The 124,298-nt window shown below is 46.1% G+C and overlaps 1 protein-coding gene across 1 annotated transcript; it reads right to left on the reverse strand.

The window, feature by feature from the left end:
- Positions 1–11,239: 11,239 nt before the first annotated feature.
- On the reverse strand, positions 11,240–111,471 carry ZNF652 (zinc finger protein 652). Its single transcript, XM_082271418.1, has 6 exons — positions 111,277–111,471; positions 80,214–81,281; positions 37,928–38,075; positions 33,333–33,448; positions 31,577–31,721; positions 11,240–12,880 (listed from the first exon to the last, which is right to left on the reverse strand). The coding sequence occupies exons 2-6, from the start codon at positions 81,147–81,149 to the stop codon at positions 12,366–12,368; spliced, it is 1,860 nt and encodes a 619-aa protein (XP_082127544.1). The 5' UTR covers positions 81,150–81,281; positions 111,277–111,471; the 3' UTR covers positions 11,240–12,365.
- Positions 111,472–124,298: the final 12,827 nt, after the last annotated feature.

Below are 124,298 nucleotides of genomic sequence, written 5' to 3' on the forward strand. Positions count from 1 at the left end.
AAGGCTAACACCAGGGCCAACACGTTTTTGAACACCCGAGGAGCTGAGCCGAGACCAAACGGTAATACCACTAATTGATAGTGCTCCTTGTATACAGCAAAGCGAAGAAAATGCTGATGCTTGACAAATATTGGGATATGAAGGGAAGCGTCCTTGATATTGATAATGCCAGAAAATCCCCTTGATAAAGGAATGCCACTACCGTGCGAATGGACTCCATTCTGAATTTCTTAACCCACACAAAGTGGTTCAGGACCCTAAAGGTCAAGATTGGACGGACCTTTCCCTCCTTCCTGGGAACAGTAATTAGGTTTGATTAAAACTCTTGAAAACGTTCTTATTCTGGAACTGGCACAATGACTCCTCCTGGGAGCAGATCCTGAACTGCCCGAGAAGCCGATCTGGGGAAAGACGCAGGTTGGAAGGAAAGAACCTTGGCAGGGCCAAGGACCGAAAATCGATCTTGTAACAGGACCAGATCAGCTTGTGGACCTATTTGTCTGGAATGAAAGAGGTCCACAGGTCCAGAAAGAAGCAAAGACGTTCCCAACGGGTGAGGGCGCCCCTTCAGGCAGAGGAGGATTTGTCTGCAGGGGGCCAGTGGATCTCGCTTTTGACGTACCAACTCAGGGTCTCTTAGGACCTCCCAAGAAGGCACAGGAGGATTTAAGACCCTTGTCCTGCGACCCAGCAGGTTGAGAGGGCCTCTTGTGGGCCGAGAAAACAGGACCACATTTGCAGCGAGACTCTCTGCTTATAGTAACCTGCAGAAGCAGGGTGCTCTTACCTCCAGCGAGACCTTTAATGATCTCTTTCAGCTCTGAACAAGCGGTCCCCCACAAAGGGGAGATCCGTCAGCACCTTCTTTGAGGCCTGGTCCGCAGACCAGCATTTCAACCAAATCATGTGGCGCAGGGTAACCGCTGTCACAGACACCCTGCAAGCTAAGGGGGCCGCGTCCAGGTAGGCATCACAGATATACTGTAACCTCCTGTATCAACTGATCTGCCAGCTCTGCCAGTTCAGGGGAATGCTGACCCTCTTCCAGATCCTGGCGCAAAAGCTTCGCCCATACCGTTAAGGTCTGAGAGACCAAGGCTATGGCAAACACCGGCCTCAAAATTGAACCTGCCACGGTAAACGGGTAGCAGACCAGAGATTTAGTCTTCCTGTCTACAGGGTCTTTAAAGGACGGAGCGTCCTCCACTGGTGACAGCATGACTTTATTCAACCTGGAGACCTGAGAATCCACCACAGGTGGAACTGTCAGTTTCTTTAAGAGGGTCACCTCAAAGGATACCTCCTATGCTTAGGTTTCCCAACCATGCTTTCGGGGAACCCCACTGGCAAGCGACAATCTCGTCGAAATTGTCAGGAAAGGGGAACACCTTAGTCACCTTGAAAGGTCTGCGGGTGCCAATTTGCACCGGCACGGCCGACTCAGCATTTGCTGTGTCCTCCAGTTTTAAAGTTCCCTGCTCTGATACAATCCGTGCCTCCACAAGCGCCTTTTCTTGCGCAACTGTAGTGGAAGAGGAATCATCCACACTATCAGAGCACTCAAAGTGCGTGGACGCAGACCCCTGTGGGTTGACTCGTGTCTGTGGCGGCCAAATCAGCCTTAGAATCTAAGAATGCAGATGAAGGCGGAGGGAACTTTTTACTAGGTCTTCTCTGGAGAGCCATATCCACTTTTGACACCAATGACTGCAGGACCGTCCTCATGGCCACCAGGGCAGACTGGAACCCAAAGGGTCCCGCAGCTTCGGAGAGTGGGTCAGGTGCTGAGACATGCCCCTGGGGCTCCATAATAAACTCTGGGACTGACAGCAAGTTCAATACAAAAAATTCAGTAAAAATTCTGTTAAACACCCCAACCCTCCCTTCCCCCGCTGCACCAATGGCACCACAGAACCCAGCGCACCAAGCAGAGCTGCTATAGTAGAAAAACGGGAGTATATACAGCCCCAGGAACTCACCACCACCGATTTAGGAGGTACAGAGCACCGATCAGAAAGGAAAACGGCTGTACTGCCACTAGAGGCCCTCCACTGAGCACCGCTCCATTCGGCTTCAAGAAAATGGCCGCTGTATAGACTTATGTGAAGCCACCAAAGTCATGGCTGCCGAGCTCTCATGCATTAGGCTATGGGAAAATGGCGGCGCCACGTGGCGGTCGTGTGACTCCCGGGACCCTTGAGATATTTTAAGACAGCAAGGAGGGCCTAGCCAGGCCCCCCAGTGCAATTACCCCATATTTCCTGCAAATAGAGCCACCGCGGCACGCTCCCTCCCCTCTCCAGCGACAGCTCACCTCACACCTACAGAAGAAGAGGGGATGGGGGGAGCAAGTGTTAGCACAGGGGGGACCCCGCTAGTGAGGGGGGGTGCCTATAGGGTAGGAAGGACACATGGGGGGCCTACCAACTCGGGGAAGGGCCCAGGTCCACACGAAATCTTCCCAGAGGAGAGGGGGGGACACTACTCTCCACACCTTTAGAACCGGGCGGGCACAACTTCGGTCTGCGGGCCAGAGGTATGCTGCGAGCCAGGCCACAACCAGGTCGTGTGCGTCCTCACGAGTTATTTCACTCGCCAGCTGCCGACCTAGCACGAAGCTGCAGTCTGCATGCACTCACTGGCCAGACTAGGGAGACCGTAAGGATCTAGGATATCCAGTGCATCACCCAGTCCGGCAGTTGATTGTAGTTCTCACTGGAACAGACTTGATTGTAAACAATGTAAACAAAATGTTCAGTTTAAAAAAGAGAAATGCCAGGACCATAGATCCCAGCAAGGAGCTAGGTCCCTACCCCTGACTAGGCAGAAAAAAACAGATCCTATAGCAGAAAGTGGGAGTATACCCTCTAGGACTGCCCTATAGGCATAGTCAATCTTTTTCTGCCTAGTGTCCTACTACTGGCAGCATAACCCATTAGTCAAGGAAAATATGGAGCTGTGTCCATCAATGAACGAAAGAGAAAGTAACATGCTCTGTTCCAATGCAGCACAGGCGAGGAGTGAATAAAAGCCTGAGGGAAGGGCCTTTGAGCAGACACTGTTGCATTGCCCAACATGAGCGGGACGTGGCGATACGAGACAACATTGCTCTCAGTAAAGCTACACACTGATTTTTTTTACATTTAGCTAGCAGGTTGAATGAAAAAAAAAAGAATACAGATATCTGCATCCACACAAGCGATGTGGAGGCAGGGATCTCCCTCATTGTGCTTTTGTATTCTAGTGGGGGGCTCCCATCGGTCAAAATATACAGATCAGTGCTTGCAGCCATTGGCTGCAAGTACTGATCAAATGCTGTTTTTTTCACCAGGACTGTTTGACAGAAGCCGGTCGTTACAGACAGCAGCACACATGAAATTCTGCCTGCTCCTGCTGAACTGGCCTATTTTTGGTATTTGTATACCCAGCTTGAGACTATGCATACTGAAAATTTCAGTAGCAAACACCCAGACAAAAAAAAGAATTATCTGTTCTAGACTGGAAGTTGTGTGGACAAGGGGCTGACCAATAAATTGGGAGTTAGCTTGACAAAGGGGCTAATTAACAGGTACAGAGGGAATAAAATGTACAAATTCTCTGTAATGCACAAATAAATTGGCACCTTGTTAGAAGAAGTGGAAAAACAACAGAAATCCTAGCACAATCAACTGCTGTGTAATGCTTGTAACAGACTATATAATTTGTCATTTTTGTCCATTGTTACAATTTAACTTGTCGCTTTGCTTTCAGTCTTGCTGGGATTGATGAATAAAAAGTAATAGAGCGCTGCATTTACAGCTAAATGACAAATCTCTCTATTTTATTCGGGTGGCATTTGGAAAGAAAATGAATGGATTCATGGCTTAACTTAACACGGCTCCAGAAACACGAAGGGAAACACATATTCAGCTTATTTTTCTTTAAATTGCTGGTTACATGGAGTAAAAATAACAAGTGTGCTCTGTGTACTTTTCCAGGCTACATGAATTCAGAGCAGTTTTGCTCTCTTCTAGATTTTTCATTAGGAAACGGTTTCTTGAGGTTTCAATCTTATTGATGCAAATCCTTAAAGATTTTAGGAGCTCTTTGGTAGATAAACCCGATCACTGGGCCCAAAATTAAAAAAAAAACCCTTACAGTAAGTAGGGCCCTCCCAGACTGCAAAGGTTAAATGCTTGTTGGGTCTAGGGGATGAGGAATACAATGTAATACCTTATTCTTTACCAAGATGGCCACTTCCATAGTAAAGCTGGCCTTACACGGTTAGGTTCCTATCACACAGAGGATCAGATCTGTTTTTTTTAGGCAGACCCGATTGTTCTTTTCAGCCCTATGGACTAGCAGGTGTAAATGGACTTGTGTCCATTTACACTCGACTACCTCCAGTCCACTTAACGAAAGGGATCTGTCCTACATCTAGGCGGATCAGAGGGCACTCAGGTGTAAACGGACAGCAGAGTCCACTTACTCTCAACCACCAATAAAGCAGAGCGGGCCCTGTCCATGTCCGCTCAGTTTATGGCTCACCCGCCCACTCTGCTCTGATTAGTGGGTGGGCGGGGTGGGGGGTCAGCAAACAGATCCCCTGATGATTGCAACGGAGTCCACCCCGTATGAAAGGGGCCTAAGGCTGGCCATAAACTAAGCAAATTTCTTTCCTGCAATCACAGGTGCAAGAAAGAAACGCACTCAAATCCCCCATCAACAGTGTTGACAGAGTAATCCCTCCCACAGAGTCATTGAGTTCAGAACACAATGATTACGGCTAGCCGCTATAACAACCACAAGGTTTCAGCCAAGCAATAATCGCATGTAAAATCCGGCAGGCTGGCTGTATCAATCAGCTTGGGTACATTCAGCCTGCCCATACATGGTTTGAATCTCGGCAGGTTCTTGCTTAACCGGCCAAGATTCGAACCGTCTTTGGCTGGCTTTAGTTAAATTTTCATTCAGCTAGCTTTAATGGAGGATCTCCTCATCCCGTTAGGTCATTGTATGCTGACAGCTGCACCTCTAGCTGTCACAATACACTGATCAGCAGCTGCAACCACTGATTGAAAAAAAAAAAAGTTTTCCAGCTAGTCATTTGGACAACAATCGAGCAAAATGACTGACCTCTGTTAAGCAGGAACGGCCACACTGATCAAAATTTGACAGGTCCCCAATGAACTGGCCAAATTTTGATCAGTGTATGGCCAGTTTAAGGCTCCATGTACACGGGACGCTGGAAATGGCCGTTTAGGAGCAGTTGGGCGTTTTTTTCAGAAGCCCCTGAACCCATCTACATTTCATCTTATCTGTCCATGTACACCAGGTCGTTTACAGTCATTTGCAGGCAGTTGCGTTCAGGGACTGTTTTTAGAACGCAATTATTTGCGTTCGAACGTGTGTTTCCCGGCGTTTCAAGCGCACAAACGCGTCCGAACGCGTCTGAACGTGATGACCCGCGTTTAGCATTCGCGTTTTTCCATTTTAAAGGGGAATAATTTTTTTGACCTCTAGGAACGCTTCTAAACGCAAACGCCCGCAAACGCTGCTAAACGCCCGCTAAACGCGGGTACAAACGCGACCGAACGGACGTTTCAAACGTCCTAAAAATTCCAGCATTCAAAGGGACTTTTCCGTGTACATGGAGCCTTAGACATCATGTGCAACAAGACCTGGTAGATCAGTAATGTGGAAATCAACTGCAGAGAGACTACAGGTAATACAGGTGACAAAATGACCCTCCGCTTACCTTTTTCTGGCACAACATCCACATTACTGTTTAAAAGCCAGAGAAACTCAACATCCATCCACAGGGGAACCTAGATCTGATTATCACTAATGCAGCCCTGAAATATCAATAGGCTTGACTATTTTAACAAAAAAAAGTAAACTTTTTTTTTTTTTTTTTTTTAAGGAAAAAATGATTAAAACAAAAACTTAAGCTCCAGCTCTAGTAAGCCCTTTATTACCAATGTTGCAGGTTTGCGGGATAACCAATATATTATAATATAAATTCACATAGTCCAGTCTAAAACACCTCAATCACATCCAGGGTTCCCCATCCTGTGCCCTCTCTCTGTCCCAAAATGATATTTCAGTTTTGGCCAGATGTTAAAGAGGGAATTCACCCACTGACTTCTTATAATGACACCAGCAAATGGGAGATTGTGCTCTTTGGACCAAAGGCAGTTGAGCAGAGCAGGAGTTCAGGTGAAGAGGTCCTACAGAGTGCTTCTAGGTCAGATATCAGAATAGGGCGATTTGACCTTCTTCGTGTCAATCCAAAACTGAAATAGCAATTCTGCTTGAAGTGATCCTTTCATTGCTACAAATCATTTTAGTGTCAGATTGTGCGATTACATTTCTAAACTACACATCTGGTGGAAGCAAAAAAAAAAAAAAAAAAAAAAGGCCATTCCCTAAAATGTCAGTTAACTGCAAATACATGTAATCAGAGCACATCCTTATATGTCACACCATGGGGGCAACCTGGTATTCTTTAAAGTGCTTGGTAGTTTAGAGTTTTAATTCTTTTTTTCTGTTATTTAAAACGCAGTTTCAGTGGTCATTGAGACAGGTGGAAAGAAAGGATTTTTTTTTTTTTTATTAGAAAACGGTTGATTTCAACATTGACTAAAAGTGAATAGACTTTAAAGGTGCAGTTTCAACTCTGCTAGCATGGCAGCAATATTTCATTATCTGAGGCAATACGGACATAAATGCTATAAATAGAAAAACAAAGGGAACTTGTAAAGATGTTTTGGGCATAACCTGTTTTCCATCTGCTTATTTGTACGAAAAAGGGATCCCAACTCCAGTATACGAAAGGCATTAAAATAGGTGGTAATGGACACAACACTGGCTGAGTGTTAGTGTGCCCCCTTCACACAATATACTACCTTCTGGCAAAGGCCTAATTTCAACCAAGTTGCATCCCGTTGAAATTTGGACTGGCATATGTCATATTGCAATTACATTGCTTTAAAGCAAACTCGCCACTAGTGAAATATGGAGTCTGACACTGCGGTCCTCTCTTTCCCAAAAATGTTACTTAACTAGCTGTCATGTTGAATTGCCTGCTTGAGTACTTTCATTAACTGTAAGCAAGTAGGTAAATAAGGCACTCCAACAAATCTCCAACTTTACTAGTGTGTATTCATACCCCGGATGCATGTCTTCATGTACTAAAACCAATAAATAGGCATAACAGCCAGGTAGCTAGTGTTTTCAGAAAGAGGCCACCAGGGGCAGCTCTAGAGTATTTCCATTGCCAAGTTTACTTTAAAGGACGTCGATTTCCGTAAGATTGCCCTTTAAAGAATACCTAAACTCAAGAACAAAAATGTAATCTATTGCAACTGTCAGATGTGGTAGATGCATCAGGCTACATTCACACCAGCGATTGAGGCTGGAGCCAAATGTAGCAGTAGTTCCTGCTGCGGCTCTCAGCGGGCATGTCTGCCGGTCCCATTCAATATAATGACAGGTCGCCAACGACCACAGCTATTCACAGCTATCTGCATAGCCAGTGATTACCTGTGGTGATAGCTGCTGGATGCACACAGTGCGTTCAACAGCAATTACTGCCTCTACAGACAGCTACTATTCACACTTGCCCTAATTGCCGGTGTGAATGAAGCCCTATTCTTCATTTTCAGGCTAGGAACTTACTCAACAAGCACAGGAAATATCTGATCTTGCAAATCGTCCTTCAACTTTTCTTCTTTAAAGTGGAAATTCACTTTCCCAATTAACCTTGATTTTTAATCCTCATGCTACTAGCTTAAGTAGAAGGAAAGTATATTTTATATACTCGTTTTAAACTTTTTTTTTTACATTTTTTTAATTACTTCTGGTCTTACATCCCAGGAGTCTTCAAGAAGAGGGATTTTCTCAGCAAAGCACACTTTCCTGCATACATGACTGAGCTAAGGGGAAGTGGATTCCAGGAAGTGTTACATGAATCATTTGCCCTTACTTAAGGCAGCTAAAAACACTAGGGGGCGTTTTTCAAAGTGATTTCTCATAGAAAAACGGATAGAAGAGTTTGCTTTAAATGTTAAAAATGAATAAAGTGTTACGAAAGTCTTTTTGTTAAAAATAAATGTTGTACGTGTCTGCTCTGTGAAGTGGTTTTGCACAGAGCAGCCCAGATCCTCCTCTTCTAAGGTCCCTCTTTGGTGCTCCCTCTTGCTGGGTGCTCCCACAGCAAGCAGATTGCTATGGGGGCACCGGACCTGAGCTGCAGCTCCGTGTCCATTCAGACATGGAGCCGTGGCCTCCACAACCTTTCTCTCCTCATTGGCTCACTGACTATCTCAGCCAATGAGGAGGGAAGTCCTGGATAGCCGAGTCACTCAAGCAACATCACTGGATGTAGATGGACCTCATGTAAGCATGGGGGGAGCTGTTGCACACAGAAGGCTTTTTATCCTAATGCATTAGGATAAAAAGCCTTCTGCTTTTACAACCACTTTAAATAGTGTTTTTGGTTTGTGGTGCTCAGATATAGTGAAGATCCGCTTCAAACGAATAATCTCCATGTAATGGAAATCTAGAAAGAAAAACACGTTTGTAGTCCAAAACTAGGATAGCAGCCTACAGCACGACAACTACGACTTCTCCATACAGTGAACTGTGTGTGAGTAGTCACTCTAGGACAGGATGTGTGGTATTTTCAGGGATTACCTGGTAAAAATAAAAGGGAAAAGGCCTGAAAAAAGAAAACAAATGCAACTACCATATCAACGGCATTATAAGCTGCAATATATGGTATTTGTTTTTGGGTTTAGGTATGCTTTAGATAGCGACCCCAGAGGCAACCTTCTCTGAAGGGTCCGGTCCAGGGGCACAGACACTGTCTCTTCTGCCAAAAAACCTCTTTCCAGCTAACAACTTTTCCCTAATTGTATACTGACTGCCACCCAGACAAGGGAGCAAACGCACCTATGATCAACTAATGACGATAATTTCACATCAGCAACAGCAAGGAGGGAAAATGCGTGCATTGCATTACTGAAGAAGAGCACACTAAGAGATAAGTGTGCCATAATAAGCAAGTATGCTTTGTCATCTTCCTTCCCTCCTTTCAAGTCAATGACCTGGAACAAGAGTGTGCACATCAGCTGTCAAGACAATGCATAATGCAAATTCTTGTTGTCCCTGGCTCACTAAGTACACAAGGAAGGATAAAAGCCTGTATCAGTAGTTTGCTTTAAACATATATTTGAAATGCCTCTGAGATAATTCGGAACTCATTGACAGGTGATCTGCAGTTGACCTCTTTCCGACTTATTTTGCCTGCTCCAAGCTGCCTTTTGCATTCGCATGAGCTTTAAGGGAGAGCGTGCCAGCACTGAAGCTAACAAAAGCTCTTTGACACAAATCTTGAGTCTAGGAAACTGCACCTTCAAAAACAAGACAATGGAAGCTCCCATATGTCTAAACCGAAAAGCTAATTTAAGCCGGATGTATTTTAGTTTACCAAACAAATGTAAGCAATGAAAGGAAAAGGGTGCACAACTGATTATGGACATCTGCAGGATGCTGGGACCCCTTGTACCTTCTACACAGATGTAAACTGGTATTTGTCAGGAAACCCCACAGTTTAGTGGGTTCTCATAGAGAAAACATTTTCAGTGATTACAGCCCTTGGCTCATAAAACACTTGTACACCTAAATATTAGGAGTCTTCGAGCACCAGGTATTCATATTTAAAGACCCTGTGTCAGCCTGAACTATAAATTTTTTTTCCTGGGCATGAGGGCCTATGTGAGGGAAGCGTTTAAGTGACAAAGGGCTTAAGCTTTGATTCAATGTACTTTTTCTGTTAGGGATTGCAACGTCGGCTATTCCAACACTCACTAGGTGCTTCATTTGTATGTATGTATGTATATATATATATATATATATATATATATATATATATATATATATATATATGCGCGACTAAACTTCATTCTTAGAGCTGAACACTGTGCAGTCCGAGCCTTTACCAGCAAGTTCGCTGTACTGAGCAGACCAGCTGATAATGACACCACAGCCAAGCACAGAAAATGAAGGCTATAGTAGCACCTCCTCTAAAAGCAAGTCTCTCTCAGCACTGCTGATTTCAGAGAAGAGACCAGGCTTCATGCAGCTATACAACATATAGGTTAAATAAGTAGGTCCAAAGCTCTTTTGGCCTTACTACACCTGTAGGTCACAGGAGTGCACTTAGTTCTGCACTCCTGTGACCCGTATTCAGCCAACAGCAAGCTAAATTCCACTGTTGGCTAACATCACTGAGCCAGCCCAGGTTCTGAAGAGATCTGACTTTAATGTCAGGATCCAACCAGATGCCTGGATGGGCAGCTGGCTCAGCCTCTCAGTGTACTACTGAGAGGCTGAGCCAGCTGCTCCCTCCACAGCCTGGCACTCCAGTGAGCAGTGACTGACAGTCACCGGCTCTCTGCTCACTGAAGACCGAGAACCAAGCAATCAGCAGTCTTTGATCGCTATTCTTGGTCTTCAAAGCTTTGGGGGACAGATGCAGCATCCACCTAGAGGAGCATGAATGTTTATTTTGCAATTCCTGAACATTTCTTTTAAAGCTGAACTCAAAATAGAAAAAGATACAAATGAATGCAGCTCTTTAATACAGCGACTGCATTTTTTGTATTGCACCCAGTGTAAGTATCGGAATTTGACTATCAGCCTCTTTTCTATCCTCTACACAGCAACCCTCTTATTTGAAAAGGGAGCGGCAGGATTGCGAGTCAATTAGGTATGAAGCATAAAAATGAACAATGCCAATAGGAGGAGAGAACAGAATGAGCTGAGAGAACCTAATCAGTCTACCGCTGCTCTCCCACTGTAAGCACCTGGCTAAAGTGGAGAAAGGACATCACTGTACTCCCTTCACAGTCTAAAATAGAGTAAGGCCAGCCATAACCTGAGCAAATTTCTTTCCTGCAACCATGGGATGACAGTATTGATGGGGGAATGCCTCCTGCCGACCAATTGTATTCTTCTGGGGTGGGGGGGGGGGGGGGGAGCCACCCCTGTTGGGATAAGACAGTGATTATAGCTAGCAGCTATAAAAGCTGCTTGCAATAATTGCATTTGAAAACCAGCAGGCTGGTTGTATCCAAGTTGATCGATCGACTTAGGTGCATTCAGCCTTCCTATATGTGGCTTTAATCCAAGCCGGTTCCTGCTAAACCAGCAGAGATTCAAACGAGCTATGGCCAGCTTAAGCAATGTTACCCAGCTTGTAGAGCTGCGTAAATCTCAGAACAGGAGAAGCAGAAATACAAATCCTTTAGCAGTCTTCCAAATATTTCATCTTTATATTTAGTTGTTTGGCTGGAGTTCATTAATAAGGAACCAAGGGCTGTAAGTCACTGAACACTTCTATCTGTAAGCAGAAGGTTTAATACTTTCTAAAGAACCTCTAAAATGCATAGCAGCTGTTAACAAATGTTAAGTGTGCTGCGGATGTATGACCAGAACAGAAACCCTATAGAACCAGCAACAGAAACTGCACTTTTAAAGTTGAAAAAATAGTCCTAAATGCACACCACTTTTACAAATTGGGAGCAAAAAGTATTACCAAAAGGCCAAAAAAAAAAAAGGAAGCTTGTGATTTAAGTTTTTTTTTCCAGATGGTTATAAAAAACAGGGAGGGACAGCTACACAAAATAAAATAAAAATTACACATCTTTGTTGAAATACATCAGACTAGATTCAGCCTATACAAAAAAATCCTCTAAAATAATTTTGGTAGTAAAATAATACATTATAGGGGTCCGTCCAATCGTTCTCAGATTTGACGGCATACCTTCTGGGGATGTAACATGAAGTGTGAAAGGGGGGGAAAAAATATTTAATGCTTTAAAGGAAATTGTCAGTCTCAGACATTAGTATACAGTGGGGAGAGAAAAAGACCCTATTGGTTCCTTCTTTTGTCTTCCCAGCGTAGATTGAAATTTGTCCATCTGGGGAGCTCACCGTTCTTGGCGTTACGTTACTTGTTAACTCGTTTAAAGCCTGGGTAATCGCAGACAAATGGTTAGTGCCTGTATTTCCCCCTGCCACTCTGCGGTGCTACCTGTAGGGGGCAGACCGATAACACGGCCGTGATAATTTATAGGTTATAATAATGCATTGTGATCGTGAGTCAGCCAACCCCACTGGGGTGACGCGGCTCTACGCTACAGTCGTTTCCTGAAACATTGTCTGAATGCGCTCCATTTTCATGACCCCTTAATACACCCTGCACACAACAAGGGCATGTCACGTAGTTGTAGCCTGGCCAGTACGATGTTCGCTCAGACAGGCGCTCGGGGCACCAATCCTATAAGGTTGGCACTGCTACTTGGAGCCTGCCACCAGCATTAATGGTGTTGTCCTGCGCTGGTCTTCTCTGCGAGGTGCCGTAGAAAACTGTCATCGGGCTGTCCACGGTGGTTCAGTGCCTCGCTCTTGAACAGAGCTGGCGGTGGAGGCAGGTGTGGGACTGGCGGTACTGCCAGGTGGTGAGTATGGGAGTGCGGATGCAGATGCAAGTGGGAAAATGGATGAGGGATTGGCCGTGGAGGCAGGGAACTCAGGGCGTTGAGGTTCAGAGGTGGCGTGGGACTGCTTGGCGGTATGTGGGCTGTTTGGAGGTTGGTAATGCCTTGCGAAGGGTTGTTAAGAGCAATCTGTAAGGCTGGTGGAACGCCCACTGGACTGGTGACCCGGAAGCACTTCTCCTTGTGAGCCTTCAGCATATTGGAGAAGCGGAAGCGCATGCCGCACACGTCACATGGGTAAGGCTTTTCTCCTGTATGGGTCCTACGGTGACGTTTCATGTTTGGGCGGCTGGTGAAGCTCTTGCCACAGATTTCACAGATAAATGGTTTCTCTCCTGCAAAATAAAAAAAAAATAGATTAGTTAAACCCAAACCCTCCAGCTTGTTGAGGTGTCTGCTACTTCAGACATTATTAGGGTAGTGGTAAGCACTAACGGGGCTCTTCCGAAGACTAAATAGTTATGCACTGTTGTCTTCCATATCTCCACACAGCTACTGCATCACAAGCCTGCGGATTTTTTTTTTGTGTACTTCTACGTAAAAATACCCTAAAGAGGACAATGTAACATTTCTGTACTTTGAGCCCACTAGTGAATTTTCCTTAAAAAAAAAAAAAATCAAATCTTAAAATTTAAAGTGGTTGTAAACTTTAGACAATATGAACAAAACATATCCCTCTATAGAGTGTACTTCTCTCACTTCAAAGCACCAAGTGTCATTTCTGTCTGCTGCCTCATACCGCTGCCATCAGCATGAGTCACTTCTGGCACCAAAAGAAAAAAAGGTGACAGGGGAGGGAGCTCCAGCACACAGTCTGTTATTGACAGCCTCAGCTCTGTTCCTGTGTGCAGGGGGTGTACCCCTTCCCTCCAATCAGCTTTCACTAAGCTCTGCAGAGTAACTTCAGCCCCCCCCTTAAAAAAAAAAAATTCAGGCAAGCTGTATAAATTCTCCACTTTGAAATGATGTAGAGTTGAGAGGGCTGCAGAAAAACAGGTACAGCTTTGGTGGGAAGGTTGGTTTCATCTATGTGTTATCACCCAAGGCCACTTATTTCACTAGGCATATGCAAGCTCAATGCAGATACATTTGACCTACAGTTGACCACCTCCTGATTTGCATTTGACCTGCTTCTAGCCGTTGTCAATTACCATAGACGATCGGAGGTGAAGCAATTCTTGTGCAAAGATCAGCCTAATGACACAGGCCCTTATGCAGAGCAATTTGAACAAGTGACAACTGGTGAAATAGAAGTCCATGCACAGCCTGTACCGGCAAAGCCAGGTAAGCCTGCTGGGGTCCTGTACAGAACAGAACAAGGGCTGTTATAAATGTTGTCAGTCTGTTAAACGGACCCTGTAAAAGATGACCAAAAATGTTTTAACTACTATTAGTGCAGCGGTTATGCTGCATCCAAATAAAATATAAATAATTTTCTTTTTTTTTTTTTTAAAGTCCTGCTTCTTTAAAGTGTCTCAAATTTTTTCTTTTTACCTTAAAGGAGTTGTAAAGTCAAGAAGGTATGTTATTTAATGCATTCTTTGCATTAGGATAAAAAGCCTTCTGTGTGTAGCAGCCCCCCCCCCCCCCCCCCAATACTTGCAGCAATGTCCACAAGTACCTCAGCCGCCCTGGGACTCTGCCTCCTGATTGGCTGAGATACAGCGGCAGCGCCATTGGCTCACTGACTGACAGCTGTGGGAGGCCAATCGTGAGAGAGATAGGGGGCAGGGCCAAACGGCAGCTCCATGTCTGAATGGAGACACAGAGCTGCAGCTCGGCTCAGGTGCCCCCATAGCAATCTGCTTGCTGTGGGGGCACTCAATAGGAGGGAGGGGCCAGGAGCAGGAATGAGAGACCTGAGAAGAGGAGGATTCGGGCTGTTCTGTGAAAAACCAACTGCACAGAGAAGGTAGGTATAACATGTTTGTTATTTTTTTTTTTTTTAAAGACGAGACTTTACAATCACTTTAGTAAACTCTCTGCTGCAGGATCCCCGTCTTCTGCCTCATTGGGCAGATTGATTGCAACAGGAGCTCCTGTCTATCAACTTCAGTGACGAGGGGGCTTGGTTGAGTTCCGCTGTCTGTCAGTGGAAGCAGCAGCGGGGCTAGGGAGCAAGCACGCACAAGTGGCCCCATTGTATAATGTATGGCCAGCCTAAGCAATAAAAATAATGGATTTTACAAATGGCTCTTTTCCACTGCATGGAACCGAACAGTTCGGCTCGCTTTTGTGCTTTTCCACTGCTGGTACTGCATGGTATGGTGTAGGAACGGTTCGGTACGGTGGCGCTTTCCCACTGCATGGAACCGAACGGTACGGCTCTCAAAAACAGTACCACCTCGATTGTGGTTCCAAGAGGTACCATATCCCACAATCCTTTGCAGTCACTACTAGCCACTGATTGGTCAGAGAATCCCACCCACCCCGTTGTTATCCCACCCACTTAACTTTAGTACTACTTTAGTGGAAAAGCAAACCATACCAAACCGCACCGAACCGTTCCAACACCGTACCATGCGGTACCATGCAGTACCAGCAGTGGAAAAGCAAACCGGGCCAAGCAGGGCCGAGCCGGTACTTGCAGTGGAAAAGTGCCAAAACAGTCCTTGAATTTAATGACGGTTGGCAACCCTAGTATGTGCTGTGTGGGGAGGTAGAGGAGATGTTGTGGGTGGGGGCGAGCAGCCCACTCCAGTACCCCCCTAATACAGCCAAGCGGCAATTTCCTTGCCTGGAATAGAATCCTTGCACTTTCTTCTTCATGGCTTTTACAAAAGCGGCACCCCCCCGCATCGCTTAAGCTGAGCCTGTTCCTCCATTCTCTATGTTGCACCGGCCTCTATACATATAGGTGTACGGCATCCACTGCATCCTTTCCATACATGCCAGCCACCGTGTCTTCTATTCTTGCACGGCATTCCTCCAGATATGCCCGGGTCGCATGCTGAACTCTCCTGGGCCACGGGATAGACACCCCTGCTCTTAATGCTCTCCAGTGTCATCCCTTGCAGAGTCTATCTCATCTCAGGAAGCGGGTAGAACAAAATGTCTGGAGACTTTATGTTTTAGTTGTGAAAGCTTGTTGCAAGCATCTAAACATATATCATGCACCGACAAGAAACAATGCGGTACTTGACCTACTGATTACCAACGATACAGACCTGATCACGGATATAGAAATACGGGACAACTTGGGAAACAGTGACCATAGGTCAATAAGTTTCAGTATTAATTACAGTAATAGGAAGCAGAGGGGTAATATAAGGACACTGAATTTCAAAAGAGCCAATTTCCCTAAACTGCGCTCACTGCTAGAAAATATCAATTGGGATAGAACCCTGGGAACAAAGAACACGGAGGAAAAATGGGAGTGCTTCAAGAGTATACTAAACAGGGGGATTGACCAGTGCATTCCAAAGGGAAATAAATTTAAAAGAGCAAAAATAAACCCTGGATGGCTAAACTCCAACATAAAAATGCATATTAGTGCTAAGGAAAAGGCCTTCAAAAAATACAAGACTGAGGGCTCATTGGCAGCATTTAAGCACTACAAAGAGTGTAATAAGAAATGTAAAGACGAAATCAGGGCGGCTAAAATAGAACACGAGAGACATATAGCGGAGGAGAGCAAAAAGAACCCCAAGAAGTTTTTTAAGTATATAAACAGTAAGAAAGCGAGGCCAGAACACATTGGCCCCATAAAAGATGATAAAGGAAATATGGCCACTGAGGACAGAGAAAAGGCGGAAGTGTTAAATCATTTCTTCTCTTCAGTCTTCACAAAAGAATTCGGGGGGCTACACAAACCCAGCTTGTAAGGCCGAACTAAATAATACACCTCAGGAAGTGACACCATGGCTAACAGAAGATAGACTTAGAGCCAAACTAGAGAAACTTAACATAAATAAATCCCCGGGACCGGATGGCTTGCACCCAAGGGTTCTTAATGAGCTCAGCCAGGTGATCGCCAGACCATTATTCTTGATCTTTAAGGATAGTTTACAGACGGGTATGGTGCCAGCTGATTGGAAAAAAGCCAACGTGGTACCAATATTTAAGAAGGGGCCGAGATATATCCCGGGTAACTATAGGCCGGTCAGCCTAACATCTATAGTCTGCAAAATTTTGGAGGGGATGTTAAGGGACCACATACAAGACTTTAGTAATGAAAACGGTATTATAAGTAGTAATCAGCATGGATTCATGAAAAATCGTTCGTGCCAAACCAATCTATTAACCTTCTACGATGAAGTGAGCAGCCACCTAGATAAAGGTAAGCCTGTGGATGTGGTGTATCTGGACTTTGCAAAGGCCTTTGACACCGTTCCCCACAAACGATTACTGTACAAACTAAGGAAGGTAGGTATGGATCAGAAGGTGAGTAACTGGATAGAGAACTGGCTCCAGGGGAGAGTACAGAGGGTGGTGATTAATGGGGAGTACTCGGATTGGGCGGGTGTGGAAAGTGGGGTCCCCCAGGGTTCTGTCCTGGGACCAATCCTGTTTAATTTGTTCATAAATGATCTAGAGGAGGGGATATCTAGCACAATCTCAGTATTTGCAGATGATACTAAACTAGGCATGCCAATATCTTCTATGCAGGATGTGGAAACCTTGCAAGCAGACCTGAACAAAATAACGGGGTGGGCAACTACATGGCAGATGAGGTTTAATGTTGATAAATGTAAAGTAATGCACTTGGGGGCCAGAAACCAGAAAGCAAGCTACTCACTAGGGGGGGAACCTCTGGGTGAGTCTAGGATGGAAAAGGACTTGGGGATACTGGTAGACAACAAGCTTGGCAGTGGCATGCAATGCCAAGCCGCCGCAAGCAAAGCCAACAGAATACTGGGATGTATAAAAAAGGGGATTCACTCCAGAAATAAAGAGATTATTCTCCCACTCTACAAGACTCTGGTCCGGCCACATCTGGAGTATGCTGTCCAGTTCTGGGCACCGGTCCTCAGGAAGGATGTGCTGGAACTGGAGAAAGTCCAGAGAAGGGCAACAAAAATAATTAGGGGAATGGAGGACATTAGCTATGAGGAAAGACTACAAGCCCTGAACCTTTTCTCTCTGGAGAAAAGACGATTGAGGGGGGATATGATATCAATGTACAAATACTGTACTGGTGACCCGAGCATAAGGAACAAACTATTCAGAGAAAGGAGATACAATAAGACACGTGGCCACTCACTAAAACTAGAGGAAAGGCGGTTTAACCTTAAAGTGCGTAAGGGGTTCTTCACTGTAAGAACGGTAAGGATGTGGAATTCTCTTCCACAAGCAGTCATATCAGCAGGGAGCATTGATAGTTTCAAAAAACTATTAGATGGACACCTTAAAGACCACAACATACAGGGGTATACAATGTACGGTTAAAAGCAAACACACACGCATCATAGGTTGAACTGGATGGACTGATGTCTTTTTTCAACCTCACTAACTATGTAACTATGCATGGGTCTAATGCCCATACAGATACACTGGGCACTCTAATTGCGTTGCTGATGACATCTCCAAGAAACACCAGAGTTGATTTGGCCTTTGAGGGATGTAGTCTCTTCAGCCATGCACTTGAATTTAGGCTAGGTTCACACTACTGCGGGTAGTTGTGGGAATTAAGGGCTGCCCCAGCTCCCGCAACCACCCGCAGCCAAAACGCACTGCTATTTAAAGACACATGAAGCTACCTGACATTCCTAATGACAACCCCAAGCATCTTTAAACGCAGCGAGTTCTCAGGTGCGGGATCCTCCTAAAAAATGCACCATGCAATTTCCCTGCTGCTGCAGTTCAAAAATGGTGCTAGGCTGCCGTGCCCAAGCAACTGTGGCCCAAGGCAATTCCTCTTCTTCCAATGTGGCCAAGGAAGGTCAAAAGGTAGGACGCCCCTGATTTAATGTGTGCGAAAAGTTGAGCCCAATTGGCCAGAAGGTTCTGAGCAAGCGTGGAGTTCCCTGGGACTTAACCCTACCTGACTGAAGAAAGTGAAGAGAGCACAGAACATGAACCACCCCACCCAGCTAATCCTTTCAACAAATAAAATGCAAAAAACAACCTTTAATAACATGAGATGAATCATTATTCCTCTTGAAGGAACATCAGGGCCAAACAACAATCTGCATAAACAAGGCTGAAAAAGCCCCGATGCTTACTGGTGTACACAGTGTAAAAAAGGGAAATGTTTATTCTACTCCTATTGACTAAAGGCAAAAAATCCCAATTGTCTATGTGTGATTTAAGGTAAGCAAGATTATTATAGACATAACTAAAGCAAAATGCATCACCCAAACCCAACTGATTCACATGCAATTTATAAGTTTAAACTTTGACAAAAATAGAAGCACAAACACAGACCTAAAACAAATACATTTTGCTAATTCACACTAAAATAAGGCAGCCCACAGATTTTTTTTTTTTTTTACTCAACCGGTTGGTAAAAAAAACAAAAAACAAACAAACCTGACTTTCCCATCCACGTTAGATGTGGATGGGGGGAAATCCTCCCACTGTGCCTTTATTTTTTGAAAGCGGAGAGATTTCTCTGCTGTCAGAATACACGGATCCATGCGGTCAGCGGCAGTTGTACAAAAGTTTATTTGGTAAATTGACTTCTTAACAACAAGCCTGCCCATAAATGGATCTGAATTCCGCAGATCTCTGCTGAACGAGTCAGATTTCGATCCATGTATGGCTGGCTTAAGTAAATTTTAGTAGCCACAAATGATATTAAAATGTATCCAGCAGCAACTTACAGTTCGCACCATCTGCAAAGTACTAAGGCAGGGTTCCTCAAACTATGGCTCAGATACGGCTCGCCAAGGTCATTTACCCAGCCTGCCCCTCAATACTGGCCCTACCATGGATCCCGCTCCGCAAGCCTCCTCCGTCGCTGTCATCAGTGAATAGCAGAGAGCAGAAGGCAGCTTACCTCAGGACGGAGGGCAGGAGAAGGAGCTGCCCAAATTAACTTTTGAAGGTAAACTGCAGGTGATTGGTTGCTAGAACACAGGGCGGTCCTAAGCAACCAATCACAAGCTTGCCAATATGAAAAGTCACTCTGCTGGCTCCCGTTCCTGGCCTCTGTCCAGAACTGTGCTGCCTTCTGCTCTTGGCTGTGAGGTAGGACACTGCTATGGGAGGGAAAAGGGGGGGGGGGCAGAGGTCACTGCTATAGGGGAAAGGGGGAGCAAAGTAGAGGACACGTGTGCGGCCATAGCTGTGTCCTCTACCACCCTTCCCATTACACTCCGACACGCTCCCGAAACCTGCGCTCCGAGCTCAATCCGCTCCCGAACCCTGCGCTCCGAGCGCAACCCCCTCCCGAACCCTGCGCTCCGAGCGCAACCCCCTCCCGAACCCTGCGCTCCGAGCGCAACCCCCTCCCGAACCCTGCGCTCCGAGCGCAACCCCCTCCCGAACCCTGCGCTCCGAGCGCAACCCGCTCCCGAACCATGCGCTCCGAGCGCAACCCGCTCCCGAACCATGCGCTCCGAGCCCAACCCGCTCCCGAATCCTGCGCTCCGAGCGCAACCCGCTCCCGAATCCTGCGCTCCGAGCGCAACCCGCTCCCGAATCCTGCGCTCTGAGCGCAACCAACTCCAGATCCCTGGATTCTGAGCACAATGCATTCCAGATCTCTGCATTCTGAGTGTAACACTCCTGATCCCTGCATTCCGAGTGCCAAGCACTACTGAACCCTGCATTCTGCATAATACGATATGTGCAGTGTACATAGTAATTTGCTCGTATTTTTTTTTTTTCAAACTATAGTTCCGCACCCAGCAGTCTGAGGGACAGTGAACTGGCCCCGTTTAAAAGGTTTGAGGACCCCCTGTACCAAGGAATGCTTGGCCCCTTTGTGACTAAAACTTTATAATTTGAAAAATAAAATGTCCCTTGCCATGAGAATGTTAATCAGCCTTGCATCCGAGAACTAGGAGCGTGCATCTGTGCGTTTCTAATTTTCAGATATTGCGCTAGGGTTATTGTCAAGTTAAATCTAATTTCCAGGAATTCTGCCCCTTTGTAAAAAGCGAAGGCACACTATGAGTTAAGTCCAAGGAGGTACATGACACCTCCTGGGTGTATCTCTATTATTTAAAACTGACCGTTTTATTGCACTCCTGGAAGAAGGCTATCACTGTATTTCAGGGAGCCCGACCCGGATACCTCAGGTCTAAGCATTTTCAACATTAGAGCTGGTGCAGCCGCTATGTCTGCCCCCTCCCCTCCCCCTGCCTAATCACAGAAGCCTTTCTATTATGTGAATTCACAAAAGACAAAGGCTTCTCTGAATGGGCAGCAGAGGGGAGGGATAGGCATAACTGCTCTGTCTACCTCTCACCGTCCCAATTTTCAGTGTATGCTCTGGCAGAGTCATAAACCTGTCAGATACAAATAGAGATATGTTTAGGAGATGTTACGCACCTCCTTGGACTTAAATGTTTTCTGGAATTCAGCTTTAAAGTGGAACTTTACAGACATCAGAAAGTTTTGCAAAGCTCTTTTTGAGCAGATACTAATCAGTGTTCTTCAGGCTCCCTATTTCCCTCCTTTCCCAAGTCCCTAAATTGTATGGAAATCTCCACTGCACATGTGAAGTCTGGAAAGCATGTTTGGCATGTGAGAGGTTGCAAAAAACTGCAACTCCCTCTGCCAGAGAAATGTTGATCACCCGGGAAACAGAAGTAGCAGTTATCACGATAACAGTCTTCCCTCCTGATCTTATGTGACTGTCTTGTCACTCAAGCCCTGTCATCTCAGTCAGAAGTTCCCTCACAGAATAAAGTGAGCTCCCATTACCCTCTATGTTATTTTTTCTGCTGGGTCAGCAAGTTGTCTCCAATGAGCAGAATGTTAAGGTTTGTCAAATCCTGCATTCTGTCCTCTACAGAAATTATTTTCTGTGTCAAAGGTCCCCTCCTTAATACCTTCTTCTCTAAGGAAGCATTAAAGGGTTTTCTATCCGCAGAAAGAGCAAAATGCATGGAGCTGACAACGTAGTGAGATGGGGATTATGACAGCTGATGTGTTGGGATGAGGGGGCTGAAAGTACATCGGAGCGAGTTGAGGGGAGAGAGGAAAGGTTTATAGAGTGATCCCAGAATTTGTGAAAGCTTCCCTCAGCTCCCTATTGTATCACCATGCCGGACAGACGGTCTACTAACCACTTTCTTTGAGGTGCCTTGTATGAGATCATGCCTCTTACAGATCATATAGAGCAGAGCAAATGGCAGGGAAAAAGCATTTGACAGCCAATGAGTAGCTCCCATAACTGAGGGTGCCGCGCTGATAGTCTAAGTCTGCAAAGGGCTGCTCATGCAAAAAGCAGAGGAGTCAGCTTCCATGTTCCATGGGCTACTGGCAGTAAGTTATTCTAATGAAGCAATGGAGAGCAATAACAGAAGGGGGAGTGATCTACTCGCAGAGATCACATTTATAATCCTTCCTCTATGCACTATAGACACTCTTCAGTGTGTAAACTAGAGCCGAGTGCAACTACAGAAGGGGGAAAAATTTCTTTATTTTGGCTGTCAATGCTGCAGTCGAATGTTAAAATGCGCACGCACAAGATTTAGAGATAACGGACTGTGGGCAAATAAAGCTACCAGGAAGCGGAATAGCAAGAAATCGTAAAAATAGCCACGCTATATCAAAAAGAGGTAGTAAAAAGCATGGTTTTCATTTTGGAACAACAGTTCATATATACTTACTTTTGCACATTAACCACTTGCCGACTGCCCTAGATTTACTGCTACAGGGCAACCGTTTAGTGCAGAATCACGTATATGTACGCAACTCTGCATTTTCGGATAGAGGGGCGCGCAGCTTCTGCTGTGATTAGTAACCGCAGAAGCTGATCAGCGGGTACCGGCCAATGGATGTCTGCAGGCACCCACCAATTGTCGAGGAGAGAAGCTGGACGGAGCTCTGCATATGTAAAAAAATCGATCATATCCCTTAGTGAAAGCATCAGTGTACACCTAAACACTGGCTAGGCACACATTTAACCCTTTGAGCGCCCTAGGTGTTTAACCCCTTCTCAGCCAGTATCATTAGTACAAGGACAGTGCAATTTTAGCACTGTTCACTGTATTGGTGTCACTTAGTGTCAGTGTCAAATTGTCCGCCACAATATCGCATTCCCGCTATAAGTTGATGATCCCCACCATTACTAGTATAAAAAAAAAAATCCTATATATTATATATTTTTACATACACACACACACCATAGTTTATAGTTACTATAACATTTGTGCAAACCAATAAACACTTATTGGGATTTTCTTTACCAAAATACGTAATACATATTGGCCTAAATTTATAAAGAAAGATTTTTTTTATTGGCAAGGTTTTTTTATTGCAAAAAAAAGTAAAAAAAAATGGATTTTGGTCTTACCGAGTTTATGCTGCCCCCTACAGGAGTAGGACACTAGTCGGAAAAAAGTTTGACTACGCCTATAGGGCAGTCCCAGGAGGTATACGCCCACTTCCTGCTCTAGGTCTTCAGTTTATAACAAGCAGTTTCAGAAGAACATAAAACCTAACTCAATAAAGAGGCAGGTGCTGTGTCTGTCAATGAACATCAGAGAAAAGGATTTAACGGTAAGACAAAAAATGGATTTTTGTAAAATCTTACCGTAAAATCCTTTTCTCTTAGCTCATTGACAGACGTAGTCCTCGGTGATACACCACCTTCGGGTTATGTTGCCTCCACAGGAGCAGGACTAGACAGGAAATTAAAAAGCTCTGGCCACACCCTAGGGGCAGTCCCAGAGGGTATATCCTTCTCTCTCTCTGCCTCAGCAAATCAGTTATGTGAAAAAGCAGTCTTTAGAGATTTTAACCCAACCCAACTCAAAAACAGAGGGGCGGGGACTACGTCTGTCAATGAGCTAAGAGAAAAGGATTTTACGGTAAGATTTTACAAAAATCCATTTTTCTCTAGCGCTCATTGACAGACGTAGTCCTCGGTGATACACCACCTTCGGGACGTCCCAGAGCAGTATCACAAATGAGGGGTGGGAAAATGGAAATCAAATCCCAATCTAGAAGGCCCAACCGGTGCCAACTAGAAGTTTACAATGCTCATCCTTAATGATGAGACTCAACAAAAAAGAGAAAAAAAAATTTTTTTTTTTTTTTTCAAACAGAAAAAAACCCTCGAGGTAGACCACCGGTCTCCTCAAATTGCGGCCTGCAAAACCTTGCGGCCAAATGAGGCATCCGCCGATGCCGTCACATCAATTTTTTAGAATTTTGTAAAGGTATGTACCGACGACCAGGTGGCCGCCTTACATACCTGGACCACTGACGCCTGATGGCGAAAGGCCCAGGAAGTACTGAGCGCTCGAGTGGACTGCGCCCTAACAGGGAATGGAGGACTCTGACCCTTAATAGAATAAGCCTGTACCACCGTTTGTCTAATCCATTTGGCAATGGTCGCGGCAGATGCAGGCAAACCCTTTCTGGGGCCATCCGTGATCACAAAAAGTGAATCCGTCTTACGGAATGATTCCGTAGCTTTCAGGTATACCCTGATTGCCCGAACCACATCTAAGGAATGCAACGCATGTTCCCGATGATGCTTGGGCTGAGGACACAAGGAAGGTAGTACAATATCTTCATTCAGATGAAAATCTGAAACCACCTTAGGAAGAAAAGATGGCTTAGGATGAAGTACTACCTTATCCCTATGAATCACTAGGTATGGGGACTGGCATGATAATGCAGCCAGTTCTGACACCCTGCGAGCAGAAGTAATAGCCACCAAGAAGGCCACCTTCTGGGATAAAGTAAGCAAGGGAATCTCCCTGATGTTTTCAAAGGGAGGTTTCTGTAGAACCGACAAAACCAAATTAAGATCCCAGGGCGGTAAGGGCGCGCGGACTGGAGGAGCCAGGTGCCGCACCCCCTGGATGAAATTCCGCACCAAGGACTTGGTAGCTAAAGGTTTCTGAAAGAAGATTGCTAATGCTGAAACTTGACCCTTGATGGTGCTCAAGGCTAGCTTCTGCTCAACCCCTTGTTGCAAAAAGGCCAATATTCGAGTCACCGAATAGGTACGTGGAGGAAATCCTAAAGATTCGCACCACGCAATATAAGTCTTCCATGTGTGATAATAGACCTTGCTGGAAGTCGCTTTCCTTGCTTTAATAAGGGTAGGAATGACTGAAGTAGACAAACCTCTGTCCTTCAGTACTTGGGTCTCAATGGCCAGGCCATTAAACCCAGCGACTGTAAAGCATGATGGTAAATTGGTCCTTGAGACCACAGACACTCCCGGAGACGAAGTTCCCACGGAACGTCTGCGACTAGCATGTCCAAGTCGGCCAGGCCGGCTTGAGGAGGCCAGCCTAGAATTTCTAGGACCACTGGCGCTGATAGAATCTGAACCAGGCGTCCCTAGAGGTATCTGGCCCCGACCATCCAAGAAAGTCTGGTCGTTTTCTGTTCCCACACATTTATCAGATACCTGACTGATATCAGGAAGGGTGATCTTTTCTGGTTGAACCTCAGGGACCGAAGTCACCCGACTAGAGGCTACTTGGCCTATCTGGTCAACCAGATCCGATTCCTGTGAGGTATAGGGACTAATCTTAGGAAAAGGTAAAGGAAAAGATCTATTCAGGGAACGGTAAGTACCGCTTCCTGTAGTACTTAAATGTTGGAAGGGAAGAATCGCACCGGTAGTAGTGGTTGAAGCTCGATCTAATGTCCTGAATACCGGTGAAAACGTCCCCCCACCCTGAAACCGGGTGGGGGCGCACCTTCAGGCTGTGTACTCCTTTGCTTCGGGTTTGGCTGGGTTGGTCCTCTGCTTGTCCGACCAGCCCTTCTTGAACCCTCCTGGAGGAGTCTTGCCTTTCCCGCTAGTACCAGCCGGGCGCCCTTTATGGGCGGTAAAGAAAGGTCCTCGCTTGTTGCGAGGTCCCTTAGCTTTAGCAGCCTGTGGCAAAAAAGTGCTCTTGCCCCCAGTGGCATCCTTGATGATTTCATCTAGGTTGGCCCCAAATAGACGATTCCCCTGAAAAGGGAGATTTGTCAAGGTCTTTTTGGAACCTAGGTCAGCTGACCAGCATTTTAACCACAGCACACGTCTGAGGATCACCGCTGACATAGATGCATGCCCTAATAAGGGAGTAGTGTCCAAGGCTGCGTCACAGATAAACTGTAGCCCTTGTATAATCTGTTCCATCAAATCAGATGTCTCCTGGTGAATATCTTTTCCCCTAAGGTCTTGGCGTACCATTTTCGCCCATTCCGTAAGTGTCTGGGAAACTAGACCAATAACAATTACTGGTCTAAATGCTGACCCTATTAGAGAGAAGATGGTGCGGGACTCTGCTTTCATCTTTCGATCCACCGGATCCTTAAAGGACGAAGTGTCCTCCACTGGGATAACCGTGGCTTTATTCAGCCTGGAAATAGGTGGATCCACCACTGGTGGTACCGTCCATTTCTTAATGATGGATTCCTCAAACGGATAGCGTCTAGCAATACGCTTGGAAATAGTAAAGGTACGTTTAGAATGCTCCCATTCTCCTTTAATCTGATTACCGAAACATTTGGGTACAGGAAAAACCTTCACCGTTTTGATGGGCTTATTAGTACCAAAAGGAATCTCTGTTTCAGTTGCCTCTGCCGGTAAAGCCTCAAGTTTTAAGGTTTCCTGCACTGCCACAACTAGTGCGTCCACCAATGCTTCTTCCTGAATTATAGCAGAAGAAGAAGCGTCCTCCTCACTGTCTGAGGGGGCTTTACCTGGGATAACAGCCTTTGCAGAGGAACCTGCAACTGCAGTGACCATCTCTGAATCAGAGTCAGAGGTGTCAGATAGTATAGGGGTAGGCGGGGGTCGCTTCCTTGACCCCCGTCCCTGACAGGCCGCCTCCACCCGAGCCACCATAGACTCCAAAATTGCTGTAAATGACTCTACACTCTGTGCACCGGCGGGTCCCGTGGCCCCCTCGAGGGAAACAGGTGGGGGAATATGTGTGGCAGGGTCCATGATAATTCCAGTCACTTCCTGGATAATATAATTCAAAAATAAACTTTTTTTTTTTTTTTTTTTTTCAGACCCCCAGCGCCACAAAAAGCCCCTTAGTGTTACCTGCTAGGGATCCCTATCGATCGAGAGAGAGAGATAGACCCCCAGGCTCACCACTTGATGCTCAGTTTAACTGCAACAGGTTACAGCGCTGTCTTGACAAACAGGAAGTCTTTTGGCTGGCTGCCCAGGAAGAAAGGAGGCGGCTCCGCCCCTCTGCACGCCTTCCGGCGCCTCCCCTAGCTCCACGAGGTGTTTGGATCACCTCAAACATGGCCGCCCCCATGCTGGAGACACGAGGCTACGCCAAAATGGCGGCTCGTGCGATCCAGCAAAAAAAATGGCGGCGGCCTGTACTGAATAGCGGTGTGCTGCAGGGCACACAACACTCTCTCTGCATGGGGATTTGGCGTGGTTGGCGGTACCGGCCCTGGCGGACCGCATGGCCATTCGGGAGGCCTGCTAATAGCTGGAGATCTGATTAGGAAGGCAGTCTACATGTCCGTGGCTTCTGACTGGTAGGTAGCTTATTCTTATCACCGTAAGATTCCCAGAATGCCACAGATTATAATCTTTTTAACATGTATACAATTAGATTGTTAGCTCCCAAACCAAGCCTCCTGGCTTTTTGCACATAAAATCACACTCAAAGTAGGAGGATCTGTGTCATTTATAGGATAGAGAGGGACTCTATCTTACCATACAGAGAGGGGCCCGCGTTCACCACAAGACCCGTCAGGGGAAAAGGGGGAACATACTACTCACCATACCGGAACCAGGCGGGCACCAACTTCTGACAGAACCCCTCTCCACCGGGGCGGGAGGGCTGTCGACCGATATGGACGCCGTGACTCATGGTCTTTGGCGTTTTAGCGAGACGTTTAACTCGCGGGGTCAGTCCTTTAATGGGACTTTGTCGCGGCCGACCCAGCGCGGAGCTATGGCCTGCACGCGCTCGTAGGCTGAACTGGGGTGACCACCGGATCTCAACATCCAGCCCGTCGCCCAGTTCAGCTTTCTTGCTTGAAGATCTCACAGGAACACAGGAGGAAAAAAAGCTGTCTAAAAAATCCTTTAAGAAAAAAATCTTGCCAGGACTTAAGATCCCAGCAAGGTATCTAGGTCCTTACTCCTAACTAGACAGAAAATAACTGATTTGCTGAGGCAGAGAGAGAGAGAGGATATACCCTCAGGGACTGCCCCTAGGGTGTGGCCAGAGCTTTTTAATTTCCTGTCTAGTCCTGCTCCTGTGGAGGCAACATAACCCGAAGGTGGTGTATCACCGAGGACTACGTCTGTCAATGAGCGCTAGAGAAAAATCCATTTTTTTTTTTTTTTTTTTTTTTTGTTCACTGACAGACCCAGATCCATATCTTCTTGATCCTTGGGATGTCCCAAAGCAGCGTCAACATGAGGGGTGGGAGGAACACAGAAATTTACACATTTCCCAAAAGCTAAACATAGCCAACCAGGTAAAACAGGAGCTCAACCAAGAAAGACCAAAAAAATACACCCTCAAAAGAGGGCTAATCCTCTCCAACAGCAGCCTGCAAAACCTTGCAGCCAAAAGGCAGCATCCACAGATGCCAAGAAATCCGCCTTATAGAAATTTGCGAAAGCGTGCATGAACAACCAGGTGGTCGCCTTACAAACCTGCACTACTGATGTCCGACATAAGACCCAAGAAGCACTAAGCGCCCTCGTAGAATGCACCTTAACAGGGAAAGAAGGATCCTGACCCTTAGGCTGCATTCACATGTCAGCGTATGGATCGCGGGCAGAATCGCCACGATCCCGCCCGCGATCCGGAGATTATTGCAAATCGCGGGACGCCTGTGCGTTGCCCGTGATTTGCAATAGCACCACAAACGCTGAGCGATGTTGCCGCGATTTCTGCCTGCGGAATCGCGCAAAAAAATTGCGGGACGCATTACGCCCACAAAAGTAGCTTCTTTGGAGCGTATTGCGTCCCGCGATTTTTTTGCGCGGTTACCGAGATTCGGCAGGCGGAAATTGCGGCAACATCGCTCAGCGTTTGGGGTGCTATTGCAAATCACGGGCAATGCACAGGCGTCCCGCGATTTGCAATAATCTCCGGATCGCGGGCGGAATCGCGGCGATTCTGCCCGGGATCCATACGCTGACATGTGAATGCAGCCTAAATGGAATAGGTCTGCCCCACCGTCCACCTGATCCATCTGGAAATGGTCACAGCAGACTCCGTTAGCCCCTTACGGGGTCCATCCGTAAGGACAAACAGGGAATACAATTTTCGGAAGTCGCCGCCAGGTACACCCTGATTGCCTGAACCACATCCAAAGAACGCAAGGCAATCGCTTTAGGGTGCTTTGGCTTAGGGCACAAGGAAGGCAACACGATGTCTTCATTTAAATGGAAACCAGAGACGACCTTAGGAAGGAACGTCTGGCAGGGATGAAGCACCACTTTATAGCCGTGAACCACCAAGTAAAGTGAACGAGAAGACAAAGCTGCCAGCTCCGACACCCTACTTGCAGAAGAAAAAAAGCACCAAGAAGGCTACCTTCTGGGACAATGTAAGCAGAGGAATCTCTCGAATATTTTCCGAAGGTGGTTACTGAAGAACCGACAGCACCAAGTTTAGATCCCACAAGGGCAATGAATACCCCACTGGGGAAAACAATTATCGAACCCCATGAACAAAGGTGTGAACCAAAGAACGTGCAGCCAAAGGACATTGAAAGAAAATCGCCAAGGCCGAATCTGGCCCTTGATGATATCCGAGGCCAGGCGCTGCTCAACACCTCGGTGGAGGAAAACCAAACTCTGAGTCACCGAAAAAAGGAGCGGGGGTGAACCCCAAGAGATTCAAGCCCGCAAAGTTCACTCTTCAAAACGCAATAGTAAATCTTCCAAGAAGTAGATTTACAAGCTTGCAGCAGCCTGGGAATCACCGATTCAGACAACCCTCTATCCTTCAGCACCAGGCTTCCGACAGCCAAGCTGTTAAGCCAGCGCCTATAAGGCAAGATGGAAGATTGGCCCTTGGCCAACAGATCTCCTTTAAGAGGCAGTCTCCAAGGAGCATCAGTGACCAACCGTATCAGATCTGCGTACCAAGATCGGCGAGGCCAGTCTGGTGCCACTAGAATGGCCGTAATCCCTCCTGCCTCTAACATACGCAGGAATCTTGGCAGAAGTTCTAGAAGATTAAAAAACGTATAATAGACGATACTGGCCCCAAAGGAGCCACCAATACACCTGTGGTGTTAGCCAGAGGATCCCAAGACCTAGCTACGAACCTCTGTACTGTCCAGTTGAGACGAGACGACCCAGTGACTGTTTAGAGGGACTGAAGGGGAACCCAGGGGTCCGACGATCCCAGTGAGGGGCCCGCGAGGGGGGACACTACATACCACACCATGGAACCGGCTGGGCACCACTCCTGGCAAACCACCGCAATATCTTGGAATGGGGGGGGGGGGGGGGGGTACCGCGAGCCAGAGGCACGCTGCAACTCAGGTCGTGACCAGGGCTATGCGTCCTCACGAGGCGTTTACCTCATCGGCGAGCCTCTCTCCAGTGAGACTATGTCGCGACCAACCTAGCGCAGAGCTATGCTCAGGTGGCGCTCGCTGGCCAGACTGGGAAGACAGTAAGGATCCAGGCTATCCAGTCCGTCACCCAATCGGGCAGTTGATTGTAGTTCTCACAGGAACAGAAAATAAAGGAAAAAATGCTAGGACCAGAGATCCCAGTAAGGAACTAGATCCTTACTCCCGACTAGGCAGAAAAAAAACTTAAGACCTATAGCAGGAAGTGGGATTATACCTCCTGGGACTGTCCTATAGGCGTAGCCAAACTTTATCCAGTCTAGTGTCCTACTCCTGTAGGGGGCAGCATAAACACAAGGGTCAAGAAGATGTGGAGCTGTGTCCGTCAATTAACGAAAGAGAATTCCCCCCCCCCCCCCCCCCCCCCAAATGGTCAGTTCTCTTTATAGTGCAAAGAAAGAAAAAAAAAAACCCAGCGGTGATCAAATACCACCAAAAGAAAGCTCCATTTAGGAGAAAAATAATGAAAAAAAAATGTTGGGTTCAGTATTGCATGACCGGGCAATTGTCAGTTAAAGTAATGCAGTGCCGTATCACAAAAAACAGCCAGGTCATGAAGGGGGGTAAATCCGTTAATATGTTCTTTTGATTTAAATGTTTTAAGAATTTTTTTTTCCAGTTATTGCTCCACTTTAACGTATAACAAAGCTGCTAAACTCGATCTTAGTGTGGAAGCTTCGAAAACCCTGTTAAAGAGCATCAATGCAGCTTATGAAGGCATCTCTGGCATTCAACACGTCTGGGAGTGTCCAAAACCTATGTCACCCACTGTTCACCATCATTGCTTCCTCTGACTCTTACATCAGTGCTGAGAGCTGTGGCGACGTGGTACTCAGAGAAAAGAAAAAATAACCGTGTGCATACATACACATGGAAGGTCTGCTTATGCTTAAGAGCGTCTGGTGCATGCATGTGCCCTTTAAGTTTATGTAAAAGCAATATTAAAAGAAAAAAAAAAAAAAAAAACACGTCCTACATCTCTAATACATGCACATTTGCCATGTTTTATCCTTGAAAAAACTCTGTACAAGCAGAAAAACACCCGTATGATCTGCCAGAAATGCACTCAGCTACTAAGCCCTGTTTTGAGTTGACAACACACAGCAATTTTGTGGACTAAGTGGTGTCAACCCTGCCTAGCTGTGTTGCTAAAATACTCAAAGCCACCCCCCTTTCCTATTCTTCACAAATACTAATTGTTATATAGTCCCAAAATAAGAACTAATTAGGTTCTGTGAAATGCCACAGGAAAGCTCTGAATTTCTGACAGGATCAATGGATATTTTTAGGCACCTATACAGATAACAAAAAGCTTTCAATGGTGTGTGTGCTTTATGCATATATTTATACCATACTAAGGGAGAGGGAAATCTCACCAGTGTGTGTTTTCATGTGTTCATCAAAGTACTGCTTCATGTTGAAGTCCTTTCCGCACCACTGACACATAAACTGCTTGTGACCGATATGAATGCTCATGTGTGAACGCAGCTGATACTTGTACTGGAAACGCTCATCACAGTTCTGAGGATAGAAATGCACAGAAAATATTAGGTCAGTTAAAGTTTTGTTAAAATTGTTTTTTTCTGCAACACAATGAGGAACAGCATAGATTTTTTTGAAAGGCAAGTCAAACTGTATTGCTTTCAGTCATAGGGGGGAGCCTGGTGAGATGCCACCTGGCAGTATTCTAAAACTGAGTATTTTAGTAGTATGGTTCCCCCCCCCCCCCCCCCCGCCTGCCACACCTCAAGTGTCTCCTTTGGACAATCACTTTCCCCGGTACAAAAAGGATGTTCCTACCCGTTTCCGTCTGAATATAATATAAAACATATCCAAACAGGGAAAATAAATTACGCCATCAGATCTGATGGTTATAATGATTGTAGATCAAGAATATGCACTTTTTATGAAATACACAGGTTTTTAAACTGATCTCGTATCTACTTTTTTTTTTTTTGTAGACATAAGTGTTTATTGCTCACATTTTGCACACTGCCATTTCGGAACTATAGATACATTAGACATTCTGTGTCTGAACATGCTCTGCAAAGGGCTCTTGATGTTTATAATTACTGAATGTTCTGTTGGCAGAGCAACGCTGCCATCTCCAACTTGTCTCTGAAAGTACAAGGTCTAGGCCCATCATCCTTATCCTTGCTTTAATGAAAAGAACGGTTAAACTAGAAAACATATCAAGGTCTACTGACACACTCGCAAAATCACCTGACTTTGCAGGCAATACCTTACGGCGTACTGTGTAGATATAACTATCACAATATGTCTGATAGTTATTACTTGCACAGTATACAGTAAAACAATTTTCACAGTAAATAAATCAATTCTTGCTATGACATGCCTGTGACCCGTCCAACAAAATATAATCCTTTCTAGTTTTCAATGTTGCTGCAAATGTGTATTGGATGAACTTTCCCGAGGTAATAATACTTTCACTCTCTCCTAGCTCACGCAGGGCTATGGGTTGCCATCACAGAGTTCATTGGCTCAATGCGGTCACCTGATCTGTGACTCCCAGGAGGTGTGGTGCTGGGAATTTCCTTAGGTTTCCATGGGTTAACAGAGTAAGCATGTGCATGATGCTAGGGATGTTGCTTTCCCCTAAATGACCAATGTGCAGGTCGGTTCTAAATCTCACCACACGCTACAATCTGACTGTACAATCTCCTCTAGTTCTACCTACAACTATGCAGTGCAACAGTCTGCCTGAATGATTGGATAGTTTACATAGAACCTCCTAGAACAAAAATGAGATAAATCCGATGTTGACTGTACAAAGATTGTATGGTCTGACTAATGCTTACATGTAACATCCTGAGACAATACTGGCATTAAAGTTTAATGACATTGATAACTGCCCTCTGGCTGCAGCCTTGTGTACATCTGTGGTATGTGAGGAGCTCAGTGACCCCTCATGTCCTGATTTTGAGCACTTATTCTACATACTGTGTACAAGTCACCAGATGACACTGTTTTTCCACCAAAAGTCATCAACAATGTAGCCATGGTAAAAGAATTCTGTTCAGAGTTCACATTCAGGCAATGATTGTGAATCGCACTGTCCCTTCAATGGACATGCATCTACTACTAACAGAAAGGTGTCAGCTGATATCTCACCTCACATCTGAATGGCTTCTCCCCCGAGTGCTGTAGAGAGTGCACCTTCAGTGACATACTCCTCTTGAACGACTTCCCGCATGTCTCACAAGTAAACGGCATGTCCTTTGTGTGAGCTGTAGAACAAGCAATCACAGAAAAACAAAGTTACAGACCTGCTACATAAGCAATTAATTCAGGAAGACTTTGTAAGTTAAAAAAACAGTAACCAAGGCCAAATATCTAACTAAAGTTTTTTTTATAAGTTTTTATTTATTGCTTTTACCCAAATATCTAACTAAAGTTGGCCATACATGGATCTGGATTACATGTACAGGGGGGGTATGGGGGGGCCCTCCCTGCTATGCTACTGTACTCTGACAACTAGGACTCCCCTGCCTTCAGAAAAAACTGATCAGTGCTGCAGCCAACTGGCTGCAGCACTGATCTAATGAAAATTTTCCAACAAGCCTGTTCATGAGAAGTCAATCAATAGATTATCTTCTCACGAAAGGGAATGACCATAGATAGATCGAAATTCATCCATGCTGAACCTACGGAATTTCACCCTCCTTCTGTATTGAAATTGTACTGTCCCCCTTTATAATGTAAAGCACTGTGTAAACTGATGGTGCTATATAAATCTGTATAATGATAACATAAGCGATCCACCTATGGCCAGAATAAGACCTGCAGCTCTACTACAATATGCATTTTGAGAAAATCTAAAAAAAACGGGTTGTTTGCTGTATGGAATACACCACCAAATAATTCATGATAAGGGAAAAGCATATTTATGTTCCATCAAAGCTGAGAGCTTAGATCTGCAGTATTATCTCAGAGTAAAATGTTTATTCCAACAATCTGATCTTTTAGGGAATACGAAAGGGAGCCACACACCACTGGATTCCTGGGGTAAAGAATACTACTGTGGTTCACTGTAGCTGACTGCCTGGGTATCACCCTGTGGTTGCTAAGAAGTGCCTAAAGGGGAATTCCAGGTATGGTATTTTATACATAATTAGCTTGGACCAGTGTAGCTATGTATATACCAAACCTGGCCAATCACTGAAGTAGATACTGCTACTCCAGGCATCTCCACTAGCTTAGGGGGTCCCTACTGAGAAGCTGCCATGCTGCACACAGGTAGCCAGTTTCTCTGCAGGGACACCATCAGAAAATGCTTTACATGAAAGCATGTCATTCTCTGATTGGATAAGGTGGAGAAATAGGAGGGTGATGTCACTACTTTTCAAAAATGCACTGCACTAGATTACAGGCTACTGTGGAACCATTCCATCCAGTGCAAGCAAACGCACTGAGCTTGTGATCGGAGTTTGGGGTGAATACAATGACACCCACCGATTGTACACCCATTGTGTTTGAACTTCTCCCACACCGCATTCTGGTGTAAAATGAGCCCTTAATGTTTATACGTGGTCTACTTAATAGGAAAACAGGCTGTGTATAGAAGTATTAACCAATCAACAGCTATAAAAAGCAGGCATCTAGACATTACATGCCCTAATTTCATAGACCCTGCAGGTGCCCTGGGAGCCACCCATAGCTGACCTCTCCCTGTTTTGAAGAGGGGATATCCTCAAAACTCCACAGGAAGTGGAATGAGTACCTTTTTTCCTACGTTTTAACCTTGCACGAAAAATGCAGGAAAAGGTTTCCCTTTAAATCCTTTGTGGCTTTTTACACCACTGTACTGTGGGGGCAGTGCATTCTGAAAAGTCCTGAATGCTGCATCTTTAGTGCAGTTTTGAAAACCGCACCAAAAACGCAGCTTCCCATTGCAATGAATAGCAATCGCGGGAAAAAGCACCTGCTTTTTTTGGTGCATTTTTGAATCACATGTCCATTTTTCATGCCCAAAAACACACCAGAAATACAAAGGAAACGCATCTGAAACACAGCAAAGTTGCCGTAAAATGCACATGCTGCAGAGCAGTGTGAAAGGGACCTTAGAGAGAAGAAGACCATCATTAGGAGGTACCAATACTTTTTTATGGGTGATTGCACATATTTTGGATGACGTTCTCAGATAATGTGAGAACTCTTTCGGATTTTCTGGGAAATACTACATGTTGGGTGTTGGCATTCTTTTAGAATACATACAACTATCAATACTATCTGTGAAATATCTCCATCTAGTGGTTGAAAAGAAAAATGCAAGACCTGTATTTTTTTCTTAAAGAGCTTGTAAACCCCAACAATAAACATCTCTTATTTGGGTTCCTTTTGGTCTGGTAAATATACATTTGAAAGCTTTTTGTTATATCTGTTTGCTAAATTTAAAAACACACACATTGATCTTGCTGGAAATCCTGTTGGCCAATAACCTCCTGCTTGTGCTCTGCTCTTATCAATTAATTGCCAGAGAACTAAAGAACCAAGTTCCTCTGAGTTATGGACAATCAGAGGAGGATGGGGGTTGCGTAGTCCTAGTTGGTTTCTGGTGTCCTGATACAGAAGGGAAGTAAATAATTTAAGGACTTTACCTAGGTTTACAAGACCTTATAATACGGTCATCTAATCAAGCTGCGTGATGGTAAAAATCCCATGTAAGGAATGGAGTGAGCCGTGTGAATAAAACCCCACTATCAGTTTAAAAGTCGCTTACGTTGAAAGTATACGGGCATGAATGTCAGGCATTCAAGTCAGCTGCATGACTACAATTCCTCATTTCCATCCACTTGCTACCTGTCTTCGGGGTTTATGGGCAATCTCAGGGCATAGCAGATTGAAGGCCTAAGGAGAGTCATATTTACAATCATATTATGGTACAAGTCACATAGACCCTGCTCAGCCCACACATTTGTGGTGAAAGACCAGAGGTCAAACCTGGCCTGCAGGTCAATTTCCTTTTCTCAGACTGCCTTTGAGGAGATTAAATACAAATACAAGTGGTGGCTTGGGCAGTCTGCTCAGAGGCTTCACCGCAATGCTGGAATAAGTGAAAAAGGTCTGCTGTTCCCATATTTACCTTATAGTTGAACTCCTGCTAACATTTCAAGATCTCTAAATGTCCTACTCACTAATTCAACTTTATATGTTTGCCAGCAACCTCTGTGCGCACAGGTCTATAAGCCCTCTCCTGGAAGAACTATAGTAATGGTACTATAGGAAAAAACCCTGTAAAGCTTTTACATCCTTAGCTACCGCCTCCCAATTCTTCCTGCTGATTAAACAACGAAGAAGCAGCATACTAAGGAGGTCATCCCTGTCCTCTCCCTTCCTGCACACGTTTGGTTAAAGATCTCGTACACACTTGTCCAATGCAGCAATGCACACTAAAATATACAAAGCCACAACGCATGGCAGAACCCTCACTCGATTTGCAGTGCTATTTTTTGGTAAAGTGGAGTCCCCCCACCTTTCCAAAAAGTCAGCAGCTATAGTAGGTGTAGGGCGCTGTCGGCACCCCAGCTGATATTTCCATCGGTCGTCGCGTGCTGCCGCCACTATTGCTGGTAAGAGAAACCGCCTGTGGGGCTGCGCATGAGCGAAGCGCGCTGCGCTCTCCTACTGGCTCGCAGCAGGGGAAGGAGGAGAGGGTAAAACGGTGACATACCTCACCACGGCGAGGTCCAATGGATTTAGAGACAGGGTACCTGTCAAAAACAGGTACCCCCCCCCCCCCCCCCCATAAAGCAATGAGACTTTGCTTCTCCAGTGCAAAGCAAGATTCGGCAAAGTTTGGTCTATTGAAGGAGCAATGCATTGCTGTTCTGACCTTCAAGGGAATACCATTGTAGAAACACGAGTGGGGGGTTATCGCCCTCTTTAGCGATTCTGTTGCCAGGGAATGCTTGCTAGTGTAACACAGGCCAAAGGCTGACAGGACTGTTCAGAGCTAAACGAGTTCTGCTTGGCTCAAAATACTTTCCTGGCCAAGAGCTGCTGCAAAGAAAGTACAATTGACAGCTCTATGAAAAATTATATTCACTGCCTTAATATGAATACTAAACTAGATCAAATATTAAAAATATGGGACAGGAGATTAGCTTTAAAATAAGATCTTATTTACATATACAGTAAAGCCCCGCTCCATCGCGGTTCAGTTTTTTGCGGTCCCGGTATATCGCGTTTTTTTTTGTAATGTTATTTTACTATATAAATCATTAAAGATTAAATATTTTTGTGTTTTTCATAGCTCTTGCTCTGTCTCTAAGTATCTTTTATGTGTTTAAATGAGTTTCTATTGTTTTAAAAGTGTGTTTAAAGACCTTAAAATGCTTTTACACGTACAGTGACAGTAAAAAAAAAAATAAACACGCCTACAATGCATTTTAATAGGGTTTTTCTATTTCGCGGATTTTCACTTTTCGCGGCTGGGTCCGGAACGTAACCCCCGCAATGGAGGGGGGTTTACTGTATATATAATTTTTTTTTTTTTTATTATATTTTTATGTTTTAGGTTATATCTATAATAATTTTTACATATATTGATAAACTTTATTTTTTTTTAAAGACTATACAAATTCCAGATCTCCCGGCACTGCGGCTATCTGCTCACAAGGTTTTACCCATTTCAACCATTTTCTGGAGCTGAAAGTGAGCAGGCAGCATTACTTGTCATACGTGGCAGGGAAGGTCAGACCACTTACCGACCAGATGTTTTCGGACATGGGCCATTGTGTAGAATTTCTTCTCACAGATCTCACAAGAAAACTTCTTTTCGGCATAGCCATGGACGATCTTTATATGCTCGTGGAGGGACCAGAGCTTCTTAAAGGTCTTGTTGCATGTGATACACTGTAGATAAAAGCAGAGGAATCAGCCTTTCCATGTTCAAAGTCAGGAAACATGCAGCAAATACCGCGATACACCAACCACAAAGCATTAGAAAAATGTTTTAAAACAAAACAGCACCTTGTTTGCGGCTGCAAGGAGTCTTGCGGTTGCAGAAGTTATAAACTTGATTAACACCTTATTAATAATTTCATCAAATGCAAGCATAATCATTCGTACTTTGTATTTTTGAGTGTTCACACTAATGCTATAGGATCTTATATGGACAACTCACTAAACTGGAACACTAACCAAAGATTATATTCTTTTATTTTTTATTTTTTTACAAAACCAAGAGTTAAAACTTTAACGTGCGTTTCCCTTGAGAAAATTCCCCCCTTAGGGTCCTTTCACAAGGGCCGACGGTCCATATGTCCGTTTTTCATCCCATCCGTTTGCAGATGAAAAAAGGAAATAATGCATGTCAATAGGATTGCGGATGTCAGCAGATGACCATCCGCTGACATCTGATTTGCGTCCTTTACAATCAGTTCCGTTTTTTGGAACCCTATTTTTCTTCAGTTTAAAAAACGGAACGGACGCAAAAACGATGTCAGCGGTGTCATCCGCAATCCCTTTGACATACATTATCTCCGTTTATCATCGGCAAATGGATGGGATGATAAACGGACTTACGGAACAGACACTCCAAAGTGTCATCCGTGTCTGTTTAATAAGAAAAAAAAAGTGCCAGAGCGAAGGAAAATACGGACCGCCCAGTGTAAAAGGACCCTTACTTTCCATGTGGTCACAGAAACAGGAAGGGAGGAGAGACTCACAAAAGGGTACACAGACAATAAAAGACCTTACAGACTTCCAAGACATTCCTCTATCAAAATCAAATGAACAGGTTTTTGATGGAATTTCACTTTCAATTAATTCAAATTTAAGGATAATTGTTGGGGAATTTGGTAATATAAAATATCCATTAAAACTTTAGGAAAGAAGTCATTAATTTGAACTGTACAAATGGCTGTTTCTTAGTTTGTATTGTTTTAGAAACATAAACCTGTTTAAAACAACTTCTTTAGAACATTTTCTATCAGTAGCATTGTTGATGCACTGAAAATTATCGGCCGAAAATAGCATTTTTAGTGTTGTAAAATGCAACACGGGTCAGTTTTTCATGCATTCTTGTTACCATTTCAATGTATTTCAATAGGGAGGTGTGTTTTTTTTTCAACTGAGCAAATATGCACCAAAAATGCAGCAAGCAGGATTTTTACCACCACTTGAAAAGGTGCTGATAATGGCCGACAAAATCATATTGATTTAAATTCATGATATTAATTTCAAGTCGAACATATTACAAATATTTATAGAAATTATATATATATATATATATATATATATATATATATATATATATATATATATATATATATATATATATATATATATATATATATATATATATATATATATATATATATTTTGTAAAAACTGTAAATTTCAGTTTTGGGCAAGTGCATCCTGAATTCCCGGTTTCAGCATTTAAATTTTCATTTCGGTGCACCACTAAGTAACTTAGTTGCACATTCATCCGTGTGTTTTAGTTACTTTTAGCTTTCCATTTCATACTTTTTTCACGACAAGATGGCCTCAGTCTTAAAGGTTGAATAATGCAAAATGTCGCCCAACCTGGAAGACTGGGGGGGGGGGGGGGGGGGGGGTAATCCTGTGAGTACGGCCCACGCTAATGGGTTATCACAAATGAATGGGTGCTCAAAGCCAATTTCTGATCAACACCCCGTTGAAGAAAGGCCAGACTGAGCCACAGAAAAGGAGCGAGGATGGACTCCTCGAACCTCACACCAGGAAATGTAAGCCTTCCACATCCGATGATCAAGCTTTCGAGATGTAGATTTCCTCACCTTCACCGAGCCAGACAATACCCTGTCCTTCAGCACTTGGCTCTCAACAGCCAGGCCATCAAAGCCAGTGACTGTAAAAGAGGATGGAAGATCGGCCCCTGAGACAACAGATCATCGCTGAGAGGAAGACTCCTGGGGACGCCAGCGACCAGTTGCACCAGGTCGGTGTACCAAGACTGGCGATGCCAGTCCGGAGCCACCAGAATAACCGGAATCCCTTCGGCCTCTATCCCGTGTAGAAGTCGCAGGGGGAAGCTGGATCAGAGGAAAGGCGTAAGTCAGATAGTACCGACTGCATGGAGCTACCAGAGCGGCCGTGTTATCTGCCAGAGGATCTGGCGACCTCGACCTGGCCACGAATCCCGGCATTTTTCTGTTGAGCCGAGACGCCAAAGGATCTACCTGGGGGGTGCCCGACCGCAGACAAATCTGATAAAACACATCCAGGTGAAGGGACTATTCCCCCTGATCCAATGCCTGATGACTGAGGGAATCTGCCAGGGCCTCTAACACATTCTTTGTGCCTCCCTGGTGATTTACATAAGCCACGGCGTTGTCCGACTGAATCTGCACCAGGAGCCCCCGGAGCTGCTTCGTACAATGATCCAGGCAAAGCCTGATCGCTTGAAGTTCCAAGACATTGATGAGCAATCTGGACTCTTCCAACATCCAACAGCCCTGGGCCGAGTTCAGCCCCAGGACCCCTCCCCACCCTGACAGGCTGGCATCTGTCGTGACCACTGTCGAGTACAAGGGGAGAAAGGACTTGCCCTGTAGTGAGGTTGGGGAGCGCAGCCACCAGACCAGGGAACGCTTTGTCGTCCGACTCAGAAAATCCACATTGTCCAGCGACTTGGGAGACTTGTCCCATTTGACCAGAATCTCCTTTTGAAGCAGTCTCGTGTAGAACTATGCAAATCGGGACTGCCTCCAAGGTGGACACCATCAAGGCCCAACACTCGCCTGAAATCCTGAAGGGACGACCACTTATGGGCTAGCAACAATTGAATCTTAGAATGCAACTACTGCAACTTTTCCAGAAGGAGAAACACTCCGAATCCAGGGTCAGGGCCAGATAATAAAATCTCCTGGTCGGAACCAGGGCAGACTTGCTAAAATTCAGAAGCCACCAGATCTCCCACAAAGTCTGGAGAGTAATTTCCTCAACGGAGACTCTGCTCGCAAGAAGAGGTCATCCAGGTACCACAGCATAGCAATCCCCACACTGATGCAACACCAAGACCGGGGCCAACACTTTCGTGAAGAACTGAGGAGTGGAGGCTGGACCAAAGGGTAATGCCACAAACTGATAGTGCTCCTTTCTCAGAGGCAAGTGGAAGAAACGCTGATGCGGGGTGCAAATTGGAATGTGCAGGTAGGCATCTTTGAATTTACCAGCGTCTTTTTGTGCAGCGCAGCAGCTATGGAGAAATCATCTGCACTGTCTGACGGGTCAGGGAAACGTGGACTAAGACCCCCCCCAGGGTGGTCCCATCCGCAGCGACCAAAGCAGATGCAGGATCTGATGAGACAGGAGAGGGTGTGGGGGGCATTTGCTTAGCCAACACCATCCTTATCCCACACAGGGGGGGGCAGCTGACTCAAGCCCTTCACAGGGGGCGCCGGCTGAGGCCTGCAAAAGGGTGGCTACTGACAGGACCCTGCAAGCGGGTTCCCCATGGTCGCCCTTCCAAGGAAGCCCGCAGAGGAGGTGGCAATCGATCCCCCCGCCACTGATGTGGGAAGACCTGAGACAGGCTACCACCACAGTGCCACTAGGAAAGGTGGATGCCCTCCAGTATCATGGCAGCTAAACCTGCCTAGGACCTTGTTCCCCCCCCCCCCCCCCCCAGAGCCACTCTACCAGAAGGTGGTGGCCTAGCAGGCTGCAGCCTAAATTTTACCACAGATACCAGGCCACCCGCCTCCCAGCTGTCCCAAGGGGACACAAAAAAGGCCACCAATCCATAGCAGGCCCACCTAGGGCAACAGTAGGACAGTGCGACCTCAGGTACCAAGGCCAGGGGCACCCACAGCCTGGGCATCAGCCACCACCCCCCATAAGCATGGGCAGACAAGCCAGCTCAATGCCACCCAGGGAGAGGGAGGAGAAAGGGGTGGTAGAGAACAACGGAAGGACCGACCACCCCATGGAATAACCACACCGCATTCAGTGAAGCCCTTACTTAACGATCCAGAGAAGTGTGCGGGTAACACTCCCAAGAAAGGAACTTCTTTACCACCGAAGTGGGAAAGCTGTCGGCCGGAAGGAAGGCTGCGTCTCAGGCCGAGACCCGTTGCAAGTCTGCGACCCTGCGAGATGTTTAACTTGTGAGCAAGCCCCCGTCCAGTGGGGCTATGTCGCGGCTAACCGAGCCCCACTATATGCGCCCATAAGACACGGAGCTGTGACTTGGCCTCGCCACCCACATTCTCCTCATTGGCTCACTGGCTGTGATTAACAGGCTCCTGCTCCTGTGTTTTAGCCCAGTGTTTCTCAACCTTTTTTCAGTCAAGGCACCCTTTAAAAATTAAGGACAATCTAGAGGCAACCTTTTAAAATTAAGGACAATATCGAGGCACCCTTTAAAAATTAAGGACAATCTCGAGGCACCCTTTAAAAATTATGTACAGTTTCGAGGCACCCTTATTCTAATAGTTTTACATAATGCAGCAACATCCACACGTTCAAGTAGGACACCCACCATTTAAGGTGATTTATTCTTCCAAAGCAAATACATATTTATAAACTGGTTCTGACTAGTGTTCCTATGTTTTTCTTCTTCTTCTGCTTGACTCAGTGTATTTTAAAGGCAGCCTTCATCCACATGCCGTCTTGTATACAATTTATGGGCAATTTTTTGGCATTTTTCCAAGGCACACCTGAAGAAACCTCAAGGCACCCCGGTTAAAAAAGGCTGTTTTAGCCCATAAAGAGAGACCCGTGACAGCTTAGGCGCACATTGCTGAATCAAGATGGGGCTCAGGTGAGAATTGGGGGGGGGGCAGCACACTGTGACTAGACTGCATGAAGGTAAGAAAAAACCTTCAGCTTTTACAACCACTTTAAATGGCATTTATTTGGTAAATCTGACCTTACCTACGGTAAAATTTTAGATTTCTCACCACTTTCTTCCCTAGTGACAATGGTGACCAGGGCAAAGAAGTTGAAGAATCCCCTCAGCAGGGCAACAATCCCCCCCCCAAAAAAAGTTTATAGTAGAATGTCTACGCTTGTTAACATGCAACATTCAAATAGAGAAAAGTCTGAAATGGATTGAAAGAAACAAAAGGAAGTGTTCCCAGCCCCTGAATCTAAATAAATCTGCTGGTTGCTAAGGCCGGCCATACACGGTTCGAATCTTGGCCTGTTCTTGCTGAACCAGCTGAGATTCGGTCAACTTGCGTACAACCAGCCTGTCGGATTCTCTTGCAATTAATCACAGTCTTCTCCCGGTGGGGACAGATTCCCCCACCGGGAGCAGACAAATTGCTTGGAAGGAAAGATTCCCCTGTCTGCATTGTCTTTGTTGATGGGGAAATCGTGTGAATTTCTTTCCTGCAACATTTTGTTGCAGGAAAGATATTCGTACCATGTATGGCCAGACTTAGGGTAATGTCCTTTTTAATAGGGTATTTGTAATTTTAGTCTTTATGACACATTACTGAGATATACACATACACCGCTGTTTCAAGAAACAAATATGCAAAAACTTCAGCGAAATTGGGGCCCAAGATATTTGCATTAGAAATCTAATTTTCACACCCCACATGTACACATCAGTTGCACTTTATCTGGAATAGACAGAATGACCTTGTGGATGACTCCAGCTGTCAGATAAAATCATTTCATTTGACGATCTACTTTGCTACCAGCATATTACAATACGGTTTGCTGATAAGGCAAACCGGAGGAAGGGCTCTCAAAGGTTTCTGCAATTTGATATTACCATAGATTTATGTTCTTTGCAAACCAATCCAAATATAATCAGCCTTCCTCGTAGGTCCATCAGGAAAGTAGTTCAACTGCAGAGTTTTTTTTTTTTTCATCAAAGGTTAACCTCTTCTAATCCCCATGTAAAATGTCAACAGGGCTGTAAATGTGTCTCTGAACAATAAACACACAGCAAATATAGGCATTAATGTTCATGGAAGGCCAAATGCTTGTAGAACTAAAGCTCTGACCTAAGAGGTAGTGGAGAACAAGAGGCAGCTCATTTCCCGTCTCAGACATACACCTGGAAGTAATAGGAGAGGATCTAACCTGATGGCAACCCCGCCTATGACAGCCATCACCACAACAAGTATTCCTTTTGGGAGATTTTGGCTCTACTGTTCTTCCACCGACAGCTATAAAATATGGTAGTGAAGGTGGATATGCACAAGCTGAGCTCAGACTTCATTTACACTTGTGGTTGGAAGGTAAAAACATAAGGGGTTGAGCCCTTAGAACTAAACACTCAATTAACATTAGCGATTTTTTTATTTTTGAACACATATACCCCTAGCACTTGGTAAATAGACAAGAAGATCCATTACATTTATAGTTTTTACCTTTTTTTTTTCCCTTTTACATTTCTTTAGTTGCTTCCTGGTTTATGGCCTAGGCCAAAATGATGTCATGCATCATTTGGAGGAAGGGCTGTCGCAAAGCACACCCTCCTGCCTGCATGCCTGAGCTAAAGTCAGATGGATTCCAGGAAGTAAATGTTACATAAACCATCTGCCCTTGCTCAAGATGGCTGTTTTTCAAAGTGATTTTACAACAAAAAGCATGGATAGATGGGGAGTTTGGTTTGAATAGTAAAAATAAATGAAATCGCGTTTACAGTTTATGATGCTCAGATAAAGCTCAGCTCTGCTTAAAGCTGCAAAGGCAGTGGATGGGGATGTGCACATGCTGCAGGTGCGATGCATTGCAGCAAATATTATACCCTATAGTCACAATCTATTCAAATGAATGGGGTGCCTGCAATGCCATTGGTGTGGGTTAAAACCGGTGGTGAGGAGACATCATGCCTCCTCACTGCCTGTCAAGCACCCTCTGAAAAGTCAATAATAGCAGACTGCTCTTCAGTGGGCAGCAAATATAAACGAGCCTTTATTACTTTGATTTTCTGCACTGGTTTCAACCGCCACCTAGAGAGGGAGAAAAGGTAAACCCCCTATAAAGGGAAGTTAAACAAAAAATAAATGCTATCCAAAATTAGGATAAATGTATTTTTATTTTAAAAATGAACAGTAAGGCCCCTTTGACACGGGCTTTCCCATCAGGTCCGCCTGTCAGTTTTTTCAGGCTGACCTGATTGGATGCTCCGTGTACCTTTATGGGGCAGCGGATGTCTGCAGTGACATGTCCCCTGACACCCACTGCTCTCCGATACGATGTGCTCCAAGGAATCCAGACAGATGGAAACCCTATTTTCCGATCGTCTGGAGGATCAGATGAAAACTGACAGGCAGTCTGTTTTCATCCGATCTCCTATAGGAGAGCGGGGATCTGACCGGTCCGTCTCAGCACAGTGAGCAGAGATCGAGCTGTCACCTACCTGCTCAGTGGAGATCCGCGGATCGATCCCCGCTGAGTCCACCAGGTGGAAAGCCCATGTGAGAGGACCCTAAGGCTCCATTCACAAGCTCAAAGCTACAAAACGCTCAACAAATAAAATTCCATGCATTTAAATGGTGACCAGTCACATAAATGTGCAACTTGTACCTTGATGATGCAACAGCTACATTGAGGTACAAATATGGAAATGTCTGAAAATGTGCAAATTGAGCATTTATGTGCATTTTTTTCTGGTATTTTTCAGCCTTCTCTTTAAGCCTGTAGGAACAAGGAACTGGTCTCCCAAGAACCCCCCCCCCCCCTGCTTTCCATGGTTTGGAACAAACATTCCTGAGGTTTAACCAGTTCCGGATCGCCTGCTGCATATATACTGTGGCAGGGCAGCCCAGCTGCGCGAAATCACGTACATGATTTTGGGTAAGGGATGTCGGGGGCGCATGCGCTGGAGCGCCGGTCCGGCTGTGATTGGATACAGCGGGAGCCAATCAGCAGGTACGGCGGCAACAATAGCTGCCAGGAACCGCCGATCTTTCGGCGAAATTACAGAACAGCTGCTCTCAAAAAAAATCAGGTCTGGGTTTAAGTGCATTGGAGGCCTATTTAAAATAATGGGCTGCCAAACCCACATAATGCCCATGCAGTAAAACACGACAAAAGTGTTAAGAAGCCCTTAGGCTGGGTTCATATATATACAAATTGGATGCGGTTTAAAACGCATCCTCCAATTCACATGACACGTGAATGTGACCGTCTCTCCGAGCTGGTTCACACATGTCCGCGGTGCGGTTCCAAAAAGGGTCCTGTGCGTTTCTGGGTCCTGCTTAGGTGCGAACTCAGGCAAAAATCTGCACCTGAATCGGAGAACAGGAACGCACTAGACCGTAGACTGCAAACCACATCTGCACATATGTGAACCCGGCCTTAATCAAAGCTTGAATCGCAGTTCTCTTTACCTCAATAAATCGTACTGAGCCTTATTCACCTGAAATAAATGAAAAAAGAGGAAATCAAACTTGAGAGCCACCTGCTGGCTGGAAAGAGGACTTCATTCAATTATAAATACACCCCGCAATGGAGGGGGGTTTACTGTATTTAGTTTTTTTTCTGTCTTAACTATATAAAGAAAAAAATGATGCACAAGAAAAGATGGCAAATTTCCTTTAAAAGAATATTTACAGAGCTCCTATGGTCATGGAAAGTCTCCTGTCTACCTACAATAGATGTTTAATTTTGAAACAGTTCAGTAGTCTTGCACACAAGCGTCTAATTAGCAGGATCCCTCTGGAACAGTTTAATAGGCCATGTCTGCCATGCAACTCTCTCTGGGATTATGAAGTTACATAAATATATATTCTCCACAGAGCTTAAGAAAAATGCTAGCACACTCCAACCACAAGCTCAGGAAAACTTTATTGTTGATTAGCAACAAATTCACAGAATGCATTTAATCACTTCCCACCCAAGGACATACCCGTACGTCCTTGGTTTTCAGTGGGTATACCGGGATGGTGGGTGCACCTACAGGCATCATCCCGGTATCATTGTTCTCAGTCAGGGATCCCCTTTCAGGCAGAAGTGATCCGAGTGCCTAATTAGCCACTAAATCACTTCTGTGGTTGGCAGAAGGGGGTCCCACCCCCCTCCCAGGCTCTCTGGTACTATCGCGGCAGCAGGGAGTGATGTGGCCGGCGGCGATGGCTGCCTGGGACAGAGAGAGGAAGTGGTGCTCCCCCTATCTCTGTAGCCCTGGAAACTGGACAAGTATTCGCCACTTCTGGTTGCACCCCTTTATTTACCGGGCCACCAGCAGCCAGAGAAGCAGCCCATCAGACTGACGGGGGGGGCCAGAGGAGAGATTTGGGGTCTAACAGACCCCAAATCTCTCCATAAAGAGGACCTGTCATGTCCCATAGTATCACAAGGGATGACGTTCATCCCTTGTGATGGCAATAAACTTTGTACAAAAAAAAAATATATATGTTTTTTGTATAAAATAAATGAAAAAATTTAAAGCGCCCCAGTCTCAACGTGCTTACCCGCAAATGCGAACGCATACGTTCCTCCCGCACGCATATGTAAACGGTGATCGCCCCACATGTGAGGTATTGTCACGAACATCAGAGTATGAGCAATAATTCTAGCACCAGATCGTCTGTGCAACTTTAAACTGGTAACCTGTAAAAGGAGTTTAAAGTGCCGCCTATGGAGAATTTTAAGCACTGTAGTTTACCCCATTCCATAGTCAGAGAAAATTTTCAAGCGTGACATTTTAGATATCCATTTACTCGTAACATCTTTCACATTATACAAAATAATTGGGCTAGCTTTACTGTTTTGTTTATTCATGAAAGTGTTGTTTTTCCCCCGAAAAAACTGTTTGAAAAACAACTGCACAAATACCGTGTGACATAAAAATTTGCAACACAGCATTTTATTCTATGGGGTCTTTGCTAAAGAAAACATAAATAAATAAGGCTGTGGGGGTGGGGGGTTGCTGGGAGCAGCTGGCTCAGGCTCTGAGTGGTGCAGCAGAGATGCTGAGCCAGCTGCCAGTCAGGCATCTGGGTGAGTCCTGGCAATGTCAGAAACCCTACAGAGCCTGTATTGGCTCTGTCAGACGTCAGCCAACAGGGGGTTTTAGCCCGCTTTTGGGTGAATCTGGGTCATAAGAGTGCAGACCTAAGTGCACTCCAGTGACCCACAGGAGAAATATGGCCAAATCTGGCCATAGTTCTTTAAAAGCAGGTTCAAGCACTCTGTTTACTCTTCAGCTGCTGCGACCCTTAAAAGCCCAGAGAATTGTACAACAGATTGCCCATGACTACATTACAGGCTCAGTGCCAATATACTATATATATAATATAATGTAATATACATAAATGAGCACTGCCTGCCCCCCAAAGGTTTACAATTGGCACATTGTACTCCAAGAAGGAACCTCTGGCATCCTAGAGGGCACTTCTGCTTGTTAAAGTAAATTCCTATATTAAATGTGCAAATATTTGAATTTTGGCATTCACAATAAAACCAATTTATTGAAGGACACAGGATGTCTTTAACCTTCGGGTTATACTGCTGCCTATAAAAATATTGAACACTGTCAGTAATAATTAAAAAAAAAATGAAAAAAAAAAAAAAAAAAAAAAAAAAACTGTAGGGAAGTATAGTCCCTATGGAAGAAAGGGGGGGGGGGGGGTGTCTGGTAATGACAAATTTGATGGAAGTGGAAAATTGGACCAGAGTTGGATATTCAGATCTTTGAGATCCAAGAAGAGTATATTAGAGAAATATAAGACCTAAATCGCAAGAGGAAGGTGATGCAGCACCAAGCAGCCTGGAGAGGATAAAAGGAAAAGGAAGAAGAGATGCAGCAAGTATCCATTGTGAACATTGGTGGTGAGATATCGGTGCCTCAGATCAGGAAGAGAACCAAGAACTTTAATGTGTTGACATTCATTCTAAATGGCAGCCCAATGCCCCTTGCCAACAAACGTGTGCAGTGCATAACTCTGCATGCTAACCCATTGCGGTGCGTTGTATTGATCCAAGTTACAGAAAACAATACATGGTGCCATTTTGGTGTATTAGGCAGCTTATTTAAATAAACGGCTTCCTAAACACAATATAAGATAACGTGTGTCCTAATGAGAAAGTGCAAAAGCTGTGCAATGTTGTAAAAGGAGCTTCTGGCATAAAGCAACCCATGGCAAGAACTACTTGGTAGAGATGCAGCAAAATGTGGGCAGCCGAAACATATCGGGCGAAAATGGCTTTTTTCGGTATTTTGCCAATAAGAGAAAGGCCTCACGCACACTGGACATTTTTACAGCGGCTGTTTTTGGCGACTTTTTTCTGAGGCCAGTAAACACCCTAGCATGTTGTCCTGTGTCTATACACACATAGGCTGTTAGCAGTTTTTGGCAGCGGCGTTTTCTGGCTGGAAAAAAGCCCACAGAACTAGTGTGTTTTAGGAGGCGTTTTTTAAACTCTGATAAAAGCTAAAACACCTATAAAAAAAAAAACATGTCCATTTGGCTTTTAGCAACATTTTTGAGCCATAGGCTTTTGTGGAGTATAGTTTTGCTAAAAAAAAAAAAAAAAAAAAAAAAAAAAAAAAAAAAAAGAAAAACGCTATTGCAAATAAAGCTGAAAAATCTTCTACAGCTACAGCTTTCTACTTACTTTTTCATAACGTCCAGTGTGCATGAGGCCAAAGGGTGCCGGTTAAGGTGCTGAAAACACACGATTTTTGCTGCGTTTTTACCACAACTTAATGTGCTTTATGGTTTTCTTTTCAAAGGTCAGGTAACTAAAAAAAACACTATAAAAACGTAACCCCCGGTGCGTTTTTGATAAGTTCTTGCTACGTTTTCAATGCATTTCAACTGGGAGTTGCAGGTTTTTTTGTTTTTTTTTTTAATTGACCAAAAATGCAACAAGCAAAATTTTTTAACACCACAATGAGAGACATACATAGAATTTAAAGGGATACATTTTTCTTGAGCTTTTCTTGGGCTAAAGGTGCCAACAGCAGCCAACAAACCCATAGCTATTTTAATTCATGATATTAAAGAGTTTAATATAATAAAAATATCAATATAAAAATATATGCTTTTTTTTTTAAACTGTTATTTTTAGTTTTTGGCCAAGTGTATTCTGCATTTTCAGTTTCAGCACCAAAATTTCCATTTGGTGCACCTCTACTTAGAAAGTATGGCCATTTATTAAGAGGTAAATTTGAAGCAAATGCTTAAAAAAAAAAAAATCAAGCCAGCAAAAAAATGAATATGAAGATATGTCACCCAGAAATAGAATATATCTAAATGTCAAACCGTAGAGTTGAAGGGGTAGTCATAACTGTTTCCTTAGTTCGCAAAAACAACAACAGGCGTTCTCTTCTCCTGCCTCAGTTCAAGGCTTTAGGCTCCGTTCACATGTCAGCGTTTGGATCGCGGGCAGAACCGCCGCTGTTCCGCCTGCGATCCGGAGATTTATTGCAAATCGCGGGACGCCTAGCGTTGCCCGTTGATTTGCAATAGCCCCCCAAACGCCGAGCGATGTTGCCGCGATTTCCGCCTGCCGAATCGCGGCAATATCGCGCAAACAAAATCGCGGGACGCAATACGCTCCAAAGAAGCTCTTGTACTTCTTTGGAGCGTATTGCGTCCCGCGATTTTGTTTGCGCGATGTTGCCGCGATTCGGCAGGCGGAAATCGCGGCAACATCGCTTGGCGTTTGGGGGGCTATTGCAAATCAACGGGCAACGCTAGGCGTCCCGCGATTTGCAATAATCTCCGGATCGCGGGCGGAACCGTGGCAGTTCTGCCCGCGATCCAAACGCTGACATGTGAATGCAGCCTAACAGTTACTCATAAATCTACTATAATGACAAATATGTTGTCAGAATAACAACAAAGATCACTAAAGCCCCGTACACACGTACGGATCGTCGTCATACAAACGTTCGTCTTTTCTCCCCGGGATGTCGGTGTCTGTTGAAAAGTGCAAAGACAGCACAAGGACAGCACAAGAATTTTGTCTGCAGACTTCAGCTGACTGCAGAAGTGATGTCATGTAATGGTTAACTTTCCCTGTGTTTTTTATTTTCTGAGCATGCCCAGTCTTGCAAATCTGCGGTCTGTCGGCTGATTTCTGTACTGACAGGCGAACAATCGTCCGTTCTGGTGTCCGCAGACAAAAATTTTCATGTTTGCAAGAAAGACTCTTGTCCGCGGATTGTGCGCAGACAGCTGTCGGAGGCACCATACTAACACGCATACAATCGGCAGATCTTTCGTCCGCCGACGTTTGTATGACGACGATCCGTACGTGTGTACGGGGCTTTAGAGTCCATTCACACTGCCGCAACTTGTGTGCCCTCAAGTCACCCCAAGCCGCTTGACATGACATAAAAGCAATGTTAATCAATGAGAGCCGTCTTAATTGGCACTACTCCGACTTCTGAAAAGGGTCCTGTACTACTTTGAGGCGACTTGTATCCGACTTGTCCCATAGACTTCAATGGGAGTCCCCTTCTTATCTTATTTGAAGCGACTTGTGATCCGACTTTCCATTAAAATGGTCCTGAACCAGAAAAAAAGATAATTTTTCTTATTTTTAGTAGCACAGGCATATGGCTCCCCTCCACCTAGGCGTTTTTGTTGCAGGCATTTATCGGGCATTTTTTGGGCGCCCAAAAAAATGCCTGCAACATAAACGCCCAGGTGGAGCGGAGCCATATGCCTGTGCTACTAAAAATAAGAAAAATTATCTTTTTTTTCTGGTTCTGGACATGCTACAGAGCTGAAACTTCACAGGTACACTTTTTAGACCCCCCAGACAGTAAATCCAAAGAAATCTCATTTTTTATTTTCAATACTTTTTTCAATAATTGGCTCTCTATCAAAAACGACAATTTCCAAGAACTTTTTTTTTTGTAATTGAGCATGACCCAGAACCATCATATTCTCATTGGCCAAATACAAAGTCGTACAAAGTTGTCTATCATACAAGTCGCGCTGAATACACGCAAAGTCGGGCTGAAAGTCGCACTAACAAGTCGCCCCTTATGAGGCGACTTAGAGGTCGCGGCAGTGAAAACCGACTCTAAAGGATTTTACTTGATAGTTTTCCCTCCTTTCACAAAACAGTCTTCCTTCAGCACATGGAGAAAAAAACACCTCTAAGGAAGCATCCAAACCCATCACTGAACACAATGCTTTATAGTATTTTTTAGAGGTAAATCATGAAACTTAAAGATGAACTGTAGGAGGATATCAATTACACAAATGAATGGAACTATGTATTATTACATCATAAAATTATTTTGTGTTTAAATACTTCCAGACCACCGATTTACTGCGGCAGGCTGACCCTCCTGCGCGAACTGACATAGGTCTACGTCAGTCACGCGCCTGCATCAGCGGCGCACTCCTGCCCCCACTCGTCAGCGGGGACACTAATGCACAGGGCAGGGGGTACCGATTGCCGCCTGGCAGCCGCGATCGCTCCCCGCTGAGAGAGAAGAACAATCAGCTGCTGTAAACACAGCTGACCGTTCTTTCTGGAATGATCACAAAGTGCCGGTGATCCTTCTATATAGGATCACAGGTCTCTATGATCATTTCACAAGCCCTGCCCCCATACAGTTAGAATCAATCCTCTAGGCTCACATTTAATCCCTTCCCTGCTAGTGTCATTATTACAGTAACAGTGCATATTTTTAGCATCGATTACTGTAGTAATGTCCCCCAAAAGTGTACAAAATGTCAGTTAGGAGTCCGATCTGTCCACCGCAATGTCGTAGTCCCACAAAAAAAAAAAAAAAAAAAACATACAATAAAAATTACTTCATCTTTCCTGTAGTTAGTAAACGCTATACCTTTTGCGAAAACCAATTAAAATACGCTTTTTTGGATTTTTTTTTTTACCAAAAATATGTAGCAGAATACAAATTGGCCTAAACTGATAGAAAAAGATAGGGAATGTTTTAAAGCAGAAAGTAAAAAAGTTTTTTTTTTTTCCAAAATTGTCGCTTTTTTGTTTATAGCGCAAAATCTAAAAAGCGCAGAGGTGATCAAAAACCACCAAAAGAAAGCTCTATTTGTGGGGAAAAAAGACATTAATTATATTTGGGTACAGAGTCGCACAATTGTGCACTTTTTCGTTAAAGTAACCCAGTGCCGAATCGCAAAAAAAATGGCCTGGTCATAAAGGGGGTAAAACCTTCCGGAGCTGAAGTGGTTAACAGGACATACGGGTGACTTTGAAAGGTAAGGCAAGGTTCATTATAACAATGTAAAAATTAAGATTCTGGCTTGCCCATTCCTGACTGCTTCTCAAAAAGACAAGTTGAGAAAAACTGCATAAAAAGGCAAAGAGAATGATTACCTAAAAATCATCAAATGAAGTCTGATGGGTTACTATATGAAATACATCTGCTATCTCGTAACTAGGGATCGACCGATTATCGGCAATGTCGATATACCGGGGGGCGATCTGCACTTTCCCCGATATATCGGAATCGGCCCCTGATATTTCAGGAAAGTGCTGTACTAGAGTGATGCCTGCAGCTAGAGGCATCACCCCGGTACCGGCGTCCATAGCCGAAGGTCGGCTGTCCTGTAATGACAACCGATGCGGCTGAGAAGCCGCTTGGCTGTCATTACAAGGAGCGGGAGGGGACGTTACCCCCACCCTCCCTCCCGCTGCCTTCCACGGCTCGCCCGGGTCAACCCGGACAACCAGCCTATACGGCCGCCGAAAAGAAAACCCGATCAAAGCCGCATTCGGCTCTGATCGGGTCTCTATGTAAAAAAACCCCGAAGTGATGTCATGACATCACTTCAGGGTACTCGGCGGCAAATTCAAAAAAAATGTGAGCATTCAAAAGAGCCAAACTTGGCCGTTTTGAATGCAGAGAAGGGGTTTCGGGTCTTTTAAACCCCCAGATGCCTCCACAATAGCACCTGTGGAAAAAAAAAATTTTTTTTTTAAAAGTCCGAAAATATCAGTCAATACCGATATCCGATGACCAAAATATCGATAACGGCACTAAAAAAACAATGTCGGTCGATCACTACTCGTAACTAGCTATCCCAGCTGCTGTAGCCAAGGACAAGACAGCAAAGAGGTGAGGTCTGTAAGGGCTCTTTCACACGGGCGGTCCGATCGGATCCTCCATGCAGCTCTATGGGGCAGCGGATGTCAGCGGAGACACCTCCGCTGACCCCCGCTGCCATCCGTATCCGATCCTGTCCGTGAAATCTGGACGGATGGAAACCCTATTTTTCCATCCGTTCAGTAATCGGATCGGATCTGATGAGAGCGGACAAGCGGTCCGCTCTCATCCGATCCCCCATAGAGGGCAGCGGGGGCTCAGACACCTCCCTCTCCGCTCTGCAAGCGGAGACTGAGCTGTCATCCGCCCGGCTCAGCGGGGATCGCGGATCGATCCCCGCTGAGCAACACGGATCCGCCTACGGAGCGAACCGTGTGAAAGAGCCCTTAAAGTGGTTGTAAATCCTCATATATACCATGTATAGGGACTGGCCTCAGGTATTGCACAAAGATTAAACAAATCCTCCTACATACGGTAAACCTCGTTATCTGCAGACTTCTCTTCATCCAGGATTTATAATGCCTGTCTGAGATAACAACCTGGAAGCCCCCCTGAGCGGGGCTGGGGTGATACAAGAAAACTTTTTGCGGCGGACAGGTAGGCGGGTCCCCCCCGGTGCTGTCTCTCTGGCCGCTTCTGAGAGTACCTGACTCCCTTGTAGCTTCAGCCTCCTGACTTCAGCTATGGCTCCTCTTTTTGGACGGTGTATCCCCGCTGGAGGAAACACCAGAACTGAGGCAGCCAGCTGGAGGGAGGCTTAAATCCAATGAATTGGGGCGGTGTTTCCTAAGAAGGGAGGAGCCAGGTTCTCTCAGAAGTGCCTGTCCTGAAAGACGATAAGGGAAAAGGGGACGGAAAGCTGAGATTGCACTCTGCAGAGCTCAGTGAAAACAGAGCTGAGGATGTCAATCAGCTGGAGGTCCCTCCCCTGTCACCATTTTACTCTTGGTGTCAGGAAAACGTGTCATAACAGAAAAATCAGGCAGCAGACAGAAATGACAGTGCCCTGGATTGAGACAAGTACATACTATAGAGGGATAGGCTTTGTTCATATTTCACGTCTAAGGTTTAGAAGTACTTATGAAAAAAGTACTTGTCGTTTACAAGCAAAAATTAGAGATGCACCGAAATTTCGGCCGCTGAAACTTATTGGCCAAAAATAGGGTTCTCAACATTGCGCATGCGATTTTGACACTATTTTGCCTTGCTTATAGTATGCGACTCAAAAAAAGCATCAAAAGGGCAACATGGTTGCCTTTTTGATGCATCTTGCTGTGTTTTCAATGCATTTCAATGGGGAGGTGCGTTTTTGGGTGCAGTTTGCCAAATATGCACCAAAAATGCAGCAGGCAGGATTTTTACCACCATTTCAAAAAGGTGCTGATAACGGCCGACAAATTCATAGTCATTTAAATTCATGATATTATTTAAAAAATCAAACATAATATAGATTTTTTTTAAAAACTACTATTTCAGTTTCGGCCAAGGGTATCCTGAATTTTCAGTGCCAAAATTTTAATTTTGGTGCACCACTAATAAAAAATATGATTTACTTTCTTATTCATTTTATCATACAAGCTGTGGTGCTGATTCTTATCTGCTGAGCTGCTGCAATCTTCTTTTTATATAGGCTTAGAGTTATTAATTTCATGCATCTAAAGTAAACACTGAGGTTAGCTGCAGTATTTTACTTCCCAGCCTTGTGTATACTGAAAAAACAAGGAAGCTACAAATGCAGGTCAGAGATAAAGTAAACTGGTTTGGTCAAAAGAAGTACAATAGAGCCAACAGCCTGCTTTCACTCACCATCTTTGGGTCCAGACTATAAGAACCCTGATTGAGGGAAAGAATTTTTACACATGCTGTCTTCACGATGACCATAATAAAAATGACATTTACCCTGATAGGTTGCCTTGGGCAAAAGGGAAATTTTATACCATATAGATCGGCCCTAAAGCTTCCGAGCCTGCGTTCTCATATCTGCATTTTACTGTAATGCTTAAAAAAATTGTGCTTGCTTAGTTTGCTGTGGTTTCTACAAAAATCCTCCATCCACAGAGATGAATAAATAACATAGGGGCACACAAACTCTTCTGCATGAATGCAGGGAGTCTGCTTTATTGAAAGAAACAGCAAACCTCTCTCCATTTCTTCCCACTTTGCTGTCGTGTTTTTGTAAGTTGACAAACTTAAAACTGCCTTTCCTTTTTTTTTTTTCAAATTTTTATCTTCTGCAATCCAGGTTAAAATATTAAAATGGCATTTTTGTACTTACCATTAAATCCTTTTCTTGGGAGTCCATTAAGGCAGCGGTCCTCAACTTCGGTCTTCGGAGCCAACTAACAGGACAGATTTTAAGTATTACCTTGGGGAGATGCAGACTAGATTACTGCAATCACTGAGCAGCAAATGAGATCACCTGTGATGTAATTTAGTGATCTTGCAAACCTGGCCTGTTAGTGGGCCCAGAGGACCGGAGTTGAGGACCACTCCATTAAGGGACACAAGAATTCATATACAGCCAGGTTACACTGACACCTACAAGAGGTTTAAAAACGGCAAACAGAAAATTGTAAGCCAGCCCCCAAATAAATCATTCTTTACCCAGCATGCTCTAGTTTTGCTGAACAGCAGTACCAAGGACAAGAGCAAAAAAAAAAACAAAAAAAACGCATGAGTGGTACCCATGTCCCTCCACAGAGAACAAGAAAAGGATTAAACTAAAAAATCCCCATTTTCTTTTTCATCCATTAAGGGACTCAGGAATTCACATACGGTTGGAACATCCAAAAGAAGTCAAACGGATGGTTAAGCACAAGGCTCACAAGTAGTGATGGGGGAATCTCTGCAACTCAGAACCCCCTGAAGAACCAAGTCTCTCCCAAAAAACAGGAGATTCTTCCTAAGGGGAGGCCACAAAGGATCAACCTGATGCTCAAAGTCACAATAGAGATCAGATCCATAAGGCTACGTTCACATCTTGGCATTGCTATTTACAGGCTTTTTTAGATTGACTAGTGACCAATGGAAAAAAATAAAACTGCCTGCAATCTGCCCAAAAAGAAGCTTATGTACTTTTTTGAGCATTGGGCGTTTTGCTTAAAACGTCAAAATGCTCAGATGTGAATAGGGTCCATGGAAATGAATAGGATTTGTCTTGTTGGGCGTTTTTTGAGCTGATCCTCGAGCAGAAAGATGCCCCAAAAACACCCCGAAATGCCTACATGTGAACTTAGCCATAAGGAATGGCACAATCTGAAGACTGAGCCTGAACCAGCATGAGGCAGTGAAACCAAAAACCCACCAAAATAGATGAAAATAGGATTTTAGTACTTACTGTAAAATCCTTTTCTCTGAGTTCATTGAAAGACACAGCTACATATATTCTTCACCATAGGGTTATACTGCCCTCTACAGGAGGACTAGCTAGATAACACAAAAAGCTTGGCTACGCCCGCGTGGGCCATCCTCAGCTGGCATAACCCCACTCTCTGTTTGCCTTAGAGATACTTCCATTTTGTAACAAGCAGTAACAGAAGCATAAAAACTCCCTAGAGGGGCGGGTGCTGCGTCTGTCAATGAATTCAGAGAAAAGGATTTTACGGTGAGTACAAAAATCCTATTTTCTCTTCCGTTCATTGACAGACAGCTCCATATTCTTCACCAAAGCAGTGACAAACATGAAGGGTGGGAATAGCAAACCCCAGGCTAAACACAAGCCAATCCAGGTAATAGTAGCTCAACTAGAACAGGAGCCCAACCGGAAATACACCCTCCAGAGGGAAAAAACTGAATTTTTGTAAAATCTTACCGTAAAATTCCTTTCTCTGAGTCCTCCGACAGTCGCCGCCACTTCATAATCTTCACTAATGGGGTATTGACCTTTTCTCCGTAGGAGTAGCTAGGCAACAAGATTTGTTAATATAAAAGCTTTTAGCATATCACACCCCTAGGGGGCAGTCCCCTCAGTCAATACCTCCCTGGGGGCGGTCCCCTCAGTCAATACCTCCCTGCTTCCTGCATTCTCAACTCAGTTTCAGTAGCATAGCAGTAGAGTACATAAACAAACCCCAAAGAGGGGCGGGGGCGGCGACTTTCGGAGGACTCAGAGAAAGGAATTTTACGGTAAGATTTTACAAAAATTCTGTTTTCTCTTACGTCCTCCGACAGTCGCCGCCACTTCATAATCTTCACTAATGGGGACGTCCCAGAGCAGTGTAGACATGAGGGGTGGGAAAAAACGCAGCCGCGCCTAAAGCAACGCAGTACCCACAGCAGAGAAAGGAACCTTACCAAGTAAGAGGACCAACTGGGCAACAGGAAAAAACGTGCTCAACAGGAGCAACAACCCAGGAAAGAACAAGTAACCCAGGGATAAAACACCCCAACAGCCAAGGACCCAAACAAGGGACCCTAAGGCACTGCCGCACTAAGAACTTTACGGCCAAAGGAAGCATCTGCCGATGCCTGAACATCCACTTTGTAAAATTTTGAGAAGGTGTGAACGGACGACCAAGTCGCCGCCTTACACACCTGGGCCACAGAAGCCTGATGACAATAGGCCCAAGACGTACTCAGAGATCTGGTAGAGTGCGCCTTCACAGGGAAAGGAGGAACCTTCCCCTTCAAAGTATAGGCTTGCACAATGGTCTGTCTGATCCATTTGGCGATGGTCGCAGCCGACGCTGCCATGCCCTTCCGAGGACCCTCTGGAAGAACAAACAGAGAATCCGACTTGCGAAAGAATTTCGTCGATGACAGGTAAACCCTGATCGCCCGAACAACATCCAAGGAATGCAAAGCCACCTCCTTTGGATGCTTAGGCTTCGCGCAAAGCGAAGGCAAGACAATGTCCTCATTGAGGTGAAATTCCGAGATCCTCTCCGGAAGAAAAGAAGGGTTAGGTCGCAAGACCACCTTATCCAAGTGAATCACCAAGTAGGGAGAGCTGCAGGACAAGGCCGCCAGCTCCGACACCCTACGAGCCGAAGTGATCGCTACCAAAAAGGCAACCTTCTTGGACAACAGAGACAACGAGATCTCCCTGATCTTCTCAAAGGGAGCATGCTGTAACACGGACAGAACAAGGTTCAAGTCCCATGGAGGTAAAGGATCCCTCCGAGGAGGGGCCAAGTGCCGCACCCCTTGAACAAAGGTACTAACCAAAGAATTAGACGCCACAGGGCGTTGAAAGAGAACGGCCAGCGCAGAAATCTGACCCTTAATCGTGGCCAACGCCAAACGCTGGTCCACGCCCGTTTGAAGGAAGGCCAACACTCTCGATACCGAGTATGAGCGGGGGAAATACCCCCTGGACTCACACCAGGCAAAATACGCCTTCCAAGTACGGTAGTAAATCTTCCCCGAAGAGGCCTTCCTAGCCTTGATCAAAGTGGGAATGACCTCGGGGGAGAGACCCCTATCCTTCAGGACCTGGCTTTCAACAGCCAGGCCGTTAAAGCCAGCGACTAAAGCAGGATGGAATATCGGTCCTTGAGACAGGAGATCTTCTCGAAGAGGCAGACGCCACGGAGCGTCGACCGCCAGATTCACGAGGTCTGCGTACCAAGACCGGCGAAGCCAGTCCGGCGCCACCAGAATCACCGTGTGCGGTTCCGAGGCTAACCTGCGAAGGAGTCTGGACAGCAGCTGAATCGGTGGAAAGGCATACATCAGACGATACTGATGCCAGGGCGTCACTAACGCGTCTGACCGAGGATCGCGCGTTCTTGCCACGAACCTTTCCACCTTGTTGTTTAGATGAGACGCGAACAGGTCCACATCTGGGGATCCCCACTTCGCGCACAACATCTGAAAGACATCCGGGTGAAGGGATCATTCCCCCTGGTCCAGGGTCTGGCAACTCAGATAATCCGCCTGCCAGTTTTCCACCCCCGGAATGTGAGCTGCAGATATCGCCGGGACGTGCGTCTCGGCCCAAGACAGAATGTCGGCTACTTCCCGAGCCGCTCAGGCACTCCTGGTGCCCCCTTGGTGGTTGATGTAGGCCACCGCTGTGGCATTGTCCGTCTGCACCCGAACCGGACGGCCCTGAAGCCTGTCCGTCCAACGCAGAAGGCAAAGATTTATCGCTCGCAATTCCAGAATGTTGATCGGAAGGGAGGATCCTCCTCCGACCAAGTTCCCTGGGCGGACAGAACGCCCAGAACACCACCCCAGCCCGACAGGCTGGCATCCGTGGTGACCACCGTCCACGACAAAGGACGAAAGGACTTGCCCCCCCGACACCGCCGGGGACTGGAGCCACCACACCACAAAAGACCCTTTCGGGTGAGGCGGCTCAACGAAATCCGCAGATCCAGAGATTGCGGACGCCCGTCCCACTTGGCCAGGATCTCCGCCTGAAGATCCCGTGTGTGAAACTGGGCGAAGGGAATCGCCTCGAAAGCCGAGACCATCAATCCCAGACACCTCATACCCGTCCGAAGGGACGAGCACTGATTGTCCCTGAGGGACCTGACTTCGTCCTGAAGTGTCCGGAGCTTGTCTTCTGGCAGGAAGACCTTCGCTTGAACAGCGTCCAGGATCATCCCCAGGTAGGGAAGACGAACCGACGGACACAGCGTCGACTTCGGAAAATTTATCGTCCAACCGAACTCCTGCAGAGTCTGCATCGTGATGGACAGGTCGTTCACCAGGCCCTGACTGGTCGCAGACCGAATCAAGATATCGTCCAGATACCCCAAGACAGAGATGCCCTGGGCTCTCAGTAAAGCCAGGACCGGCGCAAGCACCTTGGTGAAAACCCGCAGAGCCGAAGCGAGACCGAAGGGTAACGCCACGAATTGGTAATGATCCTCCGCAATGGCGAATCGAAGGTACCTCTGGTGACCCTCGAAAATGGGGATGTGAAGGTACGCATCCTTCAAGTCGATGGAGGCCATGAATTCCCCCGGAACCAGGGCAGCCACTACCGATCGCAGGGATTCCATGCGGAACTTGCGAACCCGCACAAAGCGGTTCAGAGCTTTTAAGTCCAAAATCGGACGTACCTTGCCCTCCTTTCTGGGCACAGTGAACAGATTGGAATAGAACCCCCGAAATCTGTCCCGATGAGGCACCGGAACCACCACTCCCTGGGCCCGCAGGTCCCGCACCGCCAGGTGCAGATCCTGCAAGCGCTCCGGAGACAGCTGTAGATTTGAGGGAAAAAATCTGCTCGCCGGCCGAGAGAGAAACTCGATCTTGTATCCAGATCGAATGATTTCCTGAACCCACCTGTCCTGAATGCGGGCCAGCCAGGGTTGAAGAAAACCGAGCAAACGTCCCCTCCCCCCAGAATCGGGTGAGGGCAACCCTTCAGGCCGAATTGTCTTGGGCAGCGGATCCGGACTGGCCGGACTTCTGCTTACCTGTCCACGGCTTCTTCTGGGAGCCTTGGCCCTTGAAGGGCTTGCCCTTATATTGCGACCGAAAGGCACGAAAGGACCCCTGAGAGGGCCTAAACGAAGCATTCTTCTTACCACGAACAAACTTATTCTTGTGAGTTTGGGGTAAGAGAGTGCTCTTACCCCCGGAAATTCCCTTTATCAGAGTATCCAAAGACTCGCCAAAAAGGCGAGATCCCGCGTAGGGCAAATTAGCCAAAGTCTTGCGAGATGATTGGTCAACCGACCAACATTTCAGCCATATCAGGCGACGGTTCAATACCGCCACATTCGAGAGGCGTGCAGCCAAAGGGACTAGATCCAAGTCCGCATCACACAAATACATGACACCCTGATGAATTTGATCCACCATAGCCAATGTTGTCGGTAGAGCAGAGTCAGCCACCAGGGTGCGCCTGAGCACCTGCGTCCAATCCGCAATAGCTTGGTCTGCCATAATGGAAGCAAAAATAGGCTTCAGCATAGAACCAGCAACCGTATAAGAATGACGGGCCAGAGACTCCAATCTCCTGTCCGTAGTGTCCCGGAACACCGGGGTATCCTCAGCAGGGATCGCAGTAGATTTATTCAAAACCGCCACCGCGTGAGCCACCTGAGGCGGCACACACCAACGTTTATCAGTGGTGGGTGTAAATGGATAACGCAGCTTGAACTTACTGGGCACAGTAAAAGGCTTCTTTAAATTGCGCCATTGCTCATCAACAGCGCGCTGAAATTCTGCAGGGCAGGGAAAAGCCTGCGCTGCTTTGCGTTTCCTTTGCGTCCCATAAGAGGACATCAAAGGAGGAGGACACGGTTCATCCTGCAGATGCAGTGTTTCCTTGATAGAAGTAATCAACTCATCCATGAGTGCAAGCTCTTCAGACGAGCCAGGGGGAGAATTATCAACCCCTTCCACCTCAGCCTCACCCTCAGACCCCCCAAGGTCCAGAGATGAACGAGACCCTGAGAAGGGCACTCCAGCCATAGCAGCCCCATCGCCCTCTGAATCAGAGGAAATAGACAATCTGGGCCGTTTTGCGGATTGATCAGCCATTAGCATCTGCACCTGAGAAGCCAAGTTTGCCACAATAGCAGCCAGATCATGATGGCGGCGTTTGGCGCCAAAACACCGCGCCCTACCATACAGGGCCGGTCACCACAATTCTGCCGCAAAAAAATGGCGGACCGCAATAGCGGCCGCCGTACAGCATGTCTAAGCCCAGTCTGCCCACACAGTACACAGAGTGGGAGAGCCCCCCCCCCCGCAGCCCACAGAAAGGCAGCTGTTCCACACAGGAATCTGACAGGGAGCTCAGCACATATACAGACATGCAGGGTCACACAGTCACAGACTGACACCCAAAACAGACAGGTCCCCACATAGAAATGCACTTACCAGTCCGGATGGCGTGGGGAGCCTTCTCCAGCGACCAAACCGATGTACTGAGGACAGGGAGTGTCGCAGCCAGGACGCAGTGGAACTGCGGTGCGAAACCGCAAATGGCGTCCGGTGAGGTAGCCACCTCACAGGCAGCATCCCTGCAGCGAACAGGGATGGGTCGTTTAATATGCCAGGGAAACCTGACTGAACGCTCGATGGCAGGCTGGGGAACCCCTGGCCCTGATCCCTGGGATCCAGGGTGGCCAGTCCGAGACCCAGCTCCGCATGATCATCTTCATCCGAAGAAACTCAACTAATGCTGAGAAAAAGAACAGCTAGTAAAAGAAAGAGAAAAAAACTCAAAATAAAATCAAAAAGAGGATAGAAGGCTGAGACTGAGAGCCCCAGCACAGGATCAGCCAGCTACTCCTAAGCTAGGCATTAGAAACTGAGTTGAGAATGCAGGAAGCAGAGAGGTATTGACTGAGGGGACCGCCCCCTAGGGGTGTGATATGCTAAAAGCTTTTATATTAACAAATCTTGTTGCCTAGCTACTCCTACGGAGCAAAGGTCAATACCCCATTAGTGAAGATTATGAAGTGGCGGCGACTGTCGGAGGATGTAAGAGAAAACATTCCCCACCATTCCCCACGCGATTCCAGAAAGAGTATGACATTGAATTGTCTTGACATTGTCTTGACATTGAATTGAACATTTCCCACCATCCAGAGGGAAACGGAATTTTTGTAAAATCTTACCTGTAAAATTCCTTTCTCTGAGTCCTCCGACAGTCGCCGCCTCTTCATATTCGTCACATATGGGGTATTAGACTTTGCTCCGAAGGAGTAGCTAGGCAACAGAATATGTTAACAATAAAGCTTTAACATATCCCACCCTCAAGGGGTGGTCCCCTCAGTCAATACCCTCCTACTTCCTGCAACCATATCTCAGTTTTAGTGGAATAGCAGTAGAGTATACATTCAAACCCCGAAAGAGGGGCGGGGGCGGCGACTGTCGGAGGACTCAGAGAAAGGAATTTTACAGGTAAGATTTTACAAAAATTCCGTTTTCTCTTACGTCCTCCGACAGTCGCCGCCTCTTCATATTCGTCACATATGGGGACGTCCCAAAGCAGTGCAAACATGAGGGGTGGGAAACGCATCCGCGCCGAAAGGCAACGCAGTCTCCACATCAAAGAAAGGAACCTTACCAAAGGAAGGAAACCAGCTGGGCAACAGCAAAAATAAGTGCTCAACAGGAGCAACAACCCAGGAAAAGACAAAAAACCAGGGGATACAAAACTTATCCCAACAGCCAGGAGTCCCCAACAAGGGACCCTAGGGAACAGCCGCACTAAGAACCTTGCGGCCAAAGGAAGCATCCGCCGATGCCTGAACATCTACTTTGTAGAATTTTGTGAAAGTGTGTACGGTCGACCAAGTCGCCGCCTTACACACCTGGGCTACAGAAGCCCCATGACGACAGGCCCAAGACGTACTCAGAGATCTAGTAGAGTGCGCCTTCACAGGCACAGGGGGAACCTTCCCCTGCAAGGCATAGGCCTGTTCAATGGTCTGCCTGATCCATTTGGCAATGGTAGAGGCGGAAGCCGCCATGCCCTTCCGAGGACCCTCTGGAAGAACAAACAAGGAGTCCGTCTTTCGAAAAGACTCAGTCGATTTAAGGTAAACCCTAATCGCCCGAACAACATCCAGAGAATGCAATCTCACCTCCTTTGGATGTTTAGGCTTCGTGCACAACGAAGGCAAAACAATATCCTCGTTAAGATGGAATTCCGAAACTCGTTTCGGCAGAAAAGAAGGATTAGGTCGCAAGACCACCTAATCCAAATGAACAACCAGGTACGGAGACTTGCAGGACAAAGCCGCCAGTTCCGACACTCTGCGAGCCGAAGTGATCGCCACCAAAAAGGCGACCTTTTTGGACAACATAGACAACGAGATCTCCCTGATCTGTTCAAAAGGAGCACGTTGTAACACAGATAGGACTAGATTCAAGTCCCAAGGGGGCAAAGGATCCCTCCTAGGAGGAACCAGATGCCGCACACCCTGAATAAAAGTGCCAACCAAGGAGTTGGAAGCCACGGGACGTTGAAACAGAACGGCCAGCGCAGACACCTGACCCTTTATCGTAGCCAGCGCCAAACGCTGATCGACACCCGTCTGAAGGAAAGACAGCACACGGGAAACCGAGTACGTGCGGGGTGAAAACCCCCTGGACTCACACCAGGCAAAATAGGCCTTCCAAGTACGGTAATAAACCTTTCCCGAGGAAGATTTCCTCGCGTTGATCAAGGTATGAACAACCTCTGGAGAGAGACCCTTCTCCTTCAGAACCTCGGTCTCAACAGCCAGGCCGTCAAAGCCAGCGACTGTAAAGCAGGATGGTAAATCGGTCCTTGAGACAGTAGATCGTCCCGAAGAGGCAGACGCCAGGGGGCGTCGACCGCCAGATTCACAAGGTCTGCGTACCAGGACCGGCGAGGCCAGTCCGGTGCCACAAGAATCACCGTGCTGCGTTCCGAGTGTAACCTGCGAAGGAACCGGGACAGCAACTGAATCGGTGGAAACGCGTACATCAGCCTGTACTGATGCCACGGGGCCACTAACGCGTCCGACGCGTCTGCCCGAGGGTCGCGCGTCCTTGCCACGAACCTCTTCACCTTGTAGTTGAGGCGAGACGCGAACAGGTCCACATCTGGAAGACCCCACTTCGCGCACAACATCTGGAAGACAGCCGGATGGAGAGACCATTCCCCCTGATCCAGGGTCTGGCGACTCAGATAGTCCGCCTGCCAGTTCTCCACTCCCGGAATGTGAACCGCCGTTATCGCCGGGACATGAGTCTCGGCCCAAGACAGAATGTCGGCCACTTCTCGAGCCGCTCGGGCACTCCTGGTGCCCCCTTGGTGGTTGATGTAGGCCACCGCCGTGGCATTGTCCGTCTGCACCCGAACCGGGCAGCCCTGCAGCCGGTCCGTCCAGCGATGAAGACAGAGCCTTATCGCACGCAATTCCAGAATGTTGATCGGGAGGGAAGACTCCCCCTCCGACCAGGTCCCCTGGGCGGACAGAACGCCCAGAACACCACCCCAGCCCGACAGGCTGGCATCCGTGGTGATTTTCGTCCACGAGATCGGACGAAACGACTTGCCCCCGGACACCAACGGGGACTGGAGCCACCACAGAAGGTTTTCCCTGGTGCGATGACTCAACGAGATCTGAAGATCCAGAGATTGAGGTCGCCCGTCCCACTTGGACAAGATCTCCGCCTGGAGACCCCGCGTGTGAAACTGCGCGAAAGGAATCGCCTCGAAAGCCGAGACCATCAATCCCAGACATCTCATACACGTCCGCAGAGACGAGTTCGGAACGTCCCTGAGGGACCTGACTACCTCCTGAAGAGTCCTGAGTTTGTCTTCCGGCAGGAAGACCTTCGCCTGCACCGAGTCCAGTATCATTCCCAGATAGGGAAGACGAACCGACGGACTCAGTGTCGACTTTGGAACATTTATCGTCCAACCGAACTCCTGCAGAGTTTGCATCGTGACAGACAGGTCCTTCTCCAGACCCTGACTGGTCGCAGACCGAATCAGAATGTCGTCCAGATACCCCAGGACAGAAATGCCCTGGGCTCTCAATAATGCCAGAACCGGTGCAAGCACCTTGGTGAAGACCCGCGGAGCCGAGGCGAGCCCAAAGGGCAACGCCACGAACTGGTAGTGATCCTCCGCAATGGCAAATCGAAGGTATCTCTGATGACCCTCGAATATGGGGATGTGAAGATACGCATCCTTCAAATCGATGGAGGCCATGAATTCCCCCGGAACCAGGGCAGCCACCACCGAGCGCAGGGATTCCATGCGGAACTTGCGAACCCGCACAGAGCGGTTCAGAGCTTTCAAGTCCAGAATTGGACGAACCTTGCCCTCCTTTCTGGGCACGGTGAACAGAGTGGAATAAAACCCCCGAAATCTGTCCCGATGAGGCACCGGAACCACCACTCCCTGAGCCCTCAGGTCCCGCACCGCCAGGTGCAGATCCCGCAGGCGCTCTGTAGACAGTTGTAGATTTGAGGGAAAAAATCTGCTCTCTGGCCGAGAGAGAAACTCGATCTTGTAACCAGATCGAACGATTTCCAGAACCCATCTGTCCCGCACACGGGCCAACCAGGGCTGAAGAAAACCGAGCAAGCGTCCCCCCACCCCAAAACTGGGTGAGGGCGTCCCTTCAGGCCGAACTGTTATGGGCCGCAGGTCCGGATTGGCCGGACTTCTGTTTCCCAGACCAGGGTTTCTTCTGAGAGCCCTGGCCCTTGAACGGTTTGCCCTTGTAGTGCGGCCGAAAGGCACGAAAGGACCCCTGAGGGGGCCGAAAATTCGCATGCTTCTTCCCAGAAGCCCCCTTAGCCTTGGGGAAATGGGGCAAGAGAGTGCTCTTACCCCCGGTGATCCCCTTAATCAACACATCCAGAGACTCCCCAAAAAGGCGAGACCCATCATAAGGCAGATTGGCTAAGGTTTTACGTGAAGATTGGTCCACCGACCAACATTTCAACCAAACCAGGCGGCGAGACAACACCGCCACGCTGTGCACACGTGCAGCCAACGGAATCAGGTCCAGGTCCGCATCACACAGATACATGACACCCTGGTGGATCTGATCCACCATGTCCAGGGTCGCCGCCGAGGCCGAATCGGCCACTAGGGCGCGCCTAAGCATCTGCGTCCAACTTGCGATCGCCTGGGCCGCCATGAGAGAGGCAAATAGAGCTTTAAGCATAGAACCCGTAACAGAATAAGTATGACGGGCAAGAGACTCCAGTCTCCTATCCGTGGCATCACGGAAAACAGGGGATCCCTCTGCAGGAATCGCAGTGGCTTTGTTCAAAACCGCAATTGCATGATCCACTGGTGGAGGCACACACCACCGTTCATCAGTGGCAGGGGAGAAAGGATAACGCAGCTTGAATTTACTTGGTACCGCAAAAGGTTTGCGCAGATCGCGCCATTGATCCTTTACCGCGCGCTGAAAATCAGCATTGCAGGGAAAAACCTGCGGCGTCCTGCGTTTTCTCTGCGTCCCATAAGCCGCCAAGGCAGCGGGGGGACACACTTCGTCCTGCAAACGTAGCGTCTGCTTAATGGAAGCAATCAACTCATCCATGATTGCAAGCTCTTCAGGCGAGCCAGGGGGGAGAATTATCAACCCCCTCAACCTCAGCCTCTACCTCAGACCCCACTAGATCAAGAGAGGAGCGGGACCCCGATAGGGAGGTCCCTGCCAGAACAGCCCCATCACCTTCACCCTCAGAATCGGAGGACAGAGTAACTCTGGGCCGTTTAGTAGATTGAGCAGCCACCAGCATTTGCACCTGGGCAGCAAGGCCAGCCACAATAGTGGCTAAATCCCCCCCTGGGGGGGAAACAGCGGTCCCCTGGCTTTCCACCAATACTGTGGGAAACTTGCCCTCCTGAGAATCCATTGCCCCTGTACGCCAGACAACCAAGGGTTAACTGTCCCCTTTCAGCAAGCGCGGTAAGCGCAGCCCACCGCACACACTCAGGCACAATGAGACCCCCACAGGGAATATACAGACTGAATACAGGCAACGGACAACAGGAATAGAAGGATAAAACCTGAGGAGACCCCGCTGCTGCTGCTGCCTCGACCGGTGTTCCAGGAAAAAGGAAGTGATGCTGCCAGGGCGCTCTATGTAAGCCTATGGAGGCTACAAGAAAATGGCCGCCGTGCATGTAAACCATGCGGCCGGAGCGGGCGCCGGTAAAATGGCGTCGTTTGGCGCCGAAACCGCCGCTCCACAGTGCATAAAAACACACACAATTTCATCCCATTATATGGATACATGTTAGATCGCCGCAGCGATCGCTGTATATGCCCCAACATGCCATTAAAAACATGCCCCACAGCACACAGCTTCCCACACTGCCCAGCCTGACACACACAGTGTCATACAGCTCCCCCCCCCCCCTTGCAGCCCACAGCATGCAGCCGAGAGATAGGGAGACAAGCAGTGTGATTTAAAGGCAGGTTACACAGTCCCAGACTGAGACCCCCCCCAGACAGACAGGTCCCCACATAGACACACTTACCTCATATGGCGTGGGGAACCCGCACAGGCGAACAAGCCGCTGCACATGAGGCAGGGAGAGTCGCAATTCAAGACGCACACAATGGCGGTTAAGAAACCGCACAGCGTCCGGTGAGGTAGCCACCTCACCAAACATCCCTGCACCGAACAGGGATGGGTGGTCACCGTGCCAGGAGCGTTACCTGGCTGAACGCTCGATGGCAGACTGGGAAGCCACTGACCCACGACCTGCGATCAGGGGGATCAGCCCGAGACCCAGTCCGCATGATCCTCTTCGTCCGAAGAACTAACTAATGCTGACAAAAACAACAGCTAAGTAAAGGTAGAGAAAAAACTCAAATAAAATATTAAAAAGAAGAAAGAGTCTGGGACAAAAAGTCCCAGCACAGAGAGAGCCAGCCACTCCTGACAAGCTAGACATTAAAACTGGGATATGGTTGCAGGAAGTAGGAGGGTATTGACTGAGGGGACCACCCCTTGAGGGTGGGATATGTTAAAAGCTTTAATGTTAACATATTCTGTTGCCTAGCTACTCCTTCGGAGCAAAGTCTAATACCCCATATGTGACGAATATGAAGAGGCGGCGACTGTCGGAGGACGTAAGAGAAAACTGAATTTTTGTAAAATCTTACCTGTAAAATTCCTTTCTCTGAGTCCTCCGACAGTCGCCGCCTCTTCATATTCGTCTCAATGGGGTATTAGACTTTGCTCCGAAGGAGTAGCTAGGCAACAGAATATGTTAACATTAAAGCTTTTAACATATCCCACCCACAGGGGGTGGTCCCCTCAGTCAATACCCTCCTACTTCCTGCAACCATATCTCAGTTTCAGTGGAATAGCAGTAGAGTATACAACCAAACCCCAAAAGAGGGGCGGGGGCGGCGACTGTCGGAGGACTCAGAGAAAGGAATTTTACAGGTAAGATTTTACAAAAATTCCATTTTCTCTTACGTCCTCCGACAGTCGCCGCCTCTTCATATTCGTCACAATGGGGACGTCCCAAAGCAGTGCAAACATGAGGGGTGGGAAACGCATCCGCGCCGTAAGGCAACGCAGTCTCCACATCAAAGAAAGGAACCTTACCAAAGGAAGGACACCAGCTGGGCAACAGGAAAAAAAACTTGCTCAACAGGAGCAACAACCCAGGAAAAAACAAATAACCCAGGGATAAAAACGTATCCCAACATCCAGGGGTCCAAAACAAAAGGACCCTAAGGAACTGCCGCACTAAGAACCTTGCGGCCAAAGGAAGCATCTGCCGATGCCTAAACATCCACTTTGTAAAATTTGGAGAAGGTGTGAACGGACGACCAAGTCGCCGCCTTACACACCTGGGCCACAGAAGCCTGATGACAATAGGCCCAAGACGTACTCAGAGATCTGGTAGAGTGCGCCTTCACAGGCACAGGAGGAACTTTCCCCTGCAAAGCATATGCCTGTTCAATGGTCTGTCTGATCCATTTGGCGATGGTAGAAGCCGACGCCGCCATACCCTTCCGAGGACCCTCCGGAAGGACAAACAAAGAATCCGTCTTGCGAAAAGACTCAGTCGATTTAAGGTAAACCCTTATCGCCCGAACAACATCCAAAGAGTGCAACCTCACCTCCTTCGGATGTTTAGGCTTCGCGCACAGCGAAGGCAAGACAATATCCTCATTGAGATGGAATGCCGAAACTCTCTTCGGAAGAAAAGAAGGATTAGGTCGCAAGACCACCTTATCCAAGTGAATGACCAGATAGGGAGACTTGCAGGACAAAGCCGCCAGCTCCGACACTCTGCGAGCCGAAGTGATCGCCACCAAAAAGGAGACCTTCTTGGACAACATGGACAACGAGATCTCCCTGATCTGTTCAAAGGGAGCACGTTGTAACACAGATAGAACGAGATTCAAGTCCCAAGGAGGCAGAGGTTCCCTCCTAGGAGGGACCAGATGCCGCACTCCTTGAACAAAAGTGGCAACCAAGGAGTTAGAAGCCACAGGACGTTGAAAAAAAATGGCCAGCGCAGACACCTGACCCTTGACCGTAGCCAGCGCCAAACGCTGGTCGACACCTGTTTGAAGGAAGGACAACACTCGAGAAACCAAGTACGTGCGAGGTGAAAACCCCCTGGACTCACACCAGGCAAAATAGGCCTTCCAAGTACGGTAATAGACCTTCCCTGAGGAAGGTTTCCTCGCGTTGATCAAAGTGTGAATGACCTCAGGGGAGAGACCCCTATCCTTCAGGACCTCGGTCTCAACAGCCAGGCCGTCAAAGCCAGCGACTGTAAAGCAGGATGGAATATCGGGCCCTGAGACAGGAGATCGTCTCGAAGTGGTAGACGCCATGGGGCGTCGACCGCCAGATTCACGAGGTCTGCGTACCAGGACCGGCGAGGCCAGTCCGGTGCCACAAGAATCACCGTGCTGCGTTCCGAGTGCAACCTGCGGAGGAACCTGGACAGCAATTGAATCGGTGGAAACGCATACATCAGTCTGTACTGATGCCACGGGGCTACCAACGCTTCTGATGCGTCTGCCCGAGGGTCGCGCGTCCTTGCCACGAACCTTCTCACCTTGTTGTTCAGACGAGACGCGAACAGGTCCACATCTGGAAGACCCCACTTCGCGCACAACATCTGGGAAGACAGCCGGGTGGAGAGACCATTCCCCCTGATCCAGGGTCTGGCGACTCAGATAGTCCGCCTGCCAGTTCTCCACCCCCGGAATGTGAACTGCCGTTATCGCCGGGACATGAGTCTCGGCCCAAGACAGAATGTCGGCCACTTCCCGATGGTGCCCTCTTGGTGGTTGATGTAGGCCACCGCCGTGGCATTGTCCGTCTGCACCCGAACCAGACAGCCCTGCAGTCGGTCCGTCCAGCGACGAAGGCAGAGATTTATCGCATGCAATTCCAGAATGTTGATCGGAAGGGAGGACTCCCCCTCCGACCAAGTTCCCTGGGCGGACAGGACGCCCAGAACACCACCCCAGCCCGACAGGCTGGCATCCGTGGTGATCACTGTCCATGAGATAGGACGAAAGGACTTGCCCCCCGATATCATCGGGGACTGGAGCCACCACAGAAGATCCCTTCTGGTGCGAAAGCTCAACGAAATTAGAAGATCCAGAGATTGCGGTCGCCCGTTCCACTTGGACAGGATCTCCGCCTGGAGACCCCGCGTGTGAAACTGGGCGAAGGGAATCGCCTCGAAAGCCGAGACCATCAATCCCAGACATCTCATGCACGTCCGGAGGGACGAGCACGGACTTTCCCTGAGGGACCTGACTTCCTCCTGAAGAGTCCTGAGCTTTTCTTCCGGCAGGAAGACCTTCACCTGGATCGAGTCCAGGATCATTCCCAGGTAGGGAAGACGAACCGACGGACTCAGCGTCGACTTGGAAAATTTATCGTCCAACCAAACTCCTGTAGAGTTTGCATCGTGACGGACAGGTCCTTTTCCAGACCCTGGCTGGACGCAGACCGAACCAGAATGTCGTCCAGATACCCCAGGACAGAGATGCCCTGAGCTCTCAACAAAGCCAGAACGGGAGCAAGCACCTTGGTGAAAACCCGAGGAGCCGAGGCGAGACCAAAAGGCAACGCCACGAATTGGTAATGATCCTCCGCAATGGCGAATCAAAGGAACCTCTGGTGACGCTCGAAAATCGGGATGTGAAGGTACGCATCCTTCAGATCGATGGAGGCCATGAATTCCCCCGGAACCAGGGCAGCCACCACCGACCGCAGGGATTCCATGCGGAACTTGCGAACCCGCACAAAGCGGTTTAAAGCCTTTAAGTCCAGAAATGGACGAACCTTGCCCTCCTTCCTGGGCACGGTGAACAGATTTGAATAAAACCCCTGAAATCTGTCCCGATGAGGCACCGGAACCACCACTCCCTGAGCCCTCAGGTCCCGCACCGCTAGGTGCAGGTCCCGCAAACGCTCCGGAGACAGCTGAAGATTTGAGGGAAAGAATCTGCTCTCCGGCCGAGAAACTCGATCTTGTAGCCAGATCGAACGATTTCCTGAACCCACCGGTCCCGCAAGCGGGCCAGCCAGGGTTGAAGAAAAAAGAGCAAGCGTCCCCCCACCCCAGAACTGGGTGAGGGCGCCCCTTCAGGTCGCACTGTTATGGGTAGAGGGTCCGGACTGACCGGACTTCTGTTTTCCAGACCACGGCTTCTTTTGGGAGCCTTGACCCTTGAACAGTTTGCCCTTGTAGTGCGACCGAAAGGCACGAAAGGACCCCTGAGGAGGCCGAAAATTAGTATGCTTCTTACCAGGAGCCCCCTTAGCCTTGGGGAAGTGGGGCAAGAGCGTGCTCTTACCGCCCGTGATCCCCTTAATCAACGTATCCAAGGACTCCCCAAAAAGGCGAGATCCATCATAAGGCAGACTGGCTAAGGTCTTGCGCGAAGATTGGTCCACCGACCAACACTTCAACCAAACCAGGCGGCGAGACAACACCGCCACGCTTTGTACACGTGCAGCCAACGGCACTAAGTCCAAGTCCGCATCACACAGGTACATGACACCCTGATGGATTTGATCCACCATATCCAATGTCGCCGGCGAGGCCGAATCAGCCACTAGGACGCGCCTAAGCACCTGCGTCCAACTTGCGACAGCCTGGGCTGCCATAAGAGGCAAACAGAGCTTTAAGCATCGAACCCGTAACAGAATAAGTATGACGGGCAAGAGACTCCATCCTCCTATCCGTGGCATCTCGGAACACCGGGGTATCCTCTGCAGGAATCGCAGTGGATTTGTTCAAAACCGCAATGGCGCGATCCACCGGGGGTGGCACACACCACCGTTCATCAGTGGCAGGCGTGAAAGGATAACGCAGCCTGAACCTACTTGGCACAGCAAAAGGTTTGCGTAAATTGTGCCATTGTTCCTTAACAGCGCGCTGAAAATCATCAGTGCAGGGAAAGACCTGCGATGTCTTGCATCTTTTCTGCGTCCCATAAGCCGCCAAGGCAGCGGGAGGACACAGTTCATCCTGCAAACGCAGCATTTGTTTTATAGAAGCAACCAATTCATCCATGATTGCAAGCTCTTCAGGCGAGCCAGGGGGAGAATTATCAACCCCTTCAACCATAGCCTCCACCTCGGACCCCACGAGATCCAGGGAGGAACCATAGCAGCCCCATCACCTTCACCCTCAGAATCAGAGGAAATAGAAACTCTGGGTCTTTTAGTGGATTGAGCAGCCACCAGCATCTGCACCTGAGCAGCAAGGTTAGCCACCACTTCGGCTAAATCCCCCCCTGGGGGGGAAACAGCAGTCCCCTGGCTTCCCACCAAGGTGGCAGGAAATTTGCCCTCCTGAGAATCCATTTGCCCCAAAAAAATATGCCGGAGAATAAAGGGTTAACTGCCCCTTTAACAAGCGCGGTGAGCGCAGCCCACCGCACACACACAAGCACAATGAGACCCCCACAGGGATAAAACTGAACACAGGCAATGGATATAGGAAGGAACAGAAGGATAAAACCTGAGGAGACCCCTGCTGCTGCCGCCGCCGCCTCGATCGGTGCACCCAGGAAAGAGGAAGTGATGCAATCAGGGCGCTCTATTAAAGCCTATGGAAGGCTACAAGAAAATGGCCGCCCGCAGTGAAAACATGCGGCTGGAGCGAGCGCAGGCAAAATGGTGCCGAAACCGCCGCTCCCCCACTACTGTGATGCATATAACACCACCCATGTAAAAAACATGGTGGATCGCCGCAGCGATCGCTGTATCGTGCCCCAAACATGACAAAAACATGCCCCACAGCACACAGCCCTTCACACTGTACACAGGCTGACACAGACAGTGCCACACAGCCCCCCCCCCCCCCTGCAGCCCACAGCATGCAGCCAGAGCGATAGGGAGACAAACAGTGTGAACAGAGGCAGGTTACACAGTCCCAGACTGACACCCCCCCCCCCCCCCCCGACAGACAGGTCCCCACATAGACACACTTACCTCATAATGGCGTGGGGAACCCACACAGGCGAACAAGCCGCTGCACATGAGGCAGGGAGAGTCGCATCCAGGACGCACAAAATCGGGGTTAAGAAACCGCACAGCGTCCAGTGAGGTAGCCACCTCACCAATCATCCCTGCACCGAACAGGGATGGGTAGTTCACTGCGCCAGGAGCGTTACCTGGCTGAACGCTCGACGGCAGGTTGGGAAGCCACTGACCCACGACCTGCGACCAGGGGGATCAGCCCGAGACCCAGCCCGCACGAATCCTCTTCATCAGAAGAACTAACGCTGACAAAAAGAACAGCTAAGTAAAGAGAGAGAAAAAACTCAAACAAAAAATCAAAAAAGAGAAAGGCTGAGGCAAAAAGCCCCAGCATAGAGAGATCCAGCTACTCCTGACAAGCTAGACATTGAAACTGAGATATGGTTGCAGGAAGTAGGAGGGTATTGACTGAGGGGACCACCCCCTGTGGGTGGGATATGTTAAAAGCTTTAATGTTAACATATTCTGTTGCCTAGCTACTCCTTCGGAGCAAAGTCTAATACCCCATTGAGACGAATATGAAGAGGCGGCGACAGTCAGAGGACGTAAGAGAAAAACAGATACTCTAAATCACAGCCCACAAAAACTTTGCGGCCAAAAGGAGGCAACCGCCTATGAAAAAACTTTGAAAAAGTACGCACCGACGACCAAAGGGCCGCCATGCACACCTGCGCCACTGACCCCTGATGACAGAAGGCCCAAGAAGTGCCAGAGTAAAATGTGCCATCACAGTGAAAGGGGAGAGCCATCTGGAAATGGCCCCTTCCACGGTCCATTCTTAATCACAAAGTTTTTATTGCTAAAAATTTTCAGTTTTTTCCTTTATAGCGCAAAAATAAAACCCCAGTGGTGATTAAATACCACAAAAGGAAAGCTCTATTTGTGTGAAAAAATGATAAAAAATGTCACTTGGGTATAGCGTTGTTTGACTGCACAATTGTCAGTTAAAGTAACGCAGCACCAAAATGCAAAAAAAATGGCCTAGTCATGAAGGGGGGTAAATCTTCCAGATGGCAAGTGGTTAAAGTGGATGTAAACCCCCATTCATGAAATTTGGCCTATCTGTAGTGTATACTTATATCTCTCCAAAGCCCCACGTCCCGTGTCTTTCTGCAGCTCCGTTCCTCTGTTATTAGCATGATAACTTCTGACAAGTTCTCAGACACAGGAGAGAATAGAAGCTGGAAATTTGTGTCAGGGTGCGTGCATAGAGATAGATTAGCAGAGAGCTGGTATAGTCACAGCACAGCTCTGCATGTTTCTTTCCTCCAATCAGCTGTCACACACCCAGTGCTGGAACAGGAAGAAAAAAATGTAAAACGATGTCCAGTCAAAGACAGCAGATATACAAATAAAACTTATGTAGGGAGATTTGTTTCATCTCTGTGTATCATATGTGGCTGTTCACTTCACTGGGTATATGTGAGGGTTTACATCCACTTTAATTCAAAACAAGTTTTTTTAGTTTTGGTCAAGAATAGGCAAGGTCAAAACTCATGTCAATTTTTTTCTTTTTTTGTGTCCCATTGCAGAGAACTCTTTAACCAGTTCCGGACCACCCGCCGCCTTTTTACTGCGCCAGGGTGGCACGGACAGGCAAAGCAACGTAGGTCTACATCGCTCTCCTGAAGGCCGCTAGGGGACGTGCGCGTGCCCCCGATTGTCAGCGGGGAAGCCAATGCTGGTGTCAGGTGGCTCCGATTGCCGCCTGACACCCCTGATCTCCCGCTGAGGACGGCCGGCTGTTGTAAACACAGCCGACTGTCCTTCTCCCTGCAATGATCCTTCTATATAGGATCACATGTCTCTGATCATTTCACAAGTCCAACCCCCATACAGTTCGATTTACACCCCTAGGGTCACATTTAACCCCTTTGATCACCTATACTGTTAACCCCTTCCCTGCCAGTGTCATTATACAACAGTGCATATTTTTAGCACCAATCACTGTAGTAATGTCAGTGGTACCCCCAAAAGTGTCAAAAATGTCAGTTAGAGGTCCGATCTGTCCAGCAAAAAAAAATATGAAGACAAATCTTTAGCGTAGTTAGTAGACGCAATAACTTTTGCGCAAACCAATCAAAATACGCTTATTGCAATTTTTTTTACCAAAAATATGTAGCAGAAAACAAATTGGCCTAAAATGTTAAAAAATTTAGATTTTTAAATTTTTTTTTTTGATAATTTCATATAGCAGAATGTGAAAAATATTGTTATTTTTTTTTTCAAAATTGTCACTCTTGTTTATAGCACAATAAATAAAAATCGCACAATAAATAAAAATCGCACAGGTGATCAAATACCACCAAAAGAAACCTCTATTTGTGGGAAAAAAAAGGACGTAAATTTGGTTTGGGTACGGCATCGCATGACCGCGCAATTGTCCAATAAAATAACGCAGTGCCGAATAGCAAAATAGGGCCTGGTCATTAAGGGGGGCAAATCCTTCCGGTCCAGAAGTGGTTAAAGAATAAATTGCATGCAGGTAATGAAAATAAAGTTCTATTTTTCCTCATCTATAAGAATAAGAGCGTTTGTAATGTTTTCTGGCATTTACATGAAAGGTGACATTTTCCCAGAGTTTTTTGCTAATCCTTGCTAGAAAATAATGAACTATGTATTTCATATAGCTAAAAAATATGCTGGGGCTGCTTTTGTTGTGTAACTTGATATACAGAAGAGCTGTACAAGTGATTCAAATATAATCTGGCAGGGCCAGTGTTGATCTCAGTGCAGCTTTCCAAAGACAGCAGGAGAAAGGAAAAAAGATTAGTTCACAAATGTGATTAATTTGCTTTATCCTTTTAAAGGATCCACAATGTCCCCAAAGTGTGCTCATTTCTTAATTTTGAAAATAATATTTGTTGTTTATTGTAGTCTGTAATAATAAATCTGTTTTGACTGACCGGGGTGGGCTTGTGCGCATAGGTCTGTGGAGCACCAAAGGGCTGAGGCTGGAACAACCTTGTCTCAGAGGCATAACAATAATGTACCCAACAGTTCTAAACAACCACAACAAAAAAATTCGGTCTAATGATAGCCATAAGCCAGTCGAAAAATCATTTAAGCGCGTTTTCCCAAAAACAAACACATAGTCATGACAGCAAATGATATTGCCATCATTTAACCACTTGCCGACTTGCTCACAGTATATTTACTGCGGCAGTCAGCCCCTCACAGACAGAGCGACGTAGGTCTACATCACTAGCCTGTGAGGGTCTCAGGAGCGGGCGCGCTCCCGCGCGGTCACAATCCCCCCACGCGTGTGACCGGTGGACCCGATCGTCCACCGGTCACTCACGATCGTCGGTGGAGAGGGAGAAAGGCAGGCAGCTAAATGTAAACAAGCTGCCTGTCATTCTCCCCGGTGTATGAATGATGATCATACGGTTCTACTATGTAGGACCGTTGATCACTGTTCCTACACCTCAAGCCACAGCCAATCACAGTTAGAATCACGCCCCTAGGGACACACATAACCCCGCCCTCTCAAAAAAAAGTTAACCACTTCACTGCCAGTGTAATTTTACAGTAACAGTGCATATTTATAGCACTGATTACTGTAGTAATGTCACTGGTAACCCAAAAAGTGTCAAAAATGTCAGTCAAGGGTCCGATCTGTCAGCCGCAGTACCGCGAAAAAAAAAAAAAAAAAAAAAAAAAAAAAAATCGCAGATCGCCGCCATTACGCGTTAAAAAAAAACACTATCTTGTGCCACACCAATAATAGCAAGTGCAAATTCTCATTTTCTATTAGTAGATTTGAGCAAAATATAATAGTTGTATTGATGTTTTTATTTATTTTTTTGCAATAAGTGCCCATTACTTTTTGCACGAAAAAGGAGTAGGTTTTTTGTTAGGATTGTTCACGTTATTTAAACTTTGTGGATGTCATTTATGTATGAGGCAATCAAATTTCAATAAAATTACATATATTCACTGCATGTTAAGTTGTGTTTATATGAATATTTCTGAGGAGGGGAGGTCTAAGGCTTCCGTTAGGGCCTGTGACTCCAAAAAGGTTAAGAACCACTGGTTTAAATATTATGCCTAAGCATACTGATGAATGAGTGTCCACTGGCCTCAGCCAAATTTAGATGTTGCATTCAAGCCCTAAAATAACAAGATTTTCCAGAATGTTCATATTAACCTAAGTGAATGTGGTCTGAAAACTGCTTTAGATAACTCTGTTGGGTTAAAAATAAAGGGTTGTCCTGCTGCCATTCTTCATAGAGCTATGGTGGTTAAAAATCATCTGCATCTGACACTTCCTGGTGTGTCAGATGCATGATCCCCAGCTGCTCACTGTGGTAAAATCTGCAGGCCACTCTTTACAGTGTCCTGTAATGAAGAATGGGCCAGTGTGTGATAAAAAACACAATTATGGGGTTATATCACCCCACAAACCACTAATGTAAATAAGGTCCTACTGCCCTAAGCTGCTTTCAAACTGATGCGCTGCAGTTTACCTGCACGCGGGTACAGCGAAGTGCACCGGTAGCTTTCCTGCGAGTCAGTTGTGCTTTGCCATAGACTTCTATTATATCTTGCATGTGTAGTGCACTTTCTAAAAGCGTACCAAACCCAAAGGATAGATTTAAGGTCTATGGCTCAGATAACCTGTAGAAAAGCCACGGGTGCATTGCGCTGTACCCGTAGAAAAGTGTAAAAGCAGCCTGGGACAGGAGCCAAGGCTATAGAGGAAGCATTGGCTTATGTGGCTCCTGCTCCCTACGCAGCTTCATCCATCCACTATGATGCTCTAGGATGGCGAGCCAGCGACCCATGATCTGGGCGTACTGACCCGCTATCCCACAGCAAGAGGTCACAGGCCACATCAAAAGGCTCTGAAGGCCACCGGTTGCACACCCTTGTCTTAGTGCATACTGGGAAGAAAAAATGAAGACTGAATTCTGATTAGCTACAATAAGCAAACCATTCCACTTTCCCCATAGCTAGTTTTGATAACCCCTACTACTGAGCTTCCATGTGTATACTGAACATGTCCGGTAAACCTTACAGAACAGAAAACATGGCTCCAATAGGTCTGAAGGAACCTGTAAAATGTAGGAAAGGCAGATTCAAAATTCTCATCAATGATAAAACTCTGAGAAAGATGTACATACCTGAATATTTTTCTCACAATCTGTCTGAAGATGGAGGGACAACTCGCTCTCCAGGACAAACTTCTTGCCGCATTTGTCACAAATTTGCATTCTTCTATGTGTAACGTTCATGTGCTTTTCCAGATACCACCGTGTGTTGAAAACCCGTGGACATTTGTCACATGAAAGGGTCTCCTTCTCCTCAACTTTACCCTTGTCAGGGGATTTAGGTTCTTTGGGAGTCTTCTTCTTACGCTTCGGTGCATCTCCACATTTCACCTGTTCATTCTGAGGGATAGTAAGTGAAGAGCCATCACTAACCATCATCTCAGTGTTCTCAGTTTTTTGGTCCTGGTTCACATGCTCCATACCGGACTGGTTATCTGCTGCGTGTGAGTCATTTTCTTCATCCTCTTGGCTGTCCTGGTCATCATCCCCAGAGTCACCCTCCTCATCGCTGCTGGTCTTCATGTGAGAAGGATCCTTGCCCACCCCTGTGTCTCCTTTCGATACATTTAAGGTTTGGTTGTTAAGGTTTACCTCCACAATAATCTGTTCTCTCTTGTAATTCACATCATCCTCATCTTCTTCCTCATCATCATCGTCATCATCCTCTGATTCCCCAGAATTCTGACGTTCACCCTTAACCGGTGGCACCTCATTGACTGGCTTACTGTCCCTAAAAAACGTCTGATGTTCTGGTTCCAGAAGATGAGGTTTGACTACTTTAGTGTCCATCATAACCGAAAAGGGTCCACCTGACTCTCTTTTAAACTGCTTATTAGACAGATCAAGTTCTTGATTTGTACTATGGTAAAACGGAGGTGGGACAGCCACTCGCAAGGGGTCCTCAAGGCCCATACCGGAAACATCTGACGGATGAATATCTAGCATTTTTTGGCAGGAGTTGGCTGCCTGAGCCATTGGGTCAGGCTGAAGGTTTGAGGGACGCAACATTATTGAATGTTCACAAAATGAATGGAACGGTTTTGGAGAGGCGTTGATAAGACACTTTTCCTAGAGTGCTTTCATTTAGGGCTTCCAGGGACCAAAACCAATCTATACCTTGTAGTCAAAGGAGATCCTTGCCTGGAAAAAAGAACAAAAACAATTACATGACAAAGTGGTACAATCTAGATTTTAAACAAAGTCTGCCCACCCTTGCTGGTTAGGGACAATTATTCTAAAACAATGAATACACAACATGCATACATCTTAAGACTTCAATAAGGAGCAATGCTTAAACCACAAAAGTCCACAATAACCACCTAAACACATTTGTTTCTGATTTGTCTTTAAATTTTAATTGATTATTCCTGCTGCATTTTGATTTACTAAACTTTTAATTCACAGCTGCTTGATGGCCCGAGTCATAACGCAACTGTGACTTAACCAATTCAATACCGGACAAGTTCACCCTTTTCCTGCCCAGACCATTTTCAAATGTCAGCACTGTCACACTTTGAATGACAATTACTAATAGAGCTTTCTTTTGGTGGTATTCACCACTGGGGTTTTTTTTTTTTTTTACATTTTGTTTAAATAAATGAATAAAAAAAAAAAAAAAAAAAAACGATGATAATGTGCGCTGATGAGGCAACACTTGTAAGCTGCACTGATGACCAGGGCACAGATGAGTGGTACTATTTAGAACTGTAAAACAATGAAACTGTCATATCCACTGCTCCACCACAAATCCGGTTCTGCGTCCCTCACACACAGACTCTGAGGAAAGGAGAGCCGCTAACCGGCAAAGACGTGTTGTGTTTACATCTGTAATCACTTGTTATTGGACACAGCGATCACATGGTAAAGGCCCACTGCAATTGGCTCACAAATATGCAGTTTACTTTTGATCTGCTTTTGTTGTGCTTTTTGCAGTGCGTTTTTCAAGCATTTTTGATGCTCTGTGTTTATTATACTTTTTTTTTTGGGCCAATTTGTTGCTGGGTGGATTAAAAAATGCAAAACGCATCAAAAAGGAGTAAAAAACACACTACATGCTTTTCTGCAGCATATCCATTGAAGTCTATTGAACTAAAAATACACAGTTTTGAGCTTTGAAAAAAAGTCTCTGAGGCATTAAAAAAACCCAGTGGTTGAAAAAAGCATAGATGTGAACGTGTCTCATAGGAAACCACATCAATGGCACTGTAGTGTGTTTCAGCAAAAAGCAACAAAAAACGTAAAAGGTGTGAACCAGGCCTTACCCCGATTTGTGATGCACTGTGTCCAAGGCACACAGCCCTCACAGAGTTCCCAATGCGTGCCCCAGGGGGCACACAGGAGGGATGCCCTCCCAGAAGCAGAGAGCCGCTCTGACGTCATATCACTATATAGCAGGCGACAAGGGGTTTAACCACTTGCCGACCGCCTAACGTACTTTAACTACAGCAAGTCGGCTCCCCTGCGCTAAATCATGTACCTGTACTTAATTTCATGCAGGGGCTCCAGGGGGCAGGCGTGCCACCGGAGGCACGATCACATGCTGATTGGGTAGAGGTGGAGCCAATCAGTGAGTACGGTGGTCCCCATGTCCGTTGGCCACCAGTGATTATTCCCGAGACACACAGAATGGCAGTCTGCTTATGTAAACAAGGCAGATCGCCGTTCTGACAGGGAGGAAGACAGAGATCTTGTGTTCCTGCCAAGCAAGAACACCGATATCTGTCTTCCCCCAGTCAGTCCATCCCCCACACAGTTAACAAGCACTCCCAGGGAACACATTTAACCCTTTGATTGCCCCTGTTAACCCCTTCCCTGCCAGTGTAATTAGTACAGTGACCGTGCATATTTTTTAGCACTGATCACTGTAATAAGGTCACTGGTCCCCAAAAAAAGTGTAAGTTATGTGTCCGGTTTGTCCGCCAAAATGCTGCAGTCCCACTATAAGTCGCTGATTGCCACCATTAGTAGTCAAAAAAATTTTCCATAGAAATATCCCATTGTTTGTGCGCTATAACTTTTAAACAAACTAATATACACTTATTGGGATGTTTTACCAAAAATAAGTAGCAGAATACATATTGGCCCAAATTTAAAAAGAAATTAGATTTTTTTACATTTTCATTTTTTTTTATTATATATATATATATATATATATATATATATATATATATATATATATATATATATATATATATATATATATATATATATATATATATATATATATATATACATATACATACACACACACACACCGTATAAGACGACCCCCCTAATTTTCATCTACCGGTAATACTTAGGTTACCTTGGAGATATTATACTCGGCATATAAGACGACCCGCCATTTTTGGGGGATATTTTTGAGGTTCAAAAGTAGTCTTATACGCCAGAAAATACAATATATATTATATATATTTTAACTTTTTTTTTTCTTCAAAACTGTCACGCTTTTTTGTTTATAGCGCAAAAAAAAGCAAAAAACAAAAAAAACGCAGAGGAGATCAAATACCACCAAAAGAAAGCTCTATTTGTAGGGGAAAAGGGGCACACATTTAATTTGGGTACAGCATCAATTGTCAGTTAACCACTTCAATACAGGGCCCTTTCACCCCCCTTCCTGCTCAGGCCAATTTTCAGCGCTGTCACACTTTAAATGACAATTCGTGGTCATGCAATGCTGTACCCAAATTAATATTTTATCATTTTTTCACACAAATATAGCTTAATTTTGGTGGCATTTAATAACAGCTGGGGTTTTTATTTTTTTTTTAGTAAAAAAAGAACATTTCGGAAAAAAAAAAAAAGTTTTAGTTTGTCAATAAATTTTGTAAATAAGTAATTTTTCTCCTTCTCTGATGTGCACTGATGAGGGGGCACTAATATGCGGCGCTGGCGGGCAAACATTGGCGGACACCGACTGGCGGCACTGGCATCACTAATGGGCACTGATTGGGTGCACTAATTGGATTATGTTTTATGCCAATCTCGTACATTTATTTTACTGTGCTGTAATCAGGGCACTGATCATCAGTGCCCTGATTACTTGTCTTGTACTCCCCTTCGAGGAGGAGCCGCTGATCGGCTCTCCTCGCCACACACTCTGACAGCATGAGGCGAGGAGAGCCGAATAATGGCACTTCCTCATATACATGTGACCAGCTGTGATTGGACACAGCCGATCACATGGGTAAAGAGCCACGTCATTGGCTCTTTACCAAGATCGGGGTCGCGCCGTGTCCTAGGAACACGGTTCGGTCACGATCGCCGCACAGCGGGCACGCGAGAGCGGCCGTTCATGACGTCGTCCCAGAACAAGTGCTGCACTGCTCCGCCATTTGACATTGGGCGGGCGGCAAGTGGTTAAAGTAACGCAGTGCCATATTGCAAAAAATGGCCTGTCATTAAAGTGGAACTCCACCCAAAAGGGGAAGGTCTGCTTTAAGGACCTGCCCCCCAGCTCCTCTTGCACAACTGGCCCTTTGGAGGAGTGAGGAGGGGGGGAGAGCAGGTGCCAGTTTTTGACAAGGTACCTGCTCCCATTTCCGTTCCTTCCTCTTGCAGTCTTCTGGGACACTGACAGGTCCCAGAAGACTGCATCCACCAGTCAGGATACGCAGCGTGACTTGGGCATACGCAGTGGGCCCCCAGCTATGAAGCCACAAGTTGTCAAAGCCGGGAGCCCATAGTAAAGATGCTGGCGCGGCCGAGGGAGGACGGAAGATGAAGACTGAGTTGAGCTCACCGCTGAAGATTGGGACAGGTGAGTGGTTGTTTTTTTTTTAAAAGTCAGCAGTTAGTTTTTTTGCGAGGTGCCTGGAGATCCTCTTTAAGGGGGTAAAACCTTCCGGGGCTGAAGGGGTTTAAAGTCTGGTGGTGGCTGTACTAACACAGATGTGTGAATGTAGCCTAACAAACTTGTTATTCAATTCCCAACCACACACATTCGTGTGACAAATTTTTACTGTTGGTTTTGTATAGGCTGGAATTCTTTTTTTAGGCCCTAACAGCATATCTTCAGCCCAATTACCGGGAAAAAAAATGGCACAACCTGGATTTTAACACAAAGATATTACACACAATCCTCTTGTCTATAAATTAAATGTTATATCTAATCCCACTAGCGGCTAGTGGGATTAGATATTCACTATTTTTTTTATTTTTAACATTTTTCACATTTTGGGTGATTGTCATATTTGATCACTTTTTATATACATTTGTTTAATACTCACAGAATTGTGTTATTTTGAGCACGAGAGCTTTTCTTTATTATATAAAAGAAATATAACTAGGGTAGCTTTGCTTTATACCATACAAGCTCATAAATAAAGCCTCCATGTATATCAGCTATGTATTTCCAACGCCTATCACCAATGGAGCGGGGTAACATGGGTTTACCAGGATAATGACAAAACAGACAATGTTCTTCACAGAAATTCAATATCAGCCTTTGTAGGCATGACACAGGAGACCAACGGCCAATCAAAGCAAACAAGACCATGCATCTTGAGATGCAGATTCTAAAGGCAGCTCTATGGACACCACAAGCCTACGCTGTATACGCAGCCCCACCTGCACAGCTAACAACAGGGACGTGTCCCTCAGCATAAAGGAACACTGTCATCTAAGCACAAAGGAATAGAATGACAGTGCTACGGCAAACAGAAGCAACAATGAAGGACACTTCATATAAAGAAGGCAGCATTAGCATTAAATTAAAAAGCAAGTAGACAACAGCCTTTCCCAATGGAGCCCTGCAATAATCAGAACGATCGTTATGGTCTGTGTTTTCCCAAAGTGTGGGATGAGCACCGCTGCTGATGCTCAATGAGGCTCCAAATTAATTTACAGAAAAGTCTTGTTTTTTCAGGGTTTGTTTTCGTGGGCTTCAAATAACATTTTTGAAAGCCAACTTCCTGTTTGAAGGCTAGGCTGCAAAGGACCCCAAATACTACGCAATGTTCACATAAAAAAAAAAAAAAAAAAAAACTATGCCCTTGCTCACTAGAGGCCAGCCATTCTCCCCATCAGCTCCAAGTCCTGTTTTTTTCTCAGGACAAAGAACCATTATGATACAGATCTCATGCAGCACCACCTGCTGGTGAAATCTGGACTTGGGATGTGACCTGATAGTTTATTCTTCCCTTTGAGAACTGTATTTTTGTGGTCAAGCACATCATACAGCAGCAGGATGGAGGCCCTACTGTTTTGGAAGATGTGCATCTTTCTGCATTACTACACTGAATGCTTCCAACAAAAACCACAATTCTATTTTTCAGGAATCCCTCTTAAGGCCCCTTTCACACGAGCGATGCGCATGAAGGACTCAATTTTGCTCAGCGGGGATCGATTCATCGATCCCCGCTTACTTTGCAGAGACGGACCTGTCAGAGCCCCACTCTCCTCTATGGGAGATCGGAAGAGAACGGACCGCCTGTCTGATCCTCCAGACAGATGGAAAATAGGGTTTCCATCCATCTGGATTTCACGGACAGGATCAGATCGGATAGTAGCGGGTGTCAGTGGAGATGTCTCCGCTGACATCCACTGCTCCATAGAGGTGCATGGAGTATCTGATCAGGTCCGCCTGAAAAACTGACAGGCAGACCGGATTGGAAAGTCCATGTGAAAGGGGTCTTAAAGTGGCCACTCTGTGCAGATTCTGCTAGCCACCTGGGAGATGTGAAGTAAGTATCTGAGGAGGCTGCAGGACCAGGAACACATCATTCTGGCCCAGGAGGGGGCTACAAATTTAGAAAATAGGTATAAAAAAAAGATAGGAAAGAAGGGGGGAGTGTTAAAGTGATATTAAAGCTTTGTTTTTTTTTGTTTTTTAAAAACATGTTATACTTACCTGCTTTGTGCAGTGGTTTTGCACAGAGTAGCCTGGATCCTTCTTGGGTCCAACGCAGGCGCTCCTGGCTCCTCCCTCCTGCCGGGTGCCCCCACAGCAAGCAGCACCCAAGCAGATGTGTTCCCGACCCGCGGCTCTGTGTATCAATTAACGGGGCCCCCCCTGTCACCTGATTGGCTCACTGGCTGTGAGTGATAGTCTCATTGGCTGTGCCAATGTCTCCTGCTGCTGCCAAAAGCTAATCAGGAGTCCCTGGAGATGCAAGGCCCTCCTGGACATTGCTGGATGAAGAGGAGGCTCGGGTATTTGGGGTGGGGTTGCTGCTCACAGAAGGTGCATGAAGGTAAATCCTTCTGCCTTTACAACCACAGAACCAACTTTCATTTGTGAGCTTATTTTTTTCACTTTAATATCAATTCACTTCAGCCACTCACAGCCCTCCTCCTCTGATGACTCAGACTAGACATACCAGCTGTTTAATTCTGCCTTTCTTCATACCCCCAAAAAACAGTATATCCCAAAATTCCCAAAGCCACTATTCAAAGTGATCTAGCAGTGATAGAGAAAAGTAGTGCATGTCCTACATTGTGAACCCAGGAGGATAGAAAAATTCTCATTTTTTAAACACAGCAAAAATGCCATTTGTTTTCTACTACTGCTAGATGTTAGCCATCAAGGAACAAGATGATAGCCGGTTTTGCAGCAAGCACCTATTACAAGGACAAAGAAAAAAAAAAAAAAAATTCCTAATACCATTCGGTCATTGTCGAGTTTACACAGATTGTTTGCAAAGCTGCTTTCTCCACTCCTAGCAGAACAAAAGAACGCATATGTACTCGCCCCTAGACAGGATACAGGTCAGATGAACACTTAGCATTTCAGCCGGTGTATGCAGATCAGGTAAATTACACATTAACATTGCTCCAGGTGCTGCACTGCCAATGGCAGCTCCATAAATGATATACAATTATGCAAAAAAGTGATCTTTTATAATATATATATATATATATATATATATATATATATATATATATATATATATATATATATACATACATACACACACACAATAGATATAGGAAATCTATACACACACACGAGAATAAATATAGGGTAGTATATATATATATATATATATATATATATATACACACACACATACATACACACACATACTAGGATATAGAAAATTATATACACACACAAATAGATGAGATATATATATATATATATATATATATATATACATACATACATACATACATACATACATACATACATACACACACACACACACACACTAGATATAGGAAATCTATACACACGAGAATAGATATAGGGAGATTATATATATATATATATATATATATATATATATATATATATATATATATATATATATATATATATATATATATATATACACATACATACACACATACACACACATATACATGCACACACTATATTACCAAAAGTATCGGGACGCCTGCCTTTGCACGCACATGAACCTTAAGCACTTCTGGACCGGAAGATTTTCCCCCTTAATGACCAGGCCACTTTTTGCGATTCGGCACTGCGTTACTTTAGCTGACAGTTGCGCGGCCGTGCGACGCTGTACCCTAATAAAATTGATGTCCTTTTTTTCCCCATAAGTAGAGCTTTCTTTTGGTGGTATTTGATCACCTCTAATTTTTCTTTTTTACGCTATAAACAAAAAAAAAGTGACAATTCTGAAGGAGAAAATTTTTTTCTTCTATATAACATTCCCAATAAAAAAAAAAATTAAAAATTAAAAACTACATTTTTTTTCATCATTTTAGGCCAGTTTGTATTCTGCTACATATTTTTGGTAAAAAAAAAAATACCAATAAGTGTATATTGATTAGTTTGCGCAAAAGTTATCGCGTCTCCAAACTGGGGGAAAGATTTATGTCATTTTTATTTTATAGTAATGACTGCAATCAGGGATTTTTAGCGGGACTGCGACATTGCGGCGGACAGATCGGACCCCTAACTGACATTTGACACTTTTGTGGGGATCAGTGACATTACTACAGTAATCTGTGCTAAAAATATGCAGTTACTGTACTAATGACACTGGCAGGGAAGGGGTTAACACCAGGGGTAATCAAAGGGTTAAATGTTTCCCTAGGGGGTGCTTTCTATCTGGGGGGGGGGACTTGCTGCATGAACACTGTGCCGTGTTCCTAAATAAGAGGAACACAGGGTCCCTGTGTTCATAACTGACAGAACATCGGTCTGGCGTTTTTACAATGGCAGACCGCCGTTCTGTCTCCATGGGGATTGAATCGCAGGTGCCCGGCGGCAATCGTGGCTGCCGGACCCACCGATAAGCTCCCCGTGGCCAATCGAGCCTGCACATGCCTCCCGCTGGCAAGGTCTATAAAGACATGGATAAGCGAGTTTGGGGTGGAAGAACTTGACAGAGTCCTGACCTCAACCCGACCGATCACCTTTGTTGATTTAGAGCGTAGACTGCGAGCCAGGCCTTCTCGTCCAACATCAGTGCCTGACCTCACAAATGCGCTCCTGTGGACAGCCTTCCCAGATGAGTTGAAGCTGTTATAGCTGCAAAGGGTGGGCCAACTCAATATTGAACCCTACAGACCAAGACTGGGATACCATTAAAGTTCATGTGCGTGTAAAGGCAGGCGTCCCAATACTTTTGGTAACACATACATGTATATACACACAAACACACACACACACAATAGCAGCAGAAGGGAAAAAGGAATAATGAATAAGTGATTGTAAAGAAAAGTCCTCCAGTCCATCACAAAGCTTTTCAAGGACAGCTTATTTCATTTAATAGCAGAGTAAACCTTATACACGCATACTGACAATCAGTAGTCAGAATGTTATTTGAACCTACCGATCTTCTCAGGCAGCCCAAGGGTGAGATTAAATGGATGACTTTAGACACAAAGGGGTCTTATTCATATTCAGTTGGTAAGCAAACTGGCTGGTGAGTTGAGTTGGGAATTTTTCTGGTTTTGTTTGGCATGCGTTGCCCTTCCATGTGCTCCTTGCTGTGAAGGCCAGTTATATATGGGGGCAGGGGCCATTTGGTTTGTTATTAATGTATACTGGTGAGGGGACACACTGGACACCTTTGCTGCCATTGTGCTATGTGCCTTTAAGGAGGGTTGGGCCACCACCAGGCCCGCCTGCCCCTTATCTATCCATTCGAATGCATGTGCTCTCACTGTGGAGACTTTCAGGTAATACAGGGAGCCGTGAAGTGGACCTGCAGCTTACGAATGCGTTTGCAAAAGCATGCAAACTAAACCAGTTTTATGCATACTGTTAGACAGGTTAATTCTGTCTATTCAGTCTTCTGTTAATTCCATTGGTGCTCCTGAGCTGTCTGGAGGGATGCCCATTGGTGCTGCTTGGTGGGCCATGCTCATACAATTTGAGGTGTTGTCAATTCCCTGTTCCTTATAGGGAAGGTTCGTCAGCACCCCCCCCCCCCCCAGAACACAATACCGCTGCAGGAGGGATTCCCCCATCAACACTGATTGTGTTGATGAGGGAATCCAGCCATTTTCTTACCCTTATCCTGTGGTTGAATACAATTGTATTATCTATGGCCCGCCTTGCTTTTTTGCTAATGAATCCAAGGATAAATACAGCAGTTCTAAAGAGCTAAAATCAGATCCAAACCCGGAGACAATTGTTGCATCTGGGACATTCTCGATCTTCTGTCACAACTGATGATGTAATGCTGGCACTGTCTGAAGACACAGACATGACAGCAATAACAGTACATATATCAAATGACAGACTGAGGCTGATTTACTTGGAGGGGAGAATCTTTAATAAATTGTGTGAAAATTCACTTCAATTATCTAATCAAATTCCTGCTTCCCCGTTCCATCTGCAAATGATTGGATAATTTAAGTGAATATTTACATAATTTGTGTAAAGATTCTGCACTCCTTCAGTAAATCTTCCCAATTACCTGCTTCATGAAGCCTGGGGCTGGGATGACTTGGTGTTCCTGCAGCTGCCATTACCGGTTTTCCAGTCTATTTTCAGAGACTTGCTAATTCTTCTAACTTCAGAGGGTTGCAAAGACAAATCCAGACAGTTGTATTTTCTTTGTCTTAAACAAACCTCTATCATTAGATGTAATTAGGCCCAGAAGACATAGTGCAAGTACCTGTGACAGAGGACTGGGAGGTGGGCATGCATCTCCTGGGTATGGACAAAATATACCTTTACTACCACACGAGAACTGCTTTTAGAACTTTAAATCACAGTAATCATTAGAGGAAATACAATGAAGGCAATGTTAACGCATGTTGTGTCACACTTTCGTTTGCACTGGGTTAGGGGAGCCCATTCACTTTGAACGGGCTGCCAATGCACAACAGACATGCAGTGCTTTATTCCAACACAATTTTGTGCGTTGTGACGCACTGCAGCGCATGTTCCTCCAAGCTGTGCTGCCCTAATGCACTGGAGTGGAATTCAGAATGAACGGCACTGCAATGCGCCAACCCAAGTGACATGCGAATACATGCAATGCATTAGTGCTGCTGTAATTGTCTGGAGAGATGCCTATCGGTGCTTCTTGGTTGGCCAGGCTCATACAATTTGGGGTGTTGTCAATTTCTAGACCCTCCTTACTTACAGAGAATGTGTGAAATTGGTTAGGCATCAACTGAGAAGGGTTACCATCCTAAGTAGAAAGGTGATACAGCTTTTCCCCCCTCCTCTTTTTTTGCCCTCCTTAAAAGGAGTTATGAAGTCAGAAAGGTTTTTATATTAATGTATTCTATGCATGAAGATAAAAAGCCTTCCATGTGTAGAAACACCCCCTAATACTTAGCTGAGCCCCCTCTGTCCAGCGAGGTCCACGAGTTCCTCAGCCATCCTGGGACTCTCCCTCCTGATTGGCTGAGATCAGGTTTCAAGTTTGTTTGACAACTTCTGTCTTTCATGAATCCATGCTGTCTGTTGCTTAAAATATTTTTTTATCTATGTGGTCTTTTATTAAACTCTCCAGTATCTTCCCGACTACAGAAGTTAAACAGATCTATAGTTACTTGGCAAAGACTTTGATCCCTTTACAGATACAGCCGCAGCGCCATTAGCGCCCTTGGCTGTCAAAGTCAGTGAGCCAATCAAGGGAGAGAGGGGGAGGGCTGAACAGTAGCTCCGTATCTGAATGGACAAACGGAGCTGCAGCTCGGCTCGGTTGCCCCTATACCAAGCTGCTTGCTGTGGGGGCACTCGATAGGAGGGAGGGGTCAGGAGCAGGGACGAGGGACCCAAGAAAAGAGGGATTCGGGCTGCTCTGTGCAAAACCAACTACGCAGAGGAGGTAAGTAGAACAAAATTTTTATTAAAAAAAAAAAAAAAACACGAGACTTTACAATCACTTTAGGGGAGTGCCACTAAGGTCCTCTGTGGGCTTTCTATTGGCCCTCCTCATTTTCACAAATGTTATAAATTGGTGGAATTTTAATCGTAGTGTACATTGGGCATCTATAAAGTCCTAGATTTTGGAACTTTGTCATTTGTTGGAATAATGGTGCCCTTCTAAGCAACCCTGGCAATATTTACAGTATGTGTAAAGGATCCGCAATTGTCTATCCCTTCCTGCCTACTGCACATTCCTATTGGCCAGTGATGCTGTCCATCATATTGAGAGGGCCAATAGGAATGATAATGGGGAGCTTAGCTACAAACTGACACTACCTAGAAGTAGAATGTTTGGGAAGCTGCTGTAGGTACGGGCACTTCCAAGTCCTGCACTTAATACTGGCAGCCCTCCCTGTGCCAAATACATGAGATCTTTAAATATATTTGATTCTTAGTGGATTCTAAGCTCAATCCTGCTTGCTCGTCATCACACATTGGACAAACTATGAGGATTTTAGCCTAAAACTCTAATTTGAATACTCTAGCAAATATTTGAATATGATGAGATCATGGCACAGAACAGAGCCTTATAAACATGCCATTAACGTGGTTGCATTAAGGTAACCCCCGCACTCTCAATGGACTGTATGCCATCAATATAAAGCCGCACCGCAGCCGTAACTCCCGCGCGCATGTGCAGGAGTGACATCGCAGTTGGGCCAATCAAACTGGGACTGCCTGCGAACCCAGGAAGACCGGGTGAAGCTGAAAGCCCTATCAGCAGTGACAGCACCATGCAAGTATGTAGTGCATAAATAATTTGCAGAGAGAAGACTTTTCTTTTTTTGCAGCTTAATACCGCTTTAAAGAAAATTATAAAGAATAAGAAATAGTCAATCAGAAACTTCAGGAAAGGAACGGAAATGCAAACCCATTTAAGAAAACATGTCTTAGAATATCATCTCTTTTCTATTGACTTCTGTTTAAGGCAACATTTTGAGGGAAATAAAAAAAAAAAAAAAAAAAATCGATCAGCAGCTGCAACCAATCAGCTACAGCTGATGATCAGTGTATTCTGACACTATGGGTCCTTTCACACGGGCTCTCTCATACTGGTCACTAGAAGTTCAACATGGCACCTCATGGCAAAGAACTCTCTGAGGATCTGAAAAAAAGAATTGTTGCTCTACATAAAGATGGCCTAGGCTATAAGAAGATTGCCAAGACCCTGAAACTGAGCTGCAGCACTGTGGCCAAGACCATACAGCGGCATAACAGGACAGGTTCCACTCAGAACAGGCCTCACCATGGCCAACCAAAGAAGATGAGTGCACGTGCTCAGCATCATATCCAAAGGTTGTCTTTGGGAAACAGACATATGAGTGCTGCCAGCATTGCTGCAGAGGTTAAAGAGGTTGGGGGGGGGGGGGGGGTCAGTCTGTCGGTGCTCGAACCATACGCTGCATAACTGCATTAAATTAGTCTGCATGGCTGTTGTCCCAGAAGGAAGCCTCTTCTGAAGACAAGCAGACTAAGGACATGGATTACTGGAACCATGTCCTGTAGTCTGATGAGACCAAGATAAACTTGATTGGTTCAGATGGTGTCAAGCGTGTGTGGCGGCAACCAGGGGAGGAGTACAAAGGCAAGTGTGTCTTGCCTACAGTCAAGCATTGTGGTGGAGTGTCATGGTCTGGGGCTGCATGAGTTCTGCCGGCACTGGGGAGCTACAGATCATTGAGGGAACCATGAATGCCAACATGTACTGTGACATACTGAAGCAGAGCATGAGCCCCTCTTCAGAGACTGGGCCGAAGGCGACTATTCCAACATGATAACGACCCCAAACACACCTCCAAGACGACCGCTGCCTTAATAAAGAAACTGAGGGTAAATGTGATGGACTGGCCAAGCATGTCTCCAGACCTAAACCTTATTGAGCATCTGTGGGGCAACCTCAAATGGAAGGTGGAGGAGCGCAAGGTCTCTAACATCCACCAGCTCCATGATGTCGTCATGGAGGAGGACTCCAGTGGCAACCTGTGAAGCTCGGGTGAGCTCCATGCCCAAGAGGGTTGTGGCAGTACTGAAAAATGGTGGACACAAAAAATATTAACACTTTGCGCCCAATTTGGACATTTTAACGTAAGGGTGTACTCACTTTTATTGCCAGTGGTTTAGACATTAATGGCTGTGGTTGAGTTGTTTTTTGAGGGGACAGCAAATGTACACTGTTATACAAGCTGTGCATTCACTACTTTACATTGTAGCAAAGTGTCATTTCTTTATTGAGGTCACATGAAAAGATTTAATAAAAAAATTACAAAAATGTGAGGGGTGCATTTACTTTTCTGAGATACTGTACCCTCTGTGCCCTTGCACTGAGCCACAGCTCAACTGATAAAAAGTGTGAGGGTTCCTCACACCTTAAGTGATAGTGTCACTCTCAAGATGCTGAGGAAAACCACTTGTGAATGAAGCCTCACAATCATGAAATTCCGCAAATGTGCACATATACTTCTTGTAATATAACCCATGTGAAGGCTCATGAAAAATTCCTGTGTTGTAAGCAATGTAAATGCACTTTTTCCTTTATGCCATGATGCCAGTGGAAGACAGGAAAAAACCTTCCATCGATATCTGCTTGAATGACTGGAACGAGCCATGATCCTTACCCAAGACAAGACCAAAGTATGCCCATAACTTCTGCACAGAACAGTGAAAGAGAGGTATTATTGCACGTGACCCTGGGAGATTTTCCCGCAGTCTGTAAAATAATGAATGCCTTTGATTGCCTGAGGAGCTCATTATTGCCTTTATTCAGTATTGATATTCCACCTTACTCAAACAATACTTAAAATTAGGAACATTACTTGCTGTTGTGCTATCTTTGCTCAACGTAACAACTGCATCACTGATTAAGCATATCAACAGGAAGAGTGAATGTATTACATGAAAGGCAGTGATAAAATCTGTGCTATTTGGCAGAAAAATAGTTAAACATAGGAGCCATATTTAGGGCCTCATGTACAGGTAAAAGGCACAGGGCACCCCATCCCGCCCTGCTACCAGCAGCCTGAAAAACTCTGAGAGGTTGACTATTGTTGTGGTTGGACCACCAAGCAACTCTGATATTTAGGGCATGGTCTCTGGGACGAATGACCAAAGTGTAAACTGCTTGTGCTCTGGGCATTCCTCACTGGGCACATACTGCCCTAAAATTTAGTACCACTCGGTGCGTCGTCCAGCCACAGAAGCGGACATCCTCTTGTAGAGTTTTACAGGCTAATGGCAACAGGGATGGATGGTGTGCCTGTGCCTTCCACCAACACCTAAATGCTCAGTGTGCACGAGGTTGAAGAAGCCAGCAAACAGCCGATTGGAAAGAGGTTATATATTTTTTAAATCGCTCTTAAAATGGATTTTGCATTATCAGATTTGATATGAACCCCCAATCCTTGTAGGTGCCAGTCCTGAAATTCTAGTTTGAGGGCTCAGCAATGCACACATCATGGTCATGTACAATGCTCACTTCCGACTACTCATCCCAGGATTAATTGCACCCAGCATTTACCAATCCACACTCGTCCTGGCTGGCTTACTAGTTGGAGGAGATTGTATGTTCCGGCACTGGCTGCATTGGTGCATATTATAGTAGTCCACATGGAAGGTGGCTTGACCTACAGTAAAACCATATAAGGTGGGCACAGCCAGGCTCAAAAAGGAAGCAGTTTGATTACTTAATATCAAAGCAACCATGGATAATCAGACAGATTTATATGTGCACTAAAGTAGGTGAGGGAAATTATCTCCTAACATAGGACCTCAAACATTAGCTTCTAAAAGGTAAAAGGGCGTCTGTTGTCAAGTTAAAAACATTAACCATTGTTGAAAATCTTCCTTTCCTGGATCTAGGCCTCATTCTGATGGGCGCTGACACCCATACTGTATGCATGAGGCCTTTGTTTTAGTGTCTGCATCTGCCCCAAGCCAACAGCCTTGCAGGTGTAGGTGAGCATTCCTAAACAGATCCTTAAATAGTGTGCATTTGGGGCTGCGAACCCACATATACATGCCAGTGAAATTACACCATGCAGCTGTGTCTGCATTCACTTCCACAGGGCCTTTAGACAAAGTTTGTACACAAACTTTCGGACCAGCTCCAATTATCAAGATGCCACCTCCGTGTGGAAGACGGGGAAGCTAGAAATCTCTGCGGTGCTAAAGCTACATACAGTAAGCAGCATCCTCTTCAAGAGACTTACCCTCTGTGCACTAAAAAGAGAGTCGCTTGCTTTCACCATTCAGAAAGACTTTTTTTTTCTCTGATTAATTTTACAAGGGGATTGTGATGTCATCCGCCCTCCTGACCACCACTGCCAATCAAAAAACATAACAAAAACATTAAAAAACATAAGGCTTCACATTAGTGGCAGAGGTATGAGAGAGCAAGCAACGCTTTATGTTTAGCATAAAGAGTCACTCAAGCATCTGCTTAAAGAGAATGCCACTTTCTGTATGCAGCATAGACTACAACAGAGAATTACAGCTTCACCATCGGTGTGTTTGAGCCAAACAGACCCAATGTAAGTGTTTAAACTGATCTCATTCATTCTTGGAGTTCTTCTTTAACCCCTTCACGCCGACAGAATGCAAATATGTGGCCTCGGCTACAGGGGGTTATGGTTATGAGTAAGCGATCAGTAGAATCCTGAAACGCGTCAACCTGCCCCATGTCTGTGTGATGCACCTATATATTCAAGTTTATGGGAATAAACACTTCCAGTTTATTTACTCCTGAGTGCGGTCAAACTTTCTCTTTGAACACTTGACAATTGGATGGCGGATCCGACCGGCACCGGAGTGCCTCGCCTCAACTGAGCGGCTTTTTTCTGTTTGCTACAATTGTTTCTCCTACAGGGGTGATGCCTGCAACTAGAGGCATCACCCCGGTACCGTTGTTTAGAGCAGACGGTCAGCTTTCTTGTAATGACAACCGTTGCGGCTCAGCAGCTGCTTGATTGTCATTACAAGGAGTGGGAGGGGCTGGCCGAAGACCCGAGCAAAGCCGGTGTTCTGCTGAAAACTCAGAGGACGTTATTTCCGGTGACTGTACACCAAGAATGATTGGAGAATTTGACCACTTGGTGTTTCCACAGAACACCAGCAGCCTTTACACTCCGGTAGATGCTATAAATAGTGGAGATTGACAGTCTGCCCGCTGGTAATCAAAAACATGGCAGCATTGAAGGCGGCGACAACTAGCAGGCGGACTAACAATCTCTACTAATTATAGAATCTTACGTAACGTGTAACGGCTGACTGTGTTCTATGACACCAAGTGGTCGAAATCTCCAATTATTCCTGGTGTACACTCACCGAAAAAAAACGCAGTTCTTGGCAAGTTGGAGTTTTCGGCAGAAAACCGGATTCGGCTCTGATCGGGTCTCCAATGTAGTAACCCGGAAGCAATGTCATGACATCACTTCTGGGTACAGGTGCCTTAAAATTAAAAAAAATAAATAAAAAGACAGCATTCAAAACAGCCAAACTTGGCGTTTTGAATGCTTTGAAGAGCAGTGGAGGGTTTTGGTGTCTTTTAGACCCCCGATCCCTCCATAAAGAGGACCTGTCATTGCCTATTACTGTAACAAGGTATGTTTACATTCCTTGTGACAGCAATAGAAGTGATCAAACTTTTTTTTTTTTTAAACAGTGTAAAAATAAAAATAATTAAGAAAAAAAAATGTTTTAAAACGCCCCATCCCTCCATGTTAGCGCGCAGAAGCGAACACATATGCAAGTCACGCCCGCATATTCAAATGATGTTCGAACCACACGTGAGGTATCGCCACGATGGTTCGAGCAAGAGCAATAATTATAGCACAAGACTTCCGCTGTAACTCTAAACTGGTAACTGTTAAATTTTAAAGCATCGCCTAAGGATATTTTTAAGTACTGTAGTTTGTTGCCATTCCACGAGTGTGCGCAATTTTAAAGCATGACATGTTAGGTATCTATATACTCAGCATACATCTTTTACATTATAAAAAAAGTTGGGCTAACTACAGTTTTTTTTTTTCTAAATTCTTGAAAGTGTATTTCTGTCCAAAACATTTTATTTGAAAAGCCGCTGCGCAAATACCATGCGAGATAAAATATTCTAATGATCGCCATTTTATTCTCTAGGGTCTCGGCTTATATATATATATATATATATATATATATATATATATATATATATATATATATATATATATATATAAAAGTTTGAGGGCTCCAAGTAATTTTCTAGCAAAAAAATTCTAATTTAACTTGTAAGCAACATACGTCAGAAAAAAGTCTTATGGGCCATACACACTATAAGATTTTCTGAAGACTTTTTCCTTTAGACTTACCAAAACCAGATAATATGAGTTTAAACCTAAACACTTTCAATTTGTATGCAATCTGGCAGGCCCTTGCACTACATAGAAAAGGTAAATCTGAAGGAAATCTAACCACAAAAGTTGGATAGTGTGTATCCAGCTTTAGGCTCCAAGGGGTTAAAGGAGAGGTGTACTTCTATAGCACAACTCCTGTATAGCATTCTCTTAGAATAGCGCCTCAATCTGCTCCTCAGCATCCATGCACCGGATCCTGCAGTCACATCAGAAGAGTCACTATATGCTGGGCACGGCTTACTTCAGCAACAGGATGTTGGTGCCCAGCAGTTATCTGAAAGCTTTTACTGCACTTAATGGATGTCTTTGGGAGGAAGGGCTATATTTCTACAAAGATCCTACAATTATCTTTGTAATGAAATGTACTATGCAGTATTAGAAAAAAAAAAAAACACACTTCAGTGGAGACAAACCGAGTTTATGTCAAATGATAATCCTGTAGGCAAAATGTGGCTCGCTGGAAGCCTGGCCAGAAATTGTCTATTCAGTGACATCTGCTGCACCCAGGCTGGCCCTACATTATACAATTTTCTTGTAGTTTTCCTTTGGATTTACCAAAACCATATAATATGAGGTCAAACCTTAACACTTCCAATTTACATGCAATCAGGCAGGCCCTTGCACTACATAGTTCAAAGTAAATCTAAAAATGGGAAATTGAAGGAAATTTAGGCACACCACAATCATTGAAGGAACAAGCACACTCCCTCTCCCACAACTGTGCATGCGCAGTGCGCTCCTCTCATGTCAACAGCAGGTGGGCTGTAGTGACAGAGCGAGAGAGAGAGAGCACTCTGCACTGTGCAGACAAGATTGTGAGACAGAGGGAGAAAGCTTATCCTTTAGATTCTTGGGTTCAGACTATCCTTTAACCTCCCTGGCGGTATTCCCGAGTGTGGCTTGGGGTAAATTTTCAGCACCAAAAGCGGTAACCCCGAGCCACACTCGGGATTACCCCAGAATGTTACTCACCTTCCCTGCGGTCCCCCGCCGCCCTCCCCACTCTGTGCACGGCCGATTGCTGGCACTTCCCTTCCGGTTCCCTCCCTGCGAGCATTGCGACGCAGGGGGGTGGAACCGGCGGCTATTTCAAAAGTGTAAATACACAAATGACATGATACAAAGCTGTGATCCTAACGGATTACACTGTATCATGCCATTTCACCACAGGATTGCACCTGGTGACTTTTCCAGTGCTTTGTGCCTGGACAATTTTGAACAACCATGGCGTCCATAAAGCATTTTTTCCACGCAAAAGCGCTTTTAGATGAACTGGAAAACAGCGATAGCGAAACAGAGTTACCTGAAGAACTGAGCAATAGCGATTCGTGGGAAAATTCGTCATCAGGTACGGAAAGTGACAGCGACGATTCTGATGTCTCTTTCTGGCACATAGCTTGTGGAATTTGGGAAGAATATCAAATGATTCTTCAGAATTTCCAATGGAGCGATGTGCCAGAAAGAGACATCAGAATCGTCGCTGTCGTCACTTTCCGTACCTGATGAGGAATTTTCCCACTAATCGCTATCGCTCAGTTCTTCAGGTAACTCAGTTTCGCTATCGCTGTTTTCCAGTTCGTCTAAAACCATTTTTGCGCAAAAATGCTTTTTGGACGCCATGGTCGTTCTCTATTTTTCAGGCACAAAGAATTGGAAAAGCACAGGCAGGGCACTGGAAAAGTCACCAGGTGAAATCCTGTGGTGAAATGGCATGATACAGTGTAATCCGTTAGGATCACAGCTTTGTATCATGTCATTTGTGGATTTGCAGCCGGTTCCACCCCCCTGCGTCGCAACGCTCGCAGGGAAGGGAACCGGAAGACAGGTGCCGGCATCGCCGAGCACACAGCGGGAGGACAGCGGGGGAAGGTAAGTTTTAAAATGTAAAACAACGGATTTCTATGCAAAACAATGTACCGCTTTCAGCACCTAAAATCTGAAATAATCATACCGCCAGGGAGGTTAAACAGGTTGTAAACTCCGGGGGAAAAAAAAAAAAAAAACCCTGATAGACAAAAAGGCACAATGAGCTAGTAGGCATCACATATACTTACCTTAGAACCAAGCCCTCCAGTGGCACCCGCACACCGCTGAGACAGCTGACACCTTCTCTGATGTTTCTTCGGGTTCGCAGGCACCAGCGCTCCGAGTGGCTGGAGCCGTGAGGACGTCACTGCATTCGTACAGGAGCCGACGTTTACAGAACGGCCTCCGAAGGTATGACACGGTCAGCCGGACCTTCAGAGCGCATGAACTGTACAGAATCTCTGATTTTCTCAGGGTTGCATAAAACAAATTTCTTTCATAAATCACATTTTAGTGTTCAGGCTCGTGTCAATATCGGCTGTGATGTGCGGCTTCAGCAAATTGCATGTTTACATTTCGTTCTTTGAGTGAATACAGTAAAGCTGACCATAGACGGATCGACTGGCTGAATTCCGATCAGCATGGGGCCATCCCTGTTCAGCAGAAGTGGATTGTTACATTGGGATGGGGGGGGGTCTCCTCCATCCAACTCATTTATTTGGATAGAGGAATCGGTTTTATTAAAGTGGTTCTAAAGCATCAAGATTTTTTACCTTTGCGCATTCTATGCATGAAGGCAAAACAACTTCTCTGTGCAGTAGTCCCCCCAGCCAACCCTAATACTTACCTGAGCCCTATCTCAATCCAGCAATGTGCACGAGTGCCTTGGATCTCCGTGGACTCTGCCTCCTCATTGACTGAGACAGCAGCAGCAGCCATTGGCTACTGCTGCTGCTGTCAATCACAGCCACTAAGCCAATCAGGAGAGAGCGGGAGAAGGGCCGAGCTGCGGCTGTGTGTGAATGGGCACACAGAGCCGCAGCTTAGAAGTGAGCCTGTTTGGGTGCCCCCATTGCAAACTACTTGCTCTAGGAGCATTGGGCAGAAGGGAGGCCAGGAGCACTGGCGAGAGGCCCAAAAAGAGGAGTTTTGGGGGGTGCTCTGTGCAAAACCACTGTATAGAACAGGTAAGTAGAACATGTTTGTAAAAAAAAAAAAAAAAAGACTAATATCACTTTAAGTTCAGCCCAAACCATTTTTGCCCAGATTAACACTCCATTTAGGCCTCCGCACCGTGGTGCGGTGACCTGCAGTGCAATCTGAAGTGCAGCACATTTGCATTTTTCTGCTGCACACATCACAACCAGAGTTGTGGGATGAACGGTGTTAAAAGAAAATAATTGTTTTCTACATGCCCTTGTGGTGACTGGCATTGATCAGCTGCAGAAAATCATCAGTGACTGCAATGTGACCAGGTCTTTAACATACAATAAACCCGAGTTGTGAAACACTCCCACAAACCCCCCAACCAGCTTTCTATGAACTCCTTTCTCTTCCCCTTACCTAGAACCCTTCTTTAAGAAAGCATCACACATGATGGTACCACTCAGTCCCATGACTCTCTGTGAGATCGTGTGCCCATGCACAATAGCTAGTGACACACAACCTCCATCCAGGGCTACAAGTCCCAAGATGCACTGCATTACTCTCAACATTACACAGGGAGGCCTAAACTTCTATTTCTGCTGTTCACCCCGGCAGCAAGAAGGTGCATCTTCAGGGGACAGAGCTGCCACTGCATACATGGCAGCATTGTCATCCTAGCCAAGAGATAAGACTTCCATGGGGCTTTACTGTGCAGACTTGTGATGCTGCATGAAGGCTGCGGATCTTAGCAAGTATGCATTTGCAGAGGGGAAGGGTAAGATCGGTTAGGTCAATGGAAGGGCAAAAAACTTAAAGCGGAGTTCCACTACAAAAAAGTGTAGTTGCTGACTTTTAATAAACATACACTTACCTGTCCCACTATACCAGCGATGTGGCCGCCCAACCCTCGGTTTTCTCCGTCTTATCCCTGTCCTGCCGGCATCATTAGTGTTCTCACCCGGCTGTGACAGCTTGCGGCTTCACAACCAGGTGCACACTGTGCATGCACGAGTCACACCGCGCATCCTGAATGTACAGGCAAACTTCTGGGCCCAGTGACGTGTCCCAGAAGATTGCAGGGAGGGAGAGGAGAACTTCCGCCTGAGCCACCTAGGTGGCCCGAGCAGAATCGGGAGCTGAGTACCTGTCAAAACGAGGTACCCGCTCCCCCCCCCCCCCCCCAAAAAAATGACATGCCAAAATGTGGCATGTCAGGGGGTCAGGACAGCTTAAAGCAGAAGTTCCACTTTTGAGTGGAACTACGCTTTAAAAAATGAGTGACCCTCAGTCAAGTTATTACTGGTGTGTGTTCCCACTGGGAAGATTTACCCCTCTATTTGTACTGGTGAACCACTGTTAGGCCTCATTCATGGGGGTGTACTAAAGTGTACCTATACTGTGCGAGTTCAGGGACATGCACCCGCATCCACACAGATTGAGAGTAGTGGTGGTGTCCATGCAGCTGCTGCATCCCAATTGGCATCAATAGGACTGCCTTCAAAGGGAGGCACAGAACACCTGTGCATCCTCATGCAGGTAAACACGGCCTACAAGGGTGTACACGCTTTAGTACGCCCTGTGTGAATGAGGCCTGAGAAGGAAATCCAAAATGTCCCCTGAACAAGAGGTAAGGGTGAATCTTTCAGTATGGACACCTGTTACAGGTACAACTGTCTAAGGGCCTCTACATACTGTAAGCTGTGACCTGCATTGTTCTGCACAAGACCACCACAGATCACTGCTAGGACACATAGAAAACATTTTATAGATCCCCAGTTCACATGCCAATGCAGAATTGATCTGCAGTACATGTTTCCGCAATTTGTCAATGCAACGCAGCTCAGCTTTAGTACATAAACTTTAATGAAGTGTCATTTTGTGTTACAGGAAAAAGAAAAGTAAACCGTGTGACACAGTGCATGACACTACCCCCTCATCGCTGGTACACCACAGACAGAAACTCCCCATTCACCTTCAGCGTAGCCTATGCAGGCGATTTCTAGGGTTTTGTTGTGAGCTAGTTTGGGGGCTAGATCGCTTGTTTTTGGCCCCAAAGACTTTTACTACGGGGAAGCACCTGAAAAGCATGGTCAGCACATGCGTTTTTTTTTTTTTTTTTTTGCGTGGGCTTCCATTAAAGTCTATGGCACCAAAAACGCTGGAGTTTGCCAGATAAAAAATATGCAAGTACAATTTTACAAGAAACAGATGCTGAGTTACAAGTGACAGGCCTAATTTGAAGCAGAACTTCACCCTAAAGAGGAAGCTTTATACCCTACCTCTTCTGTTTTTGGCACTTTTTGGAGGTGGGGAGTATCGGGTTTTTCCGGATACCCGCTCCTACTTCCAGTCGGAAGCCAAAACCCCCTTCTGAAACACGTGGCAAGTCCCAGAAGGCTACGGAACCATTCACAAATCGCAGTGCGCACATGCGCAGTGGGCAGCCGGCTGTGAGGCCACAAGGAATCACAACTGGCTTCCCACAGTAAACATGCTGGCACCGTGACCCGAAGACTGGCAAAGAAGCAGTTCAGGTGAGCCATATTTGTAGCTAACTTATTTATTTTTAATAAGCATTTCAAATCTGCTGGGAAATAAGGAGTTAGGTGCAAGGAGGGGTATGCTACCTCCTGGAACCCTCTATTTTGCTCACTGCAGTGACCACTCTGCCTACCCCTTCTCCTCTGCCCTGACCATTTACAGAAAGCCTTGGATTTTGTGAAGGAGTTCATAGGAATCAATGTGTTCTGTGACTGGTCAAGTGGAGAGGAGGGGGCGGGGAGAGCAGTTGAAAAGTACACTATGTCTGCTGTATAGGACAACCTGTAGCTGGGATATCGGGAGTGCTGGCAGTATATGATAGCTATACTGTTGGTGCTCAATGAAAAACTAAAGGTTAAAAAGAATGAGGGAGGTGGCATACAACTTATTGCACTAAAGCCTAGTACACACGATGAGATCAGACAAATGATTGCTTTTTTTTCTGCATGCTAGTCTCCATATTGAAAATTAATAGGTTACTAAAGTACGAAAATTCCCGTACGACAGAATAAAAATTCAGAAGTGATGTATTGTATTTTTGGATACAAACTGTACTGATTAAACAAAAACTGTATGATCTGGTATCATACGGGCATTATTTTTGTGTTTGCTCCTTTGTACCTACGATCAAATTATCATACGATCGCTTCGAAAGCGGTATTTTTTGTACAATATGCTGATCATGTGTACGGGGATTAAGGCTCTGTTCAAACCTGTGAGGCTGCATTCCGCATGTAGGGCAACCCATTCATTTCACCAGGCTGCCGTTCCCGACCCTTTTTTTTCTTCAAATCGCCCCACACAGAGCTGCATAGTGCCACAGATCCATGCAGGTTGGCACACGCAAAACCAAGCCATGTTTGCAGATGCATGGGGTTGCCAGTAAAGGAAAAATGCACCTTGTAACAAAAACTAAATGCACATTTTTTTGCAGGTAAAAAGTGAATTTCTTATTTTTTGTTCTGGAGCCTGTAAAGCATTGCACCAGAGATAAGCAGATCGCTGGTGCCATGCAGGTCTCCTGCAGATCCGTTAGTGTATCTGTGTGCTTGTCCATCCCTATGGCCAAGTTGATACACTCAGAGGAAGAGAGAATAAACTTTCACAGCGCTATGTAATTCACTGAAAATGACAAGCAAATAGCCGCAAAGGCTGCTGAACCTTGTCGTTTTCCATTCATAGAACACTGTGAATGAGTAACACGCCATTTTTTTAAAAAATAGTGACAGCTGGGGGGGGGGGGGGGGGGGGGCAGCAGGAGAATTTTCACACTAGCTATCAGATTGGGGAATCAGAGGGGTGCGGGGGCCGGTCTGTTCATAACATGTTACATATTACACCCTGAATACAGGTGTAACATGTTACGAAAGGTGAACTTATCCTTTAAGAATTAATGGCACACCCACACGTCTGCTAAAGTGCAGTTTCTGTGCAGATCAGTAATTAGCTTGATTTTGCATGTGTTCCTCACATGCAGACATATAATCCTAGCCTTAAAATATATTCATATCCAAAAATGTAATATTGAATTTTAAAATGCAGTTTGCCAGTCCTTAGATGTGGTGGTGGCTGCATTAGCCCCTCCCCCTTATTTTTACCTGGTGATACTGCCAATAACACCCTTCATGTCTTAGGGTGGCTCCTCTCCCTACCCTTAGTGCCGTCAGGACATGTTAGTATTTATAAAGCCTTAACACAAGTCCCTTAGTGCACTCTATCATGATTTAATTTACATTGACTGTTCAAACACCAAAGAAGGGGGGAGACTTTTCCCGCAAAAACATGTTGGAAGAATTTCTTGCCCTTAATCATTAAATGTTCCAAAATGTCCTTTAAGTGGGATGAACTTTTGTACCAGGAAACATCCAATAATTGACTGCCTAGAGGCTGCACTGTCCACTGTTAAAGCAGTATTAAACTCGAAAACAATGTAATACGTTGCAGTTTAATAATCATTAGACGGGTAGGCTGCATTCGTTTTCCCCTGCTGATCCAGCCAGTAACACACTATGGAGTCACCCTCACATGAAGGGACTAGAATTGTGTCTCCTACACTGTGTGCATCAATAGAAACATACAGCCCCTAGCCTAAGGTGACAAGGCACTCCTCTGATCCTTCCTTCTCCAAACTGTACTGATAACTTTTTCTTGTGAAGACCAGACAGTACCAGACAAGCAGCACAGAGAGCAGGAGCCAACAGCATTGAAAACTTGTAAACTGCAAGTGCTAAGGTAAGAACTGTATCAAATAGATAAAGCGTTATTAAACCTAAAACCAAAAATGTAATATATTGCAGTTTACCAATCATGAGATGTGGTGACTGCATTTGTTTTGTTTTTTTTTAGGCTTTTTTTTTTGTTTTCACCTTGTGATCTGCCACCTGGCAATTGCAACATGTCAGGTGAAGTGCACAAAGCGAAGCATCAAGGCTGTGGCAAGTAAACATCCCTGTCTGTTGCCTATTGCAGCTTAAGTAGGGGGAAAGGTGTCTGGTGAGCGGCAAAAATGTGGCTCAACTGTGCATTTTTGCCACCCCACTAACAGCAAGTCTAAATGAAGCCAAACTCCAGCTCACACTGCAGTTAAAGCAACAGTTTTTCTCCTTTGGAATAAATGTTTTACATAAATAAATAAAAGCTTATCATTGTAAACCACCACATCTAAGGACTGGTAAACTGCATTTTAACCACTTCAATACCGGGCACTTTCACCCCCTTCCTGCCCAGGCCAATTTTCCCCTTTTAGCGCTGTTGCATTTTGAATGACAATTGCGCGGTCCTGCAACACTGTACCTACACCAAATTTATGTCATTTTCCCCCCACAAATAGAGCTTTCTTTTGGCGGTATTTGATCACCTCTGGGTTTTTTCCTTTTTGCTAAACAGATAAAAAAAGACTGAAAAGTTTGAAAAAAAAAAAACGTTTTTTTGTTTATGTTATACAGTTTTGTAAATAAATACGTTTTTTCCTGCACTGATGGGGTGGCACTGATAGGCGGCACTAATATGCAGCACTGGTGGGCACTGATAGGCGGCACTGACAGGCGGCACTGGTGGGCACTGATAGGCGGCACTGGTGGGCACTGATAGGCGGCACTGGTGGGCGACACTGATAGATGGCAATGATGGGGAGGGCACTGGCGGGCAGCACTGATGGGGAGGGCAATGGGGGGGCTGCCTGAGCCCTGATTGCCATCCCTGGTGGCCATAGTGGGCATCCCTGGGGTCATGGGTGGGCATCCCTGCTGGTTCTAGTGGCACCCCCCCCCCCCCGAAGGAAGGTCTGCACTGGTAATCAATGATCTAATTACCAGTGCCGACCCCCCCGTCAGGGGAGCCACCGATCGGCGCTCCTTTACTCGTGCCTGTCAGGCACGTACTGAGGAAAGCCGATTAACAGCTCTTCCTGTTTACTATGTGACCAGCCGTGATTGGACACGGCTGGTCACATGGTAAAGAGCCTACGTCAGTAGGCTCTTTACTGAGATCAGAGATGCAGGGAGTCAGACTGACACCTCCAATCACCGATCGCCGCTCTGCACGCCCCTGAGGGGCACGCAGAGCGTATTATCCTGCCGCCGTCATATGACGTCCGGTCAGGATAATACAACCAGAACCCCGCCGTCAAACGCCTATAGGGCAGGCGGGATGTGGTTAATATTCAAGATTACATTTTGGGATTTGAATATATTTTAAGGCTAGGTTTATATATCTGCATGTGAGGAACGCTTACCCGTGTGCTGGAATGGTAGCCTCCTGTGCATGCGCAGGAGTGATGTCATCCAACGACAACCATTAAAGGCAGCAGAAAAATAGCACCCAGAAAAAGATGCCATTCCAGCGAGGGACAGGAACCGTTGGAAGAAAGGGGAGTATTTGCTGCCTTCTGTTCCACTTTAAATCATGCCACAACTAACCTTTGCCGTTTGGCATTTATGAAAATTTGCTGCATTGAAGCATGGGGGTGTCACCAAGAATTGCCATTAAGAATTCCTCACTGAGGAAGTGGACGGCTCAGGGAGGCCCACTGGCAGATGTCCATGTTGACAGCTGCAAAAACCGGAAGGAGAGAACCTGAGGAACTGATCAGTACAAATAGTGAGGCTCCATTCTGGTGGGACAGCATTGCCTATGATATGTCCTGACACTATGCCGCCATTCTGCTACCTGGCCAAGTTCTTCCTGTGTTAGTGCCTGCCCGCTGCCAACTCCAGGAAACATGCAATTGTTCCTCACTCCAGGATCTGCAGAAATCCCTGCTGACTGATCTCAGACTCTCTCCATCCAATCACAGTGCTTTTCATAGTGCATTTGACAGGCAGCGAGGAGCGGTTATATTGCCTCCTCACCACCTGATATAAAGGATAGGTTCACCATTAAAAAAATAAATTCACTTTTTTTTTTTTTGCAGGTAAAAATATTTGTACCGATTATTTTTTCCTAAGGATCCTGCAAAGCATTGCAAACATAATCAGCAGAGCGCAGGTGCAATGTCTGGCTGCTGCATCTGCCCATACCTCTGATACAGACAGGCAGTTACTGAAGTCCAGGAAGATGAATGAACTAGAAGAGCGCTCACAAGAGACCATGCAATTCATTGAGAGCTACAAGCCATCAGCTGCAATGGCAGACAGAAGTTGTAGTTCATTCATTCTCTGTGAATCAATGGCTGTGTGGGCAGAGCCCCGCATGGCCTGCAACGTTTCCAAAGATCCCACGCCTGCTGTTAGGGGAGATCATGGATTGAGGTGGTGGATGTTGAACATGTTACGGCCTAAATACGTGTGTGACGTGTTCAAAAAGGTGAAATTATCCTTTAAAGTGGTTCTAAAGACTCAAGGTTTTATACATTCATGCATTCTAAGCAAAAAGGTAAACAACTTTGTCTGTACAGCAGCTTCCCACCCTAATACTTACCTGAGCCCCATCACTGTCCAGCAGTGTAGTGTGCACTAGAGCCTTGGCTCTCCGGGGACTCTACCGCCTCATTAGCTTAGACAGCAGGAGCCATTGGATCCCACTGCTGTCAATCACAGTCAGTGAGCCAATGAGAAGAGAGGTGGCGAGCTGCAGCCGTGTGTGCGTGAATGGACATGCAGAGCAGGGGCTCAGGAGTGAGCTTGCTCGGGTGCCCCCATTGCAAGCTGCTTGCTCTGGGGTCACTTGGCAGGAGGGAGGGGCCAGGAGCGCCGGCAGGGGACCCGAGAAGATGCAGTTCCATTACACAGAGCAGGTTAGTAAATGTCTGTGATAAAAAAAAATTGCTATTGATCTCACTTTAACCCCTTTTAACAATTGTATGCACTGCATGCCGTGGCAGCACGGCCCCATTTAAGTGGTATTAAAGTGTTGTTTTTTAAATAACAAACATGTTATACTTACTTGCTCTGTGCTCCTCTTTTCGGGTCCCCCGCCAGCGTTCTGAGCTCCTCCCCTTCAAGCCCTGGTGGCACCACTGCGTACTCGATACTAAGCTGCTGCTCTATGCATCCATAAGACAGATCCAAGCCAAGCTGTGGCTCGGCCAACGCCCCCCCACCGAACCAAAAATACACAAAGTCCTGCAAGGTCGCTAATGAATAAGGGGAACTTCTCCATAATTAGAAATCCAACACCAAAAAAATCCTTTATATAGATTGAAGCTCAACCCCTGCATGTGCATTCCCAAACAGATCTGTTGCACAACACTCTCTCCTCATTGGCTCACTGGCTGTGATTGATAGCAGTGGAAGCCAATGGGCTCCCACTGCTGTCCCAGCCAATGAGGAGGGAGAGACCCAGACAGTCTAGTCCAGGGGTCTTCAAACTATGGCCCTGCAGTTGTTCAGGAACTACAATTCCCCATCATGTCTATGAAGATCAGAGTTTTCCAATGCCTCGTGGGATGTGTAGTTCCACAACAGCTGGAGGGCCGTAGTTTGAGGATCCCTGATCTAGTCTATTGTGAACATCACTGGATCGGAGGGAGCTCAGGTCAGTATGGGGGGGGGGGCAGCGGCGGCTAGACACAGAAGGTTTTCTATATTAAAGCATAATGGTAAAAAATTTTCAACCTTTAAAACTACTTTAAACTTAAGGAGTTCTGTTTTGTCAAAACTTGCCCATTGGCAAACTCTGCGCCCCAAGCTAAAAATACAGCGACTGCCAATCAAAGCACCGTGGCCTCGGCCTGTGACCGGCCCCATTGGGCTGTAATATTACAGTTCGGTTGGGCGTCTGGGGGCAGAATATGGTAGGAATCGTTAAGCTATGGCCCGTTTTTACCACCCATCTGAGACCTATTTTGTCCCAGCGCCCGCTTTCTGTATGTTTCCGTACTTACACCCCTTCCCAGGTCCAACATTAATAGTGAGCAGAAATTAATTCATCCCTCAACAACAGTCCCAGCATCTGATGTAGCCCCCCCCCTAGGAAAATGATTTGCTCAGACAGGGATCCCACTTACTTTGGGGGGCTTTCCTCCAACTTCCTGTTGTGTCTCTGGGACAGGAAGTGAAGGGAAATGTCCTCCAAGCTGCACAGGTAGTTATAATACCCTGGCAGGGGGTGTAACCCTTCCCTGCTCCATGTAAAGCTGAATAAAGTTTGGTTTGTAGGTTCAGCTTAATGTATTACAATAGGTGGATGAGGTGTGAGGAGACATGGAGGGATCCTCCAATCAGAAGATGAGGGGTGGGGTGGAGGACCCCCAGTCTATGGGAAGGTGGGGGGGTATAGAATGTATGGCCCCTCCCTAGGCCCCGGCCTGTCTGATAAATGAGGCGCCTTCCCCGGGCAGGGCCGCCCGGCCTCCTGTGGAGGGGAGTTCATGTATCAGTCAGTATGGATCCCCTCAGAGCACAGTGCGGCCTAGTCAGCCTTCAGAGGCCTGCTCCCAGTGCAGGCTTCCCCTCCCTCCGCAGGCCTCAGCCTGCTCCCTCCACACACCAGGCCCGCGTTTCCCTTCTCTTACCCTCCCTCCCGGGGTGTCTCGGTCCATGGCTCCCGGTAAGCTTCCTTCCTGTCCTCGGCCTCCTCCTCCTCCGCCGCTCACGTCACTAGACCGAGCGCCCCCCTCCGTGCGCGCTCCCGGCGCCGCGCAGCTACGTGGCCGCTGCCCGCTCCGTGGTAAGGGGGCGCGCGACCTGCCTTGGCTAGGCACTCGACGAGCGTTGCACGCATGCGCGTTCGACGGGTAGGGTGAAAGCGAGCTATCTGGTAACCCGGACAGGGCTGACAGAGCGCATGCGTGCCGGGAGACAGCGCGTGGCCGCGTTTGACTTGGCACATGCGCATTGAACATTCAAGCGATTCAGCCTACTTCGCACGCGCGAACCTCTCTATACAGCATAGCGTGTCATAGGCGCCAGGGCTCCCCTAGAAAAATGCGTTTTGAAAAAATAGTAATTAGTTGTCGCTACTCTATTCTTTACCCTTCAATTTGTCTAAAGTGTTTTGTTTCTGTAGATGTTTTTATTATTTTGTGATCTACCTTGTTCCGCGCTTTTTTTTGGGCTTCAACAAAATGGCGACCGTTTAACCAAAAGGTAGAAGGGCTGACATTTGTAGGCGGAGCTTCGCCGGTGACACAGCAGTACCCTTGTAACCTCTATTGTGCAGACCACTGATTTAAAGGGGCGATGTCTGATTGGCTGGGGATGGCTATTTCATTTTCTGGATACTCCAGGCAGACTTGGATAAACAAAAATAACAATTATTCCACATATATATTCAACACACTTTGAAAAACCATCAATTTAGTTTCCGATCGATCGCTTCCAATAAGAATATTTGATTTTACTTCAACAACCCATTTAATTAATAAGACACACACCGGGAAGAGGATTTTCATCGATTGTTAAGAAATTATGGTAATTTATTATCATTATGGATCTCATCTCCGTTTCCCCATGTAATCTCACAATCTGAGCGATTGAAATACGATCCTATTCATGAACAAAGTATCTTGGTGCTGCTGACTGATGCAAAATGACTGATAATATTCCTCCCTGGCCGATCGACTCAAATCTGAGCTAAATCAAGTCCAATGGTGGCCATACACACGTTAATAAATGATTGATTTATTTTCCGATCGATTTTCCCCAATAAGAATAATCAATCAATATTCGACACAGGAAACTGATTTTGATCAATCGTTACAAGGTATGATTGTTACGGTAAAATCAGAAAACAATCAAATTGGCGTAGCTTCCCTTCTGATCGCTTTGGACTTGGTTTAGATCAGATTCGATCAAACCGAGTTGATGGTCAAAGTTTTTTATCTAGATTGTAAGCTCTAACGAGCAGGGCCCTCTAATTCCTCCTGTATTGAATTGTATTGTAACCGTATTGTCTTACCTAACATTGTAAAGAGCTGCGCACACTGTTGGCGCTATATAAATCCTGTATAATAATAATAATATTCATAATTAGATGATCTTTGATCGATTGGATTATGAGGTTGCCTAGTGGGAAGAGAGGTGTGATTATTCACTTACAATCGTATATCTTACAACTATTGATCAAATCCACTTCCACGTGTGGCATATTGATCAAATGATTGAATAATCGACTACTGACCGATTATACTAAATGGGGAAGATCCATTGGAAAATAAATCAGCTGCACGCTGAGAGGAAGAGAGTGAAATGAACTCATTACTGTGCTGCTTCTCCTTTCACTGTCCAATCACAGTCTGGGCTCAGAGGAAGTAGTTTGAATGGCACTGTCTATCAGACCAAGGGCCTCTTGTTGTAGAAAAAAAGCACTGCAGGGGGAGAGCAATAAAAGCTGCTTTGTTATTTTATCTTTTATTGGGCTATTATTTTTATCTTATGTTTGGCTGGAGTTCTTCTTTAGGAGATAATCTCTGGAATTCATTAGAAATTTTGTCTCCAGTCCAAGCAACAAAGGGCACAACTTGCAGCAGATTCATGTAGCTGTCAGGAAGTGTATATCAGGCATCACTAAATGGCGGACCGCGGTCTGCATCTGGACTAAAGCCCCGTACACACGTCCCGAACGATCGGCCGTCTTTTGTCCGGTGCTGTCCTGACGGCTGAAAAGTGCTAAAGACTGCACACGAATTTTGTCGGCCAACAACAACCAACTGCAGAAGTGATGTCATGTGATGGTTAACTTTCCTTGTCTTTTTTCTTTTCTGAGCATGCCCAGTCTTGCTAATCTGCTGTTTGTCGGCCGAATTCTGTACTGACTGGCGAACAATCGGCCGTTCTGGTGTTGGCCAACAAAAATTTTATAGCATGCACACCCGATTCTGTTAGTTCGAAAAGTCGGAGTCGGTTGTCGGAAGCATCATACTAACAAGCCGACAATCGGCCGATCGTTCGGTGGCCGAATATTTATGGCCGACAATCGGTACGTGTGTACGGGGCTTTAGTCACCGTCCCAGCTGGACCCCTGTGGTTTCACTATTAAGTTATTCCTCTCTCGTGTCGCAAGCACTGTCATCTTCACAGAGCTGACATCAGGAGGCAACACAGTGCTGGATGGAGGGTGGGAGCTGCCCCAGTTAACAGATTGGTTGCTAAGAAGCAGGGAAGTTCTAGCAAAAAATCACAAGCTAGTTAACAGGAAAATCTGTGCAACTCCATCCATAGGTGTGCACAGCCTATTGCATAAGGCTCCGTTCACATGTCAGCGTATGATCGCGGGCAGAACCGCCGCGGTTCCGCCCGCGATCCGGAGATTTATTGCAAATCGCAGGACGCCTAGCGTTGCCCGTTGATTTGCAATAGCCCCCCAAACGCCGAGCGATGTTGCCGCGATTTACGCCCGCCGAATCGCGGCAACATCGCGCAAACAAAATCGCGGGACGCAATACGCTCCAAAAAAGTACAAGAGCTTCTTTGGAGCGTATTGCGTCCCGCGATTTTGTTTGCGCGATGTTGCCGCGATTCGGCGGGCGTAAATCGCGGCAACATCGCTCGGCGTTTGGGGGGATATTGCAAATCAACGGGCAACGCTAGGCGTCCCGCGATTTGCAATAAATCTCCGGATCGCGGGCGGAACCGCGGCGGTTCTGCCCGCGATCATACGCTGACATGTGAACGGAGCCTTAGGGTGTGCACCCCAAAACTAAAACATATACTGTATGCATGTGTGTGCATGTGTATATATACAGATGGTGTCAGTAGAGCAGTGGATGGTGTCATAAGGGCAGAGATTGGTGTCACTAAGGTATTTTTTACAATTTTATTTTTTCTATCATTTTTTTACATTTTTTTTTTTTTTTAGCAGACTTTTTTGTATTTGGTGAAATATCAGGGGTTTAAACAGTGGAAATATGCACCACATGGGGTGATTAGGGTGTGCCCAGGCACACCTGGCACACCCTGTGCGCATGCCTATGACTCCATCCAGAACTGTCCTGCCTCTCACTGTCAGCTCTAGACCTGCTGTGCCTCCCACCCTCCAACCTGTGTAAGGTAGGATAAGGAAGAGGGTTCTGTCCCTGTTATGGACTGGGGGTGATATGAAGGGGGGTGAAGACAGGAACAAGGGGGGGGGGGGGGTGAGGGGCTGGGAACACTGATGTAATACCGAAATTGTGATGTGAAGTATCTAAGGCTAGGTTCACATCATTGCATACTGCGTTCTGTGTGTAGGAAGCCTATTCATTTCAGTGGGCTACCTTATATGTAAAAACGCAGAGAAAAAAAGTCCCCAACCCTTATTTTAAATTGCACCGTACCGAGCCACATAGCGCTGTGGTACCATGCTGTTTGGCGCTCGTGAAAACGCGCCAATGCACAGAGGTGCCATTAAGAACTAAACATGTCATTTGGATTTCTGCTGGAAGAAAATTTTAATGACTGGACCTCTGTGAATTTGAATTCAATACCCCCGGTGTAAATGAATATACTGTATGAATCTGTTGTAGAATTGCTTCTCCAACACATTTGACTCCATTATGGAAGAGGATTTAAGCCTCGAACACACGCACAGATTGTTGGCCGTAAATTGTCGGCCAACGTCTGATCGGCCGATTGTCGGCTTGTTAGTATGATGCTTCCGACAACCAACTGCAAATTTTCGGCTGAACAAAATCTGGTGTGCATGCTATAAAATTTTTGTTGGCCGTCAACAGAACGGCCGATTGTTCCTCAGTCAGTACAGATTTCGGCAGACAAAAATGTGATGAGCAAGACTGGGCATGCTCAGAGAAGAAAAAACACACGAAAAGTAAACCAGAACATGACATCACTTCTGAAGTTGGTTTTTGTTGGCCAACAAAAGTCCAGTGCAAGTCTAGAGCACATTTCAACCAACAAACAACACTGGACAAAAGACGGCCGATCGGTCGGCCGATAATCTGTGCATGTGTATGAGGCTTTAATTCTATCCACTCTTCTTACTACCAACATGGCAGAATATCTTTATTCACTCATCACAGCCACTGCAGAAGAACGTAAGAGTGCTGCACAAAGGAACTACCTAGATTTGTTGCCTGTATTGAAAAGAGCAAGGAAACTGCTGCAAGGCTTTTATGCATTTCAGGGCAGAACGTTCTAATAGGGCCAAGCCAGATAACTGTCAAATACTTTATTGAATCACCCCCCCCCCCCCCCCCGTGTATAAAGTCCTTTCCTTACGTTTTACCTTCTGCTCTATAAGTAAAGCCAGCCATAGACGGTCCTAATCTTGAACAGTTCAGCAGAGACCGGCTGAGATTGGAAGCATGTATGGGTAGGCTGAATGTACCCAAGTATATCGATAAACTTAAGTACAACCAATCTTTCGGATTTTTTATGAGATTGTTGCAAGAAAGAATCGCACTGTCTATGGCTGGCTTCAGGTCTGGTTCATACTTATGCAGTATGATCTGTTTCTGCTGTGCTTTTTGGATGTATTTTGTTTAAGCTTTTTTTTTTTTTTTGACATTTTGTTGTTGGGCAGATAAAAAAAAAAAAATACAAATTGCATCAAAAAGGCACTATATGCTTTTCTGAAGCGTTTCCATTGAAGTCTATTGAACCAAAACTGCACCGCTATGCATTTAACCACTTGCCGACCAGTCACTGGGACTGTACTGCGGCAAAGTGGCTCGATTCCGTCCAGTGACGTAGACCTACGTTGTTGACTCCTTCCCTTCTAGGCGCGTTCCCACTGTTTTCAGTCACAGCGGGAGTCGGGCCAGGGGGAGGAGCAGCGGCGATCGCTGCTGCTCTTCCCCGATCGTTGGGGAATCGAGTTTGGAGATCCGCCCGCCTGTGTAAACAGAGCGGGCGGATCTCCTAAGTGACAAACAGTGACAGATTGCAGGGTTCAGCATAGCTGAACATGCGATCTGTCCCTGTGTCACTCAGTCACCTCCCCCCACACATGTTAGTAAGCACCAGGCATACATTAACCCCTTCCCTGCCAGTGTCATTTTTACTGTAACAGTGCATATTTATAGCACTGATTACTGTAGAAATGTCACTGGTACCCCCAAAAGTGTCAAAAATGTCAGTCAAGGGTCCGATCTGTCCGCCGCAATGTCGCAGTCCCACAAAAAAAAAAAAAAGAAAAAAGATTGCAGATCGCCGCCATAACTCGTTAAAAAAAAAAAAACAACACCAAAAATGACAGAAATCTTTCCCTTAGTTAGTAAACGCAATAACTTTTGCGCAAACCAATCAAAATACGCTTATTGTGATTTTTTTTTTTTTACCAAACATAGGTAGCAGAAAACAAATTGGCCAAAAATTTAAAAAAAATTTAGATTTTTACATTTTTTTGGGGGGAATTTCATATAAAAAAAATGTAAAAAATATTGTTATTTTTTCCAAATTGTCTCTCTTTTTTTGTTTATAGCGCAAAAAGTAAAAATCGCACAGGTGATCAAATACCACCAAAAGAAAGCTCTGTGGGCAAAAAAGGGTGTAAATTTCATTTAGGTACGGCGTCGCACGACCGCGCAATTGTCAATTAACCACTTGCCTACAGTGCACTTTCACCCCCTTCCTGCCCAGACTGATTTTCAGCTTTCAGCGCTCTCACACTTTGAATGACAATTACTCAGTCATGCAACACTGTACCCATAAAAAATTTGCGTCCTTTTTTTCACACAAATAGAGCTTTCTTTTGATGGTAATTGATCACTACTGGGTTTTTTATTTTTTGTGCTTTAAATAAAAAAAAGACTGAAAATATTGTGAAAAAACGCATTTTTTGAACTAAAAAATAAGAAAACAGTAAATTTAGCCCATTTTTTTTCCATAATGTGAAAGATAATGTTATGCCGAGAAATCAGATACCCAACATGTCATGCTTCAAAATTGCGCATGCTCACAGAATGGCGCCAAACATTGGTACTTAAAAATCCCCATAGGCAACATTTTAAAAATTTCTGCAGGTTACTAGCTTAGAGTTACAGAGGAGGTCTAGGGCTCAAATTATTGCTCTCACTCTAACGATCGCGACGATACCTCACATGTATGGTTTGAACACCGTTTATATACGTGGGCGGGACTTGCGTATGCGTTTGCTTCTGCGCGCGAGCTAACGGGGACAGGGCGCTTTAATTTTTTTTTTCCTATTTATTTTATTTATTATTTTTTTATTTTTACACAGTTTAAAAAAAAAAATGTTTTGATCATTTTTATTCCTATTACAAGGAATGTAAACATCCCTTGTAATAGAAATAGGCATGACAGGTCCTCTTTATTGTGAGATCTGGGGTCAAAAAGACCTCACACCTCACAACTACACTAAAAAAGAAAAAAAAAAATTGTTGAAAGAGGAAAAAAAAGAAAAAAGAAAAAAAAAAGCGGCCCTTTAAACCGGTTGCTAGGCAACGTCTTTTGACGTAGCTCCGGTCCTCCAAGACCATAGAGTAGAGTGAGGGCCATCTTGCCCTCACTCGACTTCCTGTCTCTGAGGATCCGGGACCGGATAGTTTTCCCCGCTGCCGGCGGGGCCGGTAAGCTGGGAAAACGTCTGGGACGCGGCAGGAGGGGGGGGCACCTCTTCCCCTGCACCGTAAGGGTAATTCCGCGGCGAATCTGCCACTGGAACCACCCTTATCTGAAAGCCGACCGCCCGCCGTTTCAAAAAATACCGGGGTTATGGGGGCTATCTGCTGCCATAACCCCAGTATTTAGCTTTTAATGGCCGACGCATATAGTCGTTAGGCGGTCAGTAAGTGATTGCACGTATATGGCAAACAGGTGACGATGACTGATGGGGTGACAGGTGACAATGACTGATGGGGTGACAGGTGACAATGACTGATGGGGTGACAGGTGACAATGACTGATGGGGTGACAGGTGACAATGACTGATGGGGTGACAGGTAACGATGACTGATGGGGTGACGAGTGACGATGATTGATGGGGTGACAGATGACAATCACTGACGGGGTGACAGATGACAATCACTGACGGGGTGACATGGGACGATGATTGATGGGGTGACAGATGACGAAGACTGATGGGGTGACAGGTGACGGGCGATGGTCACTGATGGGTGACAAGTGACGGGCGATGGTGCACGGCGGTATTGATGGCAGTCTCTGGTGACCGGTGAACTTTAGGCTACGTTCACATGTGAGCGTAGTGATCGCGGGCAGAATCACTGCGATTCTGCCCGCGATCCAGAAATCATTGCAAATTGCGGGACGCCTGTGCGTTGCCCGTGATTTGCAATAGCACCCCAAACGCTGTGCGATGTTGCAGCGATTTCCGCCTTCCGAATCGAGGTAACATCACGCAAACAACGCATGGCGCCCCAAAGAAGCTCTTGTACCTTTTTTGGGCGTCATGCGATGTTTGCGTGATGTTACCGCGATCCGGCAGGCGGAAATGGCGGCAACATCGCACAGCGTTTGGGGTGCTATTGCAAAAAACGGGCAACGCACAGGCGTCCCGCAATTTGCAATGATTTCCGGATCGCGGGCAGAATCGCGGTGATTCTGCCTGCGATCGCTGCGCTCACCTGTGAACGTAGCCTTATGGGTGTCAATTTCTGGGCACTAATGAGGTGACTGTTGGGTGACAGGTGACATTGGGGGGGGGCTGAGGACTGTGTGGGGTGACCTTTATTTGTGTGATTTTACTTTTTACATGTGTACAGAGCAGTAACTCACTATTTCTAGCTCTGCTCCCCTCATACTGGAAACTGTATGAGGAGAGAAGAGCTAGTAACACTGAGTTACTGCTCTGTGTTTACATTTTGTGATCGGCTGTGAATGGATTCACAGCCGATCACTTAGTAAACAGTCACTGTCAGTGACTGTTTACTACCGCCGGTGACAGCTGTGTTCCTACGGAACACAGTGCCACCGACATGATCGCGCATGAGCAGTCATCTTCCGGGCTCCGCTATTGTGATCGGCTGTGTCATTGGAACACAGCCGATCACGTGGGAAACAGCCATGCCTATTGGCTGTTTCCCCCCTGCCGGGGGCACGCCGACACCGGCAGTGCACGGCGGCGCGCCCGCGATCGCGCGCCTGCCCTGCATTTCCTGCGGACGTCATATGACGTCCACCCAGGATAATAGCCGCACCGTCCCGCCGTCATATGACGGCGGGCGGTAAGTGGTTAAAGTCGCAAAGCGCAGAATCGCAAAAAAGTGGCCTGGACGTAAGACAGCAAAATCCTCCGGTGGTAAAGTGGTTAAAAAGGTCCCTGTCCCTTTCCAAAAACGCAGCAGCTGAAGAAAGCATAGATGTGAACGTGTCCTATAGGAAACAATTTTAAATGGATTATAGTAAGTTTCTGCAAAAAGCACCAAAAAAACACATAGGCCCCTTTCACACGAGCGATCTGATCAGATCCGCCTTCCAGGTTTTTAGGCGGATCTGATCGGATCCTCCATGCATCCCTATGGGTCAGCGAATGTCAGCGGAGACATCTCCGCTGACACCCGCATCCGATCCGTGAAAAGGGGATCGGAGAGCAAACAGGCCGTCCGCTCTCATCCAATTCCCCCATAGAGATGCATGGGGACCTGACATCTCCCTCTCCGCACACAGAGTGGAGAGGGAGATGTCACCTGCCTGCTCAGCGGGGATCAGTGTTTACGATCCCCTGCTGAGCAGCACGGATCCGCCTACGGAGGCAGACGTGTGAAAGAGCCCATAGATATGAACCAGGCATAAGGATCTATTAACACTATAATAGGTGTGTTGAGTGTGCATTCGCGACTTGCGATGCCTTTTAAAATGTGCTGCAATACTTTTTTTTTTTTTTTGTAAAAGTGTAGGTTTACCTGTTCAGAAAAAAAAAAAAAAACTAAAAAGAATGAACACCATATACCCCACCTCCTCCAAGCAGATCCTGCTGTAACTACCTCCGAGGGTGATGAGCTATCAATGCCTACACAGCCAGCCAGGGATTTGAAATCCCCGCTTTTCTCCCCCCCCCCCCTTCTTTCTGCAGGTCGTCCAAGATGGATCAGAGTTATTCTGACTGGCACAGAAAATTGCTCTGAGCCATCCCGGAAGCACAGCAGACAGAGTAGAGTGGGGGATTTTAAACACAGGTGGAGGGCGTAAGTTTGCATTTTCAATTTTTCAGAAAAGGTGAACTAACCTTTTAAAGTAGAAGTAAACTCTCATGCATAATTTTTACCTATAGGTAAGCCTTTAATAATAAGGCTTTCCTATAGCTACTGTAAAATATCTCCTAAATGTGCACCGTTTAAGAGATATTTACTATATATGTAACCAGTGATGTCACCGACACATGCGCTCTGAAGGAACAGCATACCTGTATTGTTCCTTCAGAGCAGTGCTGTAAACAGCGACTCCGGAACGCATGCACAGGAGTGCTGTAATCGACAGCTCAGCCAGTCAGATAGCTAAAGCCAGCAAACCCGGACAGAAGACCGGGTGAGGATGGAAGCGCATTTAGTGGTGAAAGCGTGCCGCTGGAGGGCATTTTCATGTAAATCTGCCATAATGTGTTAGTATGCAATGCATAATAGCACATTATGACAAACTGCCTGGGGCCCGATTTCTTTTTTGGATGCGGTTTACTAAGCTTTATTTATTATAGGTACTTATATAGCACCGATTTACTCAGGGCTTTACATACCTTTAGGCCCCTTTCACACGGGCTTTCCGATTCAGTCTGCCTGTCAGTTTTTCAGGCTGACCTGATCAGATGCTCCATGCACCCCTATGGAGCAGCGGATATCAGTGGTGACATCTCTGCTGACACCCGCTGCTATCTGATCCGATCTTGACTGTGAAATCCAGACGGATGGAAACCCTATTTTCCATGTCTGGAGGATCAGATTGGATGAAAAACAGACAGGCAGTCTGTTTTCATCCGATCTCCTATAGAGGAGAGCGGGGATCTGACAGGTTTGTCTCTGCAAAGTAAGCGGAGACGGACCTGTCATCCGCCTGTTTAGCGGATTGATCCCCGATGAGCAAAACGGAGTCCGCTGGGCGTAAAGCCAGTGTGAAAGGACCCTTACCTGTATTTTGTACATTCACATCAGTCTCTGCCCTCAAGCAGCTTACAATCCAAAGCCTCGTACACGCAACGATTGTTGGCCGTGAATTTTCGGCCAACGTCCGATTGGCCGATTGTCGGCTTGTTAGTATGATGCTTCTGACAACCGACTGCGACTTTTCGCCCGAACAAAATCTGGTGTGCATGCTATAAATTTTTTGTTGGCCGTCAACAGACCGGCTGATTGTTTGTTAGTCAGTACAGATTTCGGCAGACAAAAATCAGATGAGCAAGACTGGGCATGCTCAGAGAAGAAAAAACACGGAAAGTAAACCAGCACATGACATCACTTCTGAAGTTGGTTGTTTTTGGCCGAAAAAATTAGTGTGCAGTCTAGAGCACATTTCAACCAACACAACAACACTGGACAAAAGACGGCCGATCGGTCAGCCAACAATCGTTGCGTGTGTACGAGGTTTTAGGTCCTAACTCACATTCATACATACTAGGGCCAATTTAGAAAGGAGCCAATTAACCTACCAGCATGTCTTTGGGGTGTGGGAGGAAACCCACGCAGGCACAGAGAGAACATGCAAATTTCAGGCAGGTAGTGCTGTGGTTGGGATTTGAACCAACAGCTCTATTTGTAAAGAAAACTTTTAACTATGTTGACTTTCATTTATGCACATTGCAGTGTGCATACATGCTTTGCATCACATTGCGCTAAAAAAAATAAAATAGGGCATGTTTTTTTTTTTGCACAGGGCAACGCACATCAGCACAACGCACTGGTCCTATTAAAATACATTGCTTTTACAATGTATATGCACTATCAGGCATTGAACAAAGCATACCAACACATCTAGTGTGAACGGACCTTCAGCAAAACTTGTCAGAGGTGGGGACCTAGGTGAATGGTGAAGAACATATAAGCTGTGGGGAGAATCAGCTGGAAGACTTTCCCTGCACTATGCACTGTGTACTGAACAGTTGCTACATCAGGCTGGTGACAGGTTCATTTTAAAGGAAACCTGTGCTAGAGACTGCTGACATCACATATACTGGAGATTAGGAAATTTACAGAAACGATACCATCTCATCAGGTCAGCATATCCTGAATGTAGAGCTTAAAATAGGAACATAGTGCAGTAGGATGGGTCACCTTCTTTACAAATGTAGAGGATTTAACTCATGGAGATTTTCTAAAACTAGTGCACACAGAATCTCCAACGGATCGGATGAGAACGGACCGACGGTTGACAATTAAAACCTGGAAGCTCATTGCTTACTTTGCACCAGGTTTAGTAAATTTCCCTCATGGTGTCTGAATATCCCATTAGGCCTGCTTTTACTGTGTATTTAAAAGTTCATGTCCCGCTTTACATGAAAATGTTCCAAATATAACCTAAGTCATTGCGAAAATGTTATCAAACCCCTCAGAATTACCTTTTCTTTAACATAGTTTTTTTGTCTCTCTTGTTCATATTCTGTCAAGTGTTTTCGTTTATAAAATTCTGCCACTCGCACCTCCGCTAGTAGGGGGACACCACTGTCTTTTCATGCACTGTATGGAGTGTCAGCATTGCGACCTTTCTATACACGCTCAAACATGACCCACATCAGGTCAAGTGGATGACGTCACATTGCAATAGAGGCAGTCCCTGAGTTACAAACATCCAACTTACAGGGGAGACAACAGGAAGGGAGAGGAAATCTGCCCCTAAGAGGGGGGGAAGTTCACTCTTGTAAGAGTTCTCATGGGAAAAAGGTGTCTCCACCGAAGCTATATCACCAATCCTTGTTCCCACAACAATCCAAACATTTCAAAATCCAATTGTCACAGGGACAGAAAGTGAGATGAAATCTGAACAGGGGCACAGACAGCACAAATGTGATGGGGCACCATTCCTCCTACCGACACCAGGGATGGGGCACCATTCCTCCTACCGACACCAGGGATGGGGCACCATTCCTCCTACCGACACCAGGGATGGGGCACCATTCCTCCTACCGACACCAGGGATGGGGCACCATTCCTCCTACCGACACCAGGGATGGGACACCATTCCTCCTACCGACACCAGGGATGGGGCACTGACACCCCCCCTGTGCGGCCTGACACCCCCCCAGTGCGGCGATGCGGGCGGCCCCACGGACACCCCCTAGTGCGGCGATCCGGGTGGCCCGGCTGACACCCCCCAGTGCGCGCCCCCCCCTCCCTCCCCGCTGGTACGCCCCTGGGAGTGGGACAGTTAAGTGCACTATTTCTTGGTCTCAGGTTTAGGCGGATCAATCCACCGCAGAGTTCCCAGCTTGTCACGGTCTATTCATATTGAAGAGGCCAGTGACCAGGCTTCAGCTGTGCAGCGCGCTGCGGCGAGTTTAATCCGCCTAAACCCAAAACAGAGAAAAAAATAGTCCACTTACTGTCCCCAGCTCCCACAGAATACAGGGGGCCCAGAGACATTTTCTAAATTAAATAGTTGCACAAAATTCCATGACTTCTCCAAAACTTAGTGGGGTTTACTCATTTTCCACAACTTTTTCAGGCCTGGAAAGTGTCATGTCAAAATCCCATGACTT

The sequence above is a fragment of the Pelophylax lessonae genome, assembly GCF_965119305.1.
Source record: "Pelophylax lessonae genome assembly, chromosome: 11".
NCBI lineage: Eukaryota > Metazoa > Chordata > Amphibia > Anura > Ranidae > Pelophylax > Pelophylax lessonae.

Excerpts from the sequence above, each read along its gene's own strand:
- ZNF652 (XM_082271418.1), bottom strand. The coding sequence starts at position 81,149 with ATGTTGCGTCCCTCAAACCTTCAGCCTGACCCAATGGCTCAGGCAGCC. Across the intron at positions 31,722-33,332 it reads AGAAGCCATTCAGATGTGAG|AACTGTGATGAGCGTTTCCA; the intron begins GTGAGATATCAG and ends TTCTATCCTCAG. Across the intron at positions 12,881-31,576 it reads ACACATGAAAACACACACTG|GAGAGAAACCATTTATCTGT; the intron begins GTGAGATTTCCC and ends TTTATTTTGCAG.